This window comes from Solea solea, chromosome 15 (assembly GCF_958295425.1).
Source record: "Solea solea chromosome 15, fSolSol10.1, whole genome shotgun sequence".
In the NCBI taxonomy this organism is placed as follows: Eukaryota; Metazoa; Chordata; class Actinopteri; order Pleuronectiformes; family Soleidae; genus Solea; species Solea solea.
In genome coordinates this window covers 12,444,926-12,565,179 of record NC_081148.1, presented here as the reverse complement: position 1 = coordinate 12,565,179, position 120,254 = coordinate 12,444,926, and the positions used below count along the sequence as shown (strand labels likewise).

The window sequence follows — 120,254 nt, the reverse complement described above, 5'->3', positions numbered from 1 at the left end:
CAGATAGTGAACATTATATTTATCACATATAGTTTAACAGTGTTGACCTGTGTGCCCCATCTTCCACCCTGTGTGGAAGCTGGGATTGGCTCCAGTGACCCATGACCATGATGTGGAGGATAAAGCTGTATAGACAATGGATGGATGGATAGTCATTTACTATGATTGCAACTGTTTCTGCGACACCTTATTTATTTCAAGCTGTCCCTTCCAACACATTTGTATAGGAACTGTAACTGATTATATCAACAGATTTGAGTCATTACTTCACAGTAATATAATCCCCAACTGCTGTCCTCAACACAGAGGCTGTGAAAAGAAGCAAATTAGTTGGTATTGTAAATCCTATTAAAAATATTGATTCATTTGTTTTAATCCTTACTTTATGTCCGACTATTAGAGCAGCTGTGTTTTTAACCACAGCGTCAATTAATGATGAAACAAGCACGTTCACTTTACCTTCTACCTTTCTTTGAATTTAGGTGAAATGGGAGCAATTATATCCGATTTTCTTATTATTTATGAGGCTACTGCCAATTTAAAATGCTCCTAACATGCGGTAACAGTCACTTATTACACCAACCCTTCTGAGTAATCACTTCTAAGTAATCCCATTACATTTTATCCATGACTCTTTAATCCCGTTGACACACAAGGAGACAAAATTAGTCACAAGTAATGGGCATGAAATCTGTGATCATCACATGCTGAACAGAGTAACTGCAGACATCAGATGACAGCTTCTCGTCAGTTTGCATTGCTTTGTTGTGTTTCTGCTCCCGTTTTTGTATTTCTTGCACTTTGGACTCACAAATCCGCCTAGATGTGTGTAGAAGTGTGTGGACTACATTGACCCTTTGTTCCATGACCTCAGATCCATAAAACACAACCTTGTCTTAACCCTGGAAAAAAACACTTAGAAATGAAGAACGGCTGAACAAACACCATTGAAATTACTGCATTATCTTCATCTTTCTGTTTCCATGAAGATATTCAGCCCTTTTTATCAAAGAAATAACTTGAATTGGAATCCTAGTTGAGCAGTGAATATAATATGGCCTGCTTAGATGTCTGATAGAAGACCATGAGGCTCACAGCAGCCGTCATTGTTTCTGTGCAACACGCTGAATAGTAATTAAATATGCCACTTATGCTTCACTGATTCATTTCCTTCACATTTTGAAGCTCAGCTGAATACATTTTTTTTCTGCGCAGAAGGGCTGCATTGTATCCAGTATGGCCTCATTACTGGGGCAGAGGGGCTTGGTGCTGGGGGAGGGCAGAGGCAGTGAGGGTGGAGAAGCACCCCACTAAGACATTGTGCTTAACATCACTAAATAACTCAAGCACCACATTGTCCTTTCCAGCCCTCAATTAGTTGTGTTACTTGTACAAAGTAACAATTTCATACGGTGAGATTTATTTTTAGAGGAAAATCTACCCCTGTGCAGGCAGGAATCTCTCTGCAAATCTAATGAAGGACACAGCAGTCATGCAGAGTTGTTAGTCACAGAGCAACCTTGATTCACAAAGCTTCTCTTTAGTGCTGCTGTGTGTGTTTCTGATGACTGCAAAAGGCTAAACCTTCCCTGGGTTTTTGTTGTAGTGGTGGCTGTAACTGTAGCTTGTTCTATAAATGCTGGACAGTGTCCAGGCATAGAGCCTCTTTGCCCTGCCCTCAGGCCTCTTCTGCTCGTGGATCTCGGTGCAGAGGAACGCCTCTTCTGTGTCTGTGACAGGGAGAATTATTCAAGAGATGCGGGTTCACTTGCCCTGTGTAGGGGCTTATCTTGGGCTAAGCTGAGGGACTAATAGCAAAGCCAGCCTCCGCTCCAGCCGGTCTGAGGGCACAGGGAGCCATCTGTCCACTCTGTGGATCACCAACACTGGGGGCAAACACAGAAAAAGGACTACAAAGTAAATGAACATTCATTTTTGGACATAAAAGAAATACAGACGAGGAGCGGATACTGTAAGGTAAGTGCTTCATGCTAATCAATCTTGTTGCATTACAGGCCTTTTCCCTGCAGCCACAAACAGAAGGGTCAGACTGGACGCAGCTCTATTTACTGTGGACTTCATTTTGGGGTTTAGCCAGATAGGAAGTTGAAGTTTGGGTTTGAGTTTAACCTTCCTTTCCGGATCAGTGTTTTGAAAAATAACTACAAAACACGAGGTTATGTTTTAATACACCACTCCTGACTCCTATTATAGGCTGGGATAATCTGAGCCTCCACTCTCCTTTGTTGTGCAAGTGCATTTTGTTGAAATCTAGATTCAGAGATGGTTCGGCTGTAATTAATATCACACTAAACCACTCATGTGATGAATCTACAGTGCTGTAACCGTTATGTTGAGAGAGGAATGTCATTCTGTAAGGCCTCAAGCTCTTAATCGAATATGTGGTGGCTCACAAGCAGTCATAAAACGGGAACATTGTGTTGGATACTAAATAAGCGCTTTTATGTTAGTCGGAAACTTTCATTTCAATAAAGATAAAATATTCAACACATTTTGTTTCAAAATGTGTGGTCTTTTTAAGGGCTTTGTTCCTGAAGTATTATTGCTGATGCTAAGGAGGTTATGTTTTTGTCTTTGTTTGTTTGTTTTTCTATTTGTGAGCAGCATAACTCAAGAGCAAAGGACACACTTTGATTATATTTTCTGACCCAAGGAAGAAATTATTCGATTTTAGTTGTGGATCCAGATTCAGGATTATTTTTTTAATCAATTGTTAACCTTGTAAGATAGCGGAGTGTATTGACATGGTTGGGAAACTGAGTGGCCTTGGTAGAGTTCTGCATCTCTAGTTTTTTGTAATACATTTCTATCTTATAAAATTTCTTTTTATAAATTATCAAATGTAATTCATTAGGTAATCCACTTAGGCATTGTTCTCCAGTTCCCTTAAGGATGAATGCCTGTTTGTTTATGTTTTATTTGTATTGTCTCTGTTTCTGTGTGCTGTGGGTGCTGGTTCCTTTACATTATCTGTTTTATCGTGTATACGCTGTGGGTGCTGTTGTGAATCAGTGTTTTGTTTGAAAGTCTTGAGTGGGCGCTGACGTGCTGGAGGTGACAGAAGTGGGTCAAAAGGGTCTTAGCATTAACTAAACAAATCCCGGCCTATAGGATTAGACAGATACGTGGCTGTTTATTTGATGTATTCACTGTAACTTTATAATGATGCAGTCAGAGTGTGAGTCTTGTTTGTGGAAATACAACAGTACCCTCACTTACTCGTCATTACTCTGGATTAGGTTCTATCAACACTAAAATGTTCGAACATCTCGCTGTAAACACTAACAGAGAGCTATATTTGCCCATTATCACGATGATGCTGCCACATTTCAATAGTTATCATCAGAGCTATCATACCAGGGTCACTCATTTTTTTGTTTGTTTGTTTTTTTTAGGTGTGGAATGGCGACAGGGAATTCTGTATTTATTGGTTTGTGTGAGTGTCCAAGCCTGGGTCTGTGCAAGGGATCAAAATGTTGTTAGTTAGATGAGGGAAATGAGTCTGGTGTTCGATCTGGTGATTAAATAGACAGCTAAATTTTGTATTTTGTATTGGACAGAACAAAATATTGCACTACCCTTTGTTTTCAGCCTTGGTGCAATAAGAAAACCAGTTGTCTAATGTAGTTAAGTTGATTTGATATTAACTGATATATAAAACTGATAAATGCATCCCTCCAAATGTTACTCCTTTCGAATGTCAGGGATAAAACCATGGATTGAAGTCGGATTGAATTGAACTCAGGATTAACTGTTAACACGTCATAAACACTCACCAATAGCGTGCCACCATGCCCCCTCCTCCTTCCTCATGACATCACCAAGATACCGTTTGCATGACGCAACATATTTTTGTTTCAGATTTTAGTCTTTACTTGAGACTGACCAGTCAGTCCAGTCCAATCTAGGCAACTTTCACAGACTTTCTCACACACTGAACTTTATCAGTCAATAATGAATAAATGTGATATCCTAAGTTCTCATAAGCTGCCGACACTGCATGAAGGCATTTCATATTTGTTCTGCAAATACAACAAATTGGATGTGCGGCCTCAATATCACTTGGTGTAATATTAAGAGACAGTGATACATGCTTTAATTGATCCTCAGGCTTCCACGGCAAAGGAGTCTTCCTTTTGTGTCTTATCTAATCAGAGGGAGTCACACAACTTGTATTTAGCCGGAACTAAAGACACAGTCCCATGTGAGGATTGTACTTACTGATAGGCTTATCTTCCCCAGCTCACACAGACATGATCAGGAGACAAACAAATGGTCCACAGCCCTTCAGAGAGCATTAGCCCCCTGATAAATAAAAATGGTCTTTTATGATTTAGCAGCATAAAAGCTGCTATTCCAACTTTTAGTCCAACTTCAAAGCCTTTTCTAGTTACTTTAAATTCTCTGTTGTGATTTAATTTTTTCATTTATTGAACTTATTTAAATTTTATTTTTCTCAAATCTTTGCTGCAGACTGATCTGCAGAGGGAACACCAATGATGCAACTTAAAGCAGGTTCATGAAAGCGTCTTACAATTGGTGTCTGGCAGCACTGGCTCAGAAAAACCTGGTTAAGCACAGGAAATAGTACATGTCACATTTCAAGACCAGGGTGAGACAGTGCTGTCAGAACAAGCATGTGCCTCTTTTTTGTAATGGCAGACATTTGGACAGGTCAAGGCTAGTGGCAGCAGTGGGCAACTATATGGAAGCAAAATTGCCTTCCAGTCATTGCCTATAATGTTCCTGTCATTTTTGTAAGTGGCCTGTTGTTAAAGGGCATTTGTCAAGCAAAACAACTTGTTGTGTGCTGTAGCAAACCTGGGCTGTCTGATGGATTATGACTGGCATGGATGTGTCCAAGGAGACTGGCTGGAACTAGCTGCACACTAGACCTTGAGTCGACACTTTGCACTGGATGAGGAGTGTGTGGGAGGTGTGGTACTTCTACTTGACATTACAAATAAAAGTATTTTTTTCTAAAAACGTACCACATATCACAATTTGCTCAGATATATTATTTTATTATTGGTGAGGGACACACCAATGAGTGACATCTAATGGTGAGACAGTAGATTGTAAAAAATAAAAATAAAAATAAAAATAGACTCCTCCTCTTCCCCCTCCTTTTAACATCTGCATCAGGGATGTATGGCGGCTTTCACATACCACAAAGGATGTTCCTCTTAATTTGCATAAAAACTTTAACTGCTTCAAAATACAAAACCACCTGGCATTTGTCTGTTTGCGCTGCTTTGTCTGTTTGTTGCTCCCTTACCTAAAGTACAGTACATAAAAATGGCTTTATTCTTAAGCTATGGAACTCAAATGATTATGATCTTAAAGCAATTATACATAATAAACCTTACTAAATGTTAAATACAGGAGCTTTAATGATGGGCTGCTTCATAATGCCTATCTCTATAGCTTCAACTCACGCCCCATCGATTCCTCTACTGTCACTGGTGTACTAGATAACAGAACAACTCACACATATTTTGTTCCACAGTCAACAACTGCTATGCACTGCTCTCAAATATAACTATGATAACAATGCAATCTCTTATTGACTCAGCACTGTTGCCTTCACACTGTTCTGTCCACACAATGTTGTATGTTTGTGGCGTGAGCAATGATGTTAGTTGATAAAAAAGTAATTAAACAGCACATTGATCTTGCTGAGCATGCAGCTTTTACCTTGATAGAGATATTGTCCTGAGATTGATATTCACTGAAACTGTCTCAGTCTATTTCCTTGTTTTTTTTCCAGAGTGTTTACGTCAAAGGTGTGGAAAACCCAGAGGATGTCTGACAAGGAAGAAATGGCTTTAGATGGGAGTCTGAATGTGACACTGACGCTGAGATTGCTGATGCATGGAAAGGTAATAGACAGACATGGTCATAGTTAGTTGAGTGTATTTTTGGAGGAAAATCCGAATGGTTTATCGCTAGCACGTCATTGCTGTTATTACATCCTGCTCTAAACGAGAACATCTTGTGTTCTGCCATGTCTTCACACGATGTTATCTTTTCCTTCACAGGAAGTTGGCAGCATAATTGGGAAGGTAGATTTGTTCTTACTATCTATCAGCATTTATTGATTCTACTGCTTTCCCTCTCTCTTTCTTGTTTTCTCATCAAGACTTTTTTTTTATGGTTTCAGAAAGGAGAAACCGTGAAGAAAATGAGAGAGGAGGTGAGAATTAACCTTAACAGCCATACTGTGAAACCATATGCAAATTCCTTAAAGTTAATTACAGCTAATTGACATTGGAGTGATCATTGGCGTGTGTTTCCAGAGTGGTGCTCGTATCAACATATCAGAGGGGTCATCTCCTGAGAGGATAGTTACCATCACAGGACCCACAGAAGGCATCTTCAAAGCTTTCGCCATGATTGCAGAGAAGTTTGAAGAGGTGCAGCCAAATAACTACGCAAATATATCCACTGCAAATATCATCAGCAAAGTCACACTGATATTAAGAGAGATGCTTGTCTTAAGTCTGACACCCTTGTTGAATAAAGCATCGCCTCGAATAAAGCATGTTTTTGAATTCTGCCTCAGGACATTACTGCAGCAATGACTAACAGCAACGTGACAAGCAAACCACCTGTGACACTGCGTCTGGTTTTCCCAGGGAGCCAGTGTGGCTCACTGATTGGCAAAGGAGGCTCAAAGATCAAAGAGATCAGAGAGGTAGGAGCCATTTTCATTCTGCACTTTCTATCAGGACATTGTTTTTTCACCACCAACATTAATACCACTCACCACCCTTCAGGACTCTGACACCTCAAGTATCAAACACTCCAGTCAAACTTGTTTTGACTTAACTTTTGAGCCATTTTTGGTGCTGCACATGAAAATCCCACTGATTATGCATCTAAAAATCAGTGGAGGTTGAATACTCGTTCTGAATGGACAATTTTTGTGCACGCCTCCCTCCAAATATTGGAGCACACTTTGCTTTTTGGCTTGCAGCTGCTCCCTGCATGTCAAAATGAGCTTGGTGTAATTTACGGGTGCTTGAAACAGAATTTCAATGTGGGAGATGGTTGTGCTCTTTTCAGCAATAAATAGACTTTGTTTCTTCTGTTGTCTGGCGGCATCAAGACCACAGGCGCTCAGGTTCAGGTGGCAGGAGACATGCTGCCAGACTCCACAGAGAGGGCTGTCACAATCTCCGGCACTCCGCAGGCCATCACTCAGTGTGTAAGACACATCTGCTCTGTCATGCTGGAGGTAAGCGCAGTCACACAGCAGATGATCTTCAATTCCAACAGCTCTACTTAGGTGTCGAGTGTGTCACATTTGTTTGAGCTGTGGTGAAGAATATTCAGGAGCACATTTAGGACATTTTCAGGGTGAGCAATGAGGAAGTAATCTGTTTATCCATAGGATTAATTCATTATCATATTGCAGTCACATTTGTCTGGTTATACATTTTCCTCTTGGTTCAGTGAAGAAAGAAATACTTATTATATAGAATCACCTAAATGATAGTAATTTACATAGGCCTTAAAATGCATGTGAAATGGCTCTATTTTTATAGTTAATAATAGAAAAAGAATGACGAATGTTGCAGCAACTTGACATCAACTTGTCAAACACAGATCTATTCAAAGTGGGTCCTTTGGCCCAAGGATTCACATCATGTTCAACCAATGTCTGGATAAATAGATTCAGCAAGAGCTATAAAAGGGGATATATGACATTTTATGAAAAGAGATATAATATGCATCAATGCCATTCTTTGCTCAGCCGTGGCAGTGTATAAATCTTTCTCTTTTGCATGACTTTGTTTCTAGTCTCCGCCAAAAGGAGCGACTATTCCCTACCGTCCTAAGGTCATACCTACAGGAGCCCATGCAGTATTAGCACCACAGCACACTGCACAAGTAAGTACCATATTGTGTGCTGTTTCGCTGTGATTTTAGCCACATAATAACACATGAATGGTCCCCCCCCTTTTTTTTATCTCAGTATCACATTGATCATTAAACGTGTTTTAATCATGAGAAGGACTCATTGGTGTAATTATACAACAATAAGCCCTTGATATTGTACTGTTGTATGCACAAAGATGTGGTGATGATCTTATTTTAAAGAGTATTCAGTCAGGATGAAAAGTGTCAGTGACATGAATAACAGCCATTTACACTGACAATTTCCCTGCCAAGTGAAATCTGTAAGATGTCGTGACTAAAGCACATGTTTTCCGAGAGCTACTCGCTGCTGTCCTGAATTTGGCACAGTCTCTTCTGACCTATCAGACATCTGTTTATGCTATTGGATTTCTGGCCACGGTCAAAGGGGTGGGGGGAACAGCAGATGACATTTAGATGAAATTCCATCAAATCTATACACATTAAAGCTATGGAAAAGAGGTCAGAGATGGATTTTCAAAAATGCAGCCACTGCAATCGTTATACTCGTCATATTCTGTGGCAAATTTCCATTTCAAGTGACATGTTTAAACATGTCTGCACCTCTCAGTCACATAACCACATCTCTGCTTCCCTTTGTGTTTAGGCCTTTGCAATTCCAGGGCAGTATGCATTTGCACATCAAGATGTAAGTATGCTCATTTGAGTGACTGACACTTACTCCTGCCCACTCCTTCTAAGCCACCACTACGCCCTCTGTGTGCCCTGTTATTCGAAGAAAAAACCTTAAGTAACCCTGATCTGTTGACATTACTAACTCTAACCCACAGTAGCAGCATGTACTGAATACAATGAAATTGAGGATATTCAGTCTATGATCAGTTGTACCTTTGTAGCCAGAGATGTGACTGCATGTTCAGATGACTACTCAGATAAGTCAGTATACCTTCTGCAGGAAATGAGTTTTTTCATATTGACACCATCTGTGATGTTCGTGAACTTCAGATAGGCTCTGTGTTGTAGTTGTCAGCTCCTCTGAAATAATCCAGTTTGATTGGTTAGCTCTAACTTCCTTCCTACCCTGCAGTTGACCAAGCTTCACCAGTTGGCTATGCAGCATATCCCCTTCCCTTCCCTTGGGCAGAGCAACCCTACCTTCCCTGGTACGTACCCATGGCTCCCCAGGGAAGTCAATCTATCCCTCTGTCTTCACTCCTTTTCAAATCACACCATCAAAATGACCCAGAGAATCAAGTACTTCGCCATTCTTTCAGAGTGTACAGCTTTTTTCCACATTTTTTCCTCTGCAGAGGTTGACTTTAGAGAAAAGAAGGTATTTACCTGTTGGTACTTGCATCTATTTTTTACCAGAACATTTTAGATTAAATCAACTTTTTTACTGCCAACAACCCTGCAAGTTAGTTACTAAAATATGTGTAATTTGAAGAGGCTGAAAAACACTGAAAAAACACTGAATAAAACGAAGGATGATGATTGAAAAGGAAGAATTTTCTGAGAGACAACCATGGAAAGAATGGCATAAAATATTTAATTTTTAATTTTCTCTCATATTCCCCAAATTTATGGGTCCATTTGCCCAGTTAACCTCTCCAGAATAAAATAAAATAAACCATAACAAAATAAATCCCAATCTCTTGACCCCATCCTTCACCTCAGCAACATTTCTTCTCCAAATCTAACACTGTCTTGGCCAGACCATCCTTGACCTCAGCCACCCCATGTACTCATATTTTGCCATAACTTAAAAAACCTATGAAACAACACACTGTTAATGTTAGAATACAGTTGCTTATCTTACTGTAGAACTGTAAAACATGTGATAAGAATTTGTGTTGAATACGTATCCATGTAACTAGAATCTATTTGTATTTGTAATTTTTATGTTCCTAATTTAGCAGGGTAGTATTTATGAACTAGAGGAAGTAGGGCATATTGTCTTGCATTGAAAGAGGAAGCCATTAGTGCCATGCTGTTGTTAGCGTTCCTTGTCCTACTTTGCAGGGTTGGATGCATCTGCTGCCACAAGTTCACAAGAGCTGGCAATACCTAATGATGTAAGTGCTACCTTGTTTGTGTTCCTCCAACACTCAACCTCACAGTGGTAATCATCATCATGCACTGGTGTTACTGACACTACTTCTTGCACAACATTTAATAAGGAATTTCTGGACACTAAAGGTTCACCGTCTTGGGTTTATAAAGAAACGTATGCATTGTCTCTTATTGGCTGACAAAATGATTGGACGTGTTTATAGCAGATATTATTGTGGTGGTAATATTATAAGTATTTGCTTCAAAAAGCAAAAGTATACATTAATGTTTTAAACCTAACTTTTGCCATAAAGTCACTCACTCTAATATCTGGGTGGTAAATATGAAAGTGGATCCTGAAGCTATTTGCTCAGCTACAAGAAAGGTGAAGTTGGGAAACAGCAAGTTGTTTTGTTAGTTACGTTATTTCAAAACTAAGCAGATTAAACCAAGGAGAGATGATTTTGGATGAAGCCAGACTTGCTGTTTCCCTTTCTGTCTAGTATTTGGGCATAGTGTAGCTAACTGGCTGCAGGTGGCAGCTTATAGACATCAGTGATGCATCATATAATGTCGCAATAACAGCTCATTCACAATAATAGAGCAAAGCCACAGATCCAGTGACAATATTCACATTATCACCAGCTTGCAGTCCCTTTCATCTTATAGCAGAATATTATGTAGTGTTTTAGTAAAATGGGTATTAAAGCATTATGGAGATGTTTTGTGTTTCGTTACAGTAACAAAGCTCGTAATGTGGATTTTGTCTGTAAATCTACCAGGACACTTTGTTGCTGTTTGTTGCTTCAAAAATGTTGTTTTGAAAGCCAGGCCGGAAATTCATGGAAACTTGAGCTGTTTTGTTATTCACATTTGTCCCTTTCTAGTTTATTGGCTGCATAATTGGAAGACAAGGCAGCAAGATCAATGAGATTCGCCAGGTCTCTGGAGCTCACATCAAAATTGCCAGCGCCACTGATGGCTCAGCCATGCGCCAAGTCACGATCACAGGCTCACCGGCCAGCATCAGCGTGGCCCACTACCTCATCAATGCCAGGTAGGACATAACATAGGTCCAGCAGGGCTTTACATCACAGTCTGATGATAAGACAGCCAAACACCATGCTATTGTTTGCGGGCAGAGTTATTGTGCTCAGGGTGAGGCTGGATTTGTTCCAGCTCACTGCTCTGCTCTCTTGACTGCATTAAAATTCCTTATTGTCTCTGCTTTTTAACACATTCCTTCTTCAATTCTGATGTTTTCTCCTTTCTCTCACCTCCCTTCACCTTTGTCTCACCCATTCATGTTTCACTCTCTTCTTCTAACCCTCACCGTCTCATCCCACCCGACCCCTCCTCCAATTGTCACAACTTGCAGCCTAGAGATGGCTAAATACACCATGCAGGTCGCTTCCTCAACGACCCAAGCTGACCTCAACATGAGCTTCGCTCAGTCTGCTCCTACTGCCTCCACTGCTGCTACCTCTATGGCTATGCTGGCGGCCACAACCCCAGCCCCAACCACCCTTAGCGTCCACTCTCCTTCCACCTTACAACACATCCAAAACCCACACTATGCCGTACCCATTTCCAGCCTTCTTGGCATGAAAACTCTCCCTGTCCTGGCTGTGCATCCAGCCGCTGCTTCCAGCCTAACACAGGGTTTATCTCCTTTCACCACAAAAATGACTGGCGTCAAAAAGTCTGACCGCCAGAAGTTTGCACCTTATTGAGCTCTGCTTTTCAAGTCTCGTCAGTGTGGCCGACGAGTAAGACATGATCAAAATACGGGATGACAAATTATTTATCAACAACATACAATCGGTGTAAAAATACCTTACAGCAGTGTGTGTGTACGTTTTGCCCAGTTGGCGAACCCACCACTCATTGGTTTGTGAACTGCTGTTTAAAAGCCTTGAGATTGGCAGTTTGGCCAAAGCCATCTTGAGATCATATTTGGATGAGAGGGTGCAGGAGCTGGGAGAGACGTGGCGAGTAGCTCTTACTGAGAGCCGGAAGACTGACAGGTTACCATGCATGATATCCACTGTCAATCACACCATAGCCATGCCCTAAGGCATACTCACCTTTATTCTTTAATTCTAAATAGGACCATCATTTAAAAACTGGACATCATGTTGCATTGAAGAAAAGCATTGAGACCAGGAACTCCTCAGGAAAATGTTATAAAACATTGTAAATCAGAGAATTCTGGACCTATTTTCATAGACTTTATTAAAAAGGGACTTCTTTTGGGTTCAGTGGAGTCACCCCTTGATGGCCATTCAAGAGAATACAGGTTGTAGCAAGTAATTAAGTAATTAAAAGACTCTGAAAAGATAAAAGAATGGAAACAAACTGCATATAAACTCAGTATTATGTCACGGACCCGCATAAGAATTACTTTGGATTTCTCAGGCTTATATTAGATTCATAGGATTTTTTTTTTTGGTCAAATGGATTTATGTAACAGAGGTTTATATAAGGACTTAAACCAGGAGATGTTTTCCATGATGCAAATACTGACTTAGTTTTCTATCTGTGTAAGTAGTTTACAACCAGTTTTTGTTAGAAAATGCATTCAAATACCATAAGACATGGTGCTTTGTTGGCAGCAGGCTATTAAGACATTTGTCGTGTACAATAGAAATTAGTGTGTTTATTGTTATTATTTTTTTAATAAGGATTGCTCCACTTTTCTGTCATGTTCCCCCCTTTCCTTCACTATAGGCTCACATCAGTGCAAACAAACTTGGGTGTTCTGTAGTAGCGCTGCTCTGTTGCAATGCTGATGGGATTATCCTTAAAGCCACATTGGATTCCAGTGGATTTTACTCTACACGGTAATCCTGTAGAGGGGGACTGGTCTAACTCACTCATTTTTGGTTTCTGTATTTTAGCGAACTTTTCTTGTTTATTCTCCGCTGTAAATGAGTGGAACACTTTAACTTTCAGCACCTGAAATAAATGCTGAGCAGTTACTGTAATAAATGTATAATGCATGTGTGGGTTTTACCTGCTGACGATGATATGACTGAAATAAATGCGACTTTATTTGAATGCAGATGTTGTTGTATTGTTCTAATTTTCATTCAAACATCAACTCTGAGGATGTATGCATTTATGTGTGTATACTTGTGAATGACCATAACCTTAATGTCAATCAATCCCCATGTCAGCACCAAAGCTCTTTGATTTATAGTATTTTGCCTCAGAGAGAAAATGTCTGTGGAGAGATAGTTTCCTTTTGGATCAGTCTTTGTCTGATCCACATCAAACTTTGTTATAAAGTACAAAGACATTCTTTTTTTCTCCAAAGGTTTCCTCCACTACCTGCACATCATTTAGTACATTAAACAGCAGTGATACTGAAATATAGAAAAAAATAGACACCAAAATCACTGGCTGTCAGCAGTTTGCAGCATACAGATGCAGGTGCTAGCTCCTGAAAAACATGCAGAAGAACAACTAGAAACTCTTTTTGTGTGTCTGTGTGTTGCCCCTCTGTGAGTTTGACTCCACCTACTCCTCACTGCAGGAGGACGTGGGCTCTTCTGCTCTACCTAATGTGTGAAGTGTGGGTTTGCGAGCCATGTGGGCCATTTCCAAGGCAGGCCTGGAAATGCTGAAGTGGAGATAATCAATAGTTAATGGGGCAGAAATGTAATGACAGTGAAGGATGACATTTCAACCTAGGGGAAGGTGCAGCAGCAGAGAACACTGCTGCATGTACATTGGTGTGTGCCCAGGGCAGTTATGGGTTCACAGCCAGCTTCTAATGCTATATTAATGACTTTTTTTCCTTCCCCTGACACCGGCAGGAGAGAGGGGCCCATTTTTTTTGGAGCTCACTGCCATTGTACAGTTTTGAAAGGCAATTTGGGGGCAATTAAACTTTTTTTTGTTACATAACCACCTGAAGATCAATCCATCCTAAATGCAAAACTACTGTAATACTGTGATGCCCGTATTTATTTACTGTTATAATGCTTAATATGTATAATCACTTAAAGTAACTAATTTCTCACATAATGAAGTTTGAGTCGTGCAATGGATGGTATGCCCATCACTTCAGTCCACTACTGCATTGATATTTGGTGTAATAATTGTGGAGATCAAGTGGCGTTTAGGGCTTAAGTTTCATCCGACTGAAAAAAGAACAACATTTCTTATTTTCCATTTCTGTTTTGATAAATAGATGTGGAAAAAAGACCTACAGGGACACTTAAAAGTTATCTGTTGCGCCTTTAACAGAACATTTTATTACTTAATTATGATACAAAGAATTGAACTCCTCCACTTGTTGTATATCCATAAATGCATTCACCAGTGCATTTTACTGCTGACTACTCTGGTTTATTTCAGTAAACATTATTAACAACTGTGCCAGCAAAATAACAATACATAAAAAAATTATGTGTCAGCTGGGAGGCTTGAAATGGGACTTCAACCTCCATTTTAGTAAATGACAGAATGTCAGTAATTGGATGGATGACTTTTCCAAATAGGAACAAAAGCTATGTCCTCATTTATGAAAAAAAGCTGTCATGGTAAGTCCCCAAGAACTGAACATGAGCCTGTGTAAAACCCCAAACATGACCTCACTATGTCATTCTCCATGCACCTTTTTTAATTCCAGTGTTAACAGTAGCAGTTAACCACATGCTCTATTCCCTCCTGGTCTTTTCTCATTCTGTAACAAATTAACCAGAGACAATTAAGCAAAGACAAAATTGTAACACAGAAACCACTCTCTAATTCCAGATAATGAAGTAAAGTCGTTGATCACCGTGTGTGCATTTGTGTGTATGTCTGAGAGATAGAGAGAGAGGGAGAGATAGAAAGAAAGAGGGAGAGAGAGAGAAAGACGGAGCGAGAGAGCGATAGAGAGAGAGAGATACTGTATAGTTTACATGTTTTTGTTACCTCTTGAGGACATTTTCCAGTATAAGCACTGCCCTTTTCAGGACTAATAGTCTTCGTATAGGGACAAAAGCCCTAATGAAGTCTCACTTCTGTAGCAAGGTTAAGGTTAGAGTCCCTGTTAGGGTTATTAAATAAATATGCAATGTTTTGTGTGTGTGTGTGTGTGTGTGTGTGTGTGTGTGTGTGCATGTAATTTGTGCACCGGTCCTCACAACTTCATGAAAGTTAAAACTTATTTTATAGTTGGTAAGGGGATACAGAATGCATGAAGTTGATGGATGGTTTCACAAATACAGAGAAACTGTGTGTATGTGTGTATCGGTTACCTTTTTTGGACATTTTATGGCATAAACAGAGAACTCGTCATTAACTGGTTATGGTTAAGATGGTTAAAGTGCGTGTTCTAAAAAGGATAACTGCATGAACCTGTGTGTTTGTGTGTGCACACATATCTCTAATAGGCTGTGAGGTCAATTTTTCATGCAAACCTATTTTTGTCAGGACATTTTGACCTTGTGGGGACATTTTTGTCCTCACAACTTTAATTTCTAAGACTTGGTTTAGGGTTAGGTTTACAATTAGGTTTGGGTTAGGAATAGGCATTTAGTGGTGATGTTTAAGGGGCTAGGGAATACATTATGTCTATGAGTGTCCACACAAAGAATGCAATACCAGCACGTGTGAGTGTTTGTGTGTGTGCGTGTGTGCGAGAGAGGGAGGGAGAACGACAGAGAAAGAGAGAGAGAGAGAGAGGGAGGGAGGGAGAGACCTGTGAAACGTCCCCGTTTTAAACTGCTCCACCTAGTGGCCGCTCGACCGAACGCGACGCCTCTCCCCATCTCTCCTCCTCTTGCTCCATCATTTATTAAAGTATTTTCTTCTCTGGCACCGTGAGAAACAAAGTGTCAGTGTGCAGCAGGGACATCAGTAGCAGCGCGGCACTGGCACACGAGCGTGGGTACGCCGGGCGGACACGGGGCGCCCGCACAATTCACAAGTTGAGCGCGACGCACGGAGGAGCAGCGAACATCCTGCGGGGACACTGTGCTTTTAACGGACTCAACGAGCGCCAGTTTCCATCTCCTCACCACTGATCATTTGTTGCTGCCTGTGCTCCAACAGTCCCGAGGCTGTGTTTCATTCTGCGCACCGACGGCTACGCACAGTCCCACGATCACAGGTGAAATATTATTATTATCATTTCATTGTTGTTGCTGTGTGTGCGTGCGCTCAGACATCCATAACCGCTTGATTGCATTGTTTGAATTATTCGTTTTCACATCAACTTTGCGTAAAAGCTGCTGATGCTTCCCGGTGTTGCTTGTTCTGGTTTTGAGAAGATGAAACTCACTCGGGGTTACAGTGCAGGCACAAAACCTTCTGCTGAAAAATCTAAACACACCTACAACACAAAGCTGTATTTGTGGGGAAACTAATGATTGATAGTTGAAACCTGCAGGAAAACCTGCAGAGGCTACATGGTTGTCACTGTATGTGACACGAGCTGTTTTTCTTTTTCTTCTTGTAACCTTGGAATGGATGTGTTCCAGGAAGCACCAGTGAGATGTTAGTGGCTGCACAAAGACTTCAGGATGCAACAGTCAGTCCCAACTAACAGAAGACTATAGACAGTCCAGCACATAATACACTGTATACAGCATTAAATAAAGTCACATTGAGAATTCATAGCTGTAGCTTTTAAATCAGTTTTTTTCTTTAGGTGCAGGGTTATTGGATTCATTTACAGCATCAATTAAATTCCAGACAGGTCAATTAGTAGAATATGTAGGTATATGTGTATATGTATATATACATATATAAAAATACAACAGATTTTCTGTGAAGCTGCCAGAGAGGAAGCATCGTCTGAATGGTCATATGTATATTTCCCTTTTCCAGGCTGTAACATATACAACTGACTGACATGCACTAATATCGTAATAATTTTTTTGGTCAGTTTCCACATTGAACTGGGCGGGTTATATATAAAAAAATCCCTGCAATAAAAATAAACACTTTCCCCCCCTCTCCCTCTCTAGGGGTTACAACAGCAGATCACCTGCTTTTTCAGTGATCTGTGTATGATTTCGCAGAGATTTTTTATGCCCACTGCCCTTCCTGATGCAACCCTCCCAGTCAAAAATCAATCCGTTCCACATAACAGATTGATTTAAAGCTGTAGTGCGTAACTTTAAAACATTTAAAAAAAACAAACTGAAAATGTTACATTCAAACCATAGTGAGTTCACACAATGCTGATTAAAGCATTTTAACCCCAACTGTGCTGCACACAGGAAGTGATTCTTTTTATGTAAAGGCAGTATATCTGAAAACATGAAGAAACATCCATGAAAGTCAATTCAAATGCTGTTCTGCAGTTTAATTGACCCCCTCCTCCCCTGAACTGCTGCCGTATACAAACAAACGCTCCCTCCGTCTGGTCTGATAGTTTAGCTTGATAGTTTAGACCATTTTCAGATGAAGGTCAAAGCATAAAAATAACCTTACATTGTTTCTGTTCACGAGCCACACGGTTTGTGTAGTGGTTAGCACTCTCGCCTTTGCAGCAAGAAGACACGGGTTCGTGACCCAGTTTCTGCATGGAGTTTGCATTTTCTCCCTGTGTGTGTGTGTGTGTGTGTGTGTGCGGGTTTTCTTTGGGTTCTCCAGTTTCTGCCCACAGTGCAAACACATGCAATATGGGGATTAGGTAAATTGGACACAAACTGTCCAGGGTGTACCCCGCCTATGTCAGCTGGCACAGCACCCTTGCAACCTTCATGCGGAGGATAAAGCAACAGTGGATGGATGGATGTTTCTGTTCATGATGACCAAACAGTGCCAGAATAATAACGTGAAAGGAGCATCTTAAATTTAAGTAGAAAGGCTGTAAATTAAGTTTCTCTCTTTCTTGTTTTTTGTTGACTAAAGTCCAAATTAAAAATTCTGCCTGTCAAAACACGCAATGTGAGGGTATTTCCTTTCGGACGTATTTCTCAGTCTATTCTTCCCCCTCTCGGCTCCTCCTGTGTGTGCCTCACTTGCTGACCGAATGCTCATTGGAATTCACAGATGTGATTAGCTGAAAGTCGTCACGTGTTGATTTACGGAGAATGTAAATCTGAGTTTCCACCGTGCAGTGCAGTTCAGCGAGCTGAGCTGTGGAACGGGAAGCACTGATCCGGCCTGTGTTTCCACAGTGGGGTGTGTGGGCAGGAAGGCGATGACTACATCAGCTATGTAAGTAGCGTAACATCAAACCAGTGTGACACAGCGAGGTCTGCCATTAAATTCAATGAAGACGAAGAAGAACAGGACACAGTAAACACTGCACACATTATTTGTTAACAACAAACACAATTGGCCTTGACTGCTCTATCAGTTTTAAGCCAAGGTAAATTTAAAAGTGGCATGTTTTTTGTGATTTTTTTTTTCCATTCCATTACCACAGTGACAATTTTCTTTTGCCCAATCAACAGACTGCAGTGTGTTTAACTCCAGGACCACTGTGCGAGCTCCTCTGACAGAAGAGTGCCTCGCTGTAGGAGGGCACAGAGCGGTTATTTTGGTAACCTTCACAACGTTTGACAATTGAAATGCAAATAATTGCCTGATGTACCAAACCAGACTGACCTGAAAGGCTCAATTGGTCTGAATTTCCTGGACCTTAAACGCAGTAAAGGCCAGAAAAGGCTGTGTATCTCAAAAAAATCAAAAACTTTATGTCAAATCATAGAAATGATCAATTATTCATGGGTCAGAAAGAATGGCATCTGAGTCCAGACCTGGATCATGGTCTGCTATTGAACTATGATTAACAGTTTTATTGAAATGTAAATACATTTCTGGATGTGGCTATAATAATACATTTACATAAGGACATAGTAATCATCACTGCCTTCTTTATTCTTTAAGAGTAAAAACAAATAAACTGAATCACACTCCTCTGTAATCTCTATAATCTATCGTCCAGCGCTGTTGGTTTTGTATCGCATATTTTGGCAAAGTTTCTTTTGATTTTTGGGTCACTTGTAAGATTTATAGCTAAAGGATAAAATTCAATTAGACAACCCTGCAGCAATCTTTACTCACTGGCAGATGGCTTAATACTTTTGGATCCTCCTAGTGTCCCTTATTGCACTAATTGGATTTCATCATTTCACACTGTTTAGTTGGGTAAAAGCTAGTTTTAAAGCATGGCATCATTAATTCAATACTTTCTCAACCCTGTCAGTTCCAAGCCCACTAGCCTGCGCTGTCTAAACATTTCATATCCCGTCCCCCGTGATCTGCTTTGTCATAAATTGAAGTAGACCTCAAAGTAAATTATTGCTTTTCTCCATGTGCTGTCGACGGCATGTTGGGATGTTGGAGCAGTGTAAAGTGGGAGAATGTGTAACGTGAAATAAATAAAGTGCAGTCTTCAGCAAGGGCATGTTGTCTGCCTGAGTTAATTCTATCACCCCGAGGAGATTGTTTCCCTCTCAGTGAAATTCAGTTTGGTTTTTGCAGAGACCCTCGCTGACTGCAGCTGTGATTGCAACAATATTCTGTCACTTTTTTACTCAGATTCAATTTTGCAAACGTTCTTACTCTTTTACGTGCCACTTCTTATCATTAAGACAAAATGATAATGATAACAAGCATAACCTTCTTAGCATATGTGTGGAGAATTCCTGGAGATGCATATATATATATATATATATATGTCAGCTGAGATTGGCATAGCACCCCCCCCCCCCCCCCCCGCGACCCTCATGTGGAGGATAAAGTGGTAGATAATGGATGGAAGGATAGCATTTATTGTGAGATTGGAACTACTTTTCTGACTGACAGTGAGAGGCAGATCAACCTTGAACGTACAGTTTTTTAAGGATTTTGCATTACCTGTTTTCACCCTTCTCTGAGCATGTATAGGACCTTCATTTATCATTCAAAACTCCAAAGATATTTAGGTGTCCATTAAAAATCTGCTGGTCCAACATAGCAGTCTGCACAGAGATCCTGATTTAAGTATAAGGGGCTCCATTCTGTGGTAATGAAAAGTAACAATTCATCCATTCAGGTGCAACAGCAGTGTAATTATTTTTACATTCCATTTCTGCCAACTAAATCTTACACACTGGACCTTTAACGCATCGTAACCATCACACTTTGCATTACTGTAGTTAAATGTGTACATGCATATTAGTTAGGTCGTACTAAAATGTGACTCCGAGCTCAGGTTGTAGTGATACGACTAATAGGCTTTATTCACTCTGCTGGGTAATGAAAACGACAATAATTTGTGAGTCATAAATCAATGTGATGGTAAGCATTACTGAACTGTAAACCAACAGCCAGTTTTAGTCTTTGCTTGATTAATCATTGTTGCCGCACCGTAGTGGTAAAATCGACTGTGCTCAGTAGCTTGAGATGCAAACAGAGCTTTGGCCTTTGACAAAGGGATTTAAAGTGTATTTACAGTGCGATGATAATGGCTGAACCTGCACCTGCTGCCAAACACGGAGGCTAATGTTGAGTTCATTCATCTCTGGCAGGGCAACATTTAAATGTCAGTGGAACATCAGACTTCAGTAGTAGTAGTGCATTTTGAATTTGCACCGTTAATGAAGCGGCAGAATAACAAAATGCAGCTTTCATATTGTGAAATTAGCCGCTGGAAAAGACAGTTCAAATTTCCTGACACTGCACAGTCCTCTGTTGATGTGGTAATTACTGTTCACTGTGTGCAGAATTCAAACAGTCAGCTGTAGAGCTTTTGGAAGCCTGGACTAGGTCACATTTTAATGGCAGAGTCGTCGGCCCGTTAACCTTTAACTCTTGATGTGATGTGTTTACACAGGAGTATACATCTCTGTTCTGCACAGTCTATATTTCTACACAAAAGCAACATGCACACATACTTCTTTGCTGCATTTAAACAAATGTTCTTTGAGACAAAGTGGTAGAAAATAAGTTACAACCTAAATAGCAGCTTTTGTATAACTGTGGTTATGGTGGTTAACTGTTTGTGCTTTGCTGACTTGTAAAAGATTTAGATGACAGCTTACAATATTTTACAATATTTTTTCAGGCCTTATGTAAACCCAATTTGTGGAGAGGTACAGTGTAACGAAGGGACCTTCATTACTGGTGATTTTGCACTATGTGGGTTTTGGTTTTATTGCATTTTCAACATTTTGACATTAATTGCACTAGACACTTAGTTGCACTTCATTGCAGGTTTGCACAGAGCATTTTATCATTGCATATTTGCACATTTTATTATGCACATTTCATAACAATTCTTGTTTTTTGTTGAAAATGGTTTTATTGATTGATTGATTTGATTGATTGACATAATTGTGTGGTGGCCTCTCAGCTCCTCCTGAAAAAAGTATTTGAACAGGAAATAACGCTGCTTGTGCAAATTTATTATGAGTGAATTAATGATGAAAGTCATTAGTTTCTGTGTTTACCTAAATATAGTCTTAATATGTGTTCCTTGTGCTGCACTTCCTGTGTTTGCAGCAGGGTGTTTGAGTGAAAGAGTCCCTAAGGGAGCAGGCCCTTATTTGTGGTTCCAGGACAGACCAAGTGGGAAGATAGGAGAGGGAGGAATTGTGTCTTAATTGTGATCATATGATTTTGGTTATTTTAATAAATAATTAAATTTTTTTTGTGAAAAATACATTTTTTTATTTATAGAAATGATGTTGTTAGGTCATCTGCTAATGATAGTGCCAGAGCTGACAATCAGGGACACAGTATTACATCAGTCTGCGAACTCAGGATCGTTTCTCCTGCGGGTTTTGTGCTGCTGTGATTTTCTTTGTGAATGAACAACCATCATTTTTGATCCATCTTACCAGCCACTGACAGGGTCATTCTTACATACAGTATTAATGTGTGAAACGTTTCCTTTGCCATGAGGATGAAAATTATAAAGTTGACATTAAGTGTCGCCATTGAACCAAAAAGGACACATTTCATGTTGTCAAAAATCATTCATAGTCAAAGTTTATTACCCCGTATGGTGACATTTTATAGTTAAAACTGTAGTGCACACATTTTTAATATCAACAAATGTCTGTTTCATTCAAACCATTGTCATGTGAGTTCACACAATGATCATTTAGTCAACTCTCTGTGTTTCTCAGTATAGCAGTGTATAGATCTCAATAGAATAGTGTTTAGATCTCATGTCACACAGCTTCACCCTCTAGCAGCACACAGGAAGTGATTTGTTTCATCCAAGACCGACAGAAGCAACAGCAACATTGCACTAGTAAAACAACACCACCGCAAAGAGGTTGGAGTAAGACTGAAAACACAAAGGAGCACCCACCACGAAAGGGTTCTTAACCAAATTTTACTGCTCGTTTTGCAGTTTGGTGGGATCAACACTTCTTGTCCTCACATACACACAAACACTCCCTCAGTTAGGTGTGATAGTTTTGCTTGACAGGGCCTTTTTGCAGATGAAGGACATTACATCATTTCTATTCACAAACAAACAGAGATAGACTATGTAACATTAAATACAACAACACTGCTACACACTGCAGCTTTAGGCCACGTCCGGACAAAAAGTTCCCCATATACGGCAGCGTTTCAGTAAATATCTCCGTTCACACGGAACCCCCTGCAGCGACTCAAAACGTTGTAGTTCATATGCCAACACATTCACCTAAAACCTTTTCCGTGTGGACAGCTCTACAGTCTCATTCTCTGGCAGCACACAGGAAGTGATTTGTTTTATCCAAGACCAAAAAAGCAACATTGCACTAGTAAAACAAGACCACTGCAAACAGGTTGGAATAACAATGTTTGTTTAACCACAGGAGCTTTCATGTGCCTCATTCATTGAAGTTAGTCTCTAAGCCATTACAGTGCAACTCAAATTGTATGGTTTTTACAATGTTTATAACACATATTTCTTTTTTAATTGACCATGTTGGCTGGATCTACATGCTATTTTCACACACACTATACGACTCCTGATCACTGATGACCACTTTACTACTTGGAGCCGTGCAGAGATCTGTCACACTCTGAACAACAAAGAAGCCATATATGGATGTTATGTGTGGTAAGAGAAAAGGTGACTGTTCCTCGTGATAAGAATACAGAGCTAATTTTCCAGCAATAATTGGTGTTTGTTTTCCAGAGATATTAATATATTTGGAGCCGTCAAGTGTTAATTGAAAGTTGTTTCTCCTCTCACAGAGTTTTTTTTTTTTTTGCTCTGAAGTGGGTGTTAAAATGTGTCAGGGGTGATAATGAACTCACTGATGTTTGCTTATATAAACTCTTGTATTCTAATGATTGGAGGCCGCCAAGAGGTAGTTAATATAAGCTAACACTTTTAGGAGCTTGGGCTTTTGTTATTACACCTTTGCAAGTGAGACATTTATATCTGTTCTGATAAAAAAAAGTACAGATTTAACAGAAGAGTGATTGCAGTTAAATCAAAATGATGTCCTCATTACACACAAATTAATATTTACAAGTTGCCTGGCTAATTGTCAGTAAACCAAGCTCTCACCCAGTGCATGATTTGAGATGCGCAGCAGTAGTATTGTGTTCTTGTTGTCAATTTATAGTTGTTGTTTTTTCTTTCCTGTCAGAATGTCTTTGCAAGATAGAGCAGTAAAACAATGAATACATAAATGAAATAAAATAAAATAAAATCTCTGCAGGGCAAAGATTTATTCATGACCTTTTACCAACTGGCTTATATGCAACACTAAATAAAAAGAAAGTCTGCCAATATCTCAGCACTTGAACCTGACTGGTAAAAGTATTCTTAAAGGAATTTTGAACATCTTCAGTTTGTTCAGTCTTTGTGACATTTGACAAACATTATTGTGTCTGTGGCTGAGCAGTAATTAGACTAGAAGATCTGATCTAGAAGATTCAAAAATTCCATTAGAATTTAATGTATGAAATAAATGATTGAACATGAATCTACACAATGTTTTTTATATTTTGTTGGTATCGAATGCGGCAGAGTTTGGTCTGTATTTCTCCTCAAACAATGTGCTAAAACTGTCTCTCACTGGTGTCTCTCACACTTTCTTTCTTTCAGAGAAAAGTCAAAAACAACCCAGAACTGCAGCAAAACTTTCAGGCCTTGATGTTAGTCATTATACATACATACTGTATGTGTGTGAATGTTTTTATTAGGGCTGTCATGATTTCAGAATTTCAAACTCTGATACCCAGGAGAACTTTGGTGGGATTTAAGAGAAACATAATATATTAACAAGTCTGTTAATGTTACAGAAGACACTATTGCAAAGGCGTATCTAATGCACTACATTGGTTTTGTTTAATAACCTCAGAATATCCGTCTGTATATGGAAATGTATTTGTTTCAGTATTTAAATGAAGTGCTACATTTATTAGCAGGAGTGGGTGAACACATGATCATCATTCTGTGGCTTGCATGCAGATTACAGTCATCCTACATTGCAACACCAGAACTCTGTGGTTCAGAGTGAGAACAGGCTTTGATAACAGGCTATGATCTTTATGTGGGATCTGTTGGTCATGAGAACAAAACAATATAGATCTTCTGACAGATTTATCCTGTAAGATTCAGTGCTTCTGGTGAGTTTGTATCTTTTGAGATCAGCACCCAGAGCCGAGTCTGGCAGAGGGCACTGAATCTGTGTGACAGCTTTTAACAGCTGTTAAGGTGGAGAGATGAGAAAAGCCAAATGAGGTCTTTTTTTTTTTTACTAATGAGGCTTGGTCTCATATCATTCTGCCTTTCCCTTCGTCTCTCCCTCGGTCTCTCAGCTGCAGCAGCATTATCGGTATGCACCTCATTCTGCTTCCCCTCAGTTCGACAACAGCTCAAAGGATTCTGCCTCAAACATAGCAATTCAACTAAAACACCACTCAAATACCGCTGGTGTGCTGGTAGTCAATTTTAGCCTCTTTCCCCCTCGGAAAGGATCAGAATCCATGAATATCAAAATATATTACTTAAAATATATGGAAATAATTCAAAGGCTTCATGGTGGAGTCTGACAGAATTCATGTCAATGTTTGTCCTGACATTGTCTCTACTCTGTGTATGGCCATATTCCCTAATTGTGATTACTTACTGTTTACTTAATGCTCAGTTGCTGCTCACCTCCTGTTTAGCCCTCCTAATGGTTCTGCTGGAAAATTAGCTGTATTCATCGAGGCTGACAAATTAATCAATATGGTGAATTATTCTTAAACAACTGCAGACAGGACCTCGCAGTTAATTGGAGAGTCAGTCGATACGGTGTAATCTCACCTTTCATAATAAGCTACAAATGTCAACACAACCGCAGCTCGGCAAATGGATGGACTCCTCCGAACACTCAGTGTGAGACAAATGAATGGAAGTAGGCCATCACATACAGCAAAACATCATTGCGGGCATTTGAATTTCAAGATGCTGCAGTAAATCAAGCAAAACAACAGAAAACAAACACAAACACTGAATTCAGCTTTTGACAAAGTCTTGCTGTCGATCCCCGGGTTTCACTGGACTGTAGCCGTTGTATATAATGATTTGTTATTTTAATTAAAACAAAACAATGTGAAATGCATTCTAGGTTCTTTTTTAGAAGTTGTGTTTTGGCCCCTGGCAAAGGCTGGAGCAGATGTGGCTTTATTTTTAAATTGTCATGGCAACTTCAGTCAGCTAAAGCCATTGCAAACTAGAATTATGTTCTATTTACAGATCAATTCCTGCTTCTGTACAGTTGACCGTGATTCATTTAAATAAGCACAGACATTGATCCCGATTCTTTGTTCCATAAAGGGGCCTGGAGTTCGGAGTGTTAGATTCAGGTCTTTCTTTGCCCATTTTCCCTTTAGTCCGTCACTGCCATGGCTGATTGATGTGGGGAAGTGTTACTGTATGAAGTAGTATTGATTTCCTAACACGTCCTTTGAATGCTCCCTGTCTTGATGATTCAGTTCACTGATCCTGCAGGCTTGCATCATACTCAGAGGGATGTTTGCCAGATATGATGTAGCAGTGCTCGGAAAAGTCGGCTGAAGTTTTTGCAGTTTTTGAAGGCCATAATAAGACAAGCCTCACACCTGTGATAAAAAAGTGTCAAAACACTGAACACATAACCCCAGTTTAATTTTCTCTTTCCAGATGGACTGGATCAACCCTGAGCTGTGAAGTGTGTTATGTGAGCCAAGGTGTTTTCCCACCTTGCTGGTGGTGGGGAAAGATGCTGCACTTTGTTGCCATGACAGCAGAAGTTCTCTTTGTTCTTGGGTTCCTGATGAGCGCCGCTCATTCTAACCCAGTAGCGACCTTACCAGAGAGCCGAGGACGTCTGGAAAGGGTGTTGACCCAGGCCACCGGGGGGAAAAATCAGGGCAAGCAAGTGCCTGAGGAGCTGCTGCGGCAGCGGCCGGACGACGTCAATATCTTGGGCCCCAACAAGACTGAATTGAGCCGCACAAATCTTCAGGCTGGAGGATCCGAGGGCGGGAAATCCCAGGAGCAGTGGAGTGTACAGGACAACCTAAACCAAATAGACGAGGGTCCCACCAGTGACGTCACCCTCTCTCTGGATGCTATTGATGAATACGCCTACCCAGACTACAGGGGGAAAGGCTGCATGGATGAGAGTGGCTTTGTGTTTGCCATCGGCGAGCAGTTCACACCAGGTCCTTCGACATGTCCTTGCCTGTGCACTGACGAGGGCCCTCTGTGCACCAAGCCAGAATGTCCAAAGGTTCACCCTCGCTGCATTAAAGTGGACACTAGCCAATGCTGCCCACAGTGCAAGGAGAAAAAGAACTACTGTGAGTTTCGTGGCAAAATCTACGCCTCTCTAGAAGAGTTTAAGGTGAGCCCAATAACTGCATTCACTCACTTTTTTGACATGCTCAAGACTGAAAGAAGTGCTGACAACACTCCATTCTATCAGAGTTTATCACAGACATGACACAGAAATAGTTACCTTAGCTTGCAGCATACAGGCGAGCAGGCAGATTTAGAATGGCAAAGGTCAGCACTAGTTCTTTTGTTTTATCCTGCACACACAACACATAACCAGAGGCTATTAGCAGTGCCACTTCAGCAGTGTTTCAGACGTGATAGAATTGGAGTTATAGTAATGTTACTCATAACTCTGCAAAGCACACAGCTACACGTGGGTGTGTGTGGAGAGACATGGGGATTGTACCAGCACAATCTTTAGTGTTTCATCTTCTGACGCTTGTTTGAAAGGCTAGACTCAGGATTGCACCACAGTGCTGGTTTAACTTCTCTTATGAGATGCAGCATTTATCAGCTTGTCTTTATGTTGGTGAGTGTCTCAGGGGGAGGTAAAGCCTAATGTGGAAATGTATTCTTCTAACTCAGTGGTTAGGGTTGCTCTATGTCAAGTCTCTACTCTGGGAATTCTGCAGAGAGTTCTACTTTCACTCGTGGCATGTGTCAGCCTTTGTGATGTGCTGTGGGGTGTGGAGGTGGGAGGTGCTTTGAAACTAAGCAACAGACAGGTTTTGATGCCTGATTGCAATGTTCTGGAGCATTGTACTATGTGCTGCCTCGCTCCATTTTTCACAGTGGAGTGCCATGTGGAGGCGCAGGCCTCTACTATCTACAGCAATGCTGGTGGAATTATCCTTTGCTCTATTGTTAAGACTAAAGGTGTATAGTTGAATACAAGTGGCTGCTAAATAAAGCCTTTCAGAGAGAACGCTGGGTGCAGTTCCAAATGAACATCTTCAGTCCCTGCCTCTGTCCCATATTTATTCCGTTTGGAGACGTACAACACTTGAGTAATCTGTTCACGCACAAAGAAAACTGGAAGCATCTTTTCTCACTTTCCCATTTCTATTGATTTCTCAATATAGCGTAGTGAAGTTCAATTCTCCCCTCGGCTCCATCTAAAACGAGGCATTTATTGGCAGTTAAGGTGAGGAGGAGGATGGAATGTTATAGTAGATATATGCAAACCGTCTGAAACGAGCCAGGTGTGTGTGTGTGTGTGTGCTTTAGAGTCAGTGACCACTATAGAGGGATGGAACAGTGGTGAGAGAGATACTGAGAAAAACAAAGGGCCAGAGACAAAGATAGCGAGAAATTAATTAAGAAAACACCATGTTTGCATGTGTGCGTGAACTATTAATAAGGGTTTTAATTGCTTTCTTTCTTATGCCTTCGCTGTTGTCCAGGTGTCTCCATGTGAGAAGTGTCGGTGTGAGCCCAGTGGAGAGGTGCTGTGCTCGGTGGCAGCTTGCCCTCAGACAGAGTGTGTGGACCCGGAGTACGAGCCGGATCAGTGCTGCCCCATTTGCAAGAGTGGTGAGTGCACATTTTATGCCAGTACAACCATTTTGTATGTGGTTACTGCTGCGTAAACCTCCACAGCAAACCATAGTTTCTGCTCAAGGGCACCTCAGCAGGAGTTGTTAGCTGACACATAGAATGCAGCATTCTGCAGTGCAGCATTTTGCAGCCTCTTCATTTAACGCAGTGAGATGTGTTTCTATGGCGTTTTTTATTTTTATTTTTCATGACCAATATTGCAATCATGTTGTTAAAGTTTCAGTAAAATGTAAGAATTATGAAATGTGACTTTTCATCAATGAAAAAAAAGAACATTACTTCAACTGGTGACAATAATTTAAGTTCATCCAAAGTACAATTTAATATTCTAGTTTACAATTTTTTAATATCAGTGAAAGTTCATTCAATTTAAACATGTTATATGATCCCACATTTTTTTTAAGTAAAGTTTTTCAGTGATGTGTGTGTGTGACACCACATATTATCAAAATATTAACAATTAAGCTTTTTTATGCAAGAATAAGAACTTCAACCATTACTGAAAATATTAGCAGTAAAGTTCTGTATAAACAAGAAAGATGCTCAACAAAGTTCAGCTCATCAACATCATTAAACATTATTATATAACTGCAGCCTTTGTGATAATCAGTCGGGAGTCACACATCATCTTCAGTCTTAATGTCACATAAATGCTTAGTTTTTCTGACGGAGGCTGCAGCATACGTTCCAAATCTGTCATTACTCTCTGGTGTAAAGCGGTTGCAAGTTTATGATCCAGAGAGTTTGAGAGCTCCGGCCCATCTAAGAAAGAATTCTGCAGCTCAGAGTCGATTATCTCAAGTGGTTTCGAATGATTCAAGACAGCATGTCCTAGATTATGTCCCAGTGTTTTCTTGGTGTGACTCTAATGCTACATGGCAATGTCAGCAACATTGCTTCCTTCAGCAAAAAGAATGATGACTTGTGATCTGTTTCTCTGACGAGGAACCTTAAAGTGGCACAGGCTGAGTGCCATAAAACAAGCAAGCAAGCAATTTGCATGTGGAGGGGGAAAAAGAGTCTGCATTGGAAAGGAGATATACAGCCCACACCACATAAAAATGCCTCATCTGTGGGAGCTACTTATTTGTTGACAGTAACTGATGCATTTATGAGTAAAACTGCAAGCAAGAGTGTTTGCTGAAACTGAGCATTTATACATTTATAAATATATAAATACACATTTAGACATAGCTGATGATTCGAGTGAAATTACACAGCCAGCTGTCTTGTACACAGGGATGTATCCACAGCAGAAACACGAAGGTGATAGAACAAGAAGATTGAAATGGATTAAATTAACAGTAGGTCAACAGAGTGCTTTATTTGCTTTCTGTCACCATCTGCTCGGTTTGTTATAATTACTCCCACAACATCACAATAGAAAATAATTTATGTATCATTTTAGACTCTGAATCAATCATAGGTTGTCCCACTCAAAACGTGCAGAGATAACGCATGGAAACATTAGCAGTCACAGTAAGTTACTTTATTCATTTTTGCCTGCTGTAATCTTTGGGACTATATACAGGTCCTTTGTCCCCCCCCTTTTTTTTTTTTGCTGTTCACCCACTTTTTATATATGCACATATTGATTATGCTGAGAGTGCTGTAGGCAGAGTTTTGGGCAGTGCTCCATATATCCCCCCCTTTGCTATGCCCGGTGGATTTGCTGGGTTGCATTCACAGTCAACGAGACAAATGTAGATGCTGTGCAGTATGTGCAGAGCTGTGGCTGGTTTTTGAAGAGAGCATGAATCTGTAAGTCCCACCAAATCCATGGATAATAAGGACTTTCAGTTTTAGGATATAGCATCAGTCCCCTATTACCACACATTACCATTCAATAAACAGAGCTTACTATGTCTAAGCAACGAACACACTTTCACTGCTACTGATTTACGTGAATTGTCGTAGTCTTTTGGGACTACGTGGTAAAAGAGGATCTGCGCGAATTTCCGTATAAAGACCAGTTTACTCCTCATGAGTTCAGACTTACATAATGTCTTCTGTGGCTCCAGCTGGTCTGTCTATAAACTGGGGGCATAGAGTCTGAAATATGTCTGCTTGTATCAGGTGCAGGGTGTTAAAAAGGAGACACCATTAATTATATGATTTCTTTTTTTCTTCATCTTGTGATTACGTTCTCAGTGTAGCTACACGGATAATGTAACAAGAATAGAATAGAATAGCCTTTATTGTCGTTATTTTGTGGACAACGAAATTTGGGTGCCACTCCCTTGGTGCAAAATACAAATTATAAATAACAATTTTAAAAGAGAAATAAAAATATTAACAATAAAATAAGAATAAGAAATGTTATTTGCATTTTTCCAGAAACTATGACTATGTACACATTAACGTGAGATAACAAAATATAGCAGCAGATAACAAAATATAGCAGCAAGATAACAAATATAGCAGCAGAGAGAAGTGATTGTCCTGTTTTTGTGTAAACAAAGTGACTGAGCATCAGATTATTGCACTAGCATCAGATTATTGCACTATAAAAAAAATTGCTTTTGTTTATTTATTTAGTTCTGTGATGGCTCTGGGAAAGAAGCTATCCCTGAGCCTGTTTGTCCTGGTTCTGTGGGATCTGTACCGCCTGCCCGAGGGTAACAGGTGGAACAGGTAGTTAGCTGGGTGGAAGGAGTCCTTGATGATGTTTCCAGCTCTGCTTCGGTAGCGAGAGCTGGCAATAGTCTCCAGGTTAGGCAGAGAGCACCCCGTGATCCTCTGGGCTGTGTTTATGATCCTCTGTAGCGCTCTCCTGTCTGCTGCAGAGCACCCTGCGAACCACGCTGTAATGCAGTACGTCAGGATGCTCTCAATGGTGGCGTTGTAGAAGGTTACAAGCAGCCTCTCCTCCAGGTTGTTTCTCCTGAGCACTCTCAGGAAGTGGAGACGCTGCTGGGCCTTCTTTACCACCGCCGTGGTGTTGACAGTCCAGGAGAGGTTGTCAGATATCTGCACGCCCAGAAACCTGATGGAGTGGACTCTTTCCACTAAGTCCCCATTTATGTGCAGTGGGGTCGGGGCTGCTCTGCTCTTTCTGAAGTCCAGTATTATTTCTTTTGTTTTTGTGGTGTTCAGTTTGAGGTTATTAACTGAACACCACGCTGTTAGTCTGTTGACCTCATCTCTGTAGTCAGACTCGTCACCATCTGAAATGAGCCCGACTACGGTGGTATCATCCGCAAACTTTATGATGCTGTTAGAGAGATGGGTCGGGGAGCAGTCGTGTGTGTAGAGAGTAAAGAGGAGGGGGCTCAATACACATCCTTGTGGGGAGCCGGTGCTGAGTGTGATGGTGCTGGAGAGGTGTGGACCAAGTCTGACTGACTGAGGACGATCTGACAGGAAGTCCTTAATCCAAAGGCAGGTTTGGTTGGAGAGACCCAGGTGTGAGAGCTTCTGCACCAGGATCTCCGGTAGGATGTGGTTGAAGGCTGAGCTGAAGTCCAGGAAGAGCATTCTGACATAGCTCCCCCGGTGCTCCAGGTGACTCAGCGCGGCGTGGAGCGCTATAGTGATAGCGTCCTCCGTGGATCGGTTTGCCCTGTAGGCAAACTGGTGTGGGTCTAATGTGGGAGACAGACAGGCCCTGATGTGCTGGGAGACCAGCCTCTCAAAGCACTTCATGACTACAGGCGTAAGTGCAACAGGTCTGTAGTCGTTGAGGCTGTGCACTGCTGTCTTCTTGGGAACGGGAATTAATGTGGAAGTTTTGAGGCAGGGTGGGATGATGGCCTGCGCCAGGGACAGGTTGAATATGTTTGTGAAGACTCCAGTCAGTTGGTCGGCACAAGCTTTGAGTACCTTGCCGGGTATTCCATCGGGGCCAGCCGCCTTCCTGGGGTTCACAGTCCTCAGCACATGTCTCACTTCATGCTCCTGAAGTGTCATCATGCCAGTGCTGGGGAGGGGTGGGGGTGCTGTGGCTGCTGAAGCTGCTGAGGGCCTGTCTGTCTCAAAGCGGGCAAAGAAGCTGTTTAGTTCCTCTGCCAGCGAGGCATCAGTCCTAGCAGTCGCCTGGTTACTGCTTCTATAGTTTGTAATGTGATTTATTCCCTGCCACATTCTTCTGGGATCCTTCACAGCAAAATGGTCCTCAATTTTCCTCTTATATGCCGCCTTGGCTTCCCTGATTCCTCTCTTCAGGTCTGACCTGGCAACGCTGTACAGGGCCCTGTCCCCTGACTTGAAGGCGGCGTTTCGGCTTTTTAAGAGGGACTGCACTTTGCTGTTCATCCAGGGTTTTTGATTTGGAAAAACCCTGACCCTTTTGTTGACGGTGACAGTGTCAATACAGTTTTTTATGTAGCAGAGTACAGTGTCTGTGTACTCCTGGAGGTTGTGGCTTGAGAATAAATCCCATAGAGTGGTGGAGAAGCAGTCCTGTAGTTGAGAGAGGGCTCCCTCTGGCCAAGTTTTTATTGTCTTTGTTTGAGGCTTTGTCTTCCTCAGCAGGGGGGTGTAAGTGGGGGTGAGGGACATGCAGAGGTGGTCAGATCCAGCCAGGTGGGGGAGGGGAGTAGCTTTGTATGCATGTTTTATGTTGGAGTAAACATGGTCCAACTTACTATCCCCTCTGGTGGCAAACTTCACAAACTGAACGAATTTGGGTAACACAGTCTTTAAAGATGCTTTGTTGAAATCACCGGCAACAACGAGGACTCCATCAGGGTGTGCAAGCTGCTGTTTGTTGATGATGGCAAGCAGAAAGCTGAGGGCTGTGCTAACGTTAGCATCTGGTGGGATGTAAACAGCTACCACAATGACCACAGTGAACTCCCTCGGGAGATAAAAAGGTCTGCACGAGACTGCCAGAACCTCTATATCAGGAGAACAGTGTGTGTCAATGATCCTGCTGCTGCCACACCACTCGTTATGCACATAAACACACAGCCCCCCTCCTCTGCTCTTACCCGAGTATTGCCATTGCTTTTTGTGTTGCTGTTGCTATAAATCTGAATTATGTCTTCTTTGTTTACTGTGGCCACTTGAAAAGCTTTGGTCACTGTTGCTGTGGAGGAAAATCCAGGCTCAAATAAATTGCAGCAAATTAAAGAAATGTTTTTGAACAAACTCTGGTGTCATAGTTGCAGAATTAATTAAATTGGCCGTGACCACAAAAGTTTGAAAAGTAATTTCCCAGACTGTATTGCAGGCTTTTCTCTGCACCACACTGCACTGGTGGTGGCTCACTGTTCAGGATTCAGACTTGGTGACTTGATCTTTCTTGACAAATTGCACCATGGGAGTTGTAGTTAACATCCCCTTTTTATGTGCACATGCAAACGTGTACTTCTGACTGTCACTCATCTGACACTAACGAGAAAAGGTCATTTTTCTTCTTGAACCACGAACAGGTGGTATACAATATGCTTCCCTCTAATGGAGTTGTGTTTACAAGTTTGCCACTTTGACTGACCCACTCTTTGTGGTATTCACAACCTCATCCCTCAGACTTGTTTGAAGTCTGTTCATGAGTTGCAACATTTTTGTTTGTAATTTTATGATACATCCAACGAAAATGATGTTGATTTCCCCAAAGGCTTGAGCCCTTTGTAATTATGCCTTTGGAGTTCCTGCCAGTTTGCTAAATAATTAGCCTCTGTGGGTTATAGACAAATATCACGTCTAGGTTCTTAGCAGCAAGGACACCATGAACATGACTAACCACAAGCTTACAAGGTCCATGGAAATGGTCAAGGAGTTGGGTTGTGGAAGGCTGCAGTGTTTCCCAGCCTCATTGTCGAGACTGAAATTCACAATCTCCTGGTTTGTATTTCTCTCTTGTGCAAAGCGTATCTTTCCCTGGCTGATATAATTTACTTTTACACATTCACCGGTAGGGTATAATTAACCACATTTCCTACATCGTAATGCACCCTCTGTCAGCTCAGCCTCACACTTGAGTAATCTAAAAGTGCTCAGTGGTATTTGTGAAGATGCAGTAATAGCCATTGGCATCATTTATGCTTCATTTGTGCAGCAGTCAGGCTACAGTTTTTAAAGTTACTGCAACAAAAAATATCTGTTCAAAATAAATAGTTAGTTGCCAGAGATTTTAGACTTTATTTCTCAAATCTCGCATGTTTTTCCTCTCAGATATTCAGGATAGGTGTGCATATCAGCATCTCACTGATTATTAAACAGCAAATCAGTATGTATTTGACATCCTCTTTTTGGTCTAGTAATATTTCTGGCTCTGATTTGATGAACAGTAGCTGGCGGAGCAGTCACTATGTAAACACAATCTGTAAACACCGTCTGAATCGCCAAACTTCTCCATGAAGCCTTAAACACAGTTAAATGAGTGGATATACATGGAAATTTAAACCAGAGGGAAGCCTCAAAAAAAAGTTGACCAGCATAATTTCCAGTCCCAGTGGTTGTTTCACCCCGTGGTGTTTTTTTCACCTGTGTGTGAATCGTGACAGACATACTGGAGACGGAACACCACCACCATTGTCATTAGTTCTGGAGGCAGAGAACAGCCATGGTTGCTACTACATATTTTATCTCGTGAATTTTATCTCGTGACAACGAGATAAATTAATGTGCTATCACGAGATAACAGAACTTGTTTTCATGTGATAACGAGATCATTTATCTGCTTCCCGGTGAGTCGGGCTGGTTGGTCATGCAGATGCAAGTGAAAAACAAGAGGGAGGTTGCAGGAAAATCAGAATAATAACAATAATGAATGAAAAACAGAGCTGTAAAAGTAGTGTTTGAATAATAAAAGCTTAAGGAACAAGTGCAAGACATTAGTACAATAATAAAGAAAATGGTGTAAAGAGAAACGTCACTCTATACGACACTGACACTTGACACTTTTATCATGTTTTACCTTTTCCAGGTATCACAGACCCTGTGATTAAAACGATGAGGATCAATGATTTTTCATTTCCAATCTCGTCACTGTTGATACATGATACATGCTGATGAAGGCAAACGAGGTTAGGGGAGGTTGTCTGGAAGCTCCTTCTGTTGTTTGCCTTTTCTGCAGATGTTGTTTGAGGTGCAGGCAGATGCTCCCAGGAACTCTGGTGCACGCGAAGGGTAACATCAAAGCTCAGCTCATTAATGGGAACAAATTAATTATCCAGATGTGTAAATGTGATCACGGGAGGGAAGAAAGTCGTGGAGTTTCACAGTCAAGTTGCAAATGAAAGTACAGAAAATGGAAAACTTTAGATCTATTAGTGTCTCATTCAACAAGTCATTTGTTTTTTTTACCCTCATTTCCCAGATAACAGGCCTCCTCCTCCTCCTCTGAACAGTTTTCCTCATCGCTGACATAAATTGAAATAAAGTTTTTCAGCGTTTGATAAATTCATCAATTATGCACAGGCATTATCTTGGCCTTTTCACACACGCAGAATCAATGCTTATGGCGCTGCACCCTCTCTCAGTGTGTTATTCAGCTTGTATGCATGCAGACACTTGCGGAAGAGCCAGGGGAGGAAGATGAAAGTGAGAGGTATCGCTTACATCCACCACAGACAGTTGTTCATGAATATCAAAGACCGGCTGTGAATGGAGGCAGGTTCTTACTTGTTATCTTAAAGCAGTAGAACATATGGCAATAAAATGGTTTCATACTATTGTGACTGTATCGCTCTTTTGCCTTAACAAGGTTTAATTAAACAATATTGATTCACTGAAGAACACCTCATCAATACAGGACAAAGAGGGGCGGAAATTAAAAAAAAAAACCTGCTCTTTCTAGAGGAGTTTTTACGGATGCTAATATTTATAATGTGTTATTTTCCTTTCTTTGACATGCAGGTAAAGGACATGGCCGTGTTTGCAATATCACAGCCAAGTTTTTCCTCTCACAGCATCTGTTTTTTTAGAAGAATGCTTAGGTGAAACAAATCAATGAAGGAGACGCTTCTCTCCTTGCCACCTCAGATGTATCCTCCCTCCCTTTTGTCCTTTGCTCTTGCAGGGTATCGCCTTGGCAACGCATGAGAAAACAAGTGGGGCTCTTCAAGACTCAGACATTAGGGTCAACACTAATCTGGGGAGGGGGGGCTGTGATAACATCACTTCATACAGAGCAACACAAGACGTCATAGCCTGGTTGCCAAGAGGGATAGAGACTCATTTAAATTAGAGCAGGCATGAATCATAGAGGGCATTTTAAAATGTGGAGAGGGTTTTTTTTTTCTTTTTTTTTTTCTTAGTAACACATCAAAAAGCTCATGAGTAAAAGGGAAGTTGTTATATGCTGATGAAATAGTGTAGTTTGCCATCTATGAATAAGGAATAGTTGACCAAACAGAGCTTGGTACTAATCATTCTTCTTACCAATCTTCTTACATGGCACATGTTTATCTTATTTTACATGTGGCAAATGTACTTTAAAATTAGCTGAAATAATCAACATTTACTACCAGAACAACAATGGACATCCTTTTCAATTTAGAATTGATTTTAAGTTTATTTTAATTTAGCATTTAATGGTCTGGCACCTCAGTATATTACCGGTCATTTATTCCCATATAACCCTGTTAGTACCTTGGGATCCTCTTTTTAACTGTTCCAGATTCTTAGCTGAAAACAGAAGGGACAACAGTCCTGAGACTCCCTGCCAGAGATTTAGTTTAGTTTATTTATTATTTGTTATGATTGGTTATGCAAGTTTGTTTCGAGTTTTCATGATTATTATTGTTGTTACAGAGATGTTTGAGAAGTGAACATTTGGAAATTGTTCTTTTATATGAAAAAATGACGTGGAAATAAACTGATCCATTAACATTCAGTGTATACAAGAGGGGTGGAAACAGTGAGGCAGTCAGGACCAGACCAACAAAGCAGCACTGGAATTTCAGATGCCTTTTAAAAAAATATTTAATCTAATGACGTAATTATTGTATTTTTTGAGTCAGTCCAAGAACTGACAACATTTAAACAGGCTAAACATTGTTTAAATGGACTAAATGGCGATTTTCTGCTTCATATTTCCATTTTCTATCAAACTAACAAAAGTGGAGTTGGACACATCCTATTGCACTTTGCACTTTAGGCCATGTGCTGTAGATCATACCAGATCATAAACCAACTCAAACACTCACTCACTCACTCACTCACTCACTCATTCATGGACTACCACTCTATCCTCTACATGAGGGTCACGGGGCAAAGGGCAAGATACACCCTGTAGAAAAATAATAATAATTTATTTAACACAGGAATCCCATTTCTTTGGTCTGGTTGGAGAACAACAATTTTCTTTTAGACAGACAGTTAAAAATCGAGATCTAGCAGCAGTTTGTTATCAAAATATAAGAAAGACACACGGGCAACGCATCGATATTCATAGCTAGACATAAGCCCTATTCCCACCAATCCAAAACCCATTTAATCCCGGGTTAAAATGAGTCGTCTTTACTCTGCATTCGCTCCTGAGTCAAATGTCTCCTCAATGCACACAGGGTTTTATCGGCTTCAGCTCTATTCAGTGTCAGTGGGAATGTAAGACCCAGGTTAACGTGATAATTTCATCATCATCTGCTCTCTTGTTTACCAGAGATGTACCATTCCCTGTGCAACCGTATAACGTGCATTCATTTTACGGCTGTTAGCATCAATATTTGGAGTGATCCTTTCTTCTATACATCCGTGACTTCACATTTCACACAAGGTTTTTGACCTGGTTCCTTACAAGGGCCTTTCTGCATGGAGTTTGCATGTTCTCCCTGTGTGTGCGTGGGTCTTCTCCGGGTTCCAGATTAGGTAAATTGGACACTCTAAATTGACCATATTTGTGAGTGTGAGAGTGAATGGTTGTTTGTCGATGTGACCCTGCGATGAACTGGCGGACTGTCCAGGGTGTGACCCCGCCTATCGCCCTATTTCAGCTGAGATTGGCACAGCACCCCCCACGACCTTCATGTGGAGGATAAAGCAGTAGAAAATGAATGGATGGAGCCCACAGTTTAACAGTCGACAAAAATTTGAGACTCTGTGGAAGATACAGTTCTTTAGCCCGTCTGGATCTGGACTTAATTTTTTGATAACCTGGAAAGAAAAAGTGGGCAATTTTGCATCATGTAATAAATTCACAAAAGGTAAAAATGACACTTTATCATCCTTTGGTTCAAATCTTTAAGGACAATGGTATAATTGATTATCTAAAGGCCATGTTTCTTTGCCGGACGTCACAGACAAAGGTCAGTAATTATTTGTCACATTATGTCATAGCAGTTAGAGTCGTTTGGGTCACTGAATGGCTTTTGTCTGCTCAGGTCTTATTTTCCCATTTTTCCTCTGAATAAAAGTCATTGTTAACGCAACGTCCAAATACATTTTTCACAGTGCAGATCCAGAAAGAAGAGATGAACAAAAATGTGAGTGACGTCAAAGCATAAACTGGGTTTATGAGGTTGAAGTAAATGAAAGTCTTCCAGTAAACTAAAGCCTGTCACCTGGGCTCCGTGGTGCTGACTGGGGAAGGTTTGTGGCTGCTTCCCTGTGAAGGACATTGGTTATGACAGTTGTGCTGCTTGTGTGCAGCTGGGTTGTTGAGCCACAAAGATTTGTCAGTCGACCCAGCAGCTGAAGACAACATATGCAAAGAAACGTTCACATGATGTGGCACTTTCATCAAAATGCACCTTTTCCCCCCACATTTGAAACAATGAACTTGATTCACGCAGCTTCTCTGAAAGAAATTATTCATATTGTTGTGAAATGAGAGTGTCTCCTTACAAAGTTCTCCTGCTTCCTGTCTTTACAAGGCAAGGTCAGTTTAATTTTACTTTTATAATGCAAATGTACTCAAGAAATGCATTAAGATAAGTAATTTCTGCCATTCTTATTCTTCTTCCATTACCCTTTAATGGAGCGCTGCAGGTTTTTAACATTTCAGAATTGTGGGGTGTGATGATTAGCATGTGTCCTCATTTCCTTGTCCATTATCTGGCATTGGAGCCAAAAGCCACAGGTGCTAATGGCTATCTTTTTCACAAGCTGCTTGTGCCAACTTCTAACATGCTGTAGTGACAGTTTAGGTCCAACTGTTTATGCACATGCACAGTCCATTTGTCTCTGCCTCTGTGTGTGTCATTGAAAAGCTCTTGTGGAGCCCATAAAAATCTTTTTCTGCCACACAGAGTGATTGTGAGATGAGAATATATTATATTAATGAGGCAACGGCAAATAGGTGGGTGTGCTATGAATGGCAGCATAATGGTGGTGTGGCGGTGGTGGTGGTGCCAAATCCATGCATTAATTAGCACAAATGAATGTCAGGCAACCGTAAATGACTGGCTGACAAGCTGTGGTTTAATCCTGGCTCCAGGAGGAGGTACTTTTGATTTATTCTGTAAAGTGCATGATTATTTTATTCCCCCCCGTCTTCTTTCCCAGCATATCCCTGACATACGCGTGTTTTATTTTACACACTGTGCTCTAAATGCTGCTAATGATGATGAATCAGTGGCGACAGTGGTCTGGGCCACAGGATGAGTTGTTATTCAGAAAGGGGGTGTGTGTGTTCATCTGAAGACTTACAAATGTGTTAGGGTTGACATATTGACAGGCCTCTGCAAACTGCTCTCATTGATTGATGTGCTGTCTTGCTGCTTCTGGGCGCTACCGTCCAGCGAAATGCAGTGGCTGCAGCTGAAAGTCTATTTATCAGCATCTTAATTATACAACAGAGCGGCTCAAGACCTTATTAGTATGAGGGAAATAGCTATTGTAATGCTCTACCTGATGTGGTGGAAGCAATTCCCTCTGTTTATATTTTGCTGTGCAGCTTTAAAGATAATGGATGATTTATGAGGACTTATCCCAGCCATTGGTCATGGGCAGAGACACGTTCACGGAACAAACACGTTCCCATTCCACATCACTAGTACCAAAGAAAGTACTGTAATTCTAAGGGGAACACACTTACATTTGGAATTGAGGGCTTGGCAAGTGGACACAAAATAACAAAATAAGGCTCCTCTGGTGGGTGGTTGATTTTTTTGCATGTCTCTGGGCTCCTTACAGTGCTCTCCTCCTAACTACTTCTACCTAAACATCAAAATTTCCATTAGTTAGCCAATTTACTCCCAAATAATAAAAAGAGCAGTACCTTTGGGTGCACTTAAGAACTGTATTAAAGAACCGCAAAACAGTTCTTAATTTGGTTTTTATGAACAATTCCACTGTGAGATCCTACCTTGGCATTACATATGGAGATGAGCTGCCTTGACTAAGATTTATGCTTTCGTTGTATTGAATTGAATTGAATGACTTTATTCCTCCCCCAGGGGGGAAACACACATTCACAACAGCTCAGTTAAGAAAGGTGAGAATAGAATAAAAGTAAAAATAAGATGTGTAGATGTAGTGAAGATGTAGTGCAGCCAGTCGCGAGGAGTGTGGAACAAAATATTAAAAAAGGTCTTGTGTGCAGACCTATAATTCAATCAGACACACCGAGTCCAAAATAAAACAAAAAGATTGGTTTTAATGTGTAGAATTACTGAACAAAACGGCAAAAGAGTTAATCATATGAATCTGCAGCGTAATCACTGTAATCCCAGCATGCGTCTCTCCTGGGAGCTAGAGCTAAATGAAAAATGCTTCCCTGCATAAACCATGAATGGTCAGCCGGTGGATTTTGAGCATGTTAACGATTGCCAGTGGAAAATCTATTTTTATAGGCAGATATGAAACCACTGGCAATTTCCAACTTTAAATGGCCCAATTGAAAATTGTTTATTGTTTTTGCTCTATCTGTGAACAGTGTTGGTTTCACCCTGAGTTAAATCCTGGCAGAAAAGGCCATGGACACTGCCAGCAGCAGACTGTTCATAAATCCTGCTGCTTGTCTTGTGTATCTATTAATTTTCTGTGCCTCTTATATTCTGATAACCGGAGCACTGTTTTAGAAAAGAATCAATGAAAGCCCAGATGTGAGCTCATTTTCCACTGAGAGAAATGAAATGAAGATCAGTTTGGTCTTCTATGACTGACTACATTTAACTTCACTGAGATGTTATGAAATGATCTCAAAGGAAAATGAAAGTGAAAATAACTAACTGTGCTCAACTCAATGTGATTGCAGCAGGTGTCATTTTGGTTCCCTCCAAAATATTCTTGTATTTATAAGAATGGAACAGGTGAACCGACAACCTGAAAACATGGGGCTTCTGGACTTAAAACTCTGGTATTTATTGCGCTGTTAAATTTAATCTTGGGTTTAAATGTTTTATTTCTCTAGTGCAAATGTGTTTAATCATCATTGACTCTTGGGTTAAATTACTCTGCAACGCACACAGGTTTTTATTAGCTTCAGATCAGGACCTGGGAGAGCACGTTCATTTCTTATTTTCTGCTTCATTTTTGGTGGAGATAGGTCATTTCTGGCCCAACGCTACAATGTGCATTCACCCTCTGGCCATTAGCCATTAATGTTTGTAGGAAACAAGAAAGATTGTTTGAAAAAGTGAACATTGTGACATGAACTCCACAGTTGGGTTTTTTCTCTTCCAGCTCCCTCAAATTGTGTTTTCTGTGACATATCACATTTTTTGTGGGATGCAGGGATGGAGAACAAAAAATGACTATCACTGGCAAGGTGAATGGTGTTAAAAAAAAAATCTCAGGTATACATTCACTCACTCATATTCTGCTGGGGGGCACTGGTGGGGTACACCCTGGACAGGTCACCAGTCCATCACAGGGCCACATAGAGACAAACAACCATCCACTCTCACATTCACACCTAGAGTCAATTTAGAGTGTCCAATTTGCCTAATCGCCAAATCTACATGTTTTTGGACTGAGGGAGGAAACCGGAGAACTCAGAGAAAACCCTCAGGTATACAGGACATGCACATTTTTATGTGAAAAAGAGATTAACTAACTAGCCTTTAGGCATTTTAATCTGTACATGTTAATACTCACTAGTTATGCCATTATTAACGCTACAAACACTAATGGCATAGGTTTTTGCCTAACACTTTTTAGAAAGTCTGTGATTTTACACTGAAGCACAAAGTAGTTGTTAATCCACTGCTGCCTTCATCAGTAAGTTTAAATATGTTAAGATAACTCCTCTTAGATTTAGCTCAGTAGCACACACTGAGAACTGAGAAAGACTGGTTTACAAACCTCAGCTGAAAAGGGCAGTCTAATGGTGACAAAAAGCAGCAACCATGTTCTTAAGATATTGCAGACCTATACGCAGACGCTGATATTTATTAGGTGAACCTTTTGTTGACTGGCTAAAATATGTTGTGTCCTCAGTCCTTGACGGCAGTCATGGTAACAGTGAGAGTGAGATTGAGGCACCCAGACGGGTCCATGCAAAAGGAAGCGCACTTAGAAAACTCAGTGTTGGTAATATGTCACAGTCCCTCATACAACTGCACTTTATCTCTTTAATACAGCATATTATTTAACATAAACGTATAAACCACTTGTCATACCAGACCAAGAAACTGTGATTAAATATTTGAGCTAAGGTTTTAATGTTTACAATGTCTTTTCATGTGTGTATTTATCAACATGTTTCAGTTACACAATAACCTGGCAGCATAGGTCACGTACATGCAGATATAATATGCTGTTAGTCTGAGTCCATGCATTGATGCTTCTAATACCAATGTTCAGTGTCACTGGTGGGTTGACAGACTGAAAAGAACAAGCAACAGCAGGATTTAAGGACTGTCATATTTCATAAATCACCTGCGTTCAGATTGACAAGTGCAGTTTCAAATAGATTGGGATCTTTGGAGCAGCACAAAGGAATATGACTTTGAACTGTTTGTTAGGTCCTTAAACTGTGTTTTTCCACTTTGAATGTCGTCCTTGGCGTTCATAGTTGTAGTCGTGTACCACAGACGAGTGCAAGCTCAATAACACAGGTTTGAATTTTTTGTCTCCGCGGTGGGTGGTGACTGTCGGTGGTTTTGTCTTATCGTGTGAAGCACTTTGATTTGCATTGCTTTGTTTGACTAAGTGCTACATAAATGGACATTGGCATCAACGCAGGACAACAGGAAACAGTGCATACAGTCAGTCTAAAGAGTTTTCCTGTTTTGTCTCTCGTACCACCCACAGGACCAAATTGCTACGCGGACACAACAGTCATACCAGCCGGCCGTGAGGTGAAGATTGATGAGTGTACAATCTGCTACTGCACATACGAGGAGGGCACATGGCAGATTGAGCGTCAGGCCACCTGCAGTAAGAACGAGTGCCAGCGGAGCTAAAGACTGGCACAATGAGAGGGGACATTGGCACACAACACCAGCGCCGGTCCGCATGTAAACTCAGCCTTTCACCCAGTCTACCGGACATCAGGGTCGGACAGCAGCCCTCAAGCAATTCAACATTTATACCCTGGTCACTCCTGCATTACAGAAAAAAAGCTTTTCTGAAAGTTTATAATCCACACACAGAATATCTATTTATCTATGTATGAAATTATTTATGAGTACTTACAAATATAGGGGTCATAAATGCTTAACTAGTGAAAAAAAATATTTTTTATAGCCTCTGTATTTTAATAAGCAATGTATCGGAGCAGAGGTCAATAAAATAATAGAATGTACAGAACACACACAGCTGTTTTTGAAGGTGAAAAACCTCAATGTCTCAACATGTGGTGTCATCACAGAAATCCTGACACCTGCTCCTCTACCACCAAAGTGCAGACTAGACGCGTGTGATCCGTTTCAAAGGGATGAGGAAAGACTTGCTGTGCTGGATGATCAAGTACAGAGATAAAAACAAAAGGAGAAAAGGGAACATTCAAGAGCACTTGACTGTTTCTTGTTTTCTTATCTTTTTTTGGATGTTCAAGTGTGTTTTGATTTGAAAGTGCTTTTTGTATTTCTCTTAGTACTGTGTTCATGTTTCAAATAAATGCCAATCTGTGCTTGGTAGATGTTCAATTTGTACTTTTTTGTTATTTGTTATCAACCTCAATCCAGCCCTCAGATGTCAGATATCAATCAACACATTTTACCCTGAAATACCAAAACACCTTACATGAGCAGTTGTTCCACTTTAGCCCCTTTCATTTGCCTTTGTTTGTAATCCAGTGTTGAACACACTACTATATCTTGTCTAGTGTATTATCACGTTGAAATTAAAAAAATTTAGTTTGTTGTAGCCTTAGAGTAACAATGTTACATATACGTTAGTTAAGGGTCTTGTTTTTTGGATGCAACCATTTTGGGCCACCATGTTTAACAGCAGCCCAAATGGACAAACCAGTTAAAGAAAGACAAAGAAAACAAAGAAGAACTTTATCCTTTCTTGTATACAATAGCCACAAAAGATATCAGGCCCTGGAATGGACGGGTGACCTGTCAATGGTGAACCAGATGTCGGCTGGGTTTGGCTCCAGCCCTCCAACACCCTCATGTGGAGGATAAATCGATGAATGACTGAACAAGATCTAAGCTATCTCGGTGTCTGGGGGTGTGACAAACTTTAATAAATCCATGTTTTAGATGTAAGCATTTTTTCGTTTTGATGTTGTGGGGTGGAATGTGTTTCAGGAAGGCTACAGGTAAATATTTGAAGAGCTGTTGGTTATTAGTCATACTTTGAAGTCATTTCCAAGAGCTATTAGCATCACATTTTAAACATGAGAGGATAGAAGTGTTTTAGCTACATTAATAAAGGCCAGACTGGACTCTTCAATGTCACTGATCCCAATTTGTTTCCGAAATCTAAAAACTGAAAGGTAATTTTTTTTTTTATATCATATCATTGTTTTCAATTTGAGGATGAAATATAATTAATGCATGTATCTGGAAGAGCCATGGGGCCCACAGACCAGCAGATGAAAAATGATGATTAATAATTCAAGTCTAGGTAATAAACACTGAAGGGCAGGGTATGATAATGGCAGGCAGATGCTGTGTGTGTCTGTTTTTCCCTGTTATCGTTTTGCATTTGTGGTGTGCTGATCTCTGTGTCACCCTTTGCAATGCACTGGCCACGCCTCGAAACACTTTGATCAAGGGGTTGCCAGACAACGAAGTTGCACCTCTTGCACCTCCAGCAGGGAAACGTGCCTCCAAGCCAGCCACCAGGATTGAGGTAAATAAGCCTAAATGCATGTACATGCTACATAGCAGGCATCTCCGAGAGCAGCAGGGGAGCAGTGGCACACATCTATTAGGTTTTCTCGACAGCTTCAACTCCCCTGTTTCTGTGACTCGCAGTCCAGACCCCTTCATTCGAGGAAAGCGAGACTTGTGCCCGTGCATACAAGTGGCAAATGATTGTGGGAATTTTCTCTCTTCACTTATTTTATAAAGAGCTCATTTTAATGTGCTCAGTTCTTTCTCCCCAGGTTTCTACTATTTTAAGATATCACTACCGTGCTGTCTCTCTTGGTAAGAATATAAGGTATAGTCTCCTTGTGGAAATTGATTTGGACGTCAGTCGTGATGCATACATCACAATAAATGAATAAATACATAGTATTTTCTCCATTTTGCAACATAATACTCCATTATTGTCTACGTTCGCAAGTGCCACACCTGCTGTGTCTCAGCTTAAAAAGTAATGACTCTTACCAGAGAGGTTCTCTGTCACACCTATCTGCTTTGTCGAGGCCATTAACATTTACAAATGTCGTTAGATCATATTCCAGCACTCACTCAACAACAGTTGTGTGTTTGATTGAAGAGAAGAAAGACGTGATTAAACCTGGTGATAAAGTCTACTCATCAGAAACAGTGCTGTGTCTTTTACTTCGACATAAAACTCCCAGCAGTGGTAACTAGCTCCTTCAAACACACGTCATTAATTGGACACATCTCTTGGAGAAACCCACAAGCCTTTGCACTTGGTCTTCCCAATGCTATAATTAGGCTGCTGTACTGAGCCGTATATTCATATTACAATAGGTGATGAAATTCATGATTACTTTATAGCAACGGGCCAGCTCTGTCATTTCAGATGAAAACATCATATACCCTCTGGTCAACAACAGGAAGCTGAAAGCTTCAAGCACATGCAGCATTACAGTGAGACTCACAAATACAAAAGGAGTGAAACCAAGCGATATTGGTCCTTGAAGATTAGTGAAGACCATACTTTAACCAAAATGACTCTGAATCTAAAATACACTTTATTATTCATGTCGTGTTCATGCACATCTGTTACATCTTCAAGCTTTTTAAACATAAGCACTGTATTATTTCTATTAGCACTATTATTATTATTTCTCCCTGTGAGCATGGAAACATTGTGTCATCAGTGCAGCCTCAGAGAAAAGGTTGTAGAGCAAGATTTGATTGTTGTGTTGATTTAACTGTTGTGTTAAGTGATCAGTCTCAGGCGCCTCCGCTCATCAGTGCACAGTTGGGGCCTGGCTCCTCCTGCGGCTTGCGAGTGTGTTGCAGAGGACCGGACCGCAGACAATGTTATCATGGACCGTCTAAATGGGACGCACGGCCTGTACCCAAACGAAAGAAGAAGACGTCTCTTGATTTGACGGTAGAAATGGAATGTAACCATTTTAGCTTAGGGACAGCTCTGGTTGTTTTAAAACTGTTCAACAATGTTTATAATTCATGCATTTTTAACTTATTCTTTGCTAAATGTCAAACAGAGAATGATAAAGAAACTAATATAGGTTATATATTCTGAGACTTAAGAACTTAATAATATTTTCCTGACTTCTTTGATATCTTTCTCAGCCAATAGGTTGCAGCGGGCGCTGGTGCTAATCTCATTTTATATAGGGCAAAAGGTGGGGTCACACCCTGGACAGGTCTCCAATCCATCCATCACAGGACCACATAGAGACAAACAACCATCCACTCTCACACCTACAATTCAATTTCGAGTGTCCAATTTTCCAAATCAGCATGTTTTTGGACTGTGGTAGGAAAACTCTTCAATTAATATGGGTCAGGCTTTAAGGATTTCTCAAGAAAAAACCCTCAGTCCACACACACACACACACACACACACACACACACACGCACACACACAAGCGGCTCAAGTAACTTATAAGTGCAGAATAAAAAAAAAGATGAAATCGTGTCAGCGTCAACTTCAATATCAAGCTTTCAAAGCACCGGTTTATGATTTTGCTCACACAACTGTGAGCTGGAGTCAATGGTCCTGTGTGTCTGCACTCTTACGAAAAGCATGAAAAGCTTCATGAGACAAAGATGTAGCAGAGGGAAAAATGCCCGATGTGCTCACACTACAGAGACAAATGCAAAAGGTCAAAGTGCATTTTACGAGTCTGTCTGTCCAGGACGGTGAGCACTACATTACTGGCACATAATGCTGTGATGATTACCTTTCATTACCTTTCAATTCATTATTAATTATTTTTATTTGTTGTCTATTTCTTTTCAAACAGAAATTAACAGTTATGTCACATTTGCACCATTTGATGTCAATTTCTGAGGGAGCCGTGAGCTTTCAAACTAAATTAGTTGAAATAAAAGGCCAGTTATCTGTAAGTGCGTGTAGAGTTTCTGCTTAATGTGGGACTTTTTTTTATCAACAGCCCCCTTCATTAGTAGATTTATGATCACTCCTTTTTTAGAGCCAGGCCCTTTGAACGTCTGCTGTGAGGCTACAGAATAAATTACAGCCCTCTGTTTCTCTTTTAGCGTCTTTATTCGTCTAAATTCCACTGTTCTGAACATTAATATCACTGGACAGCTGCTAAACGCTGGTAAAATGCTTTGAGGATTCCATTTGCACCTTCTGAGATGATTTCCAGACACATCACCTCAAAATCCATTAAATCCAGCTTTGAATCTCCTCACAGCTCTGTGACTCATCCACATGTAACATTCCCATGTGATTACGACACTCCTTGATCAATCTGAGTGAATTACTTCATGATTGAGCGCCTGAGTCTCCAGAGTGTGGGGCCTGAAATTGTCCTTTATAGATTTGGTATTATATCTGCCGCACTCCTCCTTCTCAGCTCTTTGCCAGATATTCGTATTTTCAATTTCACCTTCTTTGCCTTGTCTTGTCTCCCGATGAGAATGACACTGTTGAATTGTGTGGCCGTACATACAGTATATCTGTGGGGGGAAATTCAGCCCTTTGGCAGATATGGCTCACTTAACGACGGCTGGGTATTAGAGGAAGCTTATATACATGACTCTGCTTTAGTGTTAAAAAGTAATCTGAGCCTGGGAGAAAGCAAATCCCCAATTTTCTCCAGACAACATGGGTTAGATCAGCGACTGCAGGTTCGGTCTGGCCCCATTCATCACACGCCGTGATAGGGCAGGTAAGTGAGTGATAAGGCTTGAAGAATCTTAAAGGACAATGTTGCAGCATGCAGCCAATGCCAATGTGACCTGCTTGTTGAACAGTTTTTTAAGGGGCGTTCAATTCACTGGAGCACTGCTGAGCCTCGCACATCTGCATAAGTTGCTGTCAGATGGGAGATAGCATTGTGAATTGTTAGGTTATCATAGCAGAGGCAGCTTTTGTTTCAGCTGTGCAGAATACTAAGTTTTTTAGATTTACAAACACAGCATTTATCCTGGGGTTAGCTGTTTTTGTTTTTGTTGCTGTTGTGTATATTCTTGTATGGTGATTCATCATCCAGGTCTTCATCCATACACACTTTTTATAACAAGTACAAGTGCCTCACATGCTGCTGCACTTACCCTTAAGATATTTTGTGTATGAAAACAACAAAGATCTCAATGCAAACAACTCTTTTTTCTTTTTCTTTGTTGCAAACACGAAGAGCCTAACCTGTCAGAGAGGAAACGGAGGCTGTGACCGAATTTGAGCTTCTTAGATGTTTAAGATTTAAAAGCCTTTTGGGTAGATATAGTGGAAATAACCCAGGTAGGCAATGTGGTAGAGGTTTAATAATGGAAACTAAGGTCTCTAAGGACAATTCTATCTTTCCGAGCAACAGAGAAAATCCATTACCCCAGTGTTTCTTTGCCTAATGCAACATCTTATTGGTAATTGAAAATCGGAGGTGTGCTGCTGCACACAGATCAAAAGCTGAAGCGTGGAGCGGTGTCCCGTGTGGCATTGTGAGACGACTGGAAACAGAGCCAGAAATATCCTTAAAAGTATAATGATATATAACAGTCCACACATACAGCACTTTCATCAACATCATCCTCCGGGATTTTATAGTGGATGTTAGGTGAAACTGGATGGTCTTCTATTTTAAGATACTTAAGTGAATTTTGCTTTCTCAACTACTATCTGTGGGTTGGCAGAACATTGACCGTCCTTCCAAATATTTGAACTTATCATGATTTTGAGAAATATTAACTTCTTCTTCATTATTTTTGCTAATAATTTCAATTTATACATCCATTTCTCATCGCCAGTTGTCCTTGGGTGATATATCATCTCCTGTTCATATATTAATTTAACTTTTAATTCCTCACTCAATTATTGCTTTGTCTTGCTTGCATTGCAAACATGGTGCATTTGACAACACATACATATTTAGTTTATCAATAAGTTTTAGCTATTATTTTAATGTTTTTGTTGATGTCATTGTTTATTCTTTACTTTCACCTATATTTTTTACTTTTCTGCTTATCTCGTCATTCATGCTGTGTGTTAAAAAAAATCCCAAAACCATGACCTTTGGGTTTTTGAGCTGACTCAGGCTGACAGCTGTTAATGTGATTATAGTGAATACAAAATACAGATAACCTGCATGTAATTGATTGGGTGTTCATTTCCTCCCAAATACACAAAGAAATCACATCACAGTTTCTATTTGAGATACACTACAGTGTCTGTGATGTTGTTACCCTCTGTAATCACGTTTAGAAACCAATTATAGTGTCACCAGAGAGTGATTTTAATGTTCTCATGATCTAAGAAGTTCATTTAAAATATTACAAAGATACCAAAATGTATTCGTTTGTCAATAATGACTTGGTTGTTGATTATTTCTGAATGGCACTTTTATTGATTAACACTCAGCTTTGGATTATTATTATATTCCACGGACTCCTGGGCGCGCTTCCATGTTAACTAATTACTGTAATGCTGTGAGACCTGAAGAGGTGACTCATTGTGCACTGAGAGTTTTTACTGCCATCTTTCCAAAAGCAGACAGACACTGTTATCTGTCTCACTCACGATAACAACAGCTGCATGTATATCTGCTCCAGTCAATGTATTCATCTCTGAAAGTGACATTGCGTTGTGCTGACTCTCTCCTGGGGAATGCTAAGATTAAACATCATGCTCATGCATGGGCAGTGTGTGTGTGTGTGTGTGTGTGTGTGTGAAAACTTCCATATTAAAAGCATCGTAAAGAGCAGATTTTTCACTGCCACCTCACTCATGAAAAATGCACAGCGGCATATTCATTACTTCATTGACCTAACTGAGTGTGACAAGCGGAGAGCAGCAGCAATAGAGGGTAGGAAAGCACTGCTACAATAAAGCCTTCGGCCACTCTCGGAGGACATGGGAGATTTACTTCTGTCTCTGTCTCTGTTTGGATTCTTCCAAGAAGGTGAGAACGCTGCACACAACATGAGACAGAATTCACTTCAGCCCGCTCATTTGCCCTCCAGTCTACAGCATGCACAGTCATCTGCAGTGATCAATTCACTGCCTAAATTTACAGTGTGATGAATATGAGCTATGAGCTATGACTCAGGGCACTTAAGCTATAAATATGATCGTGCATTTGTGTCAGTTTACAAGACATATTGACATAATCTTAGAAATGGATGCATTACAAATTGGACATGAGTGAGTCTGTTTGTATGGCTTGTGTTGAATACCATCCATACAAAGCTAATAATGACTTACATTAGATACATACTGTATATACACTGGCAACCACTTTATAAAAGGGGCACTTGTTCAACTGCTTATTAAGGCAAATGTTTTTTATCAGCCTATCACAATATGGCAGCAACTCAAGGCATGCATACATGGTAAATATGACCTGTCGAAGTTCAAACGTCAAAAGTCAATGGAGATTTAAATGACAGATGGGCTGGTCTGAGAATTTCAGAAACTCTACTGGGATTTTCCCGCACAATTATGTCTGCGGTTTAAAGAGAATGGTCTGAAAGTGGGAGAATTATCAGTGAGCAGCAGTTCTTCACACAAAAGTGCCGTGTTGATGGCAGAGGTCAGAGGAGAATGACCAGACGGGTTCAACCATGTTACAACCAGAGCATACAGAAGACTATCTCTAATGCTCAACATCGAACAGATGGGCTACAGCAGCAGAAAACCCCACAGGACACTTTAATACACATAATACATAAAGAAGTAGCCGGTGAGTGTATTCATAGAAGTGGATTAATTAAGCATCAGACATGAATCAGGCCCTTTTTGTTACTTGCATGGTATATATAATGCTTATAGAAAGAGACAGCTGTTTATAATCCTCATAAAGATCTAAATGCATCAGCAGGTTTCTAATGCATTCATGCTTTACTGCATGTCAATAACATAAACAACTGTAGTCTATATCATTGTCAGTCTCCACTTCTCTCCCCTGCAGTGCAGGAGAATGCTTTTATACAGCTACATCTTCTCTGCCCTCGGTCGATCCATTACCGATGCCATGCAGCAGAATCTCCTCTAGGTCCTGCTTTTCTGATCCTGGGGTGTCATCTTGGGTCACCCTCACCACTGTTTTCTGATTTACAGAAATAATACTCTGCCCAGAGCGGCATCAGGCCATAGTGTCTCCAGCCAGCAGCAACACCACCATAGTGACTTTGCTTTGCTTCAACCTCATGCAGCAACAGTCGCAGCCTCAACGACAGCAGCTGCTGTAACAATGCCTCTTCATCCAGAGCAACAGTTTCTCTCTGATGTATGTGCCATGCCAAATTAATGAATGCTGCCCTCTAGAAATTAGCCTGGTACCATGGGTAAAATGTGAGATTTAAATAATTTCTGAGACTGTGGAGAAGTCTAGAGAATGACAGACACATTGACTGATCACACAGGACTCAGTAACAAGGGCAGTTTTAGTGGTAATGACTCCTCATGCCAGAAATATCTAATGCTGTGGTAGGAATTTAAATTCTTGCAACAATAGTGAAATCCAATGGAACAATGAGGATCCAAAGGAAGGTTTTTATTTTGGAATACAGAGATATATATGGAATGGGAATAATTAATGGATTCTCAACGCAATAAATCATGTGGACTTCTGGACCTGTATTACCTCATTTATTACAAGCATGACAATACAATCAGGATAACTCTCATGAGATCTAAGATTTATGCATCAAATTCTCATCTTTTTTTTCTTTTAATCTGGAGAGTAGTATTCAAAAGAGAGTCAAACAGTCAGCTCAAAAGTGTCATTTGTGTTCTTTTATGGAGGAACATTGTGTGGGAGCTGCACATATTCACCACTCAGGCATCAGAATAACTCTAATTAGGCTATTTTTAACACGACCGCTCTTGGCTGTTTACATTTGCTAATGACGGCCCGGGTAAAAAAAAAAAATCATCCATCAGCTAGCATCACTGTCATCATCAGTGACACATTAATGTGAAGGAAAAGTGCCACCTAACCAGGCTGCCTTCACTGTTTACATGAGGCAAACACATGGACAGTGGCTGCAGTGTGCATACAGGCTACTCCTGTGTCTGTGTGTAAAGTAATTAATATAGAATTATGCACATATAAGTTCTGATAACACTGTTTTTGTGTGTGCTGTGGTCACTACATTGCGGCTCTTTCAAATCAATTTGTGCAGCAAAATACACTCTTTGTTATTGCATGACTTGAATCCATGTGATTTTTGTCCATATACTAATATATACTGTATATTCATAAAATGTCCTGTTTATCGTCCAAAACATTCAGTTATTTCTTCAGGGGTCTCAGGTGTTTCTGAGATATTGAAAAAAGGTTTATATTACAATAGTGTTATTTAAGCTCATAAGGTGTCAACATACCATTTCAACATGGGCTAATTATTATTATTACTATTAATGTTATTATTATATTATAGTAGATTTTTAAAGTGCATCATTCTCAGTCCTGTTTGTGGTCTTATCATCTGACAATTCAGGCTCTGTTACTCCATCTAGTGGTCAGTTGGAAGAAGAGCAGACAACGGCAATCTTCAATTTAATAGTATATAATTTCATTTTCTTTTTTTCATTGAGAAATAAACAATGCGTAACACATCTCAACAAGGATTGTAGGCTTCTCTCAGGAGGGTCACTAAGCCCTGAGGCTTGGGCAAATCTTCTCATTATTATTTGCCACCGAAACCCATTTGTGTTGAATAATATTCCAGCAACAAGAGACACCACTGAATATGGACAAAACATTTTCATTTGGTCAGTGTGATGAATAAGTATTTGTTCTTTGCCAAAAGAAAGCAGCTCAGAGGAAACATTATCAGTCGTGTCTGCTCCTCAGAGGTGAGTCATTTGGTGTGCAACGTCCAAAGCAGATACCAGGGGATGGTTATTAGATTTTTGCTTCCCATTACTGTTGCAAATAGTGAATAAATGTCCACATATTAATTTTATGCCAAGGTATGTGAGGCTGCACACCTCCACAGCAAAGCAGGTCACGTGGCCTCTTAGTAATTTGATCTGAGCAGCAAACAAAACACAGTCTCTGAGAAACCAACACTCACTGCATCATTATACCTGACAGCAGATCTATGACCTCCTCTCTCTCGCTCGCTCTCTCCCTCTCTCTCTCTCTCTCTCTCTCACACACACACACACACACACACACACACACTTGTGCTGCATTCATAGAGAGGACACTCATAGACATATTGCATTCCCTAGCCCCTTATCCTTACCCAAACCATCACAACTAAGCCTAACCTTAACCCTTACCCTTAACCTAACCTAAACCCAGTTGTAACCCTAACCCTAAAACCAAACTTAACCCTTTTTAAGAAGTGACAGAACACGAGGACCAGCCCAAAATGTCCTCACTTTCCCAAAATGTCCTCAGGCCCTTAGGTTTATAAATGTTTTGGTCCTCACAAAGATACTCATTGAAGAACATACACACATAAAACACACACGCACGCACCCCATTTCACCACTGCCAATAATGACTCCATTCACGCCATAATCAGAGGCCTGAACTACAGGTTGTATGTGAATGGTGGCAGAAATGGACTGAGGCCTGGATGTTCAAATTCTCCTTCTGCTAGATTTTTCACCTCGCTGAGCATTTCATCCTGACTCCATCATGGAACATGGCTCTGTTAGGTCTTTGCTGTTATAAACTGAGATCTGGAGCCAAGGTGGACACCTATAGTGCTCATATGTCAATGGAAATCCATTGATTTGCATCATGGGACCTCTGCTCTGTGGACACCTCCAGGGAGAGAGGTCATGACCTGCCACACTCTCCTCTGATGTCTGCGTGAACCTGAGTGAAGACAAGGGCTGGAAGCCGAGGAGAAAACCAGACTTAAGTGGTCTGTCATAATTCATTTCACATGCCATCCATGGTAGCAACACTCAAAAAACAATCATGAAGTATTAAGAGCTGATATTTTTAATCAACTAACTGATTATATCTATATTATACATTTTTACATCATGTCAGGCACAACTTGTTATTGTTGTGTGACACTGTGTGCAGATAACGAGCTGTAAGCTGGCAATTACGTTAATACTGCTTAATGAGCCTTGTATGTTTTTTATTTGTATTTATATTTAATTTGGAATCTTTTTTTTTTTTTTAGTAGTGCTTTTATTGTAGCTTTATGGCTGTTTGAGTCTTTAAATAGAGGAAAAGATTGGGGGATTTGTGTTCCTCTTTCCACTTCCAGCAAATTCTCTGTCTTTGATGAGAAAAATGTGTTAATTTTAAACAAATTATCACAAGCAAACAAAGACTGAGAACATTTTTGGGCTGTAATCAAAGAGAGAAGACAGCTTATAAATGCATTAATAAGCTGCATGCTCTTTACCTCATGACACAAACTCCAGACAGTGGGAGGAAAAAGGGGCAGAAGAACTGTACTGGCTAAGTCCTAAACGAAGCAGTACTGGTTGCTAATACGGAGGATTTAGTTTAGACGTGCGCCCTGTGCGCACATAGCAAACATACCAAAACGGAAAAGTCCGGTAATATTACGCTAATACTACAATTATCTCACAGGTTTATTTCCTTCATAATCATACAGCAAGAATAACTTTAACTCATAATACAGGTAACAAAAACCACAAACCTCGCGGATCCACCTCTTCCAAAAGAGATGTACTGGGTTTGTTTTCACCTTCTCCTTGCGTAAACATCCCTTTTGTTGACCAGTCCTGGTGGGAGAACTGATTTTCCTTTGAGGAGTAGCAGATGGTTTGGCGTCAGCGCCTCAAGGTCGTTGGGGTCCTCCGACAGCCTTGTGATGGGGGCGATCGCATGGAACCCTTCTTCATCCAAGGTTTGCTGACAGAGCACAGAGCACAAAATCTTCCTGATCATCCGTATCATGCGCTCCCAAGTGCCACCGTGATGGGACCCAGCTGGAGGGTTAAAGCTCCACTTGATTCCCTTCTTGGACAAGGCTCTTTCAATGCTGTCATGAGGCTTCTCGCAGCTCTCTTTCTGCACCCACAAAGTTGGTGCCATTGTCAGATCTCAGTTGCGAGACTTGACCTCTTCGACAGATAAACCTACACAATGCGTTGATGCACGAGTCTGTGTGACTTCAATGAACTTCACAATGTCTGAGAATCGTGCTCTTCGACCAGTTTTCTACAGTACCTCACATGCCTTTGTTCTCCACTTGTCTCTGAGTTTATATGGAAGCTTCTGATTCAGAATCTTTATGTTTGCTGGCATGTTAAGTTCCACCAAGTAGGCCGCTGTTATCTTGAACTCATTTCCAAAGTGCTCTTTGAGCAACTTCTAGGTAACAGCACATCCTTTATCTGCAGTCATATGAAGGCAGCTGCCTACAATATCCCTTGGTTGCCCCCTAGTGAATTGTTCAAGATAGTGCAACAGTGTCCTTTACAGCTGGTCTTTGCTTCCACGCAGTGCTCAAACGCTTTCATAAATGTGTTGAACTGCAGAGGATCTCATTCATAAGTTGGAATTTCTCGGCGCAGCAGCAGTTGTGACGTTTGCATCTGAACAAGGAGAGTCGTTATGTCATTCTGTTATTGCAGCAGATTGTAGAGCCCTGCTGTCTGATTCTGGCCTTGCAGGGGTAGAAACACTTGTTGGCCTAGAGTGGGTTGGAAGGGTTGAAAGCTTTGACTGAAAATTGTCTTTGATTGTAACTGAGGGGGTTGAGAACTTTGACTGACAGTTGGCTTTGGTTGTGATGCAAAATGAGTGGATAAAGACATTGAAACGGCAACTTGTTTTTTCACCAACTTTGGCATGATAGTTGGCGTAACCAATGGCAAAGCATTGCTTTGCAGTGGTAGAGATGCATGCTGCTGTGAGGGTGGAGCCACAAATATTGAGTTTGCTCAGTTTGAGTTTGACCCGGCACATCATCCTCATCACCCTGATCATCACCCACTTTTGTAGCTGGACAAGCTTTAGTGTCAGACAACCATTGATTTGTACCCACATTAAACTCATTGATATTCAACATTTCAGCTTGGTACCATATTTCATGTTTGTTTGCTTCATCAGTAGGCAATAAACCCAATAAAGATGTATGTACCGGTTATATTTTGTCACACAACTCATTGAACATGCTAAATTCATTTTCAGCCATTTATAATATCAGCGCTGATCAACACATACCCCAATCGAGCGTTGGCCGGCTGTGATGAATGGTGACCCGGTGTGATGAGGTTGGTATTCCGCTGCCCCTGTAGCTGGCTCCGGTACAGCTCCAATTAGCGATCGGCAACTCCAAACATTTGCCCACCTCACATCCGTAGTTTCCGAATGAACGCGTAAATCCACATTGTAACAGATCCGCGTCCACATCGGGATCTAACAACGTGACAGGCGGAGATACTCTTCTCCAAATCGAAGCAGTTTTTCGGAGGATTTAGTTTAGACGTGCGCCATGTGCGCTCGAACATAGCAAAACGGAAAGTCCGGTAATATTACAATTATCTCGCAGGTTTATTTCCTTCATAATCATACAGCAGGAATAACTTAAACTCATAATACAGGTAACAAAAACAACAAACGAAAATCACAAAAGCACGAAGGCACAGAGGCACAGTCGAAAAACTGTTTGCTTCCCAAATCAGCAACACCTGTGTTTGGTTTCCCTTGGTTAAATGGCATAACTTGGCTTACTCGAGGTCAACTGAGCCACGCAGTAAATACAGCCCCCTACAAGAAACTAAGGCTGAATTAATCTCGGTCTTGCCTTGTGGTAAATCTGTGCAAAATTATGGATCCCAATTTGCCTTTATTTACTTTCCTATTGTGCTGTTATCTCCTAAGGTCCTTCCTCACAGCAAACATCTGCTTAAGTGGCAACAAACCACATCTGACCCTCAAAACCACAGGTGAGTGATGACTGAATTTGCAGAAGAACAAAATACACTCATATGTAAACTATTGTAATATGTATAAATATGAGTTTATATATACTGCTTAAAAAATGAAGAGATTTAGGAACACCTAAATTATTAATTGTATAATGCACCATCCCGATAATTACACAGAATAAAGTGCTCCATTAATTATTTTGAGCGCTGTACATTCATCCCCAAGGATTTTTGTTTTAATTTCCCTTACATTTTTCTCTTACTCTCAGAGCATAAAAAACAGCCACTGATTTATACATCCAGCCTGCAGTGTATATACACTGTAGACATTTGATCAAACTGAAGTCGAATTGGATTCTGGTAAATTAAAAACTTCACTATCATAGCCCATATTGAGTCTGACAAATATGATAATAAGAGAAGCTCACACACAAACGTTCCTCCCTGTGGGTCTCACAGCACAGGTTCAAATCCTCAGCCAACTTTTATGTGGGCAGATGTTCACTGCGAGAACATAATCATGCTTTATTGTTTTGTTTCAAACTCAGCTAATTGAAGTAATCACAAGTGCCCAGACATACGTTGTTATGGCTCAGGAGAGGCTCTACACCACAGAGTGGAGGCTTGATGGATGCCTGTATTCAAACTGTCTGACTCGTAGGAGGAGAGTGTTGCTCACTGTGTGACTGACTCATTTCTGATCCTGTCGGTTGCTGTTGTTGTCAGTCTACCCTGTTCCACAATGACATATCAACTACCGGGAAGATTAATAATCCTGCGAGTGTGACACAGCGTTACCTCAAGATGCTGTGAGATTGAGAAGAAAAAAGTTTCACATATCCTGTGAAGAATCTCAGTCTTGATTCATAGTTCCCCAAGGGAATTAGAACTGAGATGAATTTATGCAGAATACTGAAATCATTTGTTAGATCAGATTGGTTTTATGTTGTTATTGGCAATGTAGCATACAGTCTGTTTTGTGTGTGTGTGTGGGTGTGGCTGGGGGTGTGGCTGGCAGCTCCCATGGCAACTGACAAGGCATACCTGGTTCCAATTCCTCATCAACCTCCTATTAAAGTGTGGTCATCACTCCACCAGTCTGTCAGACAATTCTGTCAAGTCTGGTAATGCCGTGTCACTCTGTCAACTTTTAGTTCCATATCTTTGAATGTTTCTTGAATTTGTTTTGTAATTGCTACTTTTGTTTTCTCATACTGCTTTGGTCTTGCCTTGTTATGTCTTTTGTGCTATTTCCACAGCAAACCAATCAGCTCCATGCCTCTCATTTTATGTTGGACAATAATGTTCACTGATTTATTTTCTTATCATGTCTCTGCTTTGGGGAACCTCACCACAAAAACATGCATATACCTTTACAGTTAATAATAGTTCATATTATTTAAAACAGGAACTTTTCTGCTTCCACCTCCCTGTCCCAAGAGTGTCAGGGAATTATTGTAAACTTCAATCCCCTCATTTTGCAAAATAAACTCAAGTTTTAAAAAGCCATACACATTTTTACTGCACCTGTTGTGCCACAGTAGAAACATGGCAGTAGCAAAGCACGGCCTTTAAGCATTATTCACCTGCAAGCTTTCAGTTTCTGCCAAAAAACTCCTAAATGTGGAGCTTGAATTACTCCTCAGTGAAATCACACGGGCTAACAGTTACTCTCTTTTACGCCTCAGAAGAGAAAATCCTCCCTTTTTAATGAACGTTGTGGTTTGTGTTTAGAGGATGTTTAAGAAGTCCAACTAGAACCAACCATGGAAAACCATGGAAAATGAAAAGTGACAAACACTACCAAGGCTGGAGCACAGTTGTCTGTTTTTCCTCTAGTTGTGGGCTCGCACATGTTTAAACTCATTCCCACAACTCTTTGGTCTGTGCTGAGCTAATGTTTTTAAAAATGCACTAATCCTCTCAAAGACCTGCATCAGTCCTTAATTCCATAGAGAATTAAGAAAGGCATATACATTCTGATGGTATTCCTCATTTTAATACAAAACCAAAACATGCCTGTATCCTTTAGGTGACTGTTACTGTCTGATTATGTATTTTAAGGAACAATTTGGATTTGTGAATAGGCGTAAAATATAGAATTGCTCCTCAATCTCTTAGATCATTGTGATAAATGACATACTGATGAATAAACAACAACAACAACAACAACCGAAAACAGTCAGATTAGGTGTGCCGGTCGGATTGCACATACCATTGAAAACTCTGCATCAGGCCTACACACTATACAGTATGTGTGATACTATGGACAGGTACGAGTAAAGAATCAGACTCTTTCTTAATGAAGATGCCTGATAAAATGTTGTTGTCCTCTTCAAATCTACAGGAGCAGAAGAGAGACGTCAGCAGCTCCAGCTGAGGAATCATGCCAAGAAAACCCATACCATTGTAATTTCCCACGACCAGTGAAAAAAAACAACTGTTTATTGCTGATCTACAGTGATCACCAGTGACCTACAGTGACCCTGCATCCTAGTCATTTTCAGCTGCAGCTGATGGTCAGCCAAGGTCAACTTAAATCCCACTGCACAAGTTGGCATGAGCTCATGAATACTATCCTCAGGCCTGTGGGACTTCATTAATCCCCAAAGGGGAAATTAGTTGTGTTACAGCAGTGGAATAATGAATAGATAATAACAAATCCAAGATGAAATGCATAACCATGTAAGCCACATTTTAAACATAAAGTCAGCGATAGTGGTGGGGAGGCAGTTCCTATACTGTTATTTAGCTTTATGGCTGTTGGCACAAAGGGGCGTCTGAAACAAGCCTTTGTCTAAAAGTGCTCCTCCTTTGCCAGAGCTCCTCGGGGGATGCAAGCGGCAATCTTAGATCCTGTTTATCTTCTCCTTTGTCACCTCTGAACTGTCCAGCACAGCTCTGGGCTGACCACAGTGCTGGCTTTCCTCACAGAGAGGCAGCCTATAAGTTAGACGCTGCAGCATTTGCCCCAGCTTTCTGTTCACTCCACTGACTGAATCTGCACAGTATGTTGGAATGAAACCAATTAAGGAGCAAAATGGATTATTGCTGTTGTGTTGCAGCGCAACGGGCCAATCTCTGAATTGCCATCAGTCATTTTTTGTCTTTGTTCAATAAATTACACACAACTATGCTGTTTAATAAAATCATCTGTTATCTATCCTGTTTGTATTATGTTAATTTCACACTGAATTCTCCCAGTACTTTACTTATAAACTATCACTGTGCACATGATTTAAGACCCTGAATAAAAAAATATTATAAATGTCCACCTGGGGGCGATCTAATGCCCTGCACGAACAACATGCCTCAGGTTATAGTCACACTTCACCATACAGCTGCTCCAGTGTTTTACTGCCATTCCTTTGAAAAAAATGCAGCTCAGAGTATCATCATAAATGCTTTGAAATATTAAAGTGAGTCATATTTAAGTTATGTTTTCAAAGGTGTTTGAATAATTGAACACCTTTGGTACATTTTAAAGCTGCATGAAAGATATTTAAATAAGCTTAAAAAAATATTTGAAGTAAATAGTGGCAAAGTTAAACCTATCTTAGGTTAAATAGCTAGGTGAGCAAAGAGAGAGAGAGAGTAAATCTTTTTTCTTCCCGCAATAGAGGGATCGAAATGGAAACAATGTAAGGGAACTAATGATACTTAAATCAAAGGGATTTATTAAGAACACAATTAGAAAGATTGAAAACACTTGTTATTTCATTTAAGATGAGCATATGAGATGATAAGAAAAGAGAAAGAAGAAAAAGACAAAAGATAATAATCTTTCAATAGTGTTTTATTTTATTTTTATCTTCTTCTGTCTGTCCTTACTTTCTACAGCATCATTTTTTTTAAAAAATGTTTTATTTTTGTTAAACAATGGGTTTCATTCCTGGAACTGACAGGATAGAAATCTTGGGAAAAAATAGATTAAAAAAATATAATGAATGTAAAATGTACAAGGTACTGAAACAGTCAGGTTAACTTTATCAGTTTCCTGAGGTGATAAGTGCGCTGACATCCCTTTGCTCTGGGAGCGTTGGCTGTCTGTTAAGGAGGCGTAAACCTGTTTCCTAGTTGGGCCTCATCTGAGTGAAGTTTACTGGCTTTTGGAGCAGGCATCTCCAGATGGCTGAATCCAGAGCAGCTCGTGGTAATCGTGGTTTTTCACAACCCAGATCCATTTTCCTGGTGCCAAACACCACCAAACACAGCCTGAGATCTGTTTCCTCTGCTGATTAGACTGGCCTCCCATGTTTTTCCCCCAAAACGGAAAAAACGTCTGCTGCAACGGTCACATGTCTTTGGGATTTTTGCTACTTCAGTGTAGTCTCATTCTCAGATATTTGCCATTATTGGACTTTTACTTTATCTAAGATAATTACTAATTGAATGAAAGTAATGTCCTGTTGTAACAACTTCCTCAGACCTACACTTCCCCGTCTCATGCACGGACACACACAAGGAGACTTATTAGACAAAGCAGATGAGAAAGTTTTGAAGGTGTCGGCTGCCTTATTGCTATCCTATCTGTTTGTATGAATACGTCTATAATGATGTGATGTCAGTGACTGATTCACAGCGAGTTGGAGAATAATGAGATGCCTCATTATCATAATTTCCCTGATTTAGATGGGTGGTTTTCTAACTCCGGGTAGTGAGTGCTTGCATTGTACTCTTAAACATTAATTCACCCGCTTACTGGCTGTGTGTGTGTGTGTGTATAAAGCTCACAAATTGTGTGTCTATCATAGAGGGTAAAAAAAAGGGCAAAAACAGAAACACTGTTGAGAGAATTCAGGAGTTTCAGCACTAATGTTAAATATATAGCAGTTTAAAGTGCTGTGTATATAATACATATGGTATTATTTGTATTTAATCATGGTGATTTGCTCACATATTAGATACGGTCTGCATTTTGGCATCATAGTGTGTTTTTTTTTCCTGTGTGACTCTAATGCAAATTGACATTATGAAGAGTCTGCCAGGCTACAGCTTTATGTCTGTGGTTTGTTCAGCTTCGCGCTTAGACAGGAAATAGGGATGAGATGGTTTTCCTGTTTCTCTTCATCTATATTTTGTTTCTGATTGACATTTCTTAAGGATGGGTGTTTGAAAACACTTGTGATTTCAGCAGGAGTTGAGGTTGTGCGACTCGTTAATCACGTCTCGATTACCACACTGATGCTAAATACATCCTTGTTGTAGTCTTTACAAACCTTAGTGAACCTCCAAAAATGGTGGGCATAAACAGTTTCCACAGCACAACTCGCATTTACTGTGTCTCTTTACGGTCTCATCAGACTTTGTAAACATCCCGTCAGAGCTGCAGGGTTTTCACAGGCTGTATCCCACTCATTTCAAAGGTAGTGACTTGATACTCAAAAGTGAAAGTAACTGCAAACTACAAACATTGTGATGGAATGACACCGACCACCAAACACCTGTCAACATGATGTACTGATCACACCCATGTAAGCCATCATATTAATGTGGATAAGATGTGATGTCAGTGACTGATTCAGGGTGAGCTGGGGGGGATGATGGGGGTTGGCTCAGCAGAGCTTTATCAATAGCACCAACAAATCTTGTATTTCAGCCGTACACCAACCTCTGTTCAACTGCTTACTAATACAAATATGGAATCAGCCAATCGCCCGGCAGCAACTCTGTGTATTTTGGCATGTAAACATGGTCAAGGCGACGTATGGGGATGAAAAATATCTATAAATGTTGCATGGTTGTTGATGCCAGAGAGGCTGGTCTGAGTGTTTGAGAAAGTGCTGATCTACTGGGATTTTCAGCTCTGACTTTTAAAGAGAATAGTCTGAAAAAGAGAATACATCCACTGAGCTGCAGTTCTCTGGGCAAAAATACCAGAAGACAGGAGAATGACCAGACTGGTTTGAGATAATAACAATACTACTACTACTACTACTACTACTACTACACTGTAAAACGCTACAGCCCCTTTTAGTTATGTCAAATTAATACTTCTATTTAACTCAAAGAGCTCTGACAAGTTTTGGATTTTAAACTTAAGTTTGCACGTTTTCTGAATTTAAACTTTAAGTTCTATGTTGTGTTGACAATTGATGATCTTGATGTGTTCACTTAACTAGAATTTCTGAGTTATGATTAAATTGTGCGTGGGTGGTGAAAAGGGCGGGCTTTCATTGAGCAGGGGTGAGGGGGGATGGCAGGTGGCAAGATGGAAAAAAAAAGCAGCTATTACTTTTAATCTTGAAAGAAAATCGTCTTTAAACCATGGCAAAGTTTAAAGGTATATAAAATGACCTGTCTGCACATACAGCTAAGTTTTGTGTTCACAATTATGAATCTATAATCTATAAATATAGAAAAAAAGTGGTAAACAAAAGAGGACTACTTTCCATGGCGGATGGATAATATGCAGCGCTACCTGATAACAACCTGTGAATAGTGGCGGACTCATTTTCTCATCGAGTTGGAGCAGCAGGACCCCTAAAGGAGAGGAACTTTCCTACTGATTTACCTTACCGAAGGTGAGTTTTTATATATATCTTTTGATAAAGTATGTGTAAATCAATCTTAATGTTGTTTAAAATGATGTTTGAATGTAGATTTTAGTTTTTAACTGTAGCTGAAAACTTAATTGAAGTCGATAATAAGCTAACTACCGTGACCTTGTTAGACTCATTGTGGGCAAATTTCCTTAACCGCGCCTTTTCTAAAAAAGTACATAATTCAAAAACATTAACCAATTAGGTCCGTTTTTATATATATTTAATATGTCTGGTTTTTAGCTAGACGGAGAGATGAGACCTTCATTTGGTCAGACCTTCGTTTAATTTTAATTTTTTTTTTCCAATGTAAACCTGTGTTGTCAGTTAAACACGTAATTAGCGGCGTAAAAGCAAACCTCATTTTAACGGCGGCAATTTTTTTTATCGCGATATCAACGTTCCTTTTGGCCGAGCAAAATGTGTAGTTTTTTCACATACTGTTGCAACAACTAGTAACGTTAAAAAAACTACAACACCACACCGGATATAGCTAGACCGGAAGAAGTAGTAGGTGAACGTTACGCTTTGAGTGGATGACAGCGCTCCTCCGTCTCCAAGCGGGCTCTGCGTATCCAACACAGCCTGGATCATTTCTCACCGCACTCCCTACATCCAAGTTATGATGTATGCAGTGTTATCAACTAAGCTGGCTGACCCCCCCAAACCGTAGTAAGGATACGTCCAAAGACCGCTAGCTCCTTTAGCTCGGGTTAGCTCGTTACGGCAACAACACACTAAATCACGGGACTTTGTCTGCGTTGAAGAACTGCACTTTATTCACAGCACTGCAGGGTGATACACAGCCCCTCTTATTATTGTGCGGCTCGCACAATAAGAGGAATAACTCAAAAATATGCAGGGTGACAGAGATATTCACCTGCGGCTGGCTAATGTATGTCTGATATCATGTATGTATATGTGCTATGTAATGTCTCTTCGTAGAATAAGATGTGTAATAATAATTAATCTAAAATAATATTTTGACACATTTTGGCTTGAACAAATATTGCGTCTCCTGCAATTTGAAATTGCAGTAAGCTGTATTGCTATTTCAATAACATTTGTATTAATTGTTCAGCCCTACACTACAGTATATGCCAATATTGTTTAAAATAAAAAAAACATTTGCAGAAAGTAAGCTGATCCACTTTTCTATGTTGATAAGAGCTTTGAAATGAGAAAAATAATGGGACAAAAATAAATCAAGGGACATTTAGAATAGATAAAAAATGTGTGATTAATTGCGAGTTAACAATGACATTAATGTGATTAATCGCAATTAAATATTTTTATTTTGACAACACTAGTAATCACCTGATGTTTCCGTCAGTCACTATTGAATTAAAACGAATGTTGCTGTAGACTAAACTGGTTCCGTCTGTTGACGTGTGTCTTAGCCAGCAGAAAAAGGGTGTATGAGGAGGGTCAGTGATGCTGTGGGACTGGTAGTCACACTCATGATATAGTTAAGGATTTTACATTACATTTTAATTTAAATCAGTCTATTGTCTCCGTCACCAACAGCAACACTGCATAAAACAAAAGTAAATGTGTTGATAATTTTGTGTAATATGCCTACAGATAAACAATTAATATATGTTTTTCCCAATTTTCAGATATCTGCAAAAATGGGCATTTAATGAAGTGGAAATGTAAGTTTTGTCCATTTTTCAGTGCGCAAGGAGCCTTTAATGTATTTTCATTGTCTTTATAAAGCTTTATGCAGCTCCAATTTCTTTCTCTCATGCCCCCTTTTCTGTATTTTGTCATTTGTTTCAGCTGAGTGCTGAGTTCGACAGAGTTGTCACCAAAAACCTGCTGGAGTCATTTCTGGAAGGACTAGATGCCACAATGGCAAGTCTGTTGGAGCTCTACAAAGCTGGGGTGGCATCAAAGAGGAGGTCAAACCTGAGCAGTGTTCTACAGTGTCTTCAACAGGAGGTATAGACTGTTCAGGAAAACAAATCTATTTTCTTATAAGTATGTACCAAAATAAGATGATTATAGAGGATTCTATTGCATTTACATACTCTTGCCTTTTTTGTGTAGGACACAAACCAACACAAAAGAACAGCTGCCTTACTTGGTCGTTCGCACTATCTGGCTGAGGATTCGTCAGATGTAATCAGGATGTGTGATGTAAGTCAATGTATTTACTAGGGCTGGAGAAATTACTCGATTAATAAATTAATCTTCATCTACTTTGATAATTGATTAATCGGTTTGAGTATTTTTCTTTAAATAAGAAAAAATACGTTTTCTGATTTTTCAGCTTCTTAAATGTGAATATCCACTGGGAATATAATTTCCAGGTTTGAAGAACACTGATCAACATTTTCAATGTTTACTGACATTTTATTGATGAAACAACGATTAATCAAGAATTTTGAAAATAGTTGTTATTTGCAGCCCTAGTCTTTTATACAGATTTTTTTTGCCATAATTAAAATATATACAATATTCCAACTACCAAGGACTAATCTGAAACTGTCAGTCTTTAACATATTTAACAAAATCTTCTACACAGAATTTACAGTAATAAAATGGAGGACTAGCCTGGCTAATGTCAGACTATCTCAATCTTATTTGAGATTGAGTATTAGTGCAGACCTTGTCAGAATAAAGGTTCAACCACTGTTCAGCATCAGTACATGTTATACAAAACAGTACAATTTAAGAAAGATGCAGCAACCTGGCCCTCAATAGGCTGTATTAAAGGGGGTTATGTCTGTAAAATTTTTAAGTATTGATAAAATAATGAGATGTCACAACTGTTCTATCAGTATATTTTGATGTTCATAAAAATGAAAAAAAACATGTTTTCCTTTATGAGACTTTAATTGTCTTTATCTTCGTCATCAGGCTCATGGAGAAACCCTTGATGAGAGGAATGCAGGTTGGACTGTTAATTGGACATGAGGAATCTGCACGGTGCATTTGCTCTCAAAATCTTCAACGTGGCTGTGGTGGTATAAGAGACAATCATTCTTCATGACCTACAGGATGTGCCCACAGGCTTCGCCATGCTGATGGGAGCAACATACTGCCTGAACCTCCAGTACCCACACCACATTGGGCCAAATTATAATGTGGAAATGTATGATACTTAACAACTTGTCTTTGGTGTGGTTTAGACATTTTGGCTGGTTAGGGTTAGCACAGCTGTTTTTTAAGCTGCTGTTTAACGTGGTTCAAATAAATGACTGCAAGAGCTGCAAGAGTCGATTGTGATTATTTCAAATCATTAAGCTTGATAGCATCAGTCAAAATAAAATAGACATTCAAATTAAAACAAATATGAAATTAAAATTTTCTTAACTTGATAGGACAAGTTGTGTCAATATAAAATAGTTGTATCAACTTGAAATTGTAATTTATTATAATGCAGAAAGTGACTTTTAAATCTCTGTAAATACAGGATATTTATTTGTTTGAACTTGCTGTAACGGGTTGAACCACAAAGCGATTGAAAGTTGAATCAACTTTATAACTAATAGAAGAATGTTGAGATAACTATACCACTGCACTTTACTCAACTTTATTAACTTGAGTTTATTAGTCAAAACAAGGATAATGCTTAAGTTGAGTTGAATTGCAATTCTAAGGCAGCAGGTGAACTTCCGTTTGCAAGTTGAACAGACTAAAAATGTCTTACAGTGTACCACTACTACTACTACTAATAATAATAATGAGTGGAAGCACTTAAAATCTGGAAGCAGATGGGCTTCAGCAGCAGAAGATCACACCAGATGCCACTGTGTGTCTGGTGTGAGTAAAATTTTACAATAGAGAACACAATTTTGCATCTGCTCTGGAGGTACGGGCTCACAGCTTAGCAGTGACGGCACACGGCAGCACTGCAGTGTTTCTGTCTGTTGTGAGGACATGGGGTTTATTTGATGGAAAATCTACAGACTGTACTCTTTCTTTTTGGCTTGTTATCTGCAAACACAATGTTTAATAAGAATCTATTAATGTGATTTGACTTGATGTACTTGAGCCAGTGTTACTCCATTATCAAATAAAGAGGGGACCTGACGTTGCAATTATCTTAAACATTCATGACATTGTTTAGATGTTTTATATAAGATGTAAACATATAGATTGATGTTATGGATGTAATGTTTCTGTATAATGAACATGAAGCCACATTGAGCAGCTGAATTTGACCCAACTTCCACAGAAAAAACATCAAAGTGAGAAAGGAAATATTATGTATTACTAGCCAGTGTGTTGTCATTTGTGTTTTATTTTACTTGGTGCATTTATCTGTCTTGGCCAAGTCTCTCTTGAAAAAGAGTCTTTAATCTAATATATATATATATATATATATATATACATACAGGGTAACAAAACAAGTCAATGAGACAACAATTCCATGATTCCACATAATGTCCAGACATAATCAAAGTAGTTCTTTTGTTATTGTTTTGATTGAGATTGGAAGAAATGACATACTGTGTGTTTAACCAGCACGTACAGCAGTAGCCGATGACTCAGCTGTCTGTAGTTTCATATTCAGCTTACATATTTCAGAGTGGCATCAGTCTCCTCATTGAACTCTCAGCAATGACAGCGAGTAAATGTATTCTTCAAAATGCTGAACTGTTGCTTCATTGTACCCAAGATGTTGTTTGCTGTTGTGTGTAAGACCAATAAAACTGAGTAAACCCTCCTCACAGCAATCATAACTCTATTTGTTAAAAAAAAAAAAAAAAAAAAAAGAAGCCTCCCCTCCTCCGTCTCCTCTGCCTCTGATTTTCCAGCCTGTGGTCTGCATCTCATCAGCGGCTCTTTTTCACAAACAGGCTCACAAACATCATGATTGATTCAGCCACTATCCTCCAGGATCTCTCAATGCCTGCCTGGGCCGGAGATTAATTTCCTTTTCCTCATCTTAATTTTTACTCATCGCCTCTGTATAAAAAGGCTAAATGTCAAGCATGCCTGACTCCTTCTAGTGACACGTCTATTCCAGCAGATAATTACCATAAGGAAATTGATGCTTTAGTGTGCAGAGGGGAATTTAATTTACTCTGACATCCTCACAGTATAATGCATTCCTAAAGAAAGAGAGTTTTTCAGTTTGCAATTGACTTTTTAGATAAATTGGACTATTTAATGTGATTATCAGTCTTGAACGTCTTTGACTTTTTAAGGTGTTGAAACCAATTAAGGGTTACATGCTGCTCATGCTACCAAACGTGAAACAGTGAATACTGCTTAAAGATCCATGAAATAAGAATCAGCCGGGGCCTATTGTTCAGTTGTTGAGCTGCTACATTTCCTGATGATGTTTTGAGACTCGCCATAATGATATTAATTACAGCAACATCAGGGTGTGGATGAACCTGAGGGAGCAGAGGGTTGTGTTCGGTGTGATTTGGAGCTGTGAGTTGCAGGGCTGCATGTGCAGAATAATCTTAAATACTGCAGAATGAAGTCATTTTTATAAACTCTTAAGCATCTGCAGGCATGTACACATTACCAGAAATGATGTACAGTTAAGGATGAAGTTATTAGTTATTAGTTATTATGATAATTTTATATCATTTTTAACACAGCTTTTTCAAACAGCGTAGTTTTATTTTGGATCCTTCCATTATTTGACTTGACACACTGGAACTAGGAATCTCGTGAAAGTGGAAAGAATCATGAAGAAAGAAAGATTTTGAAAGAAAACCTGAAGCAGTCGGCAGCAAAACTGTGTCTGGGTTGTTGCTTTGTCTTCCGCTACGACAGCGACCCGAAACATACGTCTCTCCTGGTGAAGAACTATCTCGAGAGGACCAAAATGAATGTAATTGACTGGCCTGCACAAAGTCCTGACTTAAATCTCATTGAAAATCCTTGGGGTGAACAGAAAACACAGTTCCACGCCAGAAGGCCATCAAATCTGGAGGAGCTTGAGAAATTCGCCAAAGAAGAATGGGCTGGGAAACTACAACAAACTGTTATCCAGCAAAAAGGATACACAATTGACTATTAACATCAGGGGGGCAAATCATTTTGACCCTGGTAGTTTTTTTGTGGAATAATGCCATTTCTGTGTGAATAATGGAAGCATCCAAAATAAATACATGTGGTAGTGGAGTCAGAGTACTGATCTCGCTTTTCGAGTCATTTCAAGTATTGACTGAGTTGTTGTGCTCACAGTGTTTTTGCCTCTTAGACGCACAGAGAGTGAAGCTGCTGTGTCACTGAAGGCGGCTGTATCTCTGCTTCATTGAAGACCCCAAGCATGATTGGACACCTCTGCGTTCTCTGATAGCACAGAGTCATGTTACAGTCCCAGCATTCCTTCTCTGTGGCCTCAGGAGCCTCCCCATCCTGCAGCTTTTTAATCGCCGCAGGTTCTGAACTGAGAGATGTGGGAGTGTCAGCTGCAATGGTTTGAGGAAGTCAGCGAGCATTGCTGCAATCCATATTATGGTTGTGAAGACACAACTCTCCTGCCCAAAGTTCCTCCTTTTGCAACCAACTGCCTGAATGTTATGCTTCTTAGGAGATAAGGGCAACGAAAGGTGACTCAGCAATCCAACCCAGACAGCGTCTCCTGAGATAAGGGCGGCCTGAGGGGCCTGAGGACAGTGGGATACTGGGATAAACAGTCATGAGGTACAACCACCACCATATAAACTCCTGTCACTTAATCAGCATTGAATATATTCATTGCAAGAGGAAAGAGTGTGTTAATAGTACAGCTTTATGTTAAACGACAGAGCCACAGCAGATACTCATAAGAGATAATAAAACCGGACATGTCTGAGTTAGCCAAACCAGACATATAACTCATCATTTATTTAGAATTGCCATCAATATTAATCCACAATTTATATTTATTTTAATAATTTCAGACAATATGTGGGCACCCGTCATTATCGGAAATTCAAATTGAGCAAGAGCATGACCGTAAGATTGGCCTGATATGAAAAGTGGACTGTAGTTATTTAACAGTTTGAATATAGGGACTGATTTTCTGCGGTGTGGTGCTGTCAGGTAAATTAATGATTCACTCCAAAAAATCCAGATAAATGACGTGCTACTCAGTTCCAAGACATTTAAACAGTTTGGATATTTAAATATTTCTGGTGGTGGACGTCATAGCATGAATTTTCAATTAAAAATGTTTAATTGTATCTAAAAATTGCATTTGGTCTGTGACACAATACAATAATAAGAAACTTGAGACTCCACATTAAACATCTGCATGAGCGTTATGGTTATAAATATATTGGGTCAGAGCAGGAGAGGAGCAGAGCACATGACACTCAAATGTATGGAAGACTGTATAAGAAGTTGTTTTTATTTAAAGAAAAGGAAAAAAGAAAAAGCTACTTATATGGGAAATAAAACACTTGTGTTAATTTCATGGGTTGCCAGTACAGGTGACATTGGTTGAGTTGTCCAATATGCCAGTGAGGACCCCCCCCCCCCCCCCCAATCAGCTTCTTCACTGAGAATGAAATAAATAAACGATGAACGGTCCACTCTCCTCGCGCGCCTCATCCCATCTCATGCATGACTGCCAGTCATGGTCTACTGGGTGTCAGCTTTTATTGGCACGGCACAAAGCAAGTGCCAAGGGTTCGGTGGCTTGACTCGGCGCTGCAGACTCGGCCTGTGGATAAAAGCAAGCAAAATGCCTCAGTCGCGCTCAGAGACATAGTCATGTTGGGCTGGAACGAGGAAGTGCAGTGGAGAGGGGAGGGACTCCGGGCGCAGCTCCATGGGGCCGCCGCGGCGCTGCGACCTTCTGCACATGGAGCCGGGGAGAGCTGGAAGAACTTCATTCTGCAAACTCAAGGAATAGCAGGTAAAGTGATCTCCACTGTGCTTTTCCCGCTCCACTCTCACACCGAACACCCAGTCACAACCTGTGAGCTGAGAGAGTTTTTTTGCCGGGAGTTTAAGGAGTTTCATCTGCGTCTGACTGGAAAACACGCTCTCCTTGTAGTTTCGGTGCAGGTGCGCTGCCGCAGCATCAGATCCCGTGCGTAATTCTCACATGGTGTTGGATTAGTGACGGATTGACACGCCAGAGTGTTTTTTAAAGTTAATCTCGGAAGTGTACATCAATATTTCAACTCGTAATTAGTTTCTGTATAACCGCTAATTCAAGCGCAACAATGGAATTTCTCCTATTTTCCTTGCGTAACTTTCCTTCAGGAAAACGTGGATAAATTGTCTCACAATGATTCACATTTACATAAAGCGTAATTTAGAATTTAATAATAATTACCCACGCATTTTGTCATAATTTCAACCTGTTTGTTGAATTATTTTTCACTTTCCTGTTATGGCACCTGTTGCAGCGGATGTGCGCGCTCAGGAAACTCAGACACTCTGTGTGTGGAACTCAAATATTAAAAACGTATTTTCACAAAGAGAGAAGAAATACTTTAATATAGACAAATTAACCGAGGGTCACAAAAATAAATAACTACAGTATTTTGCCGCTGTTCAAACCGGAAATCATTTCGCACCGACCAACACTGCTCCATCTTCTGTGTGTCAAATTAATCGACAGTAAATATAAATGCGATCATTTCTCATACCGTTAATGTATTCACTTGTTCGACTTACAGTCTGAAGGGGAGAAAACACACACATGTAGGCAGGAGTGATTAAACTTTTTACACTGCTGTCACAGAGGTGGAAAGTCGTTCCTCAACGCCCAGAATAAAAAAAAGTAAATTTAAAATGTTCTATTGTATATTTAACAAAGCGTAAAGATTGTAGCAGTTAAACATATTTAGAAATTAATCTAAGTCCTACTGAATATTTAAATATTTTTAATTAAGAGTTAATTCCTCAGTTGTTGAATTGTGGCACTTAAAGTGTTATATGTTATATATATGTTATGTATCAGTATAGTCCCATCATTTATGAGCCAATAAGACATATTTGGTCTTGTAAAATCTGTTTTATTTCTTTTTAGCAAGTATGAATGTGTAAAACAGTAAAAGTAAAACACTATTTTTAAATGTTTTTGAGCCTTTTTACTTTCATTTATCCAGTAAAATGACTAAAACCAGACATTTAATAATAAAAAACTTGGCCAATACGTGTGATTTCATACAGACATACAGAAACTTGGAAATGAACCTCTGTACCTCCACATGTAGGACTTTTTTTTTTCCACAGCTCAGAAAGAGCAGAGCTGAAAGTGCTGCACATCCATTATCTTTCTTGTCAGTAGAAACAGAAGTAGGAGGGGGGAGAGGAAGACAGACAGTTATTAAAATGATTGTATACCGTCTGAATAGCAGAGTAGTGAAGTGTGTCAGATGCAAATGGGGGAAACTTCTCCTCAGTGTTACCTTAACTCTGCCCTCACCCTCCATAGACTCCCAGAACACATCCGTTAACGCTATCGACCCACTTACACCCAAATATTTCATGAATTACTGATGAGAATCTCATGAACAAAGGTGACCGTGTACCATTTTGCTTGGCAATATCTTCTCGTAATTGTTGATAAAAAAAAAGGCACCCGCCGCATCAGTGCTTTTCTTCAAACACACATTTTTATTAAGTGTCAGTAATTTTGCTTATTTATTTAAATAATGTATTTATAATATACACATGTACTTCATCAAAGTGTCATGTTTTGTGAATATTGTTACAATTCATACAATTTTCATCACATGACTCAAACTTAGTTCTCCCTGAAACACTCTGTTTCCTAATATAAAGTCCTCAATGTTCATCCTTGAGTGTTGGCCGTGTTCATGATTCATTTTAAATGTGTATTGTCTATAGACGCTTAAATAGTACCACACACACACACACACACACACACACACACACACACACTGGTGTTTGAGCTTCCCCCAGGGTACCCAGACTTTACTGGTGTGGTCCACAGTATCTGTTAACGGTTTCGTTGTTTCTCATCTCCACCCTGCTCCCTGATGTAGCCTTTGCACCTCGCTATGTGTTCACGCCTCACACACACACACACACACACGCGCAGACACACAGGAGGAGGAGGACGACTGAGAATTCTGTCAACCCACAAGCCTCTTCCTGCCTCTCCTCACTTGACGTACTCAGACCAAAACTTTTCATGTCCCCCTGCAACTATTTTCTGTGACTTCCATTTCACTCGGTTGAAAAATTCCACCTGCTTACAGTTCATACACACACACACACACACACACACATGTTTGTGCAGCTTTTCTTTAAGGACGCTGCATTGACTTCCATTCATTTGGAGAGCCAAACCAAAGCCTTATCCCTAATCATAACCACAACCAGTCAATGAATAACCATAACTTTAAGTTCAAAAATGAGGACCAGGTTTTGGTCTCCATGAGGACTACTGGTCCTGACAAGATCAGTGTTTATGGCCAGAAAAAGAGGTAACAAACACAAGCTCACACACACACACACACACAGACACACACAAATGTCATGCCCAATAAAGTGAGTAAGGTTTTCATTATTTCAGTCAGACTATAAACTGATGCCAAGGACAGTTCAAATTCATTGATCCCACTTAAGGCACAGTATCATAAGACTGAGGTACAACTAGAAAACGACATGGGACGAGTTGTTTGAAATGTCAGTGACATGTGGAAAAAAAAAAGCAGCATGTAAATAGTATCACTTTCTCAAAAAAAATAGCTACTTCCTGAATACTCTACATGCACCTTGCTTTCCACATGCCTACGCAAGTGGGTTGTGGCTGAATGTTGGAACTTTTTTTCAAAATTTTATTTCTGTCGAAGACCCCCCCCCCCCCCCCCCCCCCGCCAACACATCCGTGTTTCCCTTCGCACCATCTGCCCAGAAAAAAGGGGACATGAGAATACACCTCCCACTGTACCCAACCTCCAAACTCCAGATGCTGAAGAACAGCACTGTACGCAGTCGAGGCAGAGAAACACGCAACACCCCAGTGTTGTGCCGAGCAAATCATCTGCACCAGTGAACTTTGCCCTGACACCCCCTCCCTCCTCCCTCCCGCTGACACTTGTGTCCTAGGCGTCTGCAGGATACCGAGCTCCTGAATTGACTCCGCAGAATATTTTGAGTTGCGACAGAGTGGCCTGGTCGCTTCCCACTATTTGTTCCAAATGTGTGGAGCCATCTGTCAGTAAAACAGGAAGGCCTAGGTTCCCCTTCTCCCTTGGGCTTGTTTCGCTATTTTCAGGAGCTTCACTTCTCCCTGCGTGGCTGCTTGGACTGGGCAGCGACTCCACCGAGGGCTTCTTGAAGTGGCGAAGATGGGGCTGAGGCTGTTGGGCCCATCTGCTGCAGGCTTGAGGGCCATCCATTATTAATGGGGCCACAAGCACTGGTGACTCCTCAGATATTCAGCCCTGGCCGGAGCTTTGCGTCTGAACTCAGCAGCCTTGTCTTGTCTTGAGAAAAAAAAGAAAAAGTAAATAAGTAGATAAATAAATAAAGAGAATAAACTTCTCTGTCCTTTGGCCTGCTTTTCCATCTCTTTTCTTTCTCTGCACCTTCCTGTTGCATTTGCTCCTGACTCTCGCCTTGCCATCACTATATCCACTTCTCTGCCTCCATGTGTATCTCGTTGCCTTTCTCTCTCCTCTTCTTCCTCATCTCCCCTCACTTTCTCTCCCTCCCTTTGTTTCTGATTGTAGCTTGCATGCATCCGTGCTCAGGCCGCGGGCTCAGTGATGCATGCTCAGTAAATTAGAGAGAACATGAGCACCGATCAGCTGGGCACGGCGAACGCCCGCATCCTTGGTGACCTGGGGCCAGTTAATTTTCTGCTTAATTTTGCGGCAGTCAGTTTGCATTTTTGGATGATTATGTGGCAGGAAATTAACAATAAATAACAAATGTGGTCTGAAAGCTCATTCCCGGTGAAGTCGTGCTACCAGCGGGCCCCATCAGCTGGAGCCAAGCCACTCTCCAAGCTCAGTCTCTCTGTCAGACTTGTAATGAAAATGTCTGTGATTCTTTGTAACGTAATGGTGGGGACAGTGGTGTGTCTGCAGCTGTGACAAGAGTGATCTCACTGAGGTGACGGAGTCATGCTGAGAAAGTACACCTCTTACTCCAGTCTATAATGGTGTTTCTTTAGCCTGTACTTGATTAAACCTGCACACAAATACATCTCTGTCTCTCTCCCATTAGAGTACTTGCACCGCATGGAGACAGAAGAGGCCCAGGAAATGGCCCAAATGCCAGGTAAAAGACTACCTACTACATGATTGAGCCATTGAGTGCAGAATGCAGATACAATAGGCCAGCAAACTGGCTCTTATACCCGCCTGGAGTTCATTTTGCTCCCAGTGAATGAAACATATTGCAGGTTGTATGGTGAGTGATGGGTGTTTGCTGGTGTGTGTCTCCACAGGCAGGGACAGTCCCCCTGCCAATGATGCATCTGAGGAGGCAGAGGAGCCCATGGCCGTCCCCGAGGACCTGTCAGCCAGCTCCGCCCACCTGCACAACAACAGAGGGGACAAAGGTGCGTGGCCACATCTCACCAAATTCACCCACAGCCAATAAGAATATCAGGGATGCTTGTGTACATTGGCACGAGTGTGTGACTGCTACATTACATAGCGAGCGTACGGCGCAGTAAAATGAATCAAAAAGCCAGAGCCGTTCCCATCAGTAATGTATTCATTCCCAAATCAGACTTAAACACTTACACCAGTGGTATCAAAAGCACAACATCCGTACGGAAAAAAAAACATAAACATGCTTTTCAAACATAATTTCATGCACATCCAGTGGGAGAAATTTGCCATTCCAAATCCCTCGGAAAATTGATTTAAAGCTGCAAAGAGACACATTTAGGTCATTGGCAGAAAAGGTAAAAAAGAAGAGAGAAAAAAAAAAAAAACGCTTTGATCCATGGCATGTCATTAACAAGCAGAATCTTAAGGAATAGCTAATGTGGCCTTGATTTGAGTTTGTGAACATCAAGCCAGGGAATATCATGGTGAAAATAAGGATGAAGCATGCAAGAGGGATTCACACTGGTGGTGTATATTTATCTCAAGTCTTCTAACGTGGGGGATTTGTGAAAAAAAAGTATGTAATGTTGGTCATTAAAGGCTTGTCAGTTTTGCATGACAGCAAGATGCAAGACTTAGCATGTACAGGAAGATTATCATGTTGCTTATTATTATTGTTTTTTTTTTTAATGATTAATTCAGAGATTGTGAATACTTTCAATATGTCCACAATATCAGGGACAGCCACAGCTTTCAAGACGCACTCAGATTGAAGTATTTGTTTTGGGAGTTAGATGTGAACCACACACACACACATCATTTAAATGTAGGTGAAATATTTTTTATTTTCATCATTGCAAAATGGTTTTATGCGACTGCAAAAAAAAAAAAAGGAAAGTGTGACAGCTCAAATTTCACCATCCTATCAGTATTTTTCCACTTATCCAGATAACGGCAAAGATTAGCAGCACACAGTAGACAATAATACATGAGAGGAAACTGAAATAGGATGTGTAAGAGTTTCCTAAGAAGAACTTGCCATTAGACAATTTCAACACATCAGGAGATAAAGAGTTCAGGAACAGGGCCAAGCTCAAGCTCAAGCTCGAGAGAGACAGAGATGTGTGTGTGTATGCAGGTGTGTGTGGTCCACACACCTGCATACACACACACATGCACTCCGTACATGTTAAATTGAGTTATGCGGCCTGTGAGCCGTGCTTTATACGATTGTGTACGTCTCAGCTGTCTGATTGGTTTAGTACAACATGGAAAACACAGGAAATAGTGATCGCACATGATTTAAACTCTTTACTCTCATTTGCACCGTGTAAAGACAGCGAGGCGAGCGCCACTGTCAGCGTGGATGTGCGACACTTTCATGTGCTGTATTCTGTTCAATCCCTATTCAGTATAATCACTTTGCATGTGTGCTTGTGTGTGTGTGTACTTGTGTCTATATAGGGACAGAGAAAAAAAGAGCCCAAAGTGTAAAAAGAAGGGAAGTGCAAGTATCTGGTACAGCTATGCACTGATGCCTCTGCGATAAAAGCCAGAATTTGTTATAATTATCTCTCAGGATCATGTGCTGCTCAGTTCTCTGTAATGAAAAAGGCAAAAACAGGGGGTCTGTAAGTGGGACACAGGACCTCATGGTATCGAAAGCTTCAACCTCAAAACCCAGGTCGTTTCCTGTTGCAAGTATGCTTTCACAGCCTGGGATTGTCATTATTATTATGCATTCACAAACACTGCAGTCCACACTGCAAGAGTGACGAGGTTAATAAGTCAAAGTGAAACAAACGTTATACTATATTTAATTTTTTTTTCCTCATAACTATAGCTGAAGTAAATAAACAGGAATCCCAGTTATAGCATTTCACTTTCAGTGATTCAGACAGAACCTTTGCTATTTCAGATTTGACATGAGACTGAGAGGGAGACTGAGTGGTCTACTTCCTAAAAACTTGGAGGCGAGTCTTTATAAAAAAAGTGTGAGGGGAAAAGCAGGCTGTTTTCAGTGTTCCTGCAAGTCGTGTTGAGTATGTCGCTCGCGTGGTTTAACACGTGTGGTTCCACTACCTTGCACACAGGGTTATTTTCAGGCAGTGAGAGCAGCACACGTCAGTAACAGGAACCTCCAGCAGACTCCCTGTGTTTCTCTGTCACGTTAGTCTGACTAGTTTTGCACTCCTGCTTTTTAAAACAACACTTTTGGAGGTTCACTTGTGAAGGGGATTTCTACAGCCGACTGTACTGTAAACACGCTTGTGAGTGCCGAATGAAACTTACAGAGAGTCTGGAGATTTCTGTCACCTCACACTTCTCCTAGTGTTCGTTACAGTCAGAGCATTTTCTGCTCCAGTCTGTTTCACCTCTTTATCTGCAATGTGAGGATTAGTTCCAGACCAGGTTATAACATTTTTATTGCGACCTGTTTTGTTTGTCCACTATGTGACCTGACAGTTGCTTCCCAAAAAGAGCTAATCAGGATGTGTGACCATGACAAATGATATAAAGTAAAAAGCCTTCTTCCTTCTCCCGATTTAGTCACAACTTCCCCTTATCCAATGGAAGTGGGCGACGGACCAGTTTTCATGGTTCCCTTCTGTCTGCTTCAACTTGAGAACCTTGCTGATGTATTGCATGTTTCAGGAACTGACAGTTGCTGATAAGCATAAAGGTTTTTAGCTTATTAATCCAACCAGTAGTTTTCCATAAATCAGTAAATCAACAATTTCTTTTTGAACATTATTTGCTTCAGACTTAAATTATATATTGTTTCCCAGATCAGATTTACATAATTTCACAACTCCCTGTTGGCATTAGAGAAGTATTCAGAGGTGCGACTGAAGGTAGTATTACTAAGTCCTTTAATTAGTTAAGGAGGACTGAGGTGGTGTAGCCACTTAGTGATTTTTTGATATGCAAATGAACTTATTCACTTGACCTTTTAAAAAAAAAAATCACCAATAAATTGCTAACACCTGGATTAGAAAAACTCTCAGTTGTGAGAAATTCATAGGTTTTGAAATGCACAAACACACACTCACACACATTGCTAAACGTCACGTAGATGGTTAAGAAAATGTGGTTTTAACTTCATGTTATGCATGTAAAACTAAAGAGAAACTACTATAGCACATGAGTTTTTGTGTTTACATCTAGTGTATGTTATCCCTGTAATTATAAATTGAATGTATTGTTATTTTTTAATAAATAAATCATGCACAGTTTATTACTTAATCTCACCATCATCTTTTACATTTTAAGCAGCATTGAAGCCTTTCTGTCACTTTGCATGCACACATTTTAGTTTGTCATTGCTCAGCAAAATGACAAAAACATGTTTTCCAAAACATTTCTACATTCAAGCAGAAGAGGAGACTGTCGTGTGATACAAGATAAGAAAAATCCTTCACTGATGGATGACAGGAATATACGACTGAAGAGTGAACAGTCTTGCGATCCTCTGGTGTTAGTTCTTAAAATGTTCACCCCCTGCTGTCTATGGGAAACATTCTGTATGTCAGGGGATTTATGTTTCCTTAGTGCTGTCAGTGAACATTACAAAAAAACTGTTTCAGTTACAGGCTATTTTACAATTCCTTTCCCGTGCTTCCCTTTCTGTCACTTCTCCATAATTCTTGGTATTTCAGTTAGACAGGCCCTCTTTCTGAAGCTTCCCCTTTTCCATAGATTCCTACATTTCATGATTTCCACTTCTTCCTCTTCAGTTGTACAAACAGAGGTAGAGGCATGGGGAAATCAGTCTGCTACCACACCATGACATGCAACCACATTATGGGACTTGCAAGATCTGTCAGTTCTCTGAAATGTTTCTAAACTTAACTGGTGGGAAAATGAGGAGCCGCTAGTTTAACACAGAAGACACTTCTCTATTCCTAATCACTTTGGGAATAACAGTGTAGAGACAACAGTAGCGGCAGTTTAACAGATAATCCTTTCCATTCATGAGTCATGCAGCATTTATTTCCAGTATTTTTCATTTAAGTCAAAGGTACAACCCCAGTGAAGGAACAAGAAGAGATGAAAAGGCTGCATATGCACACACGGCTGTGTGTTCCTGTGTGTGTGTGTGTGTGTGTGTGTGTGTGTGCGCGCGCATCACACTTTGTTGCTCTGATACGCACTGCTGTCGTCCCTAGTTTTGCACAGTTTCCTGTTTCCTGTTTATCTTGCTGTCATTTACTTCACCAAAAGTGTGATTGTGTGAGATGATCTGTGTGTTTCTTCATCTCGTCACTGACATCCTCCAACAGTGTAGTCATGCTCTCCACCTGTGTATCCTTAAGAACTCTTCTGCTGCTCCAAAAGAAAAGAGGTTCACAGTTTAAATGCAGAAGGCTGAACATGTTACTGTGTTCTTTCACAAAATGAGTCGAAAATGTACCATTCTTATTCACGTGCAAAGAAAAGTAAGTGTTTGTCAAAGTCAGTCACTTAAAAAGGACTTAAAAAAAAAAGGCCAAACAACACGAGAAAGAAAATTATAAACCTAAAATGTCAAAAGAAAAGGGAATTTAGATTAAAAAACAAGAACTGTAGCAAATATGACCAGGCTTGTAAATTTATTTTAAAGAAGAATCCAATTCACACTCACTTTTAGAATTGATCATTTAAGTAGTTTAATGTCACAGTAATACTTTTACACTGAGAAACTGCCCTCTATTCTAAACCGTGGCCCCCCCCCTTGCCCTCTTTTTTCAGTCTGTAACATTAAAGTTGAGGCTCGCAGTGATGAGGAGAATGGGCTGGCCTGTGACATGAATGGCGTGGAGGAGGAGGAGTGTGCGGAAGACTTGCGCGTGATCGATGCCTCTGGGGGCAAGGTGAACGGCTCACAGCCGAGCCACGAAGCCAAGGCCTTCTCCTCAGCCGGAGGTATCCGGCTGCCCAACGGGAAGCTCAAGTGCGATATCTGTGGGATAGTTTGCATTGGCCCCAATGTGTTGATGGTGCACAAGCGAAGCCACACTGGTAAGCCAACCTGCAACACTTGCCCTTCCTTTGCACCCATGTTCACTGACAGTATGAGAGGTGTCTTCTACAGATCCTTTCTAGTCTTAGAGCATTATTTAGACTTTAAAAGGCAAAATAAATACCCCAGAATAGTTCCTTACTGTATATCTTCTGTTTCTGCTGTATTATAGCTTTCCTCACCTACACATAACAATAGACATAAACGCAAAGCCTGTTTTATGTTTTCCCTTAGATGTAGCGGTGATGGCATACCTGCATTTGGTCGTATGCATGTCCCATCATGCGTGAAATAGACTTTGAGCAAACCATTAGTGTTCATTATTGTTCATGTGGTTGACTCTGAATTACCACATTACAAGCAGCAGTAACTGGTCAAATAAGTGTGCGATAAAGTATCAGAGACAAACTCGGACCAAAGACACATGCTACACGCCGATGAGGAGCAGGATATCTGCTGCAATTATGTGGAATCTCCTTGAAGTGACAATTATCTGGCTATTAAAAGTTTTTTTCAAATTTCAAAATTGATATTCTATTGTAATGAAACCAAACCAGTGGTGGGGAACATTTTTGAAAAAGGCACTTAACTGTCAAGCTTTAGAAACTAATGAAACTCAAAATGGAAGAAAGGAACACTAGGCTAATGTAAATGCAAAAGAAAGTACAATAAAGGATATAATGAAGTGCCTCCTATTTAAATAGAAAATATTCTGTGGTGGGTCTTTGCTCCAGAAATGCATTTTTAATGAATTTCCTTTTTTATATATTTTTGCTGCTTCACTGGTGACTCTTATTTTATGGGGGGCCTTTGAAAAAAAAGACGTATTAAAACGTTCTCACAGAATGCCACAACACTCGGAGAGGCTGGATATTGGTTTATTCCAGAGGCGCTGATCAGGAAGACTGGCTCTCAACACAAAGTGTTTCCTTCGCTTTATTCAAATGAGGCTGAATTTGCATTGTGATGCGCCCCTCTTATTTCAGAGACGAAGAAGAGTAAAAAATGAGATTTTCAGATCAAATTGACCTAGGCAATGGTGCATTACGGAACTGGCAGGCTGAGTCTGAAAGGCTCTTGTTCGATCAGAGCGCCAGAAGTCAGTGGGGCAGGGGGAGCATGGAGAGATGGAGTGTCACTCTGCTGTGAAACCCTCCCACCGGCTGCTGGATCACTCTCAGCCCTAGAGACGCTCCATCATTCGACTTGTTCTGGCGCTCAGGATGCTTGTAGTGCAGTGACCCCGCATCCCCACAGCAACAGTCGGCTTTTTTCTAGCTGTTTTTATTGTTGTCAGCAGAAGAATCAGACATGATGAGATCAGGGAGAGCAATCAGGAAAAGACTTAAAATCATGTGTACATGAAAGACATAAATTGGTTCTTTTTTTTCCCCCACTGTTCTGTGTCTGTGCGTCTTACCGTCCTCTTTACAGTACAATGTGTTTTTGCTGTGTTCTTTTTCTCAGGAGAGCGGCCTTTCCAGTGCAGCCAGTGCGGCGCCTCCTTCACACAGAAGGGTAATCTGCTGCGCCACATCAAGCTCCATTCAGGGGAGAAACCCTTCAAGTGTCATCTGTGCAGCTACGCCTGTCGCAGGAGGGATGCCCTCACTGGCCATTTACGCACCCACTCTGGTGAGTATGCACAGGTCACCCACACTGCAAACTTCTGCACTCACTCGACTATTCTAGGAACACAAGGTGGAAGTCTTTACGCACTGTTCTGCAGTGCATATACAGTGAGAGCTCCTGCTGTGTAAGGGGAAGTTCACTGGGTAGATGTGGTGTCACTTTTTTTTGAAAAATGCTTTGCAGAAGTGCGTGCTAATGAAATGTTTTGGTTGTAAACAACACACTTACAGAGTTTGCTCTAAATACTTTTAACTGAAAAATAAAAGGGTTTACTTTTTTTGTGTCAATCACTTTTAAAATAATGTTTTAAAGTTTTACAATTCCAAGTCTGTATAGGCTATGAAACTGAATGAAATGCTAGACAAAGGCTAAATTGAAGGAAAATTACTGCCACCAAAAATGGCGGGCTCTCCTATTTAAATGTAGGGCTTGAGGTCGCTAAAGAGAAATTAAATTGGAAAAAAAAGATTAATTCCTGTAGAAGGAACTATAGGTCTGTATGTAAAATCCCCACCAGGTTGCTCCCAAATTTCCCCCAAAACACCTATAACACAACTACAGTGGCAAACATGTCCATGTCATTGCAAGAATTACAAGTTTGCTTGTGAAGTTTTTGCACAGGAATTCCCAGGGAATTCACTGCAGGCAGCAGACAAGACCTTTCTTCTGGTTTTCCTGTAGGTGGTGCTCTTTGCATTTGTCTGACAACAGCCAGTGCTACATACACTGTACATGGTTGACTTCACATTGGAAATTTAAAATCCAGCCCATTTGATTTTTTTTTTCCATGAAAGACCACAGATAATACTGGGGGGGGGTAAAGGGGTTAAATCATTTTAGTCGAACTCACTCAAATCATATATCTAATCTTTGTTTGCCACTTAATTGACAATAATTGCATTTAATTGCTCTCTTTTTTTCAGTGGGAAAACCGCACAAGTGTGCTTATTGTGGCCGGAGTTACAAGCAGCGCAGCTCTCTCGAGGAGCACAAGGAGCGCTGTCACAACTACCTCCAGTGCATGGGGCTGCAGAGCAGCATCTACACAGGTCAGTCACCCAAATCTCATGATCTATATTACTGATGTTGCCGGCGACAACAGCATACCATGCTGATGATTTTGCTAATTAAAATGAAATTCATGCCTTTTCCTTTTTTTAAAAATCAGAACAGCTTTAATTTTCCAAATGTCAGAGCTAATTAAGTCACTTTTATCACGTTGCCACATTTGTCCAAATATCTCTAAACACACAATAGCCTAGTTGAGATTCTTAATGTTGAAAAAATATTGAAAAGCTTTGTTTTTAAGTGTAGAAACACTTTTTTATGTGAGCATGAACAGATTGTGTAAGAGCACTCTGTACTGTGAGGGAAATATTACCTGGCATGTGTCATCAGGCACCAGTTCATCGCTTTAAACAAGATAAACTCAAACTACTTTGACTCTGAAATCTACTTTTCTGTCTTGCTTTCCAGTAGTAAAGGAAGAAAGCAACCAGAATGAGCAGAGGGAAGACTTAAGCCAGACGGGATCTGACAGAGCCTTGGTGCTAGACAGACTAGCTAATAATGTAGCTAAACGTAAAAGCACTATGCCACAGAAGTTTGTGGGTAAGGGCTGCAATCTGCTTCCTTTGTGTAAAATAATGATTCTGTTGCTTCTTTTGTTGGGAAAGTCGTGTAACTGCTGCATAAGTGAAGCTGCTGTGTGTCTTGTCTTAATTAGCTGCCACCTTGGCTCTGCAGAGTGCATGCAGTATAACAGAGAAACGGGAATTGTGCCTTTAATTTATTTAATTGCTGTTTAGTCAGTGCTTTCAATATTTATCTGGGTATAAATTTACATTAAAAGTGATGATAATATTTCTAACAGAAGAAGAGGGGATATAAAATCGGGATGGAGGTGAAAGTGTTTCAGTCGAGGATAACCTTCACATTGCCTGTCTGTGTCTCTCTGGGGTCTCAGGTGACAAACGTCTGTCAGACCTCTCGTACGACGGAGGAGCAGGTGAGCTGATTCAGCCCCACGTCATCGACCAGGCCATCAACAGTGCCATCAACTACTTGGGGGCTGAGTCGCTGCGGCCTCTGGTCCAGACCTCCCCTGCCTCCTCTTCTGACGTGGGCCTCAGCTCCATGTACCCTCTCCACAAGCCGGTGTCTGAGGGCCTTGTGGGGTCGGGCCACAACCTGTCAGCCAAAGACAGTGCGGCGGAGAACCTGCTACTGCTCTCCAAGTCAGCCTCCATCGAGAAGGACGGCTCGCCCAGCCCCAGTGGCCATGACTCCACTGACACCGAGAGCAACAATGAGGATCGTCCCAGCGGGGCAGCCCCCGGCCTCATCTACCTGACCAATCACATCACCTCAGGGGTTAGGAACGGTGTTTTGGTGAAGGAGGAGCAGCAGAGGCAGTACGAGGCCATCCGGGCCAGCATTGAGATGGCCTCTGAGGGCTTCAAGGTGATGACGGGGGACGGTGAGCAGGTGAGGGCATACCGGTGCGTACACTGCCGCGTTCTCTTCCTAGACCACGTCATGTACACCATTCACATGGGCTGCCACGGCTTCAGAGAACCCTTTGAGTGCAACCTCTGTGGTCACCAGAGTCAAGACCGATACGAGTTCTCCTCTCACATAACGCGAGGGGAGCATCGCTACTTATCCACACACACGCCATCGCAACTAAATGCCTAACCCTTAACCCGACCTAAACCCTAATTCTTACATCACTCTTAAACTAAATCTTTAACCCTCAAAAGGCCCTTTAATGTTGTGAGGACAGAGCCAGTATGTCCCCACAAAAGGTTTAAATCGAAATGTGTCCTCACAGCCTACTACAGACATGAACACACACTTACACACACACACTTACACACACACACACACACACACACACACACACACACTGGTGTATATATGGACAAAATGCCAAACTCCCTTACTCATAGACATTCACCTGAAACAAAAGCATAGAAAAACATAATGTAAAATACACTGTTAATGTCTGAAGGTTGTGTTTTTTTTTACACACTATGCATGTATGTTTAATAAAGATAAATGTACACAATTATGGAAAAGAACCATTTAACTTAATTTTAACTTTTTTTTTTCTTAAAACATGCAAAAAATACTTGTTATTCATTTGTCTTTTTTAATGAAATAACATATTGTGCAGTGAAGACGACACAGTTGAGGTACTGTGCCATTTCCGTGCATACATTTAAAATCACGTATTTACCACATGTATGCAAATGTGACTTTTCTTTTAGAAAGCCGTGCAGTGACTTTTATCCAGTTTTAAAATAGGTTAAATTCCCATTCTGTCCTTTTACATGCCTCTGTCTGAAATGTCAACGAAAGATTCAACTCTGAGGAAAATAAGCAACAAAAAAACAATTAACAATCATTGTGAATAACCTCAGATTTCCCTCCAAACTTTCATAATGTTCTTGTATTTGTAGCAACCTACATATTATTTATATCACATTTTTGTATTTATTATAGTGATTGTTGTTTTGTCTGTCAGTATAGGTTTTTTTTTTTTTAAAGAAAGTTGCATCTTTTTCTGGTCAACTGTGCTAAATGGATTTGAGGTGAGAACATGACCGCTGCTGGAAGCTACTTATGGTTCTATCATGAGACAATGTTACCCTGGCCTTTTTGTTTTACGTTTTATTTGATTTGTTTAAGAATTCTCTCACTCACTAAAACAAAAGTGAGGCATTTGAAGGGAAATTTGTGCTTGCAAAATATCAATAAAGGATATTTTATATACTGTATGGATGAAGAGTGTCATGCTTTATTTTGTCTAATTTGTGTTTAAATGCAGATTTTTTATGGGGAATGTGTGAATAGGAGACAGTTTTCTAATATTCAACATTATGCGTTGGTGAGAGTAGAGTTGGTGGAAAGTTGAGCTGAGATTTTACAGTTTCACGTTGCTTTCTGAAGACATATGGAGATTTCACTTCACATCCTTCTGAAATAATTAAGGTTGGATGTCACTCATGATGCAGCTCAGTCCTGTCTGTCAAGGAAAAGCCAAGAAAGAGGGAATGACTGGCATTTGTGTACAAAACACATAAAAAACACTGAGCATACTGACAGAAATGTATAATTACAAGGAGGAATAAATAAACAACCCCCCCCCACACACACACACACACTGTAAAATGACTCTGTGCGTTTGTAATTATAAATTAAAATAATGTCTAACTTATGATAATAATAATAATAATAATAATAATGATAACAGAATAATTAAAATATGTATACTTTTTTTAAGGATAACATACTGTCAAATGCCTTTGATTTAAATAGTGGTTACACATACACACACACGCGCACCAGCATGCCGACATGTACAGGAGCTGCTGGGACGGAGCGGATCAACCACTGGAGCAGAAGGCCAGGCTCGTGCGCTGAGGCCCGGTCGGGTCCTGGTGTAGGAGCGTAGTGCGGCGACAGCTTCGTCCAGATGGCTGTTGTGTGATTTAGCAGAAATGAGAAACAGCTGTGGCCAGCACCAAGTCCCTCACGCTTGACTGAGGCCTGACAGGGGAGGGAGGACATTTGCATGAGAGGGATAATCTGGCCAAACAAAACTGGCTGTGCCAGAATCCCAAATCTCACTTCCCCTTTTGACTGACAGCTCCTTCAATAATCAAAAATCCAACTGCTCTGTCAAAAGAATTCAACAAGATGTTATTACTCTCTGTCACTTATCATAACTGTAACCAACACACGTATGATCATAACAAAAATTATTTACTATAAACCAAATATTTCAGTTGAATCTATTGGCAGTGTGTAGATTAATCTCCTGATAATATTTCAGGGATCTGTGACTTGTAAGCAGCTCCACCAAAGAGCAGTTTGTATAATTTGTGTGTGTAATTTGAATGCAAGCCAAATTAATAATGTAATCCAAATTATAAGTATTATATATAATGCTTATTATATAAGCGTTGTTCCCCCTCCCCTTCCTCCCCTTCCTCCCCAGAGATTTGAGGTTGCAGTGGAACATAACAGAAAGACAGAAGTATAAGGAGCGACACAAAACCCCTTTTCCATGACGTACACATAATCTTTGCAGGCCATAAATTATATTTAAAATTGCAAATAAATTGACTGACTGCCATTGTTATCAGTGAAGTAGTAGCAATACTTCAATGTAACATGATGATGTATCTCTGATGACATATCATGGTCTTTTTTCTTTTTTTTTCTTAATGCATTTATTACATACAGGTCTTTTAAATGAGTTCAAACATTTTACTGGAAATTAAAGTGGTTCTGAACCTTTTTATACCAAGTACCACCTGAGAAAATATTGAGCTCTCGAAGTAACACCATTATCACCACCGTTAAAATACAGTGGTGTAAATAGGCCGAGCAAAGTCGGCTACTGACTTTTCACAAGAGGCAGATTTATTCCCGATAAAATAATTTGCTCTCTCATCATCCTCCTCTTCCTCACATACACTGGTATAGTGAAATGTGTATAGCAAGGGTTTCTCCCCCCCGCTCTCCTACCCCAAAAATCATTTCATAGCACCTTAGATTTACCTAGTGAGCCAGTACTGAGAAGTACTGTACAAATATCTCTTCAGCTGCAGGCGAGCCAACTTTCCTTACTGTATGCAAAAGTAGCTCAAATGTAGCAGCAAATTAATAATGTAATATATAAAATCTGAAGCTCAAAGCGGCCAATTATTGCATCAACCCTCAATATCAGAAACTGGCAAATGCAGTCAGAGATACTGGTGCAGGTGCAACGAGTCACTCACAATAACTGTGAACACAATTTGATGACATGATGGATATACAATGTACAGTTTTTCAAAATAAAATAACATTACATGAGTATAAGAGATTACAGATTGAAAGTGGACTGAACGGCTGTTCGATAAAAATCTTGCCAGTTAAGCAATAATGATGTTTTTATTTGATAAAGTGAAATGTTTGTAACTTAAATATAAGTATGTTTAGTGCTATAGTGTGTGTTTTGTATTCTAAAGCAAAAGCATACAATGCAAATTAAGAATGGCATTTATCTGGAATATGAAGGCCACCATTCTTCCTTGAGTGGAGGAGTCACTAGTTCTTACACACAAGACCTTTAAGTAAAGAGTTTGAATACTTACTCCCTAATAGTTAGGTTCATTTCAAAGGTCTGTGCTCTGGATTTGTGTAACAAGCATGCATGCAGGCAGCGGAGGCCTTTCTGTTTGGATTTAGTCAATTTACCGTGTAATGTGTGTGTTTGTGAAAACACAAGCCCACTGCTGCTGCACAGACACAGTCAAACTGAGCTACACGCTTGCACCATATGGCACAGTTTTCAGTCATCGTTCTATGAATCCCAGAAGAACCAGAAGAATTCTTTACATCTGTCCCAGTCCAGCTGTGGGGAGTCCCCATGTGCACAGACACCCACAGGGGGTGGGGGGCTGCTTTCACTGTTGGCTAATTCAACAAAGTTTCAACACAGTGGCCAGCCACACATATGTCTGAATTATTTATTAGGGACTTGACAAAAAGATGATAAATAAATGAGAGTCTTTTTTCAAGGTCTTCCAGATTTTCAAACACTGTTTCATCATGAAATTTACATGAGAATTTCATTTCATGTGTAAACAATCTATAATGGTCCTCTTCAGCAGTGAGGCATTCCACTTAAAAAAAAAAACATCTGTTGACCAAAATGACCACTTGGCTGTAGACCATCCAAGTCCATTTTGTGTATATTGTGTCATTTGATATGTTTGCATCTGCACCAACTAACCCTGTGGATCAGAGGCAGTATTGCAATAAAGGAGCTCACCCTTCTTGTCTAATGCAAAAAGGATGTAGTGTTGCAGTAAGAGATTTTCCTGTTGACTCCACTGCCGTCTTCTCTCTACCAGCAAGGAAGTAAGTCTTTAAGGTTTCTTTAAACATGACACCAGGATAACACTGTGTGTTGCCCAACTTCCATGGACATGATTAGCACACTGAGCCTAAGGAGACATTACAGCACAAGTGAATGGGAAATGCTCAAGAGTGATTACACTGCCCTCTGGGGATTCAGCGGACACAGGAAAATGCCACAATCCATTAATGTGTTTGTACATTAAATAATACATAGATAGTTGTGGTGCTTTGAACTTTTTTTTATTTTATTATCAAGAAAATACACGTTTATAAGGGTAAACAATTAAAACAAAATAGAACAATAACAAATGTCCCATTGTCTGGACATTTTGACATGCGAGAAACAGGTAAGGTTCAAACACATGTCCATAACTTTAACAAAGGGGACGAGGGGCCAAGTTTAACGGCCACATCCAAATGTCTTATTCCACTCTTCATACAGCTCCAGATCTTTTGATGAGACACTGGGTCGCACCGTCTTGAGGGCGTCTTGGAAGTCACAGTAGAGGATTGGTCGTACCTGATCTGCTTTGATAGTAGTGATGTCACTGAGCTGGATGCTGCGGATGGGCCCCAGTGCGGCTTCTCGACACAGCTGAGTCATGTCAGCACCAGAGAAGCCCTCTGTAGCCGCCACTACACTCCCCAGCTCTTGCTCCCTCACCTGGTTCTTCTCTCGGGCCATGAGGTTGATTATAATCTGCTGTCGGGCGGCTTCTTCTGGAAGGGGGATGTATAACCTTTTTGCCAGACGTCGACGGGCAGCCTCATCTATCTCCTGAGGCCTGTTGGTGGCTCCCACCACCAGGATTCGGTCCTCAGCTGCTGTGGCTGCCCCGTCCAGCTGAACCAAGAACTCTGTTTTTATCCTGCGTGATGAGTCGTGCTCCCCGTCTGTCCTCTGGGACAGCAGGGAGTCAATTTCATCAATGAAAATGACAGCAGGCTGGTGGCAGCGGGCAATAGCGAACAAGGCTCGCACCATTTTTTCTCCTTCACCCACCCACTTTGATGTGAGTGATGAGGCACTGATGCTAAAAAAGGTGGCACCTGATTGACATGCAATACATTTTCCTATCAGAGTTTTCCCTGTTCCTGGTGGTCCAAACAACAGGATGCCTTTAGGTGGACCTCGGAGACCAGTGAAGATGTCAGGTCGCAGCATGGGCCAAACCACAATCTCCTTTATGGTTGTCTTGGCAAACTCCAGACCTGCGATGTCATCCCAGGCCACAGGAGGCCCATGGTCCATGATCTCACTCATGATCAGCTCAATTATCTTTGGCTCAAAGTTCTTCAAACGCTCATCCAGGATCTCAGGCTCCTGGGCGGGATTACGACCCGCTACACTGTCTTCCTCCTCCTGTCGTGGAATAGGTGACACAAATTTAGAAAATGTGCCACGAGGTCTGTTAGCGCCTAAAGATTTTTTCACAGTTGCTGCCATCCCAGAGCTCTGGCCTCTCTGAGGCTGATGGGAGTGTTTTTTATGGTGGTCAATGATGAACTGCTCGCGAGCTGTTTTGAAGTTGCTTCCAGGCCGTGGTTCAGCAGCAGCAGCTTGACCTCCATGCGACCCTTTGTCAACATCTCCTCCATCCAAATTGTAAAAATTCTTCCTTTTAGATGGATTAGAGGTGGAGGAGAAGGTGGACTGGTAGTTGTGTGTGCCACTTGCAGGACCAGGGTTCCCCTGAGGAAGAACTGATGTAGGATAACTAAACACAGACTGCGGCCGAGCTGAAGGCCGGGGGAATAAGTTTGGGTTCCCTGAGATTCCCTCAGAGCCTTTTGGCTTCTCTGCAGAAATATTAGTCCAATAATTTGCACCATTGTTAACCTCGGTGTGAGGCTGTGTTGGTGCTACAGGTTTGAACAGTGCAGGCTCTGACCTGACTCCCATAAAGGGAGTGGACAGGCAGTTTCCCTTGCTCTCTTGTCCCACAGATATGTTAACATCTGCTGGTGCCACAAGGGAGTGTCCTCCTGTTCCCCTTGGCTGTGCCCGTATCATCTTCTGCACGCAGGGCAGCTCGCGCACACTCTCCATGGTCAGGGATGACTCCCATTTGTCGCTGTAGTTCCTCTGACTACGGGCCAGATGCAGTGCACTCTCTGCATAGTTGTTTAGTCCTGTAGGGGGATCATCAGAGTCCAGCACTGCAGCGTAGCGCTCCGAGTAGGTCCTGAACAGGCTGGCCATGCCGGCCTCTGAGAGCTGGGAGCTTGCCCATGCATACTGAATGGAGAGGATGTGGGCCCGGTAGGCATCTGCCGTCTGTTCAGGTGTACAGTTGCCAGAAGAAATGTCAAAGGACCTCCTCTGCCATTCGTCCAGGTGTGCGCCACTCATGCCTGGCCTGTTCCTGCCTGATGAAGGAGAAGGGACAAAATGTTATGAAAAATACATGGCTTCACTAAAAGCCAAAGCACTCATCACCCCTGACCCACAAACACAATATGTCTTATAACTCGTGCTGTCAAAATTAACACCTTTGTTGCAATCGATTTCAAATAGTTTGTAAGTTGTAAATACAAACAAATGTCTGTTAAATTCAAACCACTGCACTTATTTGAAGCTTTTCACTCCGTCTTAAATGACAGAAAACAGAAATCCATTGATCAGTGCCTGCTTTCATAAAAGTGTTTCTGCACTCACAACTCTTTACTCTTTAACTGTCAACTTGTTTGCACTTTTAAATCACCGTATTACTTTAATTTATTGTTTGTAATCTATTTCTTGTATTTGTGATATTTATTAAGACATGTGCTACTGACCTCTAGGCCAGGTCAACCTTGTAAATGAGATCTCGATCTCAATGGCTCTTTTTAAATTAAAAATAGTAGTAGTAGTAGTAATAATAGTTCTTGTTTTGAAATGTGAGATCAAATCCTACAGTATGTATGTGGCACTTTATCGCACTGGAAACATATTTTGTAAACCACTCACTCTATCACACCCATGTCCATAGAATAATTTGCTCAGTGTCCACTTCAAAATACCTGAACTATCCCTTTAAGATGACAAGATAAATCGTGATTAATCACAGCAACTTGCAAGACATCACATAGCTGTGTGGTTATTTCTGTGATTAACACACTGAATGACAAGATATGAAGGACATGTTGCTGTACAGTGGAGGTAAATTCACTATGTAAACAAAGTCCTGTTAAAGCTGTTCAACACGTCACACGACTGAGGCTGAGGACTTCACTTACTATGAGTGATTTCTCCTTCTCTTTCTCGATATTTTGACGAAAGCAAAAACGTCCTTACAAAACGCGACTTACAAAACGTGGATTTATTAACAACAACACAGTTGCCTTACTTCAACTCGCGGTTTTGCTGTTCCCGCCACCTGTTTCTTCCTCAACACTACAACTTCCTGTCCCGTTCCAATTCGTTCAACGAAAAACTCATTACTCGCTCCGCCCTGCTGCTCCCACCACAAAGGGAAACCTGATAAAGAGAAACGTGTGTAACTGCAGTTTAAGCTACATGGCAATAGTCAAATTGGCGTAAAACTTCAAGATCAAATAGCAAAATAAGTCAAAGCAACAAACTTGGCAAAAAGCGGAATGGGACCCATGTCTTCACACACTTGGGGAGCGCTCCATTTAACCCCCGGGTTCTCCCAGAAACTCTGTTTATGAGTCATTACAGTCATAACACTGATCTACATTCGACGTAAACGATCCCCTTCACTTGTATTTACTTAAAACATAACTCAATAAAACAAAAAATGAAACCGATAATACAAACGTTTTTCTTGAGCTCGAAATATTATTTTTTCCCCAGTTCGCAGTTCCACTACTCACTGACTCACTGCCTCCATGTTATAAGAGCTACACCGCCATCTTGTGGTCACAACATGATATACTATCGTAAGTCATTGTCCCAAGGAACTGAAAAAACACGACAATGGTAATAATAATAATAATAATAATAATAATGATAATAATAATGTGACGATAAACCCACTATTCAGCATGTTATACACTGCTATAATATACTGCAATATGATACATTTACTATTATGTTATTATGTTAAAATCTCAATACGTTATGATGTACTATACTCTACTATATGAATAATTTGTAATATTTTAACCTATCAAAAAAATCAGCTAAACAAAAATGGAATAAAATGTCCTGTGGATTGTCTTTCCCCTGGAAAATTATGATTTGACCCGTTGTTCTGTTTATAGAACATGTAATGTACATGTTCAGTGTAAATGTACACTGAAAGTTTCTTCTTCTAGTCCACAGCAATCACAGGATGTTCAATATCAACACTCGCACTCAACACCAATATAATATAACACATAATATAACTAAGATCTTACTGTTTCATAAAACGTTACATTTGAACTTTATGTGAATAATTTAATTTGAATAAATGACAAACATTTATGTTTGGCAACTTTAACAGAAAATTGAGAGAAAGATTAAGATTAATTTAGTGTTGTATTGTCCTAATTATGAGAACATGAGGGGTGTGCTTTTTGAGAAAACTCCTGAATTATTTTGGGTGGATGTACTTCAGGGAGGACATTTTTGTTATAGCAAATTGTACTTGCCAGGTCTGTGAGAGAAGGCAGCATATTCCTGTTTTGTTCTTCTTCTTTTTCACATAAAACATTTTTCACTTTTTTACCAACACAAAACGAATCACAAGCCAACTTATCGCAGTAGTCCGGATGGAGAGGTCAATGCGGAGTGCGTGTGGGCGCTACACAGACGCGTAATACTTTGCATTCTGGGAAATGTAGTATGTGCTCCGTTAAAATTCAGCACGACAATAAATTTCAAAATATTTATTTTGATATAATTTGAATGCAAAAATTATGTTTTTTAATGTGTTGATTTTGTGTTTTTACCTTCTGTAATGAACGAAAATACGGTCAACTACTCGCCATGTCAATGTTTCCATATGAACTACATTAACCGTGAGCAGCAGCGGCTGCTGGAGCTTCAAAGAAGAGAGCTCGGCTCACACATGCCGCTGGTGGATTACTTATCTGCGTCGAGACTCCGAGTCGTTAAAACGCTATTTCTTTTTTATTTCGGTTCACAAAAAGCGTCTCTTCGGAGACGTTTGTGTAGCTGTCCACAGCGGCTGCATTGCGTTAGCTGGTGTGGCGACAGGATGTAAATGAACCCAGACGGGACCAGCCCCAGGAACCTGGAACAGTCAGTCTGTCTGTCACACCCTTGTCTGTGGAGACTGGAGGAAACCCGTGTCGCTCTTTCTCTCTGTGTGGAGCAACATGTTATTTTCGTTGCAAATGTGTGTTAGCCTCGACCTGCCGGCTTGTTGTTGAGTTTTAGAGCACCAGTGTAAGTTAGCTGGGAAGTGTGGACCGCATATAATGTCTGACTCATCGTCATCATTATGGCTCGGGGAGAGGAGATAACGCTCAACAGTCTCTGTGCTGCAGTGCAAACCAGGCAGCATCACAACTGAGCTACACAACTCGGTCACCGACCCATCCAGCTGTTTTCGTCACGTCATAAAACCCTGCAGAAAAAAAGTGGCGTCATGAGTTCCCCCATGTACACCTTCGTCACCCGTGACGACAACAGCACTGTGTATGCAGAAGTTTCCAAAATCCTCCTCTCCACTGGACAGTGGAGGAAGCTGAAAAGGGACAATCCCAGATTCAACCTGATGCTTGGTGAACGGAACAGGCTGCCCTTTGGACGTCTAGGTAATTTTCCAAGTCTTATTTCTTATGAAACAGTCAAAAAAGTCTACGTGTGTGTATTATCTTACTCACCCAGGATGAGACAGCTGCTGTGACTGTGCAGAGAATGCTGCAGACAGATTGTGTCTTTTATTTTCAAGGCCATTTCTAGGTCCAGGACACACACATTCGAGGTTGCAACTGAGTTGTGTTAAGTTATTTATCTTCTGATTTCTTTGCTCCTGTATGACAGTAAATCGAATGTCTGGTTTGTGGAAAACAAACAAACATGTTTTGAGGTTTGAAGAAATTTCTGTCATTATTTTAGTTTTGTTCACAAAAACATCTAACCGATACATTCAGAAAGCAATTGACTGATAAATTAATGACGATAAATAACCAGTGGTGTCACATACTTGTATTTTGTTGTGTTAAAGAATAAAGGGACAGTCAGACTCCTATGACCTCTTACCTGGCGTATCAAAGCAGAAAGGGAAGAGGTAAAGCAGGAGACACACCCAGGAGCATCCACAAAAACAGACAGTGCGGAAACATTATAAAAACTTGAACAAAAGTTCCACACGAATGTCAGGAAAGCAAAACAGTTTGTTGTGGAATTATACAAAATATAATTACAAATCAATTACACAAATTACATCATAATAACTGGCATTCTTACACTAGTACACATGTGGGTATACAATGTTGACTTGATTATTAAACTTTGACTTCACAGGTCATGAACCAGGGTTGGTGCAGCTGGTGAACTACTACAGAGGAGCAGACAAGCTTTGTAGAAAGGCATCATTGGTCAAGTGAGTATCTTGTAAAACAAATACAAATTATTAATTCGGCAATCAGCGTTTCTGTTTATTTAAGAATTAGAAATTTGTGATGCCGAGCAAGGGCAATGTGTGGGATATTTTGTTTGTTCTACTTTGTTAGAAGAGAAATCTATACATACTGCCATCATTCACGTTACAAATGCACTTATGAGTAAATTATTCAGAGCCAATTACATTAGCTGACCATTTCCCTTCTCCTCCCTTAGACTAATAAAGACCAGACCAGAGCTGTCCGACTCTGCTACCTGGTTTCCAGAATCATACATCATCTATCCCACTAACCTCAACACCCCTGTTGCTCCTGCTTCAAATGGCCTCAGCCATCTGAAGAATAATCCCAAGACAGATGAGCGGGAGGTTTTCCTGGCCTCGTATCACTCTAAAAAAGAAAATGGGGAAGGAATAGTGTGGATAGCAAAATCTTCTGCTGGAGCAAAAGGTAAAAACTGGTTCTTTGGTTTAAATCCAAGAGACAAGAGATTACACATCCTTACTGAACTACTTAAAACAGCCTTGTTAGGATGTACTATGTGTGTTGCTTAACATATTTATTTACTTGCTACAGGGGCTGGTATTTTTATATCACAAGATGCTAATCAGCTGCTGGAGTACATTGATAATCAGGGACAGGTTCATGTTATTCAGAAGTACCTGGAGAAACCTTTACTCCTGGAGCCGGGACATCGGAAGTTTGACATCAGGCAAGTCTTTAGTGTTTATCACAAACCCTCAGAGAATGTCTTACTTTGTTGTGACTTTCAAAGTGATTAAGTCTAAAACTCAACTTGCTATTACTAGGAGCTGGGTGTTGGTGGACCATCAATATAACATCTACTTGTACCGGGAGGGCGTGCTGCGGACGTCCTCAGAGCCTTACAAAAGCTCTGACCTGCAGGACATGACCAGCCACCTGACCAACCACTGCATCCAGAAAGAGCACTCGCAGAACTACGGGCGATATGAAGAGGGGAACGAGATGTTCTTCGATGAGTTCAGGCTGTACCTGCTGAACACTCACAATGTCGCCTTGGAGACCACCATATTACCTCAGATCAAGCATATCATAAAGTAAGTCCTTGTTCAGCTCAGCCATCGATACCTTTTATTATCGTAAGCTGAAATGCACACTACCTCTTTTATTTCATTTATATCATCTTATACTGAATCAAACACTTGCCCTATTTTGTGTTATTAAACTGTATCTTCTCATCTCATCTAAATTGGAACAATTGTGGAAACTGTAGAACATAATGCAGACTACAGTAACTATTTACTATGTTTTATTCATTACCTGTCAGATAGTAAATATCAATGATTAGCCTTGATTAATGCCCCGAAATGTCCTTGTGAATTATGGTTGGAAATTGATTTGCTGCTTTTACAGGAGCTGTCTGACATGTATTGAGCCGGCAATCAGCACCAAGCATCTGTCCTACCAAAGCTTTCAGCTGTTTGGATTTGATTTCATGGTGGACGAGAGCTTCAAAGTGTGGCTCATTGAGATCAATGGAGCTCCAGCATGTGCACAGTCAGTAATATTCATATTTAATGTTTTGCCTTAGCCTTCTCTTGTCTTACTTTGGATTCTGTTTACAATAAAAATGAGTTTGGCATATTGGGAGCAACATGGTCAAATATGTTTGTAATAAAGGAGGATCAGAAACAGGGAAACTTGTTAACATATTTTCATTGTTTAACTTCTTCCTCACAGATATTTATGATTTTGACTCTTTGGAAAATCAACTCGATTTTAACAATTAACAATGCTATTATTTGTACCTCCTCCAGGAAACTTTACTCAGAGCTATGTCAAGGGATTGTTGATGTGGCCATTTCCAGTGTCTTCGCCCTCAACAACAGCAGTGAGTCCTCATCTGCTTCCTCGTCTCCTTATTCCTGCTCCCCGTCCTCCGCGTTCACCACCAACTCCTGCTCCTCTCCCAAACTGAGAGGACCTCTTCATGTGGGCCCTTTCACTCGACTGTAAGCTCACACTCAAATATCCCCCTCATCTCCTCCACATCAGAAACTTCCTCACCCCCGACCCCACCTGAGAAGTAGCACACGCCAGTGACCTGAGCCCTTAACTGAATTTACCAAACACCCAGACAAGACAGGTCAGGAGGTTCTTTTCATGAAAATCACTGAGCTGTAAAAAATTATCACTGCTCTCCTCATAATGCACACCATGCATGTGAGGATGCTGATGCTTTGTGGAAGTCTCTGAACGAGTTCCTCCACCACCACCAGTTTTTTTTTTCTCCCCCAGCAAGATTAATGGAGATCTGAAGGATGCAGAGATGCTGCCAGTCCAGACTGTAGTGCCTTACATTTCCAACCACACTCCCTTAAAAAGACTGCCGGTTAGCTTGCTCTTTTACCATGACTCATACTTCTCATTCTATAAGCCTTTGCACTGTTGCAGTCATTGCGGTCATGACCCGTCCATATGACTTTGTGCAAAACAGATTCTTTATTATTGGAAATGTTCTTTTCTTGTCAGACGCTTTTCCTTTTTTTTAAATTAGCTCAACTAGTCTTAAGTATTTTTTAGAAACCGCTGATCTGCTAGAACTCCACAAGCATCTCTACAAAGAAGAAAAAATAAAATACCCATAAGCAGCAGTTCTCTGAGAGAAAATACCTGGTTAATGACATAAGTCAGAGGAGAATATCCAGACTGATTTAAAGTTGATACAAAGGCAACAAATAACCACTTGTTTCAACAAAGGTATGCAGAACACTATCTCTGAATGCACAACACGTCAAACCTTGAAGCAGGTGGGTTGCAGCTGCAGACCACACCAGGTACCACACAGCTACTGAGGGTATATTAATTAGCTAATATACTTACCTCAACATCTGATGACCTAAACATTTAACACATACAATTTGTCCTGAACACTATAATTTCTCCAATCTCAGAATGTGGACACTATATATTAAAATAGAGGGCAGGAGTGTGGCATAGGTGAGCAAGTAGAGTACTTTTTACTCAAACACCCAGGTTTACATCCACCCCTGGTCTCTGATCTCCCTGTGGCAGAGATTGAATAAGAAAATTAGTCCTTTAATGGGCTCAGCAAAGTATTACCTGACATTATTCTCTTCTTAGTGATTTCATTGAAGGATTTAGTTCAGCTGAAGACGCATTTGAAGAGAGCACGTTTGTGTGAAAGCATGTCGTAGTATGTGTCCTCATGAACAGCACTTTTTTGCTCCGGCTTGTTTAGAGCTGCCCCAGTATCTCTGTTGTTCTTCTGATTTATGAAATAATAGGGTGTAGTTGTAAAAGTGTTGTTAATAAATGTGTGCTTTACATTTTTTTTTAACCTTTGAGGTGAAAATAAAGTAGATTGTACTCCGTGTGTAGTTGATTAGAAATATTACTGCAAGACCCCATGAAATAAAAGTGATTTAAACACGGTAAACATTTGTTTGATGTTAAACCAGGAACCTGCAGCCCTACTTCATGCTTTACTCTGGCCTGTAAACAAATGTGTCATGACCAAAGAAAAGTCCCAGTATACAGACAGACATGAGTGCATTACTTCCTCTGTAGTCACTCTTTAATACCCCTCACAGTTTTGTTTTTTTCCTGAGTTGAATATTATGTATTTTTGTTTTATTTCATGGGGTCATCAAAAATGGTGTGTTTTTATTTTAATCAAACCTCTTTTGTGACTAGCTGAGACCTGAGGTGTAACTGTCCTAAACAGCCTGTGTCCAGTGAATATTATATTTCTCTTTGTTAGAAAGGAGTGTTTTGTTCTTCCTTTAGATATAACATATAAGGGACACTGTCATAGAATTTATTTATGTTTTTAATCACTGTGTATTTATGTTTACTACTCTGAAGAATGAAGAATGTGTGAGTGGCTGAAGGTCCAGAAAATATAAGCATCCAAAATTAATCTAAAATTCTAAAATTCCAGCTTTGTTCATATAAACAAAAAAGTCTCTTGTAAAAAAGGAATCTCGGTAAATAAAAACAGCTGTAGCTGAACTGATGCTTGTTTGGACAGACAGGTGTATGTGGTAAGTGTGTATTGACAATGTGGTTGTGTTGGTAAATGAGTTACAAGGGTTTGATTGCTGGTTTTGGAAATAACAAATGTCAGTATTTTTTAAATAAAATTTGTTGGGAAAAGCATTTCCATCAAAGGGACTGGGTGCCTTAGAGGGAAGTGTATATTGAAAACAAAAAAGCAGTGACCCTTCAGCATTTAAATGCACCTTCATTTGTTTCTTCTGAAGTAAATGTGAGTTTCTTTGCTTATTTCCTCACCCCCCCCCCCCTCATCTTTACCAAAGATCAAATCCCGACGTTTTGTAGTTACTTTAATCTGAACATTGTCACATCGACTTGACGCTGGGACGTGAAAGCAAGTAACATTCAGGGGGTTGTCTGTGCTGTGCTTTTGTCAGGTGATGTTTTATTCAAAATCTTGCATGAACATTTGTCTGTATCAGGAACAATAATGCTAGAATAAAAAAATATTACAATTACTTTGTTTTCTGTTGTGTCTCTATTTCTGGACTGTGGCACCTTTAACCATCGTCCCTTGGTAATAATGAGTGTCCGTTGGGAAAGAGTTCTTGACTGACTCAAATCTCAGGAAGAAAGTGATGTCCATTTTACTCCATGTTACCCATCGTTTTCTTGACGAGACCTCATTCCCAGAATGTAAACAGTGTCCGCCATCTTTGCTAACAGTTACGCTAACAGGACCAAGTGTCACTGGTGGGCACGTAACAAAGAAAAGAATGAAGACTTTTCTCAACTCGGGGGAAACTAAGGTGGCTGACCTTAGTACCGCATCAATTTTGTAGAAATTCATAATAGGTTACTTCTAACTCTGTTACAGAGGGAATCAACAAATACAGATTAAATGGACTAATTTAAACAGGTTTATGAGGATCTGCTTTGAATTTTCCTTTTCTTTTGTGAAATATTTATGACTTCACACACTCCGATCCAGTAGGTGGCGGCATGCACTCGCTTGGAGCCCGTGACAAAAACAACGAAAAAGAAGGGGAGGGTTCTACTTCCTGTGTGTCCGTGCACATGTGGTAAACAAGCATATGGAGCGGTGACAGTGAGAGCATGGACTTCTCAACAAAGTGGCGAAACTTACCCCAAGGTCCGAGTCTGAAGAATCTGACTGAGGGCGGCTTTGGTGTCCTGAAAGAGGCTCAACATGCTGCTGTGCAGGATCTGACCAAAGCTCACATCGAGTCATTTGACCAGGCTGTCACCGACGGACTCAGCCGCGTTGTTCAGGTCAGCTGCACTTTAGTAACCTTCAAGTTATTACACAGAGAAACACATGCAACTCTTGTACATAACGTAGCCCTGCGTGTTTTATCAAACTGTGAAACAAAACACTCTTAAACCCTGATTGAGTGAATGTTTCTGACAGTAATATCTTGTATATCATTTCATACTATTATAAATGTTCATTATAACACAAGGCAGCTACTGTCATTGACTACACCTACATGGACAACAATATTCTCACATAACAAACTGATCAAACTATAGTCTGAAGAAGACACTGCCATTTTCCGTTTACCCATAAGGCAATACAGCCAAAACTTCAAGAACGAGGGTAACTCAAACGTGTTGGATGCGAATGTGGTTTTTGCATTTCAGTATAGAGCATTTAGTGTGTTGATTTCATCTCATGTGGTGATGCCCTATTGTGTTTTAAAGCTATTACTCAATTAGATATTTTTGCTGTTTTGTTTACAAATTATTTAACCTTAATAAGATAAGATAGCTTTATTTATCTCACAGTGGAGAGAAAACGGCGTTACAGCAGCTCAACAATAGATAAAAAACAAACAAACAATATACAAGTAAGTGATACAAGTAGGAAATTATTTACATATATATATATAAGTATAAATATAAATATACATATGTAATAAGGTGCAGTTTCTCTCGGTGGTAAAAATGTACAATGAGTGTAAACATGGCGTTATGGCAGACCAAAAATGAAATGTGATAACAACAGGGACATAAACATCGTTATAATATTTATACACTGTTGTTGTAGAGTCGTACTGCAGTTGGAATGAATGACATGCGGAGGCGCTCTATCCTGCACTTAAATGTAGTCTTGAGTCACAATCACACTGCTCTGCAACCTGTAAACATGAATATATATACATGGGATCCACTTGTGACAACAATTTTAGACGTTATAATTTGAATGTCTTATTCAGATTATGGTCAGTAGTCAAATTATTGGTATGCATGTAAGTGTAGTTGCAGTGTCAACATTGTTATTCACTCAGTTTGTTGCTTTCGTTATTGCTATTTTTGCTGCTGCTTTCTCAGTGTTTCTGGTGTGACGCTTCTCTCTCAGGCCATCCCACCTTTGGAGTTCACTGTAAGAAATGACAAAGTCAGCCTTTCCTTTGTGGAAGTCGCGATCCACAACCCAGTTGTCTCCAAAGGGAACATCTGCAAGGAAATGAGGGTGTTTCCTGCAGAGTGCAGAGGAAGAAGATGCTCATACAAAGGAAAGATTGTGGTAAGATTCAGTATCATTTTCATTTCACCAGTTAAGACAGACAGTGGGAAGTATCTTAAATGTTTTGCACTCTGTGTAATTTCAGGCTGACGTTAGCTGGTCGATTAATGGAGTTCCCAAAGGCATCATCAAGCAGTTTTTGGGTCAGGTGCCAATCATGATAAAGTCCAAGCTTTGCAACCTCCATGATATGTCCCCTAAGGAGCTTGTTGAACACCATGAAGAAGCAGAGGTAAGAGACACATTAGTGACATCTGTGATATGAACAGAGACCAATTGCATTATATTTATCTAAAGTGTGAATTACCTCTCAAATGTCGACAGGAAATGGGAGGTTATTTCATTGTGAATGGAATCGAGAAGGTTATCCGAATGCTGATCATGCCGAGGAGGAACTATCCCATTGCTATGTCAAGACCTAAATGGAAGAGCAGGGGCCAAGGATACACTCAGTATGGTGAATATGACCTTTTTCATATGAGGCACAACACTGAGAGTGTCTGTGTAATTAAAGTCTATGTTCTTGAATGAAAGCTGCCCGTTTTGTAAAACAAATGGTGTCGTCCTCATCTTCCAACAGGTATTTCTATCCACTGTGTGAAGGAAGAGCACACAGCCATCAACATGAACCTACATTATTTAGAAAATGGGACTGTGATGCTGAACTTTATCTATCAGAAAGAGCTTTTCTTCCTCCCACTAGGCTTTGCACTCAAGGTAAAGGTTGGAGGTTCTTTTAGAAATGGACATAACTGCACAGAATATTCAAGATAATTGTATTAAACTATAAAGTTAACATTCTCTTGGTGCTCATTGTGTCTGCCGTGTTCTCCAGGCTTTAGTGGACTTCACAGACTTCCAGATCTACCAGGAACTCATCAAAGGCCGTGAGGATAATTCCTTCTATAAGAGCTGTGTATCAGAGATGCTTCGCATTGTCATGGAGGAGGGTTGCCCCAGCCGTAGCAAGGTGCTCAATTACCTAGGAGAGCGCTTCAGGGTTAAAATGAACCTCCCTGATTGGTACACAGATGAGCAGTGTGCCCATTTCCTGCTAGAGTAAGTTTTTATTTCTATATTATTTTGCAAAAAATTGTTGAGACTTAAATTTAGTAAAAATGACTTGTGTTCTGTGTTGATCAGTCAGTGCGTCTGTATCCACCTGAAGTCTGACAAAGAGAAGTTCTACCTGCTCTGTCTGATGACAAGGAAGCTTTTCACATTTGCCAAGCAGGAGTGCATGGAGGAGAACCCCGACAGCATCATGTGTCAGGAAGTCATGACTCCTGGTCAGCTGTACCTCATGTTTCTGAAGGCAAGATACCGTTTTTAAAAGCCAGCCGTTTTGGTGTCCTTAACAGGAGCAACAGTAATATTTGGTAAAGCAAAAACTAAAGTAGCATTGGCACTAATCGGTTTCTCTGATCTGTTGAGAATAACGGTGGTGGCAATAAATTAAAACACTGCATTTAAGCGTCTGAAAATATTTTTTGGGTAAATCAACTTATTATATAATATAAGTATTCTTATACATTTCAAGTTGTCTGGAATTTAACCTCCAAATGTTTTTTTTTTTACAGGAAAGACTGTCTGCCTGGTTAGTGTCTGTGAAACTGTCCTTTGACAAGAGATCTGTGAAAATGAAGGAACCATGTACTTCTGAAAATATTATGAAGATATTCAACATGGGCACAGATTTGACCAAACCTTTTGAATATCTTCTGGCTACTGGAAACCTCTCCTCCAAGACAGGTGTGACCACATGAGCTGAGGATACTATTCATGATATAAATGTGTCGTTAATGTATAACATGAAATATCTTTGTATCGGTTGACCCCAGGTCTTGGCATGCTGCAGAACACCGGCCTGTGTGTCGTCGCTGACAAGCTCAACTTTATCCGTTACTTGTCCCATTTCCGCTGTGTGCACAGAGGAGCAGCGTTTGCCAAAATGAGAACCACCTCTGTCCGTAAGCTGCTGCCTGAATCCTGGGGCTTCCTGTGTCCCGTCCACACCCCGGATGGAGAGCCTTGTGGGCTCATGAACCACATGACAGCCAGCTGTGAGATTGTGGCAGAGACATGGCTCACCACATCCATCTCTGCTCTTCTCTGTTCCCTTGGTGAGTTCTTTTTTCCAACATGAAAAAGGGACAAGTGCATTACTATGTCCTTGAGCCTTGGTACAATCCCTTTTCTGTCTCTGCTGCCTAAGGTGTTACTCCAGTGGATGGATCTCCTGGTCAAGCCTTTGCAGACTGTTACCCTGTGGTCCTTGACGGGGCTGTTGTTGGTTGGTTGGAGACCGAATTGGCCCCAGCTGTTGTCGACTCGCTGCGCAGGTTCAAGGTAGGACAATCAGTGTTGGGCAAGTTACTCAGGAGATACAATAAGTTAGTATTAGTCATTTAAAGGTCAAAATATGACCCATTACTTGGCATCAAAAGTAATAAGTTACAATACTCATAGTATTATGTTTCTTTTGGAACTGAATCAATTTTATTGAAACAAAACCTTTAGCTGTCAAACTGCAGAAATGCATCAAAAAAAAAAGAAAGTTTCCCAACTTTTTGTTTTCTGTTTATTCCTTCTGGTGGCCATTAAATTGCCAACTAGTAATGTAGTAACTCAGCATTGTAAATAGACAAATTGTTGTCATTTACACTGGTCATTCTTGGGTAAGCTGTACTGCCCACTTTGTGAGTGATTACTAAACTATCATTTAATGATTGTAAATTCAGGTGCTGAAAGAGAAGAACATTCCACCCTGGACCGAGATTGTCCTGGTTCCCAAAACAGGCAAAGCAAGTTTGTACCCAGGCCTGTTCCTCTTCACAACACCCTGTCGAATGGTGCGGCCCGTGCGCAATTTGGCTTTTGGGGAGGAGGAGTTACTTGGTACCTTTGAACAAGTATGTTTAACTGCAGTTTTTTTTTTTTTTTTTTGAAGTTGTTATTGTAATCAACAGACTAAGTTTAATTGTCTTTTTACAACTTGCTGCAGCTTTATATCAATGTGGGCATCTTGGAGGACGAAATTAAGCCAGGAGTGACCACACACCAGGAACTGTTTCCTCACAGCATGCTGAGTGTCGTAGCTAACTTCATCCCTTACTCGGACCACAACCAGAGTCCCAGGAACATGTACCAGTGTCAGATGGGTAAGTCTGGCAGAGTGGATTCATTTTAAAATCTTCATTCCTTTTTTTCCCCTGGGAATTAAACCCCTTCTCTTTACAGGTAAGCAGACCATGGGTTTCCCCCTGCACTCGTTCATGGACCGCTCTGATAACAAGCTGTACCGGCTCCAGACCCCTCAGAGTCCACTGGTCAGGCCTTACATGTACGACCACTACAATCTGGACAACTACCCGAGCGGCACAAATGCCATCGTGGCCGTTATATCCTACACAGGCTATGACATGGAAGATGCAATGGTGAGTAATACACGGCAGTTATTGTAAAAATGGTTTACTCAAATAGCATGTGCAAAATACAGAATTAATTACATTTATCTCACTCTTCTTAGATTGTGAACAAGTCATCATGGGAGAGAGGCTTTGCCCATGGAAGCATCTACAAGACTGAGCTGGTTGATCTGGCAGAAAGGGTGAGGGGAGAAGAAAGTGTGGTGTTTGGGACCAAGCCAGATGATCCTAAGGTCAATAACAGACTGGACGCGGATGGACTACCATACATTGGTTCAACACTGACGTATGGAGACCCTTTCTATAGCTACATCAACCTCAACACTGGGCAGACCCACATCACCTACTATAAGTAAGTGTTTATGTTTTTTATCATATCATGAAATTATTCTATTATAAACTTAATTACAAGGACATATTTAAAGCCTAATGTTTCTAATTACATTAAACATTGTTTTTCTTCTAGGAGTCAAGAGACCTGTGTAGTCGACAATGTAAAGGTCTGCAGCAACGACAGTGGCTCAGGCCCTTTTAAACGTGTTTGCATTACCACACGAGTACCGCGAAACCCCACTATCGGTGACAAGTTTGCCAGTCGCCATGGTCAGAAAGGCATCCTGAGCCGCCTGTGGCCGGCCGAGGACATGCCCTTTACAGAGAGCGGCATGAGTCCCGACATCCTCTTCAACCCCCACGGCTTCCCCTCTCGTATGACCATTGGGATGCTCATTGAGAGCATGGCAGGCAAGTCTGGTGCCCTGCACGGCCTGAGCCATGATGCCACGCCCTTCACCTTCTCTGAGCAGAACTCTGCACTGGAATACTTTGGAGAGTTGCTCCGGGCTGGTGGCTACAACTATTATGGCACGGAGCGGCTCTACAGTGGCTTGAGTGGTCAGGAGCTCGAGGCTGACATCTTTATCGGGGTCGTCTACTACCAGCGGCTACGTCACATGGTCTCTGACAAATTTCAGGTGAGGACCACAGGTGCTCGAGACAAGGTGACTAACCAGCCAGTGGGAGGAAGGAACATCCAGGGAGGCATCCGTTTTGGTGAGATGGAGCGAGACGCCCTGCTGGCACATGGCTCGTCCTTCCTTCTTCATGATCGCCTCTTTAACTGCTCAGACCGATCGGTAGCTCAGGTATGTATTGACTGCGGCAGCCTCCTCTCTCCTCTGTTAGAGAAACCACCGCCCTACTGGTCATCAATGCGCCACCGTAAAACTGTGTGCACCCTGTGTGGAAAAAGTGACTCGATTGACTCTGTGTCTGTTCCTTATGTCTTCCGCTACTTTGTAGCAGAGCTCGCTGCGATGAACATCAAAGTCAAACTGGATGTGAAGTGAAATTTGTAAAGGAATGAGTAGATACTTGCTCTAAATATGATGAGACAGAAAGTGTCGAACAAAAATGCTATATTTTTAATGGTTTTGAGTAAAACTGTTGAACCTTGCTACAGATAACAGATACTGTATAGCCATGATGTGTGTATGAATATTAAAATGCCAAAGACTTTGGCCCCATTAAGTGTTTTTCTTTTCTTTTTTTATTAAAGTTGAACTTGAGAAAATGTAGTAGGATATGAGTGAAATTATGTATTGACATGTTCTGTTGAGGTGCATACAAACTAAAGTTATATTGTACAATCATTCTGAGCGTTGATTTGTTATTTTATTGCTGATTCTTATTGTGCTAAACTATGTGAACAATTTTGGAATGGAAGTATTCAGATCCACTATTCTCAAAAGGTGATTGGTCTTAAATTACAGATCCCCATTGATTGAATTAATAATGACAGATGACAATCTTACATTAGTTTTAACATTTAAAATGGAAAATGATACATGTTGAAACCAATGTTACCACAGAGCCCATGGAGTTAAAATGACTGTTATGTATGAAAGCAACGCCTGACTTAAAGTATGGTGTTAAGATCATGACATTCACCCTTAAACTAAAACCCTTACCTAAATATTAAAATGTCCACAGTGTCCCATTATTTCAGATTTTTACTTTAGCTGTTCCAGAACATGTGGCAGATCTAAGACAGTAGGAATGGTGTAGTCCGGTTTCACTGCTCCAGCTGGCACAGCGCCTTCTGTACTGTTGATCCAAACTGTAGCCAGTACTCTTGCATTAAATCCCCCCTGAATATCTGTGTCCAGAGAGTCTCCAACCATAACACAGTCCTGAGCTTCCACCCCCAGCATGTTGAAACACAACGTGAAGATGGACAAGAATGGTTTCTGCTCTGTGTAATCTCCTGCAATCACAATGGCATCAAAGAAGTCCTCACATTTGACTGCCTGCACTTTCTCCTTCTGGGACTGAGCTTCTCCATTGGTCAGCAGCAGCAGCTTGTATCTGCTGCGCAGTTGTTTCAGGAGGTCGCATACTTGAGGGGACAGACTGAGAAACTCTAGGCGACTGCTTTTCCACAGGGAGTAGCACTGAGCTGCGAGAGAGGCTGTGGAAGCATTGCCCACAGTCTCCTGGATGCTCTCCTCCCAATGACCCACTCGTACATCGTCTATGGATCGTCCGGCTGCTGGGTCAAAATTTGCATGGAAAAGCTTCTGCTTGTACTTGTTACAGATGCTGCTGGCAGTGTCGTCATCCAGGCCCAGTGTAGTCTTCATAAGTTCACTGGTCTGTAAGTCACATGACACAAAACCCTCATTAAGTTAAATCTCTCATTTTATAATTGAACAATAATTCACAAGAGAGATTACATTTATGACACTTATTTTGGTGGATTCAGCATTTTATTATTTAATTTTAAGTGAAAAAAATCAGTGTGTCACACACTGTTACTGTCACAAATGGCAATGTGATTAGTTAAAGAATAAAACGAGCAATGTATGTGTGCAATACATCTGTTATGGTAAAAAAAAAAAAAAAAATACACAACGAATCACAACACCTGGGGAGAACTTTTCCCAGGTGTTGTGGAATGATGTCAGCACTGTGAGGATAAAGCAGTAGACACAAGGGGGAGCTCTTTAGAGGAAAAGTCCCGCTTAAAAGCACAAATTCCTTGCCGAACAGGCTCCCTCGTGTGGCCCGGAGCTGTACTGCAGACTTAAATCTTGAGTAAATAAGCTTGAAAAAGCTCTGCAATGTTATTTAGCGACCCCAAAATTATCCCGCGGCCCATTTGTAGCTCCCGACTCAGTCTCTCTGGAAAAGTGAAGTATAACCAGCAGCAGTCACAGAAATCTCGTCAGGCTGACGTTACAAATATGGCGGCGCACTGAAAACCAAAAACGTGAGGAATAATGAGGATTAATCACCTTCTGTATCGCCACACCACCTGCTCGGTTTGTGTCAATCAGCGTGTTGTCCAAGTCAAACAATATCGCCTTCACATTTTTATTGTCCATTGCCGGAGAATCACGAATGGTTGTTTTAATGCGGAAGTACAACCACGTGAAGTGCATGCTAGGAGTTGTAGTTCTGACAAATGCTAAGCGCTTCCATGTTTCATCCTCTAGGACGCCAATGAATAGAAGTACAGTGGTTAAAGCAATTTTATTATTTAAATAATTGAAAACATACAACACAAAATACATCACTACAAATACAAATGCAAATATGATTATTTATAAAACAAGAACACACACTTTTATTCAGTTTAATGTGAATGTTCTGTGGAAAGATCTGTGGAAATGTGTTCACCCAACAACACTTGATGATTCCCAGAAGTTTTCTTTTCACTAAAATCACACAAACATTCTATGCATACGATCAGATATTTTCTCATCAGTTCACATTGAAACACAAAGTAACATGTCTTTCAAGGTCAGGGTACCAACGTATAATAAGTATTTCTGACAAAACCAAAATACGGAAAAACGGATTTTGCTCTCAGCATCAAAAAACGAAAAAAAAACAAAACCAAATAACGGCCCAATTTTGATTTTTGCAAATTCCTTTTTTCGTTTTTTGTTTCTCCTTTATTAATATGACGGCGGACAGACCGGAAGCCGAAGTGCCATGTAACAAACTCAAAATAAAAGTAGCCTGCTAACTTATTATCATGCATAATAAAGTAAACAAAAACAAAAACTTATTATCATACACTATTATAGGCTACAGTTCTCTTTCTACAGCCATGTATGGTTCACATTTATTTTAGTTAAGTGAAACTATAACAGCTGGTTGTTTTGGGAGAACGTGATACATAATTATTATTATTATACATATTATTTTAGCTGAGTGTGTGAATGCACATTGTGGAACAGTTTTACCCGAATTACATTCCCTGCTTAAATAAAGAGCCTCTATAAAGTCCCCAACAGAGGTCCCCATCACGCACAGTCAAGACTGACACGGCTTCAAATTACAACAATAGTGTTAATAATCATTGAAAATGAGAACTTGTGAAGTTATGACTTCAGTGCTGATGTTTAGCCACAGGGTGGCGCAGTTATTACACGAAGAGTAGACCTGAGAGCAGCCCAGCGTGTGTGTGTGCGTGTGTCAGTCCAGCAGGTGGCAGCATTTCCTACAGGAGGTGTTCTTTTTTCCTCTGTTTTAGGAAAAATGTTTTGAAATAACAACAATTTCAGCTGCCATTTTTCTTTTGTTTGTCCAGCGAGGACATGGACGTTGATTAATTACAGGTGGAGCTGCTCCTGCACAAAGACACACTGATTTAAAAGCCTTTGTGTACTTTCCATGACTTGGTATATTCCACTCCTCCCCTCTGAGTCGATCTATCTGGAATGTTCCACTTCCTTTGTCGGAGGCGGAGCTTCTTCTACGCAGAGAATCTGTAAAACGGGAGGAGGACGAGGAGCCGCGGGAACAAACACGTGGACAAACGTTTGGTAACTTAAAAATGACCCACACATTTCTTAGATTCTCTGTTGAAGCTCTGTTCACACCCGACCACAGGTGTTCAGATTACACCTGCTAATGCTAACGTGACGTCACTGCTCCACAGCAAACATATAAATTCTCCACATGTCCTCAAAGAACTGTCCAAAATGTCAAAGAATGTCCTCAACAAAAAATGTCAATAGACCATTAAAACTGTTCAGAATGACTACCTAGTCTGGCCAGTAGCAGGTTAGCTGCTGCTAATGTGACGTCACTGCTCCACAGCAAACGTGTGTTTTCAACGCATCTGTTTTGAAAAAACTGACTTAATGTCAAATATATAATTATATAGTATGACATCAACAACTGCCTTCATACTGTTAAAAAAGTGTCCTAGTACAGTATGTCGTTAACAAAAACGTATATTATTTAGTAAACTATCTAATTATAAACTGTCAAAAAATGTCACTATACCATTAAAACTGTTAAGAATGAGTATCTAGTCTGGCCAGTAGGGGGCAGGTTAAGTGTGGTTTAATAGAATTTCAAAATAAAAGTGTCCGTGTTGATATGGACCAATATATAGTTGACAATAAAAAAGGTTTTCATGTATTTTCCTCATCTTTTCACTCATTTAACTGCAGTGAGCACATTTGAACACTTTAAAGTGGACACTGCTTTTTCTCATCATGTCCTCTGACTGAACACCTGCAAACAGCTGCAGTTAAAGGCACAGTTCATGTGTTTTCAAGCATGGTTGAATGAGGTCCTTGTCATCAGAATTTAGGGCAATAAGAAAAAAAAAAAAAAAAAACAAGCCATGGCTTTACAGTGAGGAGTAAAAAGAGGCTTTCGGCAGCGCTGTCACTAAATACGTGAGAATTCTCTGTTAAATATTGAGATTTTACAAATGTTTACAGGATTTTTAAAGTCTTTGTAACTGATCTACAGCTTTGTTTGGACCAGGATCAGGATCAGGAGCCAGGACCAGGAGCCAGAAGGAGCTGGAGGAGGACGAGGAGCAGCGGGGACAGGTGTGTGGTAACTGCTGCTTAAAAATGATCCGCACATTTCTTAGATGTTCTGTTGACGCTCTGTTCACACCTGCTGTTAACATCCGACCTGAGGGATCCGATCACAGGTGTTCAGATTACACCTGCTAATGCTAATGAGACGTCACTGCTTGACATGTAAATACACACGCCTTTCATTTAATTTCTCTTCACATACAAATGCTGTGGTTTTCTGATTGTTACAGAAAGACAAAGAATCCAGGAAATGTTAATGTTATTATTTTCTCCATTAATCAAGTATTTGTTTGGGCCAGAAAATGTTTGAAAAATGTTGATCAGTGTTTCTCAAACCTGGAAATGATGATTCTCAAATGTCTTTTTTTTTATCCGCAAACCAAAAAATATTCAGTTTGAATTATTTCTTTGTTATTATAATAATAATAATAATAATAATAATAACAACAATATTCCACACATTCCATATGAGTGCAGTCATTAGTCATATCGGCAGACCTCGCACATATCCCATAAAACTTTTCAAAGCCAATATCTGCCCATAACGATAATATCTTGCATCCCGACACAGTGTAAACTAACAACAAGCTATTGTTTTTTTAAAGAATAAAATCAAGCTTTCTGATTTTACAGCTTCTTAAATGGCAACATTTCCTGTTTTCTTTGCTCCATAAAAACAAAGTAAAACAAAGAAACTCAATCATTTTTGCTTTGTGAACAAAAACAACACGTTTGACATCAATATTTTAGCACATTTTATGGACCAAACCATCACTCTGTGATTTCATCACCTCACACGGACGCTAACAGCACTTGTCAACAGAGCCTCTGTTTAATGTGTTCACATCATTTTTACATTGTTAACAGGTGAAAACGGTGGACGAGTCAAAGTGGCAACATTCAATCAATAAATACACCATTAAATAATGACTCAAATGTGTCTCACATTCATTCACATTGGAATTAAATACATACACGTCTTATTAAATGTGTCATTAATTCAAATACCAAATTCATTTAATGTAAAAAAAAAACAACATATAGAATAACTTAAATACTACTTAATGAATTATTTCATGATTTACTGCAACACAGGACCATGAAATAATTCATTAAATAGTGAAGAAATGATATATGTTTTTTACATCAAATGAATTAGGTATTTTAATTAATGAATGTCACATTTAATAATGAGACATTTATGTATTTAATTCCAATGTGAATGAATGAATGTGAGACACATTTGAGTCATTATTTAATGGTGTATTTATTGATTGAATGTTGCCACATTGACTCTTGTTTTCACTTGTTAACAATGTAAAAATGATGTGAACACATTAATCACACAGAAGTCTAATTCATGTGCTCATCATTTTTAAGCAGCAGTTACTGGACACCTGGACCCAACTGTGTGGTCAACAGTCCAGGGAGTGAACCCTGATCAATTTTTTTTTGTCTTTTTATGGCCTTTTTTAGGATTCTTTTGGGGAAAAATATAAAATGAAACGGTATAACCCCCTTCTGTTATCTTTGTGGGAGGCCGGGGGAGCACAGCCCAGCCCCAACCTCCCACCACTACAATCGCAGTGAGAGCGCGCGTAGTTTGGCCCCGGCGCCGGGGCCAGGTATTCGGAGCGCGCTGGATTTGAACCAGCCACGGCCGGACTGGCACAACCTTGCAGTTGCGAACTAGTCCAGCACGCCACGAACCCTTCGGATAATTTGGAGAAGCTCTTGGTGTTTTTCAGTCTTCACTTTGGCTGTGGAACCTTAAACCTTCGAGTATAAAGGAATTGAACCGTCAACGTCAGGACTGAAAGGCAGCTCTCTAACCAGCTGAGCTAACTGTCCACGCTCTTTCTCAGGTTTTCTCAGACCAATCTACTCTCTGTGTTGAATATTGTGCTTAAAAAGTTGCTTCATCCAAGATTTGATCCCCTGACCTCATGAATTCTAGTCTTTGACTAAACCACGTGAGCTATTTGTCCTCACATAGAATCTCTTAAACGTTGGACGACTTTCAGTAACAGATGACCCAAAAACGCCAAAAAAGGTCACACTGATGAAGTATTTAAGAATGTCTGTGCGGGATGCTGGGCTACACAGCTGGTGTAGTGGTTATCGCTCTTGCCTTTGAAACAAGAAGATCTGGGTTCGAGACCCAGTTGGAACCACAATCTTTCTGCATGCAGTTTTTCCCGTGTTCTCCCCGTGTGTGCGTGGCTTTTCTCCGGGTTCTCTGGCTTCCTCACACCCACAGTCCAAGAACATGCAATATCGGGATTAGGTTAATCGGTCACTCTAAATTGACCAACTGAGCTGGTCAATCAGGCTGAGGTCTGTGAAGTCATGGGTAATCCACAATTGAAAGACTTTGAAATGTGTGAGAGTGTTGAATGGTTGTTTGTCTGTAAAACTCCATGCACAAAGATTCTGGTTCTAAGCTGGGCTTGAACCCAGGTCCTCTCACTTCAAAGGCAAGAGCACTAACCACTACACTAACCATGTTGCCCACATAATGGGACAGACGTTCTTAAATATAACATCAGTCTGATGTTTTTTTGAAGTTGTGGGTTCTATTATTTAAAGACTTCCAAATTGTGCAAAAAAAGCATATGAGGACATATAGCTCATGTGGTTACACAGAAGACTGGAGTTCCTATGGTCAGGGGTTCGAATCTTACACGAAGCGAATGTTTAAGTAGAACAGTGTGGAAACGTACCTAATGTGCCCTATTGCATGTTTTGAATGGACTGGTGAACAGTCCAGGGTGTACCCCGCCTATCACCCTATGACAGCTGAGCTTGGCACAGCACCACCCGTGACCCTCCGGTGGAGGACAAAGCTGTAGATGATTGATGGACTGTGGGAGGAACCCGGAGAAAAGCCACGCACACACGGGGAGAACACGGGAAAAACTGCATGCAGAAAGATTGTGGTTCCAACTTGGTCTCGAACCCAGGTCTTCTTGTTTCAAAGGCAAGAGCGATAACCACTACACCAGCTGTGTAGCCCAGCATCCCGCACAGACATTCTTAAATACTTCATCAGTGTGACCTTTTTTGGCGTTTTTGGGTCATCTGTTACTGAAAGTCGTTCAACGTTTAAGCGATTCTATGCGAGGACAAATAGCTCACGTGGTTTAGTCAAAGACTAGAATTCATGAGGTCAGGGGCTCAAATCTTGGATGAAGCAACTTTTTAAGCACAATATTCAACACAGAGAGTAGATTGGTCTGAGAAAACCTGAGGAAGAGCGTGGACAGTTAGCTCAGCTGGTTAGAGAGCTGCCTTTCAGTCCTGACGTCGACAGTTCAATTCCTTTATACTCGTAGGTTTAAGGTTCCACAGCCAAAGTGAAGACTGAAAAACACCAAGTGCTTCTCCAAATTATCCGAAGGGTTCGTGGCGTGCTGGACTAGTTCGCAACCGCAAGGTTGTGCCAGTCCGGCCGTGGCTGGTTCAAATCCAGCGTGCTCCGAATACCTGGCCCCGGCGCCGGGGCCAAACTACGCGCGCTCTCACTGCGATTGTAGTGGTGGGAGGTTGGGGCTGGGCTGTGCTCCCCCGGCCTCCCACAAAGATAACAGAAGGGGGTTATACGATTTTATTTTATATTTTTCCCCAAAAGAATCCTAAAAAAGGCCATAAAAAGACAAAAAAAAAATTGATCAGGGTTCACTCCCTCGACTGTTGACCACACAGTTGGGTCCAGGTGTCCAGTAACTGCTGCTTAAAAATGATGAGCACATGAATTAGACTTCTGTGTGATTAGTGTGTTCACATCATTTTTACATTGTTAACAAGTGAAAACAAGAGTCTTTGTGGCAACATTCAATCAATAAATACACCATTAAATAATGACTCAAATGTGTCTCACATTCATTGACTCGTCCACCGTTTTCACCTGTTAACAATGTAAAAATGATGTGAACACATTAAACAGAGGCTCTGTTGACAAGTGCTGTTAACGTCCGTGTGAGGTGATGAAATCACAGGTGAAAGAGTGACGGTTTGGTCCATAAAATGTGCTAAAATGTTGATGAGTGTTTTTTAAAGGTGAAAATATTGATGTTGTCAAACTTGTTGTTTTTGTTCACAAAGCAAAAATGATTGAGTTTCTTTGTTTTTATGGAGCAAAGAAAACAGAAAATGTTGCCATTTAAGAAGCTGTAAAATCGGAAAGCTTGATTTAATTCTTTAAAAAAAACAATAGCTTGTTAGTTTACACCTGACATGGAAATGTGTCGGGATGCAAGATATTATCGTTATGGGCAGATATTGGCTTTGAAAAGTTTTATGGGATATGTGCGAGGTCTGCCGATATGACTAATGACTGCACTCATATGGGCTTATTATTGTTATTATTATTATTATTATTATTATTATAATAATAACAAAGAAATAATTCAAACTGAATATTTTTTGGTTTGCGGATAAAAAAAAAGACATTTGAGAATCATCATTTCCAGGTTTGAGAAACACTGATCAACATTTTTCAAACATTTTCTGGCCCAAACAAATACTTGATTAATGGAGAAAATAATAACATTAACATTTCCTGGATTCTTTGTCTTTCTGTAACAATCAGAAAACCACAGCATTTGTATGTGAAGAGAAATTAAATGAAAGGCGTGTGTATTTACATGTCAAGCAGTGACGTCTCATTAGCATTAGCAGGTGTAATCTGAACACCTGTGATCGGATCCCTCAGGTCGGATGTTAACAGCAGGTGTGAACAGAGCGTCAACAGAACATCTAAGAAATGTGCGGATCATTTTTAAGCAGCAGTTACCACACACCTGTCCCCGCTGCTCCTCGTCCTCCTCCAGCTCCTTCTGGCTCCTGGTCCTGGCTCCTGATCCTGATCCTGGTCCAAACAAAGCTGTAGATCAGTTACAAAGACTTTAAAAATCCTGTAAACATTTGTAAAATCTCAATATTTAACAGAGAATTCTCATGTATTTAGTGACAGCGCTTCCGAAAGCCTCTTTTTACTCCTCACTGTAAAGCCATGGCTTGTTTTTTTTTTTTTTTCTTATTGCCCTAAATTCTGATGACAAGGACCTCATTCAACCATGCTTGAAAACACATGAACTGTGCCTTTAACGGCAGCTGTTTGCAGGTGTTCAGTCAGAGGACATGACGAGAAAAAGCAGTGTCCACTTTAAAGTGTTCAAATGTGCTCACTGCAGTAAATAAGTGAAAAGATGAGGAAAATACATGAAAACCTTTTTTATTGTCAACTATATATTGGTCCATATCAACACGGACACTTTTATTTTGAAATTCTATTAAACCACACATAACCTGCCCCCTACTGGCCAGACTAGATACTCATTTTTAACAGTTTTAATGGTATAGTGACATTTTTTGACAGTTTATAATTAGATAGTTTACTAAATAATATACGTTTTTGTTAACGACATACTGTACTAGGACACTTTTTTAACAGTATGAAGGCAGTTGTTGACGTCATACTATATAATTATATATTTGACATTAAGTCAGTTTTTTCAAAACAGATGCGTTGAAAACACACACGTTTGCTGTGGAGCAGTGACGTCACATTAGCAGCAGCTAACCTGCTACTGGCCAGACTAGATAGTCATTCTCGACAGTTTTAATGGTCTATTGACATTTTTTGTTGAGGACATTTTTGGACAGTTCTTCTAGGACATGTGGAGAATTTATATGTTTGCTGTGGAGCAGTGACGTCACGTTAGCATTAGCAGGTGTAATCTGAACACCTGTGGTCGGGTGTGAACAGAGCTTCAACAGAGAATCTAAGAAATGTGTGGGTCATTTTTAAGTTACCAAACGTTTGTCCACGTGTTTGTTCCCGCGGCTCCTCGTCCTCCTCCCGTTTTACAGATTCTCTGCGTAGAAGAAGCTCCGCCTCCGACAAAGGAAGTGGAACATTACAAATAGATCGACTCAGAGGGGAGGAGTGGAATATACCAAGACATGGAAAGTACACAAAGGCTTTTAAATCAGTGTGTCTTTATGCAGGAGCAGCTCCACCTGTAATTAATCAACGTCCATGTCCTCGCTGGACAAACAAAAGAAAAATGGCAGCTGAAATTGTTGTTATTTCAAAACATTTTTCCTAAAACAGAGGAAAAAAGAACACCTCCTGTAGGAAATGCTGCCACCTGCTGGACTGACACACGCACACACACACGCTGGGCTGCTCTCAGGTCTACTCTTCGTGTAATAACTGCGCCACCCTGTGGCTAAACATCAGCACTGAAGTCATAACTTCACAAGTTCTCATTTTCAATGATTATTAACACTATTGTTGTAATTTGAAGCCGTGTCAGTCTTGACTGTGCGTGATGGGGACCTCTGTTGGGGACTTTATAGAGGCTCTTTATTTAGGCAGGGAATGTAATTCGGGTAAAACTGTTCCACAATGTGCATTCACACACTCAGCTAAAATAATAATAATAATTATGTATCACGTTCTCCCAAAACAACCAGCTGTAATGTCATTTCTTTAATTTAAAACAGCTAAAATGTTCTGTAATAGACACAGATTTGTGACACTTTTAAAATGAATTATATTTTAAAATCATAGCTCAACTAACAAATTGTCACAGATGCATATGTTTACATTATGCAAACATTCATTTGTTAAATAAATTACTCTCAATGAAAATAATATGATTTAAGAAAGAAAAGAGAAGGTTTTAACCATTGGGCAACATGTCATAACCAACCGCTCAACATATTTTTCCCCATTGGCTGGTGACTGATATGGAGCCTAATTATATTACCAAACCAAAATTAGTTTTGGATAGGTAACTGTGAAACAATCAATGTTATCACCGGCTAAATCAATTGCCCGATGTGACACTCAATAATAGATATTGTGATTTTAAGCACATTCAAGCATATTCCATGACACACTCTCTTCTAAAAATCAAAGCATACCTCATTTCTTATGTCTTTAAGCTGACTTTCATATCTGGCAACAGGCCAGAGGTTCACACGCAACAGTGTGCAACCTGTTGCACTACTGCACCAAACCCATGTAGAAATCACAACAATCCTCTTTAGTCTTTTGCAGATACCTGACCTAATTGTCTCAGTTATGTCGGCCAAAAAAAACGTCAAGGATAAATTATGAATCAAGACGTGGTATGAGAGGCCTGACCTGCTAGAACAAACAAAACCTGCTGCTTGCATGCGAAGGAGGAATATGCTAGATTAAAAGAGACACTTGAAGCAAGAAACACCCTTTACCCATAAAAAGGGAAGAAATGTATGAACAGTGGATATGTGATGAGCAAACTAACAAGTGCAAAGGTGGAATTTCCCCTCTGATGTAAAGGAGGAAAAAAAAGAAGAAAGCGACTTCCCTAACATGCCAAGTAAGTGCAGGCATCTAAGGGACTGGTGAGACTTGGTGTCTTTGTCTGCACGACACCATTCCTCTTTTATCTCTGTGGGTGGCCGAGCAAATAGTCACACGCCATCTCTCAGCTGGACACGAAAGGGTTCTGTTCCACCAAACAACTCACAGCCTCTTTACAGCAGGAACACTTTTGATCCATCTTACTTTTCCATGAACAATCCATGAACCATCACCTGTTACATTCTTGTGACCTTTATAACTGTGGGATTTGCTGTGTTTCTGATCAGTGGGTGAGGAAACATGGTTTATCTTTCTGCATGGGATGGGATGAGTGTAAGCCAGAAAGACAGGTGAGTCTGCAG

At 40.5% G+C, this 120,254-nt stretch overlaps 7 protein-coding genes and 1 long non-coding RNA gene across 16 annotated transcripts; 6 read left to right on the top strand and 2 right to left on the bottom strand.

Annotated features, from left to right (window-relative positions):
* The first annotated feature begins 1,586 nt into the window (after positions 1–1,586).
* On the top strand, positions 1,587–13,021 carry zgc:110045 (uncharacterized protein LOC664755 homolog). Of its 3 annotated transcripts, none has more exons than XM_058652304.1 (13): positions 1,587–1,977; positions 5,792–5,903; positions 6,063–6,086; positions 6,185–6,217; positions 6,321–6,437; positions 6,587–6,718; positions 7,133–7,261; positions 7,828–7,917; positions 8,552–8,593; positions 8,993–9,068; positions 9,928–9,980; positions 10,845–11,014; positions 11,336–13,021. In XM_058652304.1, the coding sequence occupies exons 2-13, from the start codon at positions 5,826–5,828 to the stop codon at positions 11,688–11,690; spliced, it is 1,299 nt and encodes a 432-aa protein (XP_058508287.1). In that variant the 5' UTR covers positions 1,587–1,977; positions 5,792–5,825; the 3' UTR covers positions 11,691–13,021. The 3 variants fall into 3 exon arrangements, with proteins under 3 accessions (XP_058508287.1, XP_058508289.1, XP_058508288.1); XM_058652306.1 differs by having other exon boundaries at positions 1,591–1,977; positions 12,688–13,021; XM_058652305.1 differs by lacking the exon at positions 1,587–1,977 and adding an exon at positions 4,837–4,957.
* A 2,679-nt stretch (positions 13,022–15,700) lies between these two features.
* vwc2 (von Willebrand factor C domain containing 2) lies at positions 15,701–44,127 on the top strand. The gene is made up of 4 exons (XM_058650712.1): positions 15,701–16,063; positions 26,021–26,726; positions 28,063–28,192; positions 43,301–44,127. Exons 2-4 carry the CDS (start codon positions 26,100–26,102, stop codon positions 43,450–43,452), a joined length of 909 nt encoding a protein of 302 aa, XP_058506695.1. The 5' UTR covers positions 15,701–16,063; positions 26,021–26,099; the 3' UTR covers positions 43,453–44,127.
* A 19,861-nt stretch (positions 44,128–63,988) lies between these two features.
* On the top strand, positions 63,989–67,386 carry LOC131474216 (uncharacterized). Its single transcript, XR_009242269.1, has 5 exons — positions 63,989–64,152; positions 65,790–65,825; positions 65,953–66,114; positions 66,223–66,312; positions 67,036–67,386. It is a non-coding gene; the product is annotated as an uncharacterized LOC131474216 (long non-coding RNA).
* Positions 67,387–71,694: 4,308 nt separating this feature from the next.
* On the top strand, positions 71,695–87,038 carry ikzf1 (IKAROS family zinc finger 1 (Ikaros)). Of its 6 annotated transcripts, none has more exons than XM_058652409.1 (8): positions 71,787–71,989; positions 76,291–76,344; positions 76,514–76,627; positions 81,354–81,623; positions 83,092–83,259; positions 84,180–84,305; positions 84,736–84,867; positions 85,223–87,038. In XM_058652409.1, exons 1-8 carry the CDS (start codon positions 71,845–71,847, stop codon positions 85,951–85,953), a joined length of 1,740 nt encoding a protein of 579 aa, XP_058508392.1. In that variant the 5' UTR covers positions 71,787–71,844; the 3' UTR covers positions 85,954–87,038. The 6 variants fall into 6 exon arrangements, with proteins under 6 accessions (XP_058508396.1, XP_058508392.1, XP_058508391.1 ...); XM_058652408.1 differs by having other exon boundaries at positions 84,733–84,867; XM_058652412.1 differs by lacking the exon at positions 81,354–81,623 and having other exon boundaries at positions 71,789–71,989.
* Positions 87,039–90,276: 3,238 nt separating this feature from the next.
* On the bottom strand, positions 90,277–93,686 carry fignl1 (fidgetin-like 1). Of its 2 annotated transcripts, none has more exons than XM_058651892.1 (2): positions 93,504–93,686; positions 90,277–92,544 (listed from the first exon to the last, which is right to left on the bottom strand). In XM_058651892.1, exon 2 carries the CDS (start codon positions 92,525–92,527, stop codon positions 90,575–90,577), a length of 1,953 nt encoding a protein of 650 aa, XP_058507875.1. In that variant the 5' UTR covers positions 92,528–92,544; positions 93,504–93,686; the 3' UTR covers positions 90,277–90,574. The 2 variants fall into 2 exon arrangements, with proteins under 2 accessions (XP_058507875.1, XP_058507874.1); XM_058651891.1 differs by having other exon boundaries at positions 93,394–93,685.
* A 1,458-nt stretch (positions 93,687–95,144) lies between these two features.
* Positions 95,145–101,216, top strand: ttl (tubulin tyrosine ligase). The gene is made up of 7 exons (XM_058651276.1): positions 95,145–95,886; positions 96,599–96,677; positions 96,914–97,146; positions 97,273–97,408; positions 97,506–97,775; positions 98,092–98,235; positions 98,496–101,216. Exons 1-7 carry the CDS (start codon positions 95,718–95,720, stop codon positions 98,692–98,694), a joined length of 1,230 nt encoding a protein of 409 aa, XP_058507259.1. The 5' UTR covers positions 95,145–95,717; the 3' UTR covers positions 98,695–101,216.
* Positions 101,217–101,759: 543 nt separating this feature from the next.
* On the top strand, positions 101,760–108,207 carry polr1b (RNA polymerase I subunit B). Its single transcript, XM_058651275.1, has 15 exons — positions 101,760–101,991; positions 103,082–103,249; positions 103,335–103,481; positions 103,574–103,706; positions 103,830–103,966; positions 104,085–104,308; positions 104,393–104,564; positions 104,830–105,001; positions 105,091–105,372; positions 105,465–105,598; positions 105,991–106,161; positions 106,254–106,410; positions 106,490–106,686; positions 106,779–107,029; positions 107,144–108,207. The coding sequence occupies exons 1-15, from the start codon at positions 101,815–101,817 to the stop codon at positions 108,024–108,026; spliced, it is 3,405 nt and encodes a 1,134-aa protein (XP_058507258.1). The 5' UTR covers positions 101,760–101,814; the 3' UTR covers positions 108,027–108,207.
* A 122-nt stretch (positions 108,208–108,329) lies between these two features.
* On the bottom strand, positions 108,330–110,095 carry nanp (N-acetylneuraminic acid phosphatase). The gene is made up of 2 exons (XM_058651277.1): positions 109,974–110,095; positions 108,330–109,331 (listed from the first exon to the last, which is right to left on the bottom strand). Exons 1-2 carry the CDS (start codon positions 110,061–110,063, stop codon positions 108,690–108,692), a joined length of 732 nt encoding a protein of 243 aa, XP_058507260.1. The 5' UTR covers positions 110,064–110,095; the 3' UTR covers positions 108,330–108,689.
* Between the last annotated feature and the right edge of the window lie 10,159 nt (positions 110,096–120,254).

Bases quoted from the DNA above. Each gene is read 5' to 3' on its own strand.
- zgc:110045 (XM_058652304.1), top strand. From the start codon at position 5,826: ATGTCTGACAAGGAAGAAATGGCTTTAGATGGGAGTCTGAATGTGACA. The intron at 6,087-6,184 runs GTAGATTTGTTC...TTATGGTTTCAG, and splicing joins TTGGCAGCATAATTGGGAAG to AAAGGAGAAACCGTGAAGAA. The intron at 8,594-8,992 runs GTAAGTATGCTC...CCTACCCTGCAG, and splicing joins ATGCATTTGCACATCAAGAT to TTGACCAAGCTTCACCAGTT.
- vwc2 (XM_058650712.1), top strand. From the start codon at position 26,100: ATGCTGCACTTTGTTGCCATGACAGCAGAAGTTCTCTTTGTTCTTGGG. The intron at 26,727-28,062 runs GTGAGCCCAATA...GCTGTTGTCCAG, and splicing joins CCTCTCTAGAAGAGTTTAAG to GTGTCTCCATGTGAGAAGTG. The intron at 28,193-43,300 runs GTGAGTGCACAT...TACCACCCACAG, and splicing joins CTGCCCCATTTGCAAGAGTG to GACCAAATTGCTACGCGGAC.
- ikzf1 (XM_058652408.1), top strand. From the start codon at position 71,845: ATGTTGGGCTGGAACGAGGAAGTGCAGTGGAGAGGGGAGGGACTCCGG. The intron at 71,990-76,290 runs GTAAAGTGATCT...CTCTCCCATTAG, and splicing joins GCAAACTCAAGGAATAGCAG to AGTACTTGCACCGCATGGAG. The intron at 83,260-84,179 runs GTGAGTATGCAC...TCTTTTTTTCAG, and splicing joins CCATTTACGCACCCACTCTG to TGGGAAAACCGCACAAGTGT.
- fignl1 (XM_058651892.1), bottom strand. From the start codon at position 92,527: ATGAGTGGCGCACACCTGGACGAATGGCAGAGGAGGTCCTTTGACATT.
- ttl (XM_058651276.1), top strand. From the start codon at position 95,718: ATGAGTTCCCCCATGTACACCTTCGTCACCCGTGACGACAACAGCACT. The intron at 95,887-96,598 runs GTAATTTTCCAA...TTGACTTCACAG, and splicing joins GCTGCCCTTTGGACGTCTAG to GTCATGAACCAGGGTTGGTG. The intron at 97,147-97,272 runs GTAAAAACTGGT...TACTTGCTACAG, and splicing joins ATCTTCTGCTGGAGCAAAAG to GGGCTGGTATTTTTATATCA.
- polr1b (XM_058651275.1), top strand. From the start codon at position 101,815: ATGGACTTCTCAACAAAGTGGCGAAACTTACCCCAAGGTCCGAGTCTG. The intron at 105,373-105,464 runs GTGAGTTCTTTT...CTGCTGCCTAAG, and splicing joins TGCTCTTCTCTGTTCCCTTG to GTGTTACTCCAGTGGATGGA. The intron at 105,599-105,990 runs GTAGGACAATCA...TTGTAAATTCAG, and splicing joins ACTCGCTGCGCAGGTTCAAG to GTGCTGAAAGAGAAGAACAT.
- nanp (XM_058651277.1), bottom strand. From the start codon at position 110,063: ATGGACAATAAAAATGTGAAGGCGATATTGTTTGACTTGGACAACACG. The intron at 109,332-109,973 runs GTGATTAATCCT...TGTGACTTACAG, and splicing joins GTGGTGTGGCGATACAGAAG to ACCAGTGAACTTATGAAGAC.